General features: G+C 42.6%; 1 protein-coding gene across 1 annotated transcript; it reads right to left on the bottom strand.

Annotated features, from left to right (window-relative positions):
* Positions 1 to 37002: 37002 nt before the first annotated feature.
* On the bottom strand, positions 37003 to 131769 carry KIF26A (kinesin family member 26A). The gene is made up of 14 exons (XM_059474849.1): positions 131545 to 131769; positions 100386 to 100886; positions 84057 to 84214; positions 65313 to 65496; positions 53207 to 53416; positions 51145 to 51238; positions 50392 to 50654; positions 49960 to 50143; positions 49506 to 49665; positions 47639 to 47801; positions 43698 to 47082; positions 40110 to 40300; positions 39086 to 39236; positions 37003 to 38491 (listed from the first exon to the last, which is right to left on the bottom strand). Exons 2-14 carry the CDS (start codon positions 100749 to 100751, stop codon positions 38316 to 38318), a joined length of 5685 nt encoding a protein of 1894 aa, XP_059330832.1. The 5' UTR covers positions 100752 to 100886; positions 131545 to 131769; the 3' UTR covers positions 37003 to 38315.
* Positions 131770 to 144179: the final 12410 nt, after the last annotated feature.

The raw sequence follows: 144179 nt of genomic DNA, 5'->3' as shown, positions 1-144179 counted from the left end.
TATTTAAAAAATATTTTGCAAGAGACAAAAATAAAAAAACCTGAAACAAGAAGACATCAAAGTCCTCCACTGCTGAGGCTAGAGAAACAATGGCCCACGGAAAACACTACATGCCTACATGACTAGAGGAAAAATCCACATGCACGCATTCAGAGTGCTTTTAAGTCAAGCTGTCCAGATGTTTCTGCACAGCTGCATGTTAGTAATGTTCTGTGGGCAGTCTGCAACAGACCAAACAAGCCTGTCTTGCTGTGCAGAACACCTGCAGGAAAATGAAAGCGCAACCATAACTCAGAAAAGCTAAAATTAACTTCTGTTTTTCATGCTTTATAACTAAAGCTCAGACAATGTGCATGAAAGAAAAGGGAAGGGTAACCCAGATGAAGATAGCTAAAAAAAAGAGAAAAATATATCCTTACACTGGTTTTCAATTTGCATTGTAATTATGATGGGGGTTTTTTCTCCATTTCTCTCAGCAACCCATTTTCACATTCCCTTTCCCTCCTCTTTTTGTTCTGCATTTTGCTGATTTATGCTCCTTCAGAGAGGAACTTAATCATTTGGAAAACTTCAAATCACAAAAACTCTAAAAAATGAAGTACACAGGCTGGAATAATAATGAATAGCTCTGCTCAAAGAAGCTCTGACCATGCAATTTCTCTTAAAAGATGTTGCATAGAATGTTACTGATTTTAATGACATTTTTGATCATAGAATTGGCAAGGTCCATGATGAAATTTTCTCTAATTTTCAGAGTAGGGCCTTTTCTGGAAAATAACGCTTCAATCCAGCTTCAATTCACACAAGAAAAAGATGCATTTTGCTCTGCTATAAAGTAAAATCAACTTTAAAACATCAGAATGTGTTCTCTGACCAAGACTTGTCTCTATCAGACCAAGAATCAGCTTTTTAAAATGTAGACACTTGGGTGCTTGAGCATGACAGGAATTCAGTGAAATGCAGAAGAAAATTCAGAAACCTTTATTACTTTGACAAATTGCTCAGATATCACTAACATAAATGCCTACAGCTTGAGCTAAAAGCATCAGAGATTACATCTTCTATTATTTGAAGCAGTTAAGGGAACAGAGTTGAACCCTTGTCTGATATTCCAAGAACTTGAACAAATGTGCATTGCTGCATCTCTCATAAAGATCTATTGAGAAGATTTTCTGATCCTTATGTCTTCAGATCATTCTCAATTTTAGGCTTTTTCAACTAAAACCTCCCCAATTTGCTATAATCTTCAGAGCTCAAATAGTGATAGAGACAGAAAACCCAAACAGATGCAACAAGAGCATTATCTCAGTCAGGTTTTCCAGGCATCCTTTCTGTAGAAAGAAGCTCCATGGCTAAATGCACTGAAGGAATTTACTGTGGGAGAAAAGGCTATAAACTTATTCTAGTATATCAGAGGGAGCATAGGTGAAGGTCAGACTTAGTGCCACACCTGTCCTGTATGGATAGGATACACAGAATCCTCACAGTTGTCAGTTACTATAAGGATTAAAACGAAATTCTCCTTTAACAACACAGGATTTGCCTTGTAAAAGGCTTAGGAACAAACTCTCCTCAGCAGGGAATTTGTAAAGGGAGCTTCAAGCCTGAGAGACCAACCCAAGCCATAGGTGAGGACCTTTGTTTAATCTAGACCATAAATGTGATCAGGAAAGAAAGGAACAGCTTCACTTGAACTCAGTCTTTGCAACACAGGTTATTGAAGGAATTTAAGGATGCTCAAACAAGGTGGACATCCCAATGAGGACATACGGTACAGGAAATGCAACAACAGCAAGAATATGAACCACTTAAATACCATGGAAAGCAACTGATGGCAGGTGTAACTGCATTGCCTTTCAATAAATAAATAATCAGTCTGGTTTAGATGAGACCTCAGAATCCTAAAGGCTTGAGACAAAGCCTATGTGAAAATTCTCACTATGATGACCTTTGGATCCAGTGTTTGGACTGACAGATCTTCAAACCAGGGATCTCTTCTGCTGTGCCTCTCCTCCTCCTCCTGCCATCACACCTCCTTTCTCACAGGATCTTGTTGAAATCTGTCCCACCTGCAGCTCACCTTCCACTACTTCTCTTATCACACAGATCTCTCTTGGCTTCCTAATTTTCAGCCCATTACTTCCTCAGTAAATTCCCATCTCCCTCATGTCTATATTCACCTCATTTCTCCTCTTCCTAGGAATGTTTCTCCCTATAAGGATCTTCTTTCCCGAGTCACAAGCATTTTAAGATTTAAGCCTTTACAAAATCCACCCTTCAGTCCAGTTTCTTATCCAGCTACCAACTCTTTTCATGATATTGTTTTTCATCTCAAAACATGAACTGTGCTGTCTAGTGTGCCTGAAGTAGAACTGGATGTGAATGAGTTTTCCCATGCCATGAAAGATCCTGAGCTTTAATTGCCTTCTTTTTTGCTGTTCCACAATGAAATATAACTGACATCTTTTGATATTTTTATTAAAATCAGAGACAGAGATATCTATCTCAGACTAGACAATAAGGCTTGCAAAGGTACTCATTTGGGAACATCTCAGTCTATGTAATTAGCATAGGAATTTTTCAAAGGATCACCCAGATTAATGATTTTCATATTGTGCTCAGGGCTAAAATGGGAACCCAGCACCACTTGACTTCCTTTCTCCCAAAAAGTAATATTGAGCTGGGGAAAAACCTTCCATAAATGCTTCCTTCAGATGAAGATGGCCTCAGACAGGAAGAGTTTAAACAGAAAACTTGTCTAAAAACCATTTATCTTCTTTAACCTGAATTGCTTCCTACATTTCCTCTCCACCCCAAAGGGTCTCCCAGTAATTCTTAGATAAAGCTTGCCTGAAAACAACCACCAAGCCTAATATTTCCCCCATTTATCTGGTCTTCACAAAGCATCTCTGCCTGTGTCCAAATTATGCTTGTATTCTCCTTTCCAGTCATTCCCCACATTAGCTTCTGGAATTTCTTCACTGTGTGGGAACCATGGGACTGCCTTTGGTGGGCTCTGTGTGAGTGGCAGAGGAGGTGGCCCATGGCAGATACCCTCTGATGAATCCTCCTTTTAGCCATTAAAAGTGTCACCTTCAACTGTCCCAGTCATCTGGGACAACAGAGCATGTCTGGCCCTGGGTCTGGTGTAGCATCTTAAGCAGACTTTACCTACATAAAAATATAAAATCAAGATTACTCTGAAACAAACCAAGGCAAGTAAATTTATCTCAGGTGATGGCTAGCACTGGATGTCACAGGAAACACAGTAGAACTGAGCAAATCTATAGTCAAATTTCTCCAGTTTTACTGTTCTGCTTCCTGAACCAGAGGTTTCTTTTCTTATTTAAGAGTTCCTATGAGATATTCTCCCATTAGTTTATATAAAGGCTATTTTTCTGAAGCTCTCACATGTAATTTCTCCCCTGTGTTCTGCCTGCAATGTGCCCACGAGCCAATCTAACACTCATTACTGAGCTCTCCCATATATCCTTCTGTTTTCCCTTATAAAGCCCCTCATGTCCAATGTGCACATCCTTTCATTTGTGTGACCATGGCTGTGTGTGGTGCTTGGCAGCAGCCTGCAGCTACATCTGCTCTGCCCAGAGCTACATCATGTTGTTTGCCAATCTGTTGATATCTTGTTCTCAACAGAGGCATTAGGGTGAGGACACCCTGGATCTGTGTTGGACAAACAGAAGAATGCTGTCCCATGACTCGACAGTACAGCAACAAAAAAAATTACAACTTGCATAGCCAAGCTATAGGGGTTTGGGAGTGGGAAACATCTGTAAAGTGATGTGCACACATCCTGGCATGAGTCTGCCTTTTAAACCAATTTGTCTCTGAGGAAAAAAAACTCTGGGTCCTTCCTAGGAAAGGTCAGCCACATTTATCTGCCAAAAGTCAGACTCTGAGTGTCAACAAAATGGCAACTACCCACACAACAACAGGCAAATGTAGTCTGAAGGAGGAGGAGTTCCACAAGTAATACTGACAGCTGGAGTGAACACGACCTCAAGGCTGCCCTTCAGGCCATTTGAGAATGGCAGGTGATTTAGCAACAGAAATCTGATCACATTAACACAGGGGAGGGAGGGGATATCAAAATAAATGTACTAATCCAAAAGGGGTTTCACTCTTTTTACCAGATCTTGGCTTTTGACTAATATAAAAATAATGTCACCTTGTTATTTTAGTATGTTTCATGATTTGGGTGATTATTTAAGTGACATCTCCTAGAGAAATGGTTTTGGCATCAGTGCCTTAGCTTTTACATAGAAAAATAATTTCAGCAAAAGCTGAAAATGAAAATCAAACCACACAAATCAGAAAATAAATTGAATATACCTTTATTTACTTGGCACAATGATTTGGAAGGTCTCTCAAACTTCCGACTTTGCCTGATCAAACCTTATCCAGAAGTTTTTATTAAATCTAATATAACTGTTGTTCTTTTCCTGTACAAAGTTTTCATTAAAACAGACCTGAAAATTAAAGCTTAAATAAAACAGAGTTTGTGTAGGGTTTGGGAATGAGGAGGATCTAGGAGTCTTTCAGGGAAGGGCTGTAAGTAGATCAAATATGTAAACAACATTGTCAGAATTATCCTAAAGAATTCTGAACTCCCACAATTCCTGTCTCATCAATAGGCCGTGTTTCTTCTCCAAGAAATTTTGTAATTTCCCCCTGGCATAATTATCCCTTTAACTAAACTAGTTTGTCAATATGCAGAGGACACAAATAAACTAGTCATGGGCAATAAAGCCTTGCAAATCTTCTATTGTACTGCTCCAACTCCCCACCATTCCTCCAATTTTTAATTGAATGGTTGCCATTAAATAGTTCACTTTAATATGCAGCCAGTGAGGTTCCTTTAACATGCAAACTACTGTACTCCCAGAATAAGCATTACTTGCACGACATTTCTAATTCTAATTATTTTAGATTATTTTCTAACAGTCATTAAAAATAGAGGGATTTTCTATATTCAATTAAGAAATAGGCCAACAGCCTAAGAGAGAGCCTTAGCAAATACACCTAAGGTATTCTCAAATATTTAAAAACTGCTGCCAGAGGAAATGAGCATGATTTCCAAAGCTGCTTTCTGAAACTGCTGCTAGAGATAGCAGGATAAGCTGTTGTAATCCTAGGTCTGGAAGCAGGGATACCACATCTTTCAAACTGCTGTAGGCAGCAACCAGGAGACCTTTCCCCCTCCTTCCCCACGCTTTAAACCTGTTTCCAGCCCACTGGAGTGGGAAATATGTGCAGTGATACCACAGCCAGTTTCTGCCACCAAACAGATGGTGACTGCTGGAAGCCAGCAACACAGATCCTAGCCACTGAAACTTTATTGGGAGAGCCCACCAGTGTGAATAAATGTCTTTAGATGGACTAATTAAAATGACTCTTTTCATTAGTCCAGACCATCTGTTAAGCCGCAGACCTGGTGGAATTGCACACAGGTGGACATTCCTGGGTGGGAATGGGCAAAAGAGCTTCTCATGGCTCATAAAGCTATTGTGCCCTAATAACAGGCTACTGAGTTTTCACACAGAATGTTCCCTCAGTCTGTGTCCACAGAAGGACATCTCTTTCACCCATCTCTCCAACCCACCTGGATGGACACTGACTGGTGTTGAGCACCAAGCTCAAAAGCCACTTAATTTTTCTAGCTAAGTGTACCAAATACATCTTCCTGTTACAATGGTCCATGCAATCCCATAATTACCCTGGTATTTGCATGCAGCAGCAAAATGGGCGGAAAAAAAAAATATTTTACCCACAAAAAATTACAAGACACTAGCTTGTAAAAGCTCAGGAAAAATCCACAAAAATCAATGCGGAATCTACAATATTGAGCTTTGGGGCAGAAAGAATAGTGATACATAACACTTCCAAGCTTTTGCTTGAAATCAAATCCTTCACACAGTACAGGGTCATCCATATAAGACTCAGCAGTAAAGCCCTACAAATTCTTGTTCAACTTTCCTATGAAATCCACATAGAAATTACAGATAGAGTGCAATGGGCCTGACTTGCAGTTTTACATTTATTCCTCCTTTTTCCTCACCCTGGAACACCCAGCATTGCTCAATGCTCACACAATCTGATATTCAAAGCTATTGATAACAGAACTCCTGCTGACTCCATATCTTGTGACTGCTCAGGGTTGCTAAAAGCCAGGCCAGCTTACCCCTGTGAAGCAAAAAGCTCACACGTAAACACCAAGCCATGGCTGTGCATCCCTGCTGGCAATTGCTCACGTTTCCTGGCACAGCAGCCCCTGACAAGCTACACTATTCTTTCATATCTGCTTCCCTGTAATTCTCAAAGTAACCAGAAATCGCACAAAATTAGATAGGTTTAAATTTCCAGTCTAAACATGTTAATGGAAGTTCTGGCCTATACACTGTTACATCTGTACTGCCCTATATACCAAGACTTCTGGGCATGAGAGCTGGATAGAGCAGGCATCATTGCCAAAGATAAAGGTCTGAAAGGAAACTATTTCAAGAAAACAGTTGTTTCAACCTCAGTTTACACAAAAGATCACCAACAGTTTATTTCCCCCCCCCAATATGTCACTGATTACCAATGTCACCTTTAACAACCAAAGGGTTAAATGAGGCAGACATCCAGGATGCTGCCAGGCCAACATGCAAAGTACTTTAAAAAGAGCAGAGAGGCCAATATGCTTCTATTTACAATATTTCGTGACCCTAACCTACTCATCATGTTTTATTATTTCCTCATTTTATAGCTCTGCTCTTTCACAAGAGCCAGGAGCCAACATTTCTCCTCCACTGGCCAAAGGAGCAGCCAAGTGCCTCCTTCACAGCCAAAATCAGTTACTGAGCCAGAAGCAGCCAACTCAAGGTTGTGAATGCACAAGGCAGCAGCTGATGCTCTTCTGCTGGAAAATTAGACTTGGGTTTTAAGCACCTAAGGATTTTTTTCCTATCAATTTAATTCATTCTGCGAGCCCATTTGAAACGATTTGATAAAATTTGGATTTAAATGAGGGCAACCAGTGGAACTATGCTGATTTATGCCAGCTGAGGAACTGACTATATTTTATCACTACATTCTCTTGCTTTTGTGTGAGAATAAACAGAAAATAATTCTTGGCCAAAGAAAGCAAAATAGCATTGTGTAGTTTCAAGGCCAAATAGAAGGATGTGTGCAGAAATCAGAAGCTCTAATTTAAAAAGCTTTGGCAAAACAGGGAAGATTTTCCCCAGTAGGGAAATGTGCAGATCTCAGCAGAAGGTGTTCAAAGCCCAGCAAGTAGAATCACTTAAATGTAAAATTAATCAAGGGTTTTCACACGGTGCATTCACTTACAACCCTGTGTAAACAGCAGTCACAGCTCTTGGGTTCCTTTAATTGATGTCTCTACAAGCAACCAAACCTTTGGTAGCCAAAATGTACAGGATGGTTATGGTTTATTCCCTTTATTCTGAGAATGCTGCATTGCTTCACCCTTTACAAGACTTTCAGCCCCAGCAATGGCTGACTCTTCTCCTTGTAGCATTGTTCCTGAAAACAGCTGTCATGGGAAGGGGAAAACATCATGTTAATCCTGTTAGAGTCCATCTCACATGAAGACATGGTCAAATGTCTAGAGACCCACATTTGAATACCATCTCACCCCAAATTCTTATGGACACACCTCTGAAAAGAATTACTGTCAATTTAGGGCATGAATCCCTGGAGGATCCATAGGTTTTGTTCTGAGAGGAGTTTTGGGAACTGGACCCTTAGGGGGGTTATTGGTAACTTAATTCTGGTTTACCCAATAAAATGTACCTTCGAGCAGATTTATGTGTTTTTAACATCTTCTGACTACAGAAAAGTGTGGGAAGCTCTTGGGCAGCAGCAACCTGTGAAATTTCAGGCAGGCATCTGCATTTGCCCATCCCGGCCTAAAAACAAAAACAAATAGCTCTTCAGTCAATCTGACTATAAAAATAAAATCTAAAAATGGGTAAATGTAAAAATGGGATGACAATGTCTTGAGTACCTACCTTTTCTACCTAATAAAAATTAATTAATTCTGCTTTGAATACCAGCAACGGCAGCTTTATCCTTAAACTCTAATGAACATAAGTCTCTTGCATCTAAAAGTACGGGTTAAAACCTACACTACAAGTTACTGACATCACATTTTACCTGTTGTGCTTTTAACTGGTCTCCTTTTTCTTTACTTTTGATTCTTGTTTTAGTCAAAAAGCAGAGCTGCTAATAGTTCATTCACAACCAGCACTGAATATGTACAAGCAGTAGTAGACCAGCTTTATCCCTTAAGTCTGAACATACCTCTTCTGTGACACTTAAACTCTTCATTGGCCCAAAACCAAGAAACAATTTGATTTTTCAGCTTAGAAATCCTTGAACACAAAGAGCACAGAATCTTGAGCATTTCAGGAGGGCTACAGTTGATAATTTACAAAGATTATAAATGAAGAGGTGGGGATTAAGGTGTACTGCAAAGAGGGGGCAAAAAACTGAGGAAAAGACCATTCTAGAATAGACATTAAATAGGAATGAAAACTATTTAAAGTAACTAATCATGCATAAAGCACCACAACTTGTCACCCCAGCCCCACACAAAGTCTGGCAGTAGGGATGGGGGCCTGGGAACAGGGATGATTCACATACATTTTAACAGCATCCCAAAACTACTGGCAACAACAGAAGCACAACAAAACAAGCAACACCACTCAGCTAAATTTGCCATTACAATGCATGCACAGTTGTTTTATTATGCACAGGCCAGTAGATTAGTACACATCACCTAATAATGCACAATTAGGTTCACATCAGAAACAAAAACAGATGGGCAATGTGGATGTTCACAGAAACTGCACCAGCAATGAAAACCTGCGTGCATGGGAAAACTGGACAAACCTTGCCCTATGACAGATGAAGCACATGGATAAAAAGAGACTGGTATTTTCCCTCACCACATGTCAGGGGATAAAAGGTGTTGTAAAATCTTCCATTTCTTGATTACACACCACCATGAATGCCAGCTTGTTGTAATTAAAAGGATGGAACATCAGCATTTAACAAGGTTTAGAAAAACTGCTTAGGAGAGAAGTTGCATTTACCTTTCTGTAATATGCCACTTAGAGCCCCATATCAAACACAAAGCTCATCTTTTTCAGCACTGCTGGTTGGGGGATCTGGCATTTCTATGCAATTTCTGCACAAATTTAAATGGTGATATAATGCAATGTCTACATCAGCTACCTGGCCATGGACTGACTGCACTCCAGCAGCTTCCCTGGTGCTGCAGTCACTGTCCCCAGGTGGTTCTGTCTAAAATTAAAAGATGAATTCTCTAATGCTTCCAGGAGGCTGTAATCAGCCACACGCCTGGCTGTAAATATTTGTTGTGCATTGTGTAGCATCATTTATCATCACTTCCTACAGTAATCATCTTCATCATGTTCAGGCCTTCAGTCCACCATTAAAGTTACCCTCTACCTCAGATCTGATCAATCTTTTCCCAAAAAATTTTTCCCCAATCAATGCTTGGGAAAAAAGTATTGATTCTTCCTTCCCCAAATAATGGTTTCAGAGGCTTGAAAGTGTTGATAACTGAAAAGAGCTTAATTTAATGTATAATTTTGTGCTTACTCTATTCAAAAGGAACTTTGATAAACAATAGAAGCAGACCCAGACCACATACTCATTTAAAATTTTTTTTAAAAGAAAATAAAATTTAAGACAATCTTCACAGATCAACTAAAGGCTGGATGCCAGGTCTTCCGCAGCTGGTACTGTTAATGCCATCCACTTTCAAAAAAAAGACCCTAATGAGCCATGTTTCCAACACTCAGGGAGCAGTTAGAAATGTCATCATTGTTCACATGTGTTTGGAGACATTATTTGAGTAATTGAACCGCTTTTTCAAATTTGTTACCAAAAAGCTTAACCAAGGATCTCAAATAGTAGGCTGAAATAAGGCTGACAGGCCTTTAACATTGACACCAGGTATTAAGCTCCATGATGAAAGCTGAAAAACTGAAAACACCAGAGCTTCCTTGTAAGAGCAAGAGAGCTGACTCCACTGAGACATAACTCATGCTACCAGTTCTGCAGTCAAAAAGGAGCGTTTGCAACCTGATGCTCTGAAGATGGGACTAGGAAGCAAATCTTCAACTATTAATTGCCTCTCTAGCCTTCATTTCAAGCAATTCACCCAGGTACCTATGGCAAGTACAGAACAGAGTAACCAAACAGCCCAGGTGGCAGCCAGGAAGCAGAGCACAATTAACTGAGCCAAGTCCTGCTTCTTCTCCAGCCTCAGCCTGCACACAGCTGAGATTTAGCCATGACAGTGTCATTGTTTCAGCAATGCCCAAGCCCTCAGCCCTCATGGCAATGGGTTCTGCAAATTAACGAGTGAGGTAAATCAATTATCTACCAAAGTCAGCCAAGCTTACATGAAGATGTTCATGTATATAAGCAGAAATCCAATAACACAGCCTCCGTCACACAAGCAAAAAATTGCAAGCACTCAGTGCAAGGAAAGGAGAGTGGGCACAATTCTGCTGCACATTAGGGCAGCCCCAGGATTCCTGCAGCACACCAGCCTGTAAGGGCACCCTAAGACCATGAAATCCTGGGTCAAATGCCCTGGTGCAGAGCACACATCACCTTCTGGTCCATAAACTCTCCCTTCAGACCCTGAGATTCACCTGCTGCCCTGCACAGCCCAGGGGGCAGCTGCACTTACACTCACTGCCTCAGCCACCTGCTGAGTGTATTTCTCCAGCACATTTTTACACAGAAAAACAAGAACAAAGAAATTTTAAAAGCATGCATACATTTGATTAATGTTAAAGACAAACATTAAATCAAGATCAGACAGACAATTATGAACTGAAACTGCTACATGGTTCTTTCTGCAACTCATAGCAGCAGCAGCACTCTTTCCTTCCTCTTCCAGAACTCCTCTCTACACAAGATGGATGATTATTTAAATTCATTTATTTAATTTACTGTTCCTTCCTCTTGCAAAGGAGACAAAAATCAAGCAGACAGTGATCAAAGACTTTAGAAGATCAGCAGCTGGAAGGACATGTCTGTTTTATCCTCCCTTCTCTCCACCCATTCCAGGATAAATTGCAGAGGCTTACTGAGAACCAAAAGGAAGTGAGACTCTGGCTGCTTCTGACCCTTTAATTAGAGCAGCAGGATAGAAATAAATAGAAATAAATAAAGTCTGCCTTCTACCTTCATGACCTTTGATTTCTGACACTGCAAGACACCCTGAAGAAACATTTTAATAATAAAACTCCTCTTCTTAGAGAAGAAGAAAGAGTCTGATCTTCCCCTTCTGGTACAGTAGGTTTTTAGAGATGAGACTGTGGTACATTTCTATTCAGCAAATATCTCTACATTATATTACACTCCCTAGTTAATAGGGGTGCTTCAGAGTCTGAAAGAAACTGCATCTGAAGTTACTGTGACAGATGTGCTAAATATAGTGAGCAATCGGTTCTCACTTTCATAATGAAAAAAAAAAAATCAATGCAGAACTTCAAATTAACTAACACAAACTATCCCATAACATTAGAGGAAGTACAAGTTTTAAAAGTAGTTCTGGTTCAATTTCAAAGTGACCATTTCTACTTGAATTTGGATGTAAGCCTGTGAAGTTTCTCTTTGTTATTGCTGTTAATTTTTAAACCAATAACACCAATTTTAGATAAATTAGAAAAATCCTTAAATGTAAAAATTCTCAGCTAGATGAAATCAACAGCTATAATCCAATTTTTTTACAGTTTTGGTTAATTTGGTTGGCTTTTCAATAGATTTGATGTTTTTTAAAGCAAATCAGTTCACTTAATAAAAATTTACATTAAAATTTCCTTTAAACTGCAGCCAATTGTGCTGGCCTCTCTTTTCAGAGAAAACCTCGACCAGAACAATAAAAATTGAAACAGATCCTCAAGCTGGTATAATCCAAAGTAACTCCTCTGGCTGGTATATTTGCACTAGACAGATTCTGGCACTTCATTTGAGCAGCAAGCTTTGCTTTTATGATTAGTTCAGAAAACATATTTTGTAGATGAGTATACAACACTTATTTTAAAAGAAACAGCTATGATCATCTGGTTTAGTTCTGGTAGTCCCCCATGAAGCCTTGAGACATTTATTCTGTTTCAAACACACCATATCCTCCCAAGGTGCCAGAAAATTTAACTTTGGTTGTTACTGAAATCACTGATTCTCAAATGTTCAATACTAAAATTAAGAGGGATAAAACTGGAGGTAAATACTACTGGTTTTAGTTTTCCCTAGTTGAAACTGAGGTTCGTACCCCTGTTATAATTCTTTGGACACATTAATTCTTTGTTAATTATTTGCATTTAAAAGTCATGGATGTGTTGATGTGGCTTTCATATGAAACAGTAAAATAAAACAAGTCACAGATCCTTTATTTTGCTGAAAAGATGAAATTGACATTCAGGTATAATCAGACACCTTGGATTTAATATCTTCACTCTATTTCCAATTTCACCAAACTTAACTGAGTTCCTGACTGCTGCAAAGCAGCTGCATAATCTGAATAACCACAAATGTTCAAAGGACTGATCAGTGCTGAAAAATGTTAATGCTTCTGCTATCTGAATGACCAGTTTCTCTGCAAGTCCCACCCAAAAATATCCTGGATGTACTTTGTAGCTAACATCTGACTCACACTACATTTTCACCTTGGTAAAAATACAAGATCAAAAGAGCAAAGCCAAGGGGTATAATTTTCTCCTCCTTTGTCACATCCCAAAATGTTAAGTACAGGTTCTTTTCCAGCAATCCTCATACAAAAGGATAAAATGAAGAGCAGTGAACTTCAGTCTACTAAATGTCACCCCAAAATAGGTAATTACCACATGAACATTAAACTGATCCACTCCTCTCCTTACAAGGTTCCTTTTTACAAGCTGAAGATATTACCAGAACTTAATTGATGTAAAAATGAAATCTCTTGGAGCTACAATTTCAAAGAGCTCCAAAACTTCACCTACCAGCTTATTCTACACAGAATCTGTGATTTTGGCTGGGCCAAAATCAACCTTTAAAAATATTCACACTGAGCACATGGACACAGAGCATGTGCTTGAGCCAGAATTTCATGCAGAATTTTGAATTCATGCCTGTGCATACAACCTCCATGGGTCACTTCTCAGCCAGCAGCTGCTGGTCTGTCCCTCTGTGGAAAGGTTTACTGCATCCATCTGTGTCCTTGCCCTTGAGCTTCCTGGTGAAGCACAGATACCTGAATATCAGTGTGTTACAGGCTAGAGCCAAATCAAATGTCAGCAACAGGCATCAGCTGAGTAGCTCAAATCAAAAGCTACAGGCAAATTTGGACTGCACATGAATTTAGCACTTGGTTCATTCACTCTGGGGAAAACAGCCATGCATTTCAGGTTTTCTGCAAGATTTAGCTCTAAAAGTCAGAGTTATGTAGAGAATCTGATTTAGTGTCTCTACCAATAAGTACTTAAGAGAGAATCTCTTTTCTGTGATAGCTCCTTCATCAGCACTTTCCTAAAACACAGGAAAGGGAGAGAAACCCCTGGGGAGCTGACAGCGATCACAAGAATGGTTTCATTCATGTTACACCAGGACAGCCATGAGAGAAGTCTTAAAATTAGGTATCAAAGGAGAAAGACTAGAAAGCACTCCAGTCCAGACAGGCTAAAGCATGAATCCATGGTACATCACATTATTTCAGTTCAGGATGTCCTGGCCAGTTTTCTTCCTATATGAACTGACACAAAGCTCATTTTTCTGCTTATGTAGCACTTAAAGCAGAGTTCATATAAAAATACACTGATTTTTAAAGGCTGAACAAACCCTGGCATGTTTGAGATGATGATCTACAATCGCTTTCAAATATTCATCTACATCCTTCCAAATAAAAGCTGCTAATGTGAATCATGAATGAAGAGTCAATTTTTTTTTTCCTAGTGGAATTGAAGGGTCTGATAAGTTACTTCAAAAGGAAGCAAACATTTCAAAAGCTATACGAACACTATGATTTTAAGGTAATGTCATATTCAGTCCAGGTAAACTCCATATTAACATTCCACAGAGGGACAGACCAGCAGTTACTGGCTAAGAAGTGACCTGTGTAGGTTGTATGCATAGACATATTTTCAAATCTGAAAATATACTACTACTATCTTTCTAAAAGATCTCTGATAAAGCCATATCCTTCCATGGACTCTGGAGGGCCTTTGATGCTCAATACTCAAAATTCATAGTCTATGAAATATTTTCCCAAGCCCACAGCTTTCCACTTAGCTACAAATTTTCCTTAACAAGTGCCTGTGAACACCTCTGTGCTCATAGAGACAAATGTGTTTCCTTGTTTCCTCACTGCAGATTCCATGTAGGAAACATCACCAACACAGCACAAAGCTGTGAAGGAGGCACGGCACAAAGCTGCAGCTTCCAAAAGCTTTCAACACAGAAACGAGCTTTCATATTTCTATTCCAATTTGATGGTTCTTTTCTCAGTTTGTGCCAAAGACAAGGCTCATCCAGCCTCTCAGCAGGCCAGTCCAAATGGCACTGCTGAGCTCACACAGGCTTGATGCACAAAGCCACCAAGTCTGACATGAGTTACTGTCCCTGCTCCACAGACTTCCCTCTGCCAGAGCAGCCAGGGGAAAAATAACAGGGCTCCAATCTGCTTGGAAGGGTTTTATTTTTCGCTCCTCAGTATTCATCACTCAAGCATTCATTTGATACAATCACAGTCATCATGCTAAATTGACAGAAAACTGATTTATTCCCATGGCAGGAAGACTCAAAAGCAGGAAGCAGCACAACATACAATTCAACAGCAGCATGTAACTTCTGCACCCAAAATTTTATGGAAAGAGTTGTCTCATGTTACCTCCCTCCCAGCTGCTACAGTGCTCCCTCTCCAAGCTCTCTGTGGGCTCCTGGGCCCCCATTCCCTTCCATCTGCTCTAGCCTGGAAGTTTCCCCTGGACCAGCACAGCTCTCATGAGCAGCAGTTCCACACAGACCAAGTTTTTCTGCTGCTTTTCAGCATCTGAGCCACAACTCATGGACTGGTTCATCTGAGACTACCTTGCCAGCTCCTCACTTGATTCTGAGGAGAGCAGCAGCACCAAAAGGGGTCACAAGTACAACTGTTCAGCATGAGCTTTTTACATGCTGAAATAGTCTTTGCAAGAGTGAGTACAGATAGAAAACAAAAAATCCTTGCTCCAGGATGCTGGCAAGGAAAATTGTTCCCTTTACCAACATGTTGGCAAAGAAGTTTTTTTCCCCTTCTCACACCAACACTTTCATATTGGAAATTCTTCCTACAACAGGATGCTGGCCAGACTAACACAAGCCACAGGCTTCCTAAAGCTGCCCTTTTTTTATTTGCCTGACAGTAACACTGAAATCTTTCAATATCATCTTCACTGACTGCATTAAACCTCAATAAGAATTGCTTTCAATACATGAATTTTTACCTCTCTCACTATCACCTTTATAGAGACAGATTCTTAGGTATAAGAGCTGTTCTACCATGAGGTTAGGAGATAGCTACATTTTGTTTTGTGCAGAGAGATTAATTTTGTACAGGGTCTGTCACTGACATCCTGTCTGTCCAGATTAACTTTCCTGCTTAATCCAGATCCCAAACTCAATTTTGAAGCAAGAACATTCTGAGCTTTGCTGCTAACATGCTACAAGCCACTAGATCAGAGAAAAACAACCTCCACTTTACAATGTACTTGAAATAAAGGAGGATTTGCAAGAGCTTACTTCTCCCATTGCTCAGACATCACCTGGCACAGCAGACACAGCTTCTAGTTTGTAGTCCATGTTTCCTGTAGCATTAGACAAGCTGCAGTGGAAGAGGGAACTATAAGTCTCTTTTTTTTTTTTTCTCATCTTAGTCACAGAAATTGAGGCTATTGGAGCCTGCCCACAGCTTCAAAATCTCCACACTCACACCATCACATCCCTTAGTGTGCTGTACACTTCTTCACAGCAGGGTTTTTTGGGTTAGTGTCAGTAACAGCTGAGTGACCTTTAGGCTGCAGACACAGGTCCAGAGCCTTCTGCCTGTGACAATGCTAACTGATATCTGCTCCATAGGCCTTGCACTCTGCAACATCCACCAAGGCCTCTTCTGACTTCAGACAAGAGCCATGGTGATTCTAGCAGCAGCATTTCACAATCAGGGTCCTGCACAAACAGCTATTGCTGCAAGATGAAAGCAGCCTCCCTGGCCAGGGAGTAACTGGCCCCCTGTAAAGTCAGTGCTCTATGCCCTTCAGATTAGGGAAACTGCACATTTGTTTTCATTATGGGAAATAAACTGATTAGCAGATGGCTATTCATTTTTCCCCCTCTGTCAGCTCTAATAAAACATAAATGGAAAACATAAATAGAAATCTTACTTCAATTAGCATTCAAAGAGCACTCAAAAAAATCAAAATTCCTCAACATTAAGTGCATGGTTTTTTGCAAATGAAGTAAATTAATCTTTTAGAAGGGAAGTTTGTTTCTACACTTGACTGATAGCATGCAATATGATTAAAACACATTGATCTCCAAGCTTAAAAAGATGACTGAAGATTCACTTAGACATTGGACCCACTTAGCTAGGATTTACCAACTGAGTGGATGTTCTTCAGGCTAAACAAGTGCACTGTCTGGACTTTTTTCACCTTAGTACCTTTATCAACACGGCAAACCACAATAGTGTTAAAGGATAAGAATTTCAGGCAAGGAAGCACCACTTTCAGCTTGCCACACTCTCTTCAGGGCCAACAAGTCAGAAGCTTTTGCCTAGACTTTGGTTTCACATTTATGCAGCATACATTGGAATATCCTTTTGAAATAGGAAAGAGCTTATGCAGGAGGCACTCAGGTGTGTGCTACAAGAAGAGTCAGAAATAATTTACCTTTCTGAATTTGTTGTTCCATGTCTTCCATCTCCCACCATTTCTCTGCCTGCTCTACTTTGATTATAAAAACTTCTTTGGGGCTCCTCACAACAGACCAGGGAGATCTCAGCTCCCAAGGGCAGCATAATGTGAAAACAAACACCTCTGCAGAGGATTTACAGGACTAGAAAAATACATAGAAAGTATTTTCTCTGTAAGCTGTTGGTCAGAAATCACTGCAAAGGACAAAAATCACTATTACACTGGTGCCCTCCCCTCCAGATCCAGCAGATGCTGCTTTAATGACAACGTGATCCAGCCTTGCTATAAAATTGTATGAAGAAACCCCACAGCATTTCAGTGCATTTGTGTTCTCACAAAATTCATGCCTTCTTGATCCCCAGCTATCACCTACCCAAACTACCATCAGCAAATACATTCTCCCAGATTCAGAGAGATTAGGGAAAGTGTAGGCTGCAATAATTTCCTTCTCCTCCTAAACCCAGCAGTCAGAGCAGCAACCCATCAGGCTCCAACAGACCAACGAAAAAAGTATAAAAAAATCACTGTACTGCAGTAGCAAATACAGATTCAGACCAAATAGGAGGCCTGTGGAGCAAGGCACATAGTGCATGAGTGCTTGCCTCTCACTGGGAATATGCCTCTGGTCAAGAAAACACTTTAACATATGTGTAAAACACATTGCAGCCACTGAGCCCTAAAATTATTAAATGCTTTCCTGAACAACAGCTTAAAGAAGAAATAAAATATTCTCCTCTGTTTTCATAGTTTATTTCAGAAGAGGCTTTCTTGGTTAGAATAATGCTGTTTGTGTTATAACTGTTTGACTCATGGCTTGAGTTCCCTACCATATGGAGTTTCCTCAGAGAACACCTGGAAATTATGAAATAAGAATTTGTCTAAATGGCCATTTCCAGTCTTGCAGCAAGGCAAGTTTCTCTCAAAAACACATGATATCTAAACAATCCAGTCAGCTATTAAAAACACATTCTGTATACGAGAATATTCTGTATCTAGGCATTTCATTCCAACCCCAAGGTCTGGAAAGGAGCTGGACATGAAGTCCACAGGGCCTGCCAGTTCTCCTCATTCCCAGTTTGTTCCTGTCCTTATTCCTCTGATTCCTGCTTGGTAATGCTATCACAGTATCCCAGCTGGCAAACCCACACATCTGTTTCTCAAAGCCAGGCTTGCCTGCCATTCTCAAAGGGCTCAGCTCCAACCTCAGCTGAACTCCAGAGCTCTCCAGGAATTACAGAGCTAAGAAACTCAGAAATTCAGAATCACACCATCCCTTGAGTGGCGCCTAAAGCAGGCAGGGGTGGGAATCCCAGAGTCTGGATCACCCAGCCACAGGAAGAAGTGCCTGGTTCTGGGACCTGGCTCACAGTCCATATTGCCAAGTTTTTTCCTCATCATATAATGCAAACCCTCCAGGGCTGCTTTAGCACCACACAACACCCTGCAATTTGCATGGCTTCTAAACTTTTACAACTTCTTAGTTATTTCACCCCAAAAGAAAGAGTTAAAGCATTTTGAAGCCAAGAGATTGGAGTTTTACTGTGTGAAATGAATTCTACCAAACACTGCAACCCAGTGGAAGCTCCAGACCTCTTTAAATGAGCCCCTAAAGCAGATAATGCCTTTTTAATCAGCTTGATGCTCTGATAAATTGACTCTTATTTCCTAGCAGGGGGAAAAAAAGGAGCAACTGACTTGATGCTTGCTTGAAACAAAGTATTTTGAGATAGAAGCTATTTGTGTTCATAAATGCCAGAAAGCCTAATTTAGAAACACAGGCAATTCCTTTCTATTTCAGCTCCATAAATCTGTTTGGCTAATCCTGGGATATTTTGAGGGATTTTATGATAGCCCATGTGCATATCATTCCATTTGCCTGCACAGCAAAATTTGGTTGAGTACACAAAACATATAGCAACTTGTTGGGCTGAGTAATAGTAATAATCCATCTAATCACAGTCAATTCAGCTGCTGGTTGCTTATGGGCATCCTTTACACATTAATTTAAAGACTGAATAAGCAAGATCAGAGCAGCTATTTAACAAAAGCATGCTCATAAAGCTCCTCTAAGCACCCAACACTCATTTTCAGAGGCTTGTGATCTGGGAGCATGCTTTTAAAACAAGTTTACCAGCTTTAACCTTTCCTCCTGTCATCAGGAACCCTCACAAGTCAGGAGAATTTTATTTCATTTCTTACTAAATGATACACATTTCTGAACACTAATTTGGGCATCGAGAAAAAGGACAAGTATACACAATGCAGTGGGTTTTTCTGGCTTGTGGTTTGACTTGTTTCTTAAATAAAGCACATATTGTGTCCATTTTCCAGTCTCAACCTGCCTTATTTTCAGTCAAAATTACTCCAGTGAGGTAGCACAGAAGGTTTAGGGGGCATCATCAGTCTTTCATTAAGAAATATTTCTTGTTTAAATACCTTTGAGCAGGAAAACCATACATATTAAGTAGCTGAGGTTTTGGCCCATAATGAGTGCCCACTTTGTCAGCTATTTTCAGGTGCCACAGAGGTGAATGGCAACAGAGGTCACCATCACAGAACAATTCATGACCCACTCAAACAGGTCACCACTGCAATTCCTCACTGTTTAAACCTGCTGAATTTTGTGCCTTACATTGTCACAACAGGGAAAAAAAGCAGTGTATGATTTTGTGGCTTTAAGATGTGCAAGGGTCTAATTCCCCCAAACTGAGGGCACTGTATTTGCAGGGACTTCCATGGCAGGGAGGAATGATGAATCTGACTCCATGTTCTCAGAAGGCTAATTTATTACTTTATAATACTATATTACATTATAGAATACTATACTATACTAAAGAATACAGAAAGGACACTTACTCAATGCTAAAAAGATAATAATGAAAATATGTGACTCTTTCCAGTCTCAACACAGCTTGGCCAGAGAGCCAAAACAACTCACACCAGAATCCAATGAAACAATCACCTGTGGGTAAACAATCTCCAAACACATTCCACATCTGAGCACAACACAGGAGAAGCAAATGAGATAAGAATTGTTTTCCTTTTCTCTGAGGCTTCTCAGCTTCCCAGGAGAAAAATCCTGGGTGAAGGAATTTTTTCAGAGAATGTGAATGGCACACGGTGGACATTCCCATGTGAAACAAGCACTCCCTGAATGGTGTGTCAGGAGGAGCTATTGCAAAGCACAGTTACTAACACGACTCCAGATTTATATCCAGCCTATTGCCACAGGCAAAGCTACTGAGAATATCAATTGCCTTGTCCCTCAAGACACCAAAACAGCAGTTGGGCTCCAGGAGAAGGTACACTCATTGCTTCAAATCTAAAGATATCAGAAATCAAACATCAGAAGTCCCCTCTTCCTTTCCAAGAGGAACATCAACAATAAATGAGAAGTGGGTTCTGTGAACACTTGAGTGGATCTATGAGGGCCTAAGAAACTCTACCCACTGAGAAAGAAATCTCAGCATGTGAAAGAACAATTCTTCCCACGTTTTTCCTGGCTTTTTGCTTTAAAGGCTGAGACAGTGAGTGCAGACAAAAATTACAAGAATGAAACAAGATACAGTGCAAAAACTGAGTGGAATTGTCAGGGACCACAGATGCCCCTGCATGAGAGCAGCTCCTCTGCAGAGTGCCTGTGACAATCCCAGCAAAATGCCATTCAAGAATCAGGCCTCTTTGTGATAGAACTGTTCTGATCAATCAATTGTTTCCCTGCTGACCACAATACCATCACAGCAGCTGGTTCAGGAAAGCAGAGACCAGTGGGAGCCATGGTGTTAAATCACTGATGGAAGCAGGGTAGGGTGTTTACTGGAACATTTGTCATGAGAGGGAGGTATGCATCAGAGAGTCACTTCCTCAGCTCCAACATCACATGCAGGACCTAAATTTCAAAATTTCAACTGGAAGTTGCAGTTGTAGGCATGACTTTCCCCTTCTTTTAACTGGAAAAGCTACTAGCTCTTCACAGAATGTTACCTTCTTTTAAAAACACTTTACACATGGCTAGGGACATGTTAAGTTCTTGACTATACTTCTAGTTAATATAAGTTTGCCTTGTCCCCACAGCATCCAAACTGCTTGTTTATAGAGCAGGGAAGTTTCTGGGCAATGAACTCTGCTGGTACTGGCTACAGAAATTCAGAGTCTAGCTATAATAAATTAAAACTTATCACCTTTTGATCAGTGGAGATACCATTGCTATGCTATATTGCAACTGGGTTTCTCAAGGATGTTGATTAATCACCACAAGCTTCATAATATTCCAGTTACTATTACTGTAGCAGAAGTAAACAGAGATTGAGAAACCAGGCATCTTGCCCTCAGATCCTTTAAATAGTCTGTGGCAGATTCAAAGTGTTCTTTATAGCAAAGAAAAGGAAGGCAGTTTAATAGCTGAGCACCAGATTGATACTTGGGAGATCTGAAGTCACTTCTTTCCCATACACCTTTTGTTTTGTATCTGGCATGCTTCCAAATATCTCCAGGTTCATCCTTAGTACAAGTGGGTGAAACTAATTAAACAGGAGTTATATAAATACAGAAAGAGTCAAAGAGACCCAGCCACACACAGCCAAGCCAGAACTGTTTGTGCAGTAATGTTGTTTTTCATATGTAAGAAGGGAAAAAAAAAATTCCTCTTTTAATTGCCAACTGCTTAGTCCTAGACAATAGGAGCTAAAGCACAGGTTAATCCAAGGAGATTACACACCACCCCAGTGCAGGTACACAGAGCAGTTTATTCCACCTAGCCTTTCAAAGCTAGGTGGAATAAATGACTTCACATCCAGGCAGTGTGGGAGCCCCATGAATGTGGGCAAGTTTGTGCTGGTGCCCTGCAGCCTCACACCAGGACTTGCTGCCTGTGCCTCCCAGGGCCATGTGGACTGTCCCACACCCCTCGGTGAGTGTGCAGCTGCCTCAGCAGCACAGGCATTGGGACACACCAGGAAATACACACAGAAGGCTCTGCGGGAAGATTTGTAAATGCTGGTGGGACTCAGATGACCTCTGCCAGCAGGGAGAAGCTTCAGGATAAATGTTCATTTCCATGGGCTTCAGCACCAGTGCCACCACCCCACCTCACACCAAAGGGGGAAAGAATCTACAGAAGCAGAAATATGGATCTTATTTAATCTTATTGAATTAAAGATGTGAAAGCAGAGACATAACAGAGGGATCTGGGCTTGGACTCCACAATTCCTCCAGTTCTGTGCTATCAATAGACTTATTCAAAAAGCTTGCTAAATAGAGAACACACCTCATGCATGTGGGTTCCTAATGCACTGTTTTGGTTTCAGCCTGTCTTTGATACCTTCCCAGGGCTGCTGCAGCATGTATAACACATTAGCTTCAACCTTTTCATTCAACCAGCGGTCAAATACATACCAGACATTGAAATATCTTTCCTTCTCTACAAGAAAAATTTAAGGTTAACAAAAAAGACCCCCTGAATCAGGCTTAGAAAAAAGGTACAGGAAAGATTTGGCTTTTCAGGCTTCCCTGTGTATGTTCTTCTGCAGCTCTCCCAGTATCACTGTCTGTTCATCCCAGGGGAATTACATTTGATAGCATATTTAGTTCACAGGACTAGCACAGTTACATTAAACAGAGGCTGCTGATGAAACATTACATCTCCCTCCTCCTGGCACTCCATTTGCTGTGATGTAAAAGGCAGACACCCCATAGAGAAATTAATCAGAAAGGGGAATGAATCTAAAGAGTCAAAATTAAAGACCCCATGACATCTGCATCCATCCACTATATCCAGATAAAACAGTGTCCCAAAACTCAAGGATGTATTAAGATCCTTCCAAGAGATGGAAGGGGTTACAGAATTCAGCATATTATCATCAATATAAATTATAGTTATTTAAATTGAAATACTTCTCTTTGCTCAGCACTGAAGCTCCACAGAGAACACAAGGTCTTTTAGAAGAACAGTTGTTTTGCTCTGTAAACTGATGAAAAAGACTTCAAGTTAAAAGACAGCTCATATAGAAGCAGCATCAGTCCAACTTCAGTAAAACCACACTGCTTTACCTTCAAAAAGGAGACAGCCAAAGTATCTACATTTCTCCCATAATGGGAAATCTCAAAGTGACTGTGTTCAAAAAAAAACAAACCACAAACCAACAAAAGAACCATAATTGTATGTCCTCATATCCCAGTTCTTCCCCATTTTGCCTAATGCTCTCAAAGATTTTCAACACCAAAACTATTCCAACATAAGGAATACCTAAAACAGTTTTAAGGAGATCTTTATTTGCCTTTATCCCTTAACCAGATACTCATCTCTCACAATCCCTACAAAGACATTTGCAGAATCAAACGGTGCTCTGTAAGGGAAGGATTCTAAATGCCTCAGCTAACAAATTTGGCTGAAATGGATTAACCTGGATAGAATGTGAAAGAAGCAACCTTGGCTTTAAGCACACATGAATTACCCTACCCTTTGTAGACTTGAACTACTAGAACAGAGAATGGATTTAATCAGCAAGGAAAATTGCAAGATGTGGACAAAAGTGAATGGATTATGCAGCCTCTTTTAAACCTCTATGCAGGTGTGCAGGTTTTGTTTGCAATGCCCTAACTAAATGCCAGGGTTTGAATTTGTGATTCATGGGCAAAATTATATGCAAGAAGAACCTCATGAACTCTTGCAGACAGTACCATATTTATGAAGCAATGCTCAGATTAGAGCTTCCTCAAAAAAGGCATTTAGTAGAGCAGGCTTTGAAATGCTACTTTCAAATCTGTTTGGCTTTATTCAGGTAGACCTGAGCTTGAAGTGTGAAGGAGGGAGAAAAAGATCCTTTAATTAATCACATCTCTTCACAACACAGGATACAGAGTAAATATATCCTTTTTCCTGTAAAGTTATATCACTTCAGGTGTTTGCAGATGAATAAGGCTGAATCAACCATGCAAGCCTACTTATTTTACAAAAATCACAACTTAACTTCATTTTAAATTGAAGATCACTTATTCTAGAGACACAGAGCAACCTTAAATCACTTTAAGGGAGACAGTAAAAATGCCTGGAGGAGAAGAATTACAAGTATAAAGCTGTTTCTATTCTCAAAACACCAGCATTACTCCAATCTTGGCAGTTCTGGGTCAGAGTTCAGAACTAGGCCTTGAAAGATTATTACACAAGTATTAAAGTAGAAGAGGACTATATTGCACATTCTTGCTAAGTTTCATAGCTTTTGTCTCTCAAATGCTGTTTCTTTGCAGGAAGTGGCTGCACACCAGAAGATAGGAAATTGTAAGTTTAGTCAGAGCTGACTTTCAAACCGTCATCATTTATTCAGAGTGAAAACACCTCCTTACCTCCTGCTGTTCCAGACTGCTGAGATGAGTAGAGTACAATGATCTCCTCTTCAGAAAGGATGACAACATCAGACTGAGGGTGGGAAGAGTCTCCTCACATATTAAACAATCCGGTTCCTAGCCACACTCCAGTAAAAAAAAACTTTAAAATTGTACCATGGCAGAGACTGCAAGCAAATAGCAAGACAGACAGTGCTCCCATTAGTTGCTATCCATTCAACCCCACTACTTGACAGTAACAGTTTTGGCACAGTCCTGCCTAGTTCACCTTTCTCACTTTATCTCTCCAAATTCTCCTGTTTCCTTCACTTTCACAAGTTTCCTTATTCTGCCACTGCATATACAAAAGAAAGAAAAACTCACTGGCTGCCCAGGCCCTGTGTTTTTCAGAAGAGCCTCTCAGCTCATAAGGAGCCCCCTGGCTTAAACATCCCCTGGAATCACAGAATATGCTGAGTGGGAAGGGACCCATCAGCATCATTGGTTCCAACTCCAGCCCAGTGCCCAAGCAGTCTCTGGTAACAACACTAGAGATGTTTCATTTAACAGATTTATCTAGATCTAAAAATCATTTAGATTGGAAAATACCTTTAGGATCATTCAGTCCAGCCATTACCCAGCATTGCCAAGCCATGTCCTTAAGCACAACATCCACACATCTAAATACCTCCGGGGTGCTTACTCCACCATTTCCCTCAGCAGCCTCTTCCAATGCCTGACAACCCTTTCCATGAAGAAATATTTCCTAATATTCACTCTAAACCTTCCCTGGCATAACTTGTGGCACTTTCCTCTCATCCTGTTGCTTGTTGGCTGGGAGAAGAGGCCACCTTGCTACACCCTCCTTTCAGGCAGTTGTAGAGGGTGATAAGGTCCTCCCTGAGCCTCCTTTTCTCCAGGATAAACACCCCCAGCTCCCTCATCTGCTCCTCACTACAATGGTACTCCAGACCCTTCTCCAGCTCCACTGCCCTTCTCTGGACTTGTTCCAGCACCTCAGTGTCTTCATTGAAATAAGGGGCCCAGAACTGGACACAGAATTTGGGGTGTGGCCTCACCAGTGCTGAGTACAGGGGGACAATCAATTACCGGGTTCTGAGGCCACAATCTACCCGGTACAGACCAGGATGCCACTGGCCTTTTTGGCCACCTGCACACACTGCTGGCTCATGTCAACAGCACCCCAGATCCATTTTCCAGCAGATCAATACTCCCACCCAACTTGGTGTCACCAACAAACTGACTGAGGATGCCCCCAATCCCCTCATCCTGAACACTGATGAGATGCTAAAGAGAACTGGATCTCTATTTACTAATAGATGAGGCACTCGAGAGCAAAAATTCCTTTCAGCATTACAATGTAATAGACTTCCAACAACACCACCAAGAGGATAGCAAACCACATGAAAGCACCATGACTATGACCAAGACTGTCCCAGGACTTAATTTTTCAAAGTGATGAAATTCATCTTGGGCTGTGCAACACCTGTGAGACCAAGGTATCCCTTTTTACCACTGCAGGGACAGCAGTGTGCTCCCTGGCTACATCAAAGAAGAGAAGTCAAAAAGAGTGCTCAAGTGACAGCATTTAGTAAAAAAATATTTATGCTACAACTTCTGGGAGTTAAGAAACATTCCAGATACATCCTACAAATGTTAATAGGCTTGTTTTGTAAAAGCTAGGAGGGGAAAGGATGAGAACACTTGTAACAAATGTTCATGACATATTAAGCCAAGATTATTATCTGTGCTTAAATACCCTTTGGAGGATGTTGGTTTATTTACCTTATGAAAGGCTTCCATGGACTAGATCTTAGTTCAGATCAGCACCACACATGAGAACACTCTGCAAAACATTAACTAAAGTGAGCTGGAAGCTTTCATATGTTTCTGACTTGTATAATGCCAGGTTTTTCTAACTCTCACTGGCTTACTCTTGCCATTTCCCTTGATAATTCTCCACTACAGCCTTACAAACCAATGGGAATTATTTTATTGCTGTGTACAATACTATGGCTTCTTCTCTTTTCTGTTACCATCACAAGGACAGTGGGAGGAAAGCCATTCTCTCTATATTTAAGAAGAAGTTTTGGTGCCATGGGCACTTGAATTGAAATGCTTTTTGCACTTGACACAGTAAGCCATTCCCTAATACAGCAGGCAAACAATAATTAAGATAAAGACTTAGGTGTATGAATAACTTTCACTATGCATTGTACTTCACTCAAGGGTTAATAATCTGCCCAGGGTTTAGGTCTGTGTGAAATGTCAGGATTTATCTGAAGCTATAAGGGGGGGGTCTGTCCTAGCTTTCAACACCAGCAAATAAAACACCTTATTTTAACAAGATCACAAAGCAGAGCAATGCAATGTTGTTGCTACCACAATTTTCTGCCTGAATGTGTGTCTATATGTATAATAAAATTAATCATTTTGTCCATATCAACTTTCTTCAGGAATGTGACAATATCCAATTGTAAAAATATCAGTGAATTCCTACCTGAGGCAAGTTGAGGAGAATTCAGATTTGTTAGTGTTACAGTGATAAGCACACTTTTCTCAGAAGCGCATTTTTGTCCTGTAAATAACATTTCTGTATTTGATTCAAGAACATCTGGGCAGGTCCAGGCAATATTAGACTGGAAGCTGTGGGATGTGCTGTATCTTCCAAGAGCCAGAGTGAGGAACAAGGAGCCAAGACATATTTGCCTTGCTAACTCATGTGCCTTTGCTTTTCCTCAGTTTACCCTCAATAGCACTCTCCTAATAATAGTTTGCTTTAATATTTGCAAAACATACTGAATGCATGTCAGAAGGCTTGACATACATGAGAAAAGGCTTAACGGAAAACTTCTCCTCAGACTAAATACTTCAGTTCAAATTAGCAATTTGCATTAGAATACTTCACACACACTTCAGGCTAAGTTGTATTCCAAACTAACATAACTTTTTCCACTATGACAAGAATAAGAGGACTCCAGTAGGAAGTACATACATCAGCACTTTCTTCTCCCTTTAAGCACAGTGCAGGCTTTGAAGTAGCAACAAATAAGAGCAGGTGTATTTTGTAAACAAATTTCTATATCAACTTTCAAGACTACCCTGCAAAGTGACTAAAATATTCATCTTCATTATTGTAAAGAGTAACATAAATAAACAATTATTCCTTTTTTTTTTTTTTTGCAAAGATATTAGGTTGATCAATTAGGCCTATTGCAGAAAGGCTTGAATTAGTCTGATTAGTCTCAGCTACTTAAATTCAGAAGCAGATGCCTCACTTTGCAAGAGTGGTGATTAAAGGCTGCATTCACAAAAAAAAATTGGATTACGCACACTTAAGACAATACCTACCATTTTTCAGCTCTCCCCCTCACAGCAGATGGCCCATACAATTACTGACTTCAAAAAATTCTCACTAAAACTCCTCCAAGGCTCCCTTCGCTTTTTGAGACAAAGGTATGTGCAAGTCAAGACATTTTTTCCAAATGTTCTCCTCCTATTAAGATTTGTCACGCAGGTCAAGAAAACCATTCACACAGGGCTGTAAGTCAAAACACAGTGCCCACACGTTCCCAGAAGAGTCACCCATATGGCTCCTAGCAGCAAGGGAGAGGCAGAACAATAACATAAGAGCCTTGGCAGCAAATAAAATCCACATCTCACCCTCCTAGCACTCCAGCCAGCACAAGCAAGTGAGGAAGCCAGGACTGAGAGATACAAAATGGCTCATTATCTACCCCAGAAGGCACAGCGCTGCCAAGCTGCTCTTTATCAAGTCCTTAACAGGTGTAAAATTAGCACTTGTTATTAAAGACAATGGAGTTACATGTATTGCCAGCAGCTGAAGAAATGTGCTAGAATTGTTTTCACCTCCAGTTAATTCCGTACCATTCAATAATGTGCACCGAGCCCGTAAATTAGAGAAGCGCCTCCCAGAGCATGGCAGGAAGCTGAGACAGTGTGTGAGCATCCTTTCTAAAACACAGGTGATTTCCTGAAGGAAGGAATGAGGACCAAGTCCTCTTTTCATCAATACTGATGTAACTTCAAACATTTACCAGAGTGTACTATCAGGTAAACCTATGCCAGCATAATCTGTAACCAGAATCTGGAGCTGTCAGAAACCCTCGTAAGCAAATGGCGGGACAGTGCTGTTTTCAGCTTTTCTAACCCCACAGAGCACAGAATGACTGGCTGCACTGATATTCTCTCTTCTCAGCTACTTACAATTCATTCCTGGGAATAAAGCAGAGAAAGGCATTATTTACTGAGAATAGCAAAACCCTATTCCAGATGTATCTCATTATAGGCAGATGACCCCAGGTTTAGGACAAGATGTCACTGAATCACTCAGGACTGTGTAGCTTCATTGTGTATTTTTCTGTTCTAATACCATGCTCAGCTCTGAAAGCAAATTATTTAGAAAAATACTGCACATAGGAATGCATCTAACTGCTGATCCCTATTATTCAACAGCACTGTACATCTCACCACTCCCCCCCTTTCTGCAGTAACTGGGAGAAGGGTTGGCCAACATCAAACAAATCTGATCAAGGACAGAAATCTCAGTGATAATTACATTTCCCACAGGGTTTCATGAAAACTGGCAGTGAGATAGAGGAGGAAATTAACTCCTCCACTAAGGGGAGGCAAGTCAGGCATCTCGCTATCCCTGTGGCAGAAATTGGTCAGGCAGCCAGCACACAATTTGTTCTGCACTAGCCAAGGCACATGATGTCTTTTGTCTGCTGGGACTGTCACTGGGAGCATGTCAGGGGATCATCTTTAGTGGGAGGAGGTTTTAAGTCTATAAGAAACCATGCTACATCTGCTCCTCCTGCCAGGTACCGTACACAGACTGGAGTACAAGCTATGGGACAAAGCTCTCTTGCTTTAATATCAATACTGAGACTATTACTGGTGCGTGTGGAAATGATGGTGGTCTAGTGCAGAACATGTTATCTTATATATAAAGAGTTCTATTACCATTATAGTGCAAGGATTCCATATTCCCAGAGTTTCATACCCCCTCAATGTTTCTCATAGGCATCTCCTCTAATCCTCTAAGCACCAACTGTTCCTGGTCCTTGCAGTAGCCATCTGACTGCAGTGCCTATCAATCCACTCTTTTATAACACTGTTCTTATTCGCTACAGATGTGGCCTATTCACATCAGGCCTGCTCCTAATCTTTAATAATTGGTTCAGCTGCAACTCTTTAGGGGATAAGATTACATTCTATACCACCTTCATTTACCCATACTGTATCCCCCTACAAGAACAGTCAACTCAGAGAGAGTTACAAATAGGCACAGGCTGTCTTCTCCTCTAGTCTTCTGCAGTTTTTCTACTGTCATTTCATGATGCAGTCAGAACATGTCTGAAATGCCCAAAATAAAAAGCAAACTGTGTTTCTATTCAAAGGCTGCTGGACAAGTTCAGGTTTGGACAAAATGGGTGCCTGTTTGCTAACCTGTATGAAACATCTTACCACCATCCTTGGTTCATCATGCATCTTAGATGAGACAAAAAATCAACAAAAAGCAAATAAAATGAGCAGTTTCTTTTTGTACAGAGCAAATCTCCAGCTCTTGTTGGATTGATAGGTGTGGTGAGTCACCAGCACATTGCCAGGGCTGTCAAGTTGTCACTTTAGCTGGCTGCAGTACAAAGCTGGGTCCTTCCACATGGTCACCACTCCCTCTCTGCGTGCAAATAAAGACTACAGCCTTTTCACTCCTTTTTCCAAACGCACAGGAAAATCTGTTATTTCTTCATCAGGCTCACATCCCCCGGGCAATGGGAGTGCTCATCATCTGATGCATGTAAATGCTAACAAAACTCCCATCTTGACATTAAATGGCTTAAAACCTATAAAATGGCAAATGCAGCGTAGTAATGACAAAACCTGGCAGGTTTCAGGTGGCCTGCAGGGTTCTGCCATGCTGGCACTGACATCTGTGACATTGCTAAACTAGCCCTGGGACTTCCCAAAGACCAGAACTAGCAGGAGAGCTCGAGTTATGGTCTGGTTGCCACAGGTATTTCTGCCAGCCAGTGGAGCTGCTCAGTCATGCACTGACCCTCCCCAGCCTACGTGGGTGCACCTCAGAAAGGAAAAGGAGCAGCAGATTCCTTGGAAGAGTTCGTGCCAGCGCGCTGCAGGCTGGCAAAACTCATCACTCATTCACTCTGATAAGATGATAGCACAGCAAAGGCAAGGCTGATGCAACACAGAGTGAAACACAGAGCTTTGTTGAAGCATTGCCACATTTCAAACCTGCATGCCAACAGCAGAACCACTGCAGTGTGTTGCTGGGGTAGGCTGCAGATAAATCACCCCCTGCAAAGCATCAGGGGCTCTGTGCAAGCAGCAACACAAGTGGCAGCCACCTGAAATGCATGCAACAACTTGCACTGGTCCTCGAGTGCTGCCAGCAGCCTTGCACCTCAGCGACCATCAGCTGGAGAACTATTGACCAGCTGCATCCGTGCAAAGGGCAGAGAGAGGCTTTTGCCAGGGAGAGGGAGGCAGGGCCCTAGTGTTTCCAAGGGTCCCAGTTTGCACACAGCTCTCAGGCTGCTGTGCTCCTTTCCAGCCTGATTATTAACACTGCTAATGGGGAGAGGCCTGGGAGGACAAGGACTGTAGAGCTGCATGCCTGGTGCACACAGAGCCAAGATTCCTGGCCATATTCCCAACATATACAGACCTACCTACTACATTAAGGGATTTTATAACATCAGTGATTCAAACAGCACATGCACACTGTGGAGGGGTTAATTTTACAAAAAATTCAATCCTATATTTACAATTTACGCACCTGAAAAGGGATCTTTAGTTGCTATGGTAAGCTAGTCAGTGTGTTGTCAGTATGTTGGAAGACCTTCCTTACCTAGACCTGGAGAAATTTCCTAGATCTCATTTTGAAGGAAAAATAAGTGAGACATGTCATTGAAATTTAATGCTTTGATGCTGTTTCAAATCTTGGTTGGTGTTGGGTCACTTGTCTTTCAAGGACAACTCCATGAAGAAACTTCACTACCATTGCACAACAGCTAATAGAAAACTGCATTTACAACAGAATTATTAGTTAAGAAGAGCAGAGAAAAGGAGAAAGATTTTAGATTCTAAAGAGCAGATCAGAGACCAAGTGAGGCATCCAAAGAGGAAACCAAGAACTGACACTTGAACACTTAAAAACTGGGAAAAGGAGAAAACAGGGAAACATTGTGTTTGCAAAAGTGTTTTCAAAAATTGCTAAATCAAAGCCATATATGGGGGGTTTGCAAATGATTTGGTTGGTATGAGGCTGAGCAGAAATGTGACCAAGGATATAAACAGGAGAGAAACACACTCCACCCCCTTGTGCTTGCCCAGAATGAACAGCTTTGCAAAGAAGGGCACAACCCATGTACTGGCATTTTCTTCCATTATGGATGTATTTGTATACATCATTACATTTTCCTCCTTCTGTTTCTCTCCCCAAAAGCCAAATCAAAGCTCTCCCTCATTTCCTGCTGCATAAGTAAGTAACATTATCCTCACTTTGAAAACTGAGCAGTTTGAAAATGGCAGCCCATTGGAGCCTGTCTGTAGGGTTTCAGCTGCCACAGATGAATGTTTTTCTCTGTATTTAGCAAAGGACATTGGAAGAGACATATTTTTAAGAACTTTTATGAGCTCAATTTGAAGGCAAACACAGTAGCCCACTTTGCCCTTCCCTCTCGTTCCCTGTCTATTTAGGCTAAAAAATTGTGTTTGTACAGCACTTAGCCCCATGAGACTGAAGCCTTTAGGTACAAATGTAACTCATTTAAATGGTAATATACAACAAAATGAGTGGCACTCTTCAAAACAAGCAGCATTTGTAAGTGTATCTCTGCCAGGTGCTGACAAATGGAGGGTCATGCTTGCAGGCAAAGGGAAAGGTCTCAGCGAGACAATATTTAAAAGTCAGTTTTTCCAGTCAAAGGCCAAACTCTAAAATGTCTGCTTATTTCTCTACTGCCTATGCCCTGAAGCACTGTGCTTGCCTCCCAGAGAGCAGCACACCAGGACTCCAAAGGTATTTCCTATACAAGGTCAGATCAATTAAAATGTGCTTTAAATAGAGTCACGAGAGCCATGTGCAGGAACTCCAAGCCTGATTAGATCCCTGACACACTGAAGGGCAGAGTCTGAGACAATCTGCTGACCTCAGGTAGGAAAGCCAGTAACAAGGAGGCAGGACCTTCTCTTTCCCTACCCTGGGAATAAAGGCTTTGCTCCTTCTGGTCATCTAATATTGCTTTAACACCAGAGATGCCAGGACTAAACTAGTGACCTGGTTCTTTTCCTACTCAGTCAACAGCAGAACTCCAAAACCTAGTCTTTCAAAAGTCAAAGCAAGCTATTTTAGCTGTCCCAGCAAGCCCAAGCAAGAAAGGAGCTATTGCCATCCTTTTCCAGACCTGATATGAAGCTCCCAAAGAAATGTTTACATTAAAGAAATAAAAGAAGCAAAACCTTGGCAGAGTGAAGTTGCACTGGTTCATGCCAGGGCCTGGGCTGTCCACTTGGAAGAGAAAGCAAACAAACAAAACCTGTCTCAGAGAGACCTGCTTACAATCAAGATTTGAAAGGTCCTAGTCTCAAGAGAGAATATTACTATAAAAGTGCAGCAAGTGAATTATGCCTCTGAATAAGTGTTGATGCAGTGGAGACATGGCAGAAATGTTATTTGTGGCTGCTGTAAGAGCCCCCCTTTACTCTCCAGCCCACAGTGAGATGCAGCCCAGTGTTACCTGCCCTAGTGTCTCATATGGGGGTCCCAGGAAAATACTAAAACCAGGAATTAATTATGTCAATCTAAATTCAGAAGCAAAAGACATATAAACAAGGTTGAAGACAGGCTGCTGAGGGAGTGCATCACCTGGAGTCCCTGTGTGGGTTGCTCTGAAATATTCCCCTCCTCTTGGCTCCATGCTCCAGCTGTCCCACCCACCCTCTGTGTGTGGGGAGGCTCTTGGGAAGGGAAACAGGGAGTGAAGCCATTGGCTTCCCTGGAAGCGACTCTAAGGTCACAGTCATGCCAAACACACCCTGTCACCCAGCAGCTCCCCTCAGGTGTGATCATAAATCTCTGAGCATTTTCACTGTCAAGGGTTATGTCTTACTCTGTGTATTCCACAAGCATATTTCTGCAAGTCAAATTCTGCATGAAGCCATGAGATGCTGCATACAGGAGCAGCCTGGAAGGCAGTTTCTGCTTTCTAATTTGCACTTGTGATATCATTGCACATCAATATCCTTCCTTTCTCCTAAATACTACTGATAAATAAAATGTTTTTAGCAGGATTTTCATCTGGTGAAAGTCAGGGTAGCTCCGCTGAACCACTGCTAAAGGAATTTACACCATCTGAAGCCCTGGAGCAAAAAAAAGTATCCAAGTCAATGGGATATAAGCCAAAATTGGAGTGTTTTGCTGGATGCAGACCAGATTTACTTGCTTGCTTAAACAGGTGCCTAAGTGCTGTAGTGAACTGGGTCCCAAATATGAAAGCATTTTTTATTTATGTCCACTTCTGCCAGCTTGGACATCTGATACAGAGGTCATCTTATAGCTAACTAACATTTTTGTCTTAAACCCTGCCTATAGCCACACTATAGAACAGCTGCCTGTGGAGTTATGTTCCACACATAACTTTAAAAATAAAATGCAAGTGACTGGAAAACATGGGTTTATAACTAGAAAGAGAATACAAGAGTACCTTGAAATAGAAATAAATGTAACATTTTCTGCATGCTGAGAAAAGAATTCACAATCTTTTATTTCTACTGCATTCCCTTTAGTACTGATGTTTCAATTTTGCAGTCACAGTGTCCTAGAACTGCCTTAGCTGGAACTGGTTAGACCAGGAGCACTGCATGGGAAAAGGGTTTACACATACATTAAACAAGATTTTGTCTACAGAACATCTTATTTCTCTATAGGGAATCTGTTTGTACTAACTGCAATTCCAATCACTTAAAGCAATGTCCCCAGCTGAAATCTCATCTCCCAGGAGTATTTTTACGCATTGAACCATGATCATTGAATGGGAAAAGGCAAAAGTAAGCTTGGAGGCCATGTCCAGAACAAATTCCTCCTCACTTTCTCCAGTCCCTGGTCACCAGATGAGAGTTCTGCTCTCTCACTTGATTTCTGTCCCAGTCCATACTTCATCTCCTCCTGAAACAGGCCTGACCATGTGGGGACCTCTCCTCTCCTTGTCCCTCACACACAGGCAAGCTCACCTCTGGCCTCCTTGTGAAACCTAGTGAGATGTGAAGTTTGAGGAAAAGGGAATTTGTGTCCCCGAAGTTTAATCTTTAAGCTTTGAATCACCATTGCACTGGTTCCAAAAAACCCAGCAGCAGACAGTAATTTTTTTCCTTGTTGTTGAAAAATAGGTGTGATGTGAGCTGCTTGATAAACTGGGCTATCAAGGGACCTAGAAAGTGTTGGCCCAGCAAAGAGAAGGTGAGGGATTTCATGGGAAAAACTGCAGGCAAAGGAGAAAGAATTCCAGTGTGAACTATCCCTGCCAAAAGTTATTCAGGCAGGTCTCCAAAGCCAGTGGGTTTATAAAGTTTTTTTGATACCATAACAAGCTAAACACAATCAGGTGTTTGAGTGTGCAATTTAATGGCTATTTTAAACCATCAGATTTAAATAGACAAGGACTGAAGTAACGCACCCAGTTTAATTTTGAAATTATTATGTGTAATCTGATATAATTAAGTCTTTGTAAAATAGACTCAAATAATAAACTAAGTATATGTAAATTTTGGCTGCAACAAACTGAACTGCAACAGCTGAAATAGTAAGCTAAAATATTATCTCAGGTCTTGAAAGAAAATTTACTACCCCCAACCACCAATAAAGAATTGTATTTGCATAGGGAAAACTCTGTATTTCATCCATCAGTGCCTCACCTTATTTTGCATCTCAGGCTTGCTTTGTGCCACCAAGCCAGAGGCTAAATGCATTCAATATGCATATTATTGCCATGCTGACATGGAACTCAGTAGCCCTGAAATGTCTCATTTGTTTCTTTGTGGCAAACATAACCATAGTTAGAAAAGAAGGAGAAAATAGCAAAGGATGCAAGTCTGATCAGCAAACACTATACAAGGGAATATTTAAACAAATTATCAGGTTTGTCAAAACTGGGATGGATGGATGGATGGATGGATGGATGGATGGATGGATGGATGGATGGATGGATGGATGGATGATTAGCAGCTTGACTTTAATTTCAGAGCATGGTAATATTGCCAGGGTGAGGGAGAAACAATGAAGCCTCCAAGGAGAGGATGAGGTGGCTGGCAAATAAATTAAAGAAAAAAACCTCCTTGGGTCCATTCAAGATGGTGTTAGAGGCAGCCTTGAAGAAGAGTGTGTGCCCAGCCTTGCTGTGCCCAGGGCTCAGAGGTCCCACAGGTCACCTCATCCTGCCACAGCCCCACTGAGATGTGCATCTCCAGAGGACAGTGCAATGGCACCAGTGCAAAACCAAAGGCCATGTGCAGAGCTCCTCATCAATACATTCTCTTTTTGCCATCATGTTTGTGGAGGTTTTCCCTTTTGCTTATAAATATTTGCTCCTCGGCATGCTGCTCTTTTTTTTTTTTAATTTTGGTTGTTTTTATTTATCTAATACTTGCTCTGAAAAGCCCACAATGTATTGAATCACTACATGGTTTTGATTCTATATTTGAAGAACTGTGACTTTCTGCCCACAGAAATTAAATTTAGATGGAATTTACAAGTTAGTAAATATAGCTGGTATTCCAGGGTATCAGCAAAGGGATCCTCCAGAAATTCTAGATGCCATATTCCCTTGCATACAACCAGACACGGTGCCAAATATCAGTAAACAAACACGGTGCACTCTTTTCCAGGGATAAATCAGAGGGATTGAAAAGGGCACTCTTTTTAACCCATGCAGTCAAAAAGCTATTTAAGCATCAAACTCCTGCTCTGACTCTCCCAGTTCTCCAGCTGCAGAATGAGGAGGAAGGAATTTACCCCCCCTCTTGTGAGGGTAAGCAAACAGGGCATGGATGCCACGCTGTTAGGGCTACCCAAGGAGAGAAAAAGAGGAGGGGAAAACTTCCCACAGATCTGCCTTTTGGCCAAATGGCTGGAAAACAGAGATGGTGTCACCAGAAGCACAAGGTTTACATTAACCCTGCCTGGAGGCTCCAGCCAGCACCAGGAGCTGAGGACCAGGCACAGCTGCTGTCCAGCAAACACAGAAGTGCCACAGAGAAATGAATGTAGCAGGTTGCCATGATGGACCTGTGGGGCCCAGGGCTTGATTCCACTTCCTAACATTATTGTGGTTTCAGACCCATTTTTAATTGCTTTTTCTCATCAGGGAAAACAAGTGTGTGAGCTGCAGGTCTTTGTTCTGTAAACTATCAAGTGCTAAGAGAATATAAGTATTATCACTGCTATTTATTTCACCCTTTGGTGTTTTGTCTCTCCTTCCTGATTGGTTTATGATGACGAATGTCAGAGCTCTGTTCCCAGTTACACACCTCCTGGGCAAAGAGACAATGCAATGTGACATTTAACACAGAGTACCAGAGACCATCCTCCCTCTGCTGAATACTAAAATCACATACACAAAAAAAGCACTTGTAACAATAGATGTATCTTTTATTCACAGATAAAAACTGAAGCAAGCTGTTATAATACATATTTATACAAAGGACTTGAAAAAACCATAAAAAGGAAGATGATTAGAAAATATGATTCATTATGAAATGTGGTATTACATACACTATTAAACCTTTTCAAAAGTATTTGTTTGGCAACAATTTATCAATAGTTTCCACACTTAAGTGGCCTCCTTCAAAAAAGCACAAATCTCATGCAGCATGTATAAACTTGATCCTGAGGGTTTGCCTTCCTTAGAAAAACTGTAAAAAGATATACTATTTGTCTTAAAAGTTCAAAATGCAAATGCTATATTTATAGTCAAAACTATATAAAAATATGGACCTAACTTAACATTTACAAAAACTTTTTGCTCCTTTTTTTTTTTGCTTGTTTTATGGTTTTGGTAATAAACATAATTCTTAATTCCTGCAGTCAGAGAGGAAAAAAGAAAACCAAAACAAACCACAGTGCCCTTTGTAGACTTTCTCACATTAAGTTTACGACTCCAAAAAAGACCAGGTCTGTGAAAAGTGAGGTTAGTAACCAAGGAAATAGGTAAGCAGTTAATATATATCTATATATGTATATATAAAATGGAAAACAAACATTTATTTTGATCTGGAAAAGTAATAATACAAAACCTGAAGGTAAAACAATCATTTCAAAATGCCATAATACTCCTTCTCAATAGATAAATGTTCATAAAAATATCTTGAACCCTAACCAAGAAAACAATTATAATACAATTTTAATTCTGCTACATAAAACAGCTTTTCTATGAAACAAGAAGGCAAGTTCAGGTATGAAAACATAATTTACTTATTGCTTTTGCTACAATGTCATTTGTTTTTACATATAGTCATAAATACACTATACAGTATAAAATATTTCATAGGAATACATTTTGTGGTCTGCTTAGGTTTGCTGGCTTTAATTCTAGCACCAAATACAAAAATGAAAATCAAATGAACTTTAAAGGCACTTCCATTTCATGTTTGTTTGTTTGTTTGTTAATTAAAACCAGGGTTTGTACTAAATTTCTTCACTTCCTTCTGGTAGAAGCAATACTTGTTCCTACTTTTACCTTTGTACAGCTCAGGTCACGTTGAGGCACCAAATGATTTATGAACATTCCCCACTCCTCAGCTGTTTCTTTCTCTTACAACATTCATTGTTGCTTTTTAGTCTTCACCTTTCCTCCTTCACTTCCCAGCTACTTTATCCTTTTACTTCTTCATGTCAGTCGTCCCAGCCTCACTTCCTTCAGTCCCTTGAGAAACCTCTCCTCAGACCTCCACCTCCCGCACGGCATCCTGCGCATCGCTTATCCCGATGTCGAAACACGTCACTATCATGATGTGTGACTTGCACAGGTTAACACACTGCTCCAGCTCCTCTGTCACTTGTTCCAGTGCCTCCAGGTACTCCTGCGACTCCTTATCAAGATCAGGATCCACTTCAACTGTCAGACAAAAAAAGGACTGAGTAAGAGCAACAGCTTATCATAAAACGTTATTCTATCACAAAGCAGCCAACGTGATAGAGTAAAATTTAGTTTCTCTTGAACTAAGAGAAGTAAGAGAAACAGCTTATCATAAAACATGATTCCATCACCAAGCAGCCAACATGGTAAAATTTAGTTTCTCTTGAACTAAGACTTTTTTCCCCCACTTTGTTCAGCAGATATAAAACTCTACCTTGAGGCTTCAGTTATGCACAACACTCAGTCTGGGAACAAATCTCATGCCTCAATTTCCCAGCTATAACATGGATATATGGAGAGATTTTTTTCCTTCTTTGGAAAGAATAATAACAAAAGAATAATAAAAATAACATTTAATATTAATGGCATCATTTAAATATTCTCTTCTGGTTTGTTTAGATGGGTTTTTTTGTTCAAATAGCATATTACAGAAACACAGATTGAGTCACAAAGTATTTTAGGACCCAATTCAGCAAAATATCTTAGCAAATGATTAAGTTCTTCAGTGGGACTGCTGACATGCTGAAAATCTGTTAGAGGTTGATCATACTCCTGTTTTTGCAAAATACTTACAGTCTTCTTTCCACTTATTTGGATCCATCATCAACCTGCACTTTGTCTCTTCCAACTCTTCCTTCAAAAATTCGTGCTTTGCCTTTATTTCTCTGATTCTCTGCTGGCGCCTCTCCAGTATCTTCAGCTTGGTATGGAAGTACATCAGACCCTTTCAAGACACAGAAAGACCATTCCATGAATTTTCCTGTTGTGAGCCAGCCCATAACAGCCTGACAAAAATTGCTCCCAGCTCACTACTCATAAGATTGAGCAGGTGGGTTGTTTTATTTGGTTGCGAGGTTGGTGGTGTTTTTATGTGTTTTTGGGGGGTCTTTTGATTTGAAGTTTACATTAATGGATTCTAATCTAGAGAACTGCAAGCTATATCACTTGAGCACTTGTTGCACTTCTCTGAATTAGCAAACATCTCTGAATACATTCTGAAGTTACTACTGTTTGTAGATAATTCTTTTTCCAGTAGTGAAAATGATAAACACAGCCTAATGATAATGTGAGAGTTATATTTAATACTAAAACATGAATTCTTATTTTCTAAAAAGCATTCCTACCTTCTCAACATCCTGGAAAGGCTTTACAAAAGAAAGGGGAAAAAGGCATCAGTAGAACATAGAATTCTGGTCTCTAAAATAGAATTAGCTGAAGTGTTTTCCAATTACAAGTAAGTCAAACTCAGTATATCCTTGATTTAATAGAATCCTATAATTTACATAAAGAGTTAATGACCCTATGGTTGAGGGAGGCTGTAAGGTTCCATCAGCCAGACTAGGGATTATGAAGTCTTCTCATAATGTATTCATTGTAACTTCCATTTACACCATCAGTCATGTTAGACACAATTAATTTTAGACAGTAATCATTTTCATTTTCTGTGTTAAGGGTACCCCAACATATGAATTCTAAAATTAATAATTATAGTACTTTAATTGCACTCAATTTCCTGAACACCATTCTGGCATTCAAGCAAGGAGTTTGTCTGTATATTGTAATTTAAGTTGTCTACAGTTGTAAAATATGTGCTGACCTCAGTTTCCTCTTGTCTGTGTCGCTGTAATCGTTCCACATCATCAATCTCATAAACTTTAATTTCAAATGGCTCTTTCAAAGTGCCTGGCAAAGGTGGTAGATCAACCCATTGGCCAGTGACACTGGGTTTTCTTCCTAAGGAGGCAGCATCGGGCAATGGTGCAGGAATCAGTCTGCGACGCTGGAGACCTAAAACACAAAACCAAACATTCCTCAGGCTCCAGGAGACTAACACGCTGCAGAACACACTGCAGGGGATTAAAGAAAGATCTAGGTTCTCAGTGTACTTAGGAAGAAATGCTTTTCTTGATCTTTTCCTTTTAGTAAAATACCCTCAGGCTGCTAATTGAGTTACTGCCTTGACAAAGTAGGCTTCACTTGCTTCCCAGATGGGAGCAACAGCAGTTCCTCTCCCAAAGCAGATGTCTGAACATCAGTTCTTTATTCTCTCCTTGCAGAAATATTTCTGCTGGATTGATTTTTCTTTGGTGGACTACAATGGTGTTCATTACCTTGCAAAGGCAGTGAGATAGTGAATAATCTAAAACTAATACTGATAATGACTTACTTATCTGGAAATCTTCTGCTCTCCCACTTAAAGCCAAGCAAGGCTACCTAAGATCCCTGTCACTGCCCTACATCTTTGCAAAGCTCAAACAGTTCCCTCCAGAACTAACTACTATTTTAGGGTGCTAAATAACATCAGTTTTCAGTGATTTTGTGGGACTGAGAGGCATCCAGAAGGCATCAACCAAGCTGCAACTTGAGCCTCTAATGTTGAGACATCTCACACCTTTGCACCAGCACCCAGAAGCTCAGTGCATAACAAAACTCACCAATTCTGGGAGCCTTCAATAGAATGCTCCCAGATTTTCCAAGAAAATCCTACTGCTCCATTATCCTTCTGCTAGAATTCAAGTTTCATGAAGCAGAGACTGACATATCCTTCAGAAATGCTGATGCTTTTGATAGCAAGAGTTGGCACTCAAGTGCCCAGCATTTTTTGTGATTATTCTCTTACTATTCTCTAAAACTCTGACCTCTACAGTACATGACTCAAGCATGAGTACATGCATAGAGCTGCTCAGGCAACATTAACAATCTTGCAGCCCAATCCTTACCAGGAGAGCTGAAGGCCACCAGAAACAAGCTGAAATGACACAAGGCAGCAGTAAATTTAAGCTGGCTTTAGGTGACTGGTGACAATAAATTTAGTAGTTAATTGCCTCCTCTTATTAAAAATAACTCAGAGGTGAAGACTTTCATAAGGGAACACATCAAACAGACAAGGCGGCTCCGCTCAAAGGACAATGCTGCCAAAATAACTTCTGGGCTAAGACCTCTACAGGAGATGTAAGCACAAATCAAGGCTGTCAGATAAGCCCTGTCATAAACTCCAACACGAAATCAAATGAAGACAAAATCCCAGCAGGCACCCCCAAAGCAAAACACCTCCACTGATATCCCAAAAGTTACCTGCTTTACATATCCTTAAGAAAAACATCTCTCATTCTTAATTGTATCCTTGCTGATTTTGAAGTAACAAGAACAAAATGGGAATGTTTTCAAAAGGGGAAGCCTTGATTCCACTTCTACAAAACCATTCTCACAACCCAAATCCATTCAGCCTGAAAAGCCACTGCAGTCCTGTTGGACAAAGCCATACACTGTAATCCTGACCCTGTAACTGCTGACAGGAGATCCTTCTGAGAAGGACACCAAACAGATGTGGTCAAACATGCAATACGCAGGCAAACTTCATCTCCTTCCACTCTACAAGCCAGGGTCAACACCATTTCTCCATTACAGGATAAGGAAACAGGTTTACAGTGACATACATGGCAGTAGGATGTGTCCTTAAATCCAGAGACTCCAACATATATAAGTGTTATATAAGTCACTCCAAGAATTTCTAATAATGTGCAAAGATTACAATTTTTTTAGAACAATAATAGGTCTGAACCAAACATTTCTAGTAAGAAATATTTGATGCACTTCCTGGCAAGCCGCATTTCATGCATAAAACACATTATTTTCTCAAAGTCTACAGCACTCCAAAAAAGTAATACATAATTTACTGATATAGAGCAATTACAACTGGAAAAAGAAATAGTTTGTCATTTTTAAAGACTTTATAAGTATTTCCTGGGGCAAAAACAAATACAAATCCATCAGTGCGTAATGCCTTCTCAATATGTGTGCAACTTACATAGCTGTTAATATTGATTTGTGGGAAAGGTTTAAGAGGCAGATATGCTACGGAAAGAGAAGAGCAGCAAATGTTACACTAAGTTTCCAAAATAATTTATCACTTGCTGAAGCAACTCAGTTTCCTTCACCAGAAAGCCCCACGAGATCAACTTCATTCATTTGGTTTTACTGCCAGACCTGAGCATCGTGGGTATCTACAGGGATTGCAGTAATTGCCATGCTCCAACCAGAAGTTCAGACCCAGCACATTGCTGATATTAGTTCCTACTGTATTTCCAGCAGTCAGTATGCCCAGGCTGCTGAAGGAGGCTGCTGGTCCTGATCTACATGGCACTGGTTGCCATTGGTTCATTACAATACCACAGGATCTCAACCTAGATCTGAGAAATGAATGCTGTAACACCAACCACATGAGCCAGATTTTGAAGCTGACTACAAATACACTTGGGCTGCACTTACATGAGCACCAGCAGTGAGAGCAATAAGAAAAGGCACCAGAGAGAAGGAAAGGGGACTTGGCCCCCATACGCCCACCTTTACATGGTGTGGTCATACACAGTGAGCCAGAGTTGCCTCTTTCAAGCAACTTTCCCAGTCAGTTTCCTACTGTGTATAGTATCCACACACACAGCCTAAAATTTCTTAATATAAATACTATTAGAGTGCAATACAATAGTGTTGTGATTAGCTAGTAGCATTCACCTAAGAGTCACTGCATCTCACACAAACACCCTACTGCTCTATGCCTTACCTTTGGGTAATCTAATGCATATTTAGCAATCCTCATTAATTCACAAACAGTTTTCTCCCCTCCCAGCCTATTCCTTTGTTTCTAAATTAGCCTGTCTCTCTGGCATTCCCTCACAGACACCTAGGAGCAGAGCTCCTCCTCTCCTCACTGCCCTTCCTCTCACCAGTTTTCCAGGATCACTCACTCGATCCTCACAAAAACTCATCAGCACTCAGCCAGCACCTCACTTTTCCCAGCCCAGCCATAACACCCTCCTATTTGGGCCACCCTGGCCCTGGCCCTGCTGAGGGAGGAAGGAATGTCCCCCACCTGCCGGCAGCCACCTGCTGCCTCCTCCCTCGCAGGGAGGCTGCCGGCACCCCGGGGCACCCACACCTCTCCTGCCCTCTGCACCACAGCACCTGTGTCACACCTGCAGCTTTGAAGTAAAATAAATGACAAGTAGCTGCTGTCACAGCAATACACATGCACACACAAGTGCATGCAGCCAGTCCACCTCCCTGCTCTGAGCTCCCTCCAAGCCTCCTCTCCTCTCTGTCAGAGATGCCACAAAACGCCTCCATCCTCGGGATGCAGTGCCGCACCAGTGAACACCTGGCACCAGCGAACACCTCCGTGTCTCACCTGTTGACCGTTTCTTGGGGGATTTAAGGCTCCTCATGCGGCCTGGGGAGGACATCCCGCTCTCGCTCATGGAGTCGTGTGCCGAGGAGGCGCTGCCGGTGGCCTCGCTGTCTCGGATCATGCTCTCGTAGCCGCTGCTGCCCCCGCTGTGGTAGAAGAGAGCCGTCCTGCCCATGGCTGGCGGCAGCTCCCCGCTCAGCACGCTGCTGTTGTCGCTGCCGTGCCCGCTGCTGTAGCGCTGCGGCCGCCGCGGCGCCGTGATCTTGCTGTAGGGGGACGGCAGCACCGGCATCTGCGACTTCTCGTCGCTGAGGTTGATGCCGCTGTCATTGCCGCTGTCAGAGTCGGTGGAGCCTCTGAAGTGTCCCGCCTTGGCAGAGCTGCCCGACACCAGCTCGTTCACGCGGCTGTTGGCGGCCCTCATGGCCTGCTTGGTGCCCATGATGGTGCCGCGGCCGGGCTTGCCGCTGACGGACTGCACGGAACGGGGGGCTGCCTTCCCACCAGGGGCCAGGCCAGAGCCCTTCCCTGCAGGCTGTGCCAGGGACTTCACAGAGGAGCTGAGAGCCTTTGACCCACTGGCAGAGAGGCCCCGGGTTTTATTCCCATTGGCTTGCACCTTCTGGTTAGCTGTGGGTTTGGCCTGGTTGTTTTTACCGGGTGCAGGGGAGGGGAAGGGCAGAGGTAAACCCATACTGGAAGCAACAGGAGGGATCCCCAGCCTGGGGACAGAGCGCCCTGCACGGCTGCTGCCAGTGCTCCCACTGTCCCTCACCACGCTTGCTTTGGATCCAACTGAAGTCAGGCTGTCACACCTCTCCAGAGACATGTGGCTCCCATATCGGTGCACAGTTTCACTCTTTGACGCCTTCACCTTTAAGCTGGATGTCATTTTGGGCAAAGAGTGGTCACCCTTCAAGTTCATTTTGCAGCTGGCACTTTCACTAAAGTAAGAGCCAGCTTTCAACCGCAAATCTGCTTCGTCTTCAGCCTTTGGCGTGGCAACTCTGGCAAAGTCCAGGCCAGAAGCTTTCCCCCCACCGTTACCCAGACCAACAGGTTTCTGCTCCAGGCTCGATTTACGCACAGGAGGTGTTGGAGGTGTTGGCCCACCTGGTCTGGGCAACATGGTTGATTTCTGTGGTGTGTTTTTCTTTCCTAGGGATGATTTCAAGCTGCCAGTGGCCAGGGGAGCATCTGAATTCCCTCGAGTCACACACTCTGGCAAAGTACTGTTAGCGTGTGACACTGGCGTCACTCCCAGCGTGGTGGCTCCTCTCTTCAGCTGTGGCATCTTCATCGCAATTTCTGACTTCTTGGCAGCTCCGCTGGAGGATTTGCAGGCCATTTCACAACCATCCACAACCCTCTGCGAGCAGGCAAGCATAGTCTGTGACTTTGTTGGCCTGGACACTGTGCCAAAACCCTGGGCAGCTTTTTCTGGCTGTTTCTCAGTACCAAACGTGTGAGGTTTTGGAGACAGCAGCGACTCTGCAGGTTTTGCTTCCAAGTGATAATCGGTGCGTAACAGCCAAGGATCTTCAAATATACCATGTGGATTCTGCAGCTCTTTATAGCTGAGGACAGTATTATTGTGGATTGGAGAAGAGGTAGTTTTTGTTTTCCTAGGAAGACTAGAATGTATTGTTTCTATCACAGGCGCATCACGAGAATTACTAAATTTGATTTTTACTGGCTGATCAGTGACACAAAAAGCACTTTTTATCTGAGATGCTTTGGTAGTTTCAGAGGTTTGAGGGCTTTTACTGATGCCTGAGGAAAGCTTGCTGGAACTCAAGCTCTCACTCTCCAGCTCAGAGAAGCAAAATCCACTGTCATTCAGAGCACTTTTCAGGGGGACACATAAATGGGAGGAGTCCAAGTTGAAGGGTTCCTCGGACTTATTACAATTGTAAGATGACTGTGCGACAAAACTGTCACTAGACTGGGCTCCATCACTTTCAATTGTACAAATGCTGACTTCACTAAGCCACGAACTGATGGAGGAACGTCTGCTGCTGGTAAAGGGATCCTTAGCAAAGGGCACAACAATATCAATATTTACACCAGTAGAAGTCTCCTGTGAGGTATAAGCATCAAACTCATCATTTATGCTGCTGATAATACTGACCGGCCTTGAACCCGATGCAAGGGCCTGAAGGGAGCAGTCACTGTTAAAGCTAATGATACTGGAAGGTCTCCCATTATCCATAATTCCACTGATAGAGAGCTCTTCCACCACTGTGAAAACAAGCTCATCCTCTCCATTCAGCTCAACAGGCTGCTGCAAAGTCACTGTGGTGGTCAGTATATCCCGATCAAAGCATTTCCCTCTGAATGCTGACCTGAAGCTGTGTACCTCTATCGCACCTGACTGACTCTGGGTGTTGCTACCAACAAGGAATGTGCTTCCTAAAGGGTTTTGCTCAGGTTTGTTTCCCATCTGTTTGCTCATTCCCACAGGAGGAGTCCGAACTGCATTACTATTGTCTGGCTCCAAATTCTCAGCTTTGGAGCTTGGGGAGTGTTCTCTCTGCTGTGGAGGGGGAGGCGCTGGGCTTGGCAAGGGTCTCTTCACATACAAGGACTTTTCCTTAGTGACACATTCAGCTGTGCCCTTATTCTGCTCTGAATTCCTCAAAGGACTACACCTTGACGTCTGCAGGGAATCCATGATTGTCTCTCTCTCCCCCTCTAGGATAGAGTCTATTATTTTGTTGTCAGCTCTGCTCTGCTGCTTGGAAAGCTCTGCTTTCAAGTGAGGTGTGCTATTTTCTTGACAGTTGCCATTGCCACCCCTTGGTGCAACAGCCTGGAAAGGAAGGTTATATCCTTTTTTGGGAGATGCAGTTTCTTGTGGAATCAGTTTCTTAAATCCTCCAGAAGGAGAGGATACTTTCTCCTTTATCAACTTAGACTGTGCATTTTCTGTACTTCCAGGAACAGGACTACAATTGGACCCAACAGAGATTTCTCCACAAGCAAATTTCATGGGTTCCTCACTTCCATCAATGCACTCTAACCTTTCCTGCAGTTCAGCAAAAGTGTTGCATTTGAAATGGTCCTTGTCAGAACTCCTACTAATAGCAGAATTGTCTTTATTTCTCTTCTTATTTAGGGACGGGATAATGGGAACAAACTCTGGTGGACCTTCATTATCTGTCAATTCCCTGTCGGACAAAGCTGCACCATTGGGACCAACATAGATGACAGTATCACAAGACTGTTCACTGCTGGAGGAATAGTCAGGATCACTGGATATGTTCAGGACAGGAAGGTCAGGGTCAAGGGCAACAGTTCGTGGGTGGAATGGTCGCAAATGGGGTGGTCTCCGGACATGTCCCTCTTCACACGAACTCTCTCCTCCAGACGAGCTGGATGCATACTGCAAATGACAAGTAACAGTAAATTTATTAGTAGCAATTCATAAATAAGTATATACATGTACAGAAATTGATTAAAAGGTCAGGTTGCAATATAATCTGTGCTTTGTGTATAGTATCATAACTACATCTAGTGGGAAAATATTAGAGGGGAGGGTAAATTGAAATAATGTGCTACATAGATTTTACTGTATTATTAATAATATAACAATCATACCTTTTCAGATAATTTCCATTAAATATTATGCATTATCTTTCTCCTCAATAGTTTTCTGTTCCTACTCTATTGATTTTTAATTAATACTGATAGAAGCTTTTGAGATAGTTCCATATGTAAGCAAAGAAAGAATACGTGTTTGAAACAAAAAGAAGGGAATTTCAGGATTAAGGATAGGGGGCAGGATGATGGCTCAGTGCCAAGTCATTTGTCAGTTCCTCTCCTGAGATTTTATGCATTTTGTATTACTTCCTACCATCGAGAAATCCCATGTTCCCCTACTGAGAGGTTAGGAAAACTCATTTTCAAATGAATTAATTTCTGCTTGTTTGTGAACCAACCTTGGATTTCTTCTTTCTCATGCGGTGGATTCGCGATGCGAGCTGAACAGTTGTGAGAGTCTCTGCATAATTGGCTGGGGAGTCAGAAATGTGTGCAATCATAGTAGTCCTGCAGTTGATATTCCCAAGTGATTCCCTCAACAACATTGTCAACTTGTTGTCCCTGTGCAAAAAAAATAAAAACACTAGATTATTTAAAGAAACCACCACCTTTTTTTTTGCAGAATTCTACACCACAAGCTGTGCTTTCACCCTCATGCACTCATGATTCATGTAGATAAGAAATATGCTCCTGTTATTGACCACACTTAAAATGTGTCTAAGTGTACACATACCAAGGTACCAATATTTTAATTTATCTGCCTGTGTATTTACAGTATGGTAAGTCATTCTGTTGCTTAGAAAATTGTAAACCAATTGACTGATAATTAGTTTTCTCAGGTTTAAGTCATACTGCTCATGACTGCTGTATTTTCAGCTGAACAGACTTAGTACCTGGATAGTTACACTTTGTGAGTTCTATGCAAACATTTTAACAATAAGAAATATAAGAAGTCAACAGAAATTGTAAGAAATCTCTAACTGGACGTAACAATGTTAGATATCAGAAATACAAGTGTCACCCCAACTAATCTACTTTCCTTTCTGCCACCTGTGGTCTGCTCTGACATAGCAAAAGGGAAGCAGAACTTATCTCTGAAGGCCTTCCTGGTGATGTAAAGCCTCCACTGTGGACAGTAAAGCTGACAAGACAAGTGACATTTCGTCCTCCACTGGTCTCCAAGACATCTTTCCCCACAGCTGCTTGGAGTAGGAAGCTCCCTGCTCCCTGAGCAGTTCCAACCTGAGGGAACTCCTGTCATGTCTGGTCACTAAACCACAGTAGGTGACCAAGGTGAGGATCTGCCCTTCCCTATTCTAACCCATCCATCCTCTACTCCATACACAAGCCTGGCAGGTAGCCTGAGGAAAATATCTCTCTGTCTAATGCAGAGAAAAGAAGAAAAACCACCTGTTTGAGATGCATCACTAGATAAATATGTGAAATGACATGATTGATAATGCATTATAACTTTGTGCTTTTGTTAAGACAAGCAGCAATTAAATTTAAGGACTGAAGGCCAAGTTCTGGTAAGGGTGCTTACAATGTGGCTGTTGTCTTTAAGCTGGGGCTCCCCACAGGTGTGTTAGACACAAAATTGTTGTCACAGACACTCCACAAAGGAACACACCTAAACATTCACTTCTGCTAAACTAATGTGCAACATGGTAGTCTTTTTTTTTTTAATTTAAAAGATGTATCATCCAAAAAGACACACAGAAATAACAACCTTTGATGACCATACTTGATCAATACTCAATTATTTTCCAAAATTTCAGTACAATTTTTACAATTCCAAAAAGAGGATAAAATCCTATGAAATTTGGTTTCAATGATTCACTAAGTCCAGCTGGCTGAGATCAGCCAGAAATTCCAAATCCAGGAAACAAAGAGAGAGAAGGAAAGAAAACATCTTAGCCATTTTCCCCTCACTTTTTTCAATAATCAAACCCTCCTCAACACTACACCCAAATTCAGTAGACCAATATATCATTTTTGACCATCTAACTAAGAATTTCATGTTACCTGAACATTTGAAAACCTGTGTGTATGTTGGTATGGACAAGCAGACAAAAGATACGTGCATCTGTAGGAGTGGCTTTAAAAGAAGGTAGACCCCTCTCTGCCTTCAACTTCATGTTAGGTGAACAGTAAATTGTTCAATTTCAACTTCATATTAGGTGAACAGTAAATTGTTGATGCAATCCATTTCTCAGGTAACACCAGCCACAAATTTAAGATAATGCAGGGTTAGAATCCACTTACTTATATGGCACATGCTTAGCACCATTAATTAAGGCCAAAATGACGTTGCCCAGGGCAGAGAGAGACAGACACAGAGAGCCTCCTCCATCTCGGCTCTTGCTCAGCACTTTTTCACAGCTCCCCAGATCAATGAGATGCAAACGACTGCGTCCTCCAGACACTAAAACAAAAAGGGGAAAAACAGTTGTACATCACGTTCTTGCATGGACTCAAGCCAAACCTGGTATTCAAAATGCATTCAAATGAGGAGAATAATGAATACAGCATGGGATAATGGCTAAATTAATATTTAATTGTAAGGAAACCAGATATTAGTCACAGCTACAAAAGTTAAAGGTGATTCAACTGGCTTGAGAGTTCATTTTTTTCTTTTTAACTTAACTGCAAATTATTATTAAAACTAATGCAAGACCACATCATTTAAAAATAAACAATAAGGTAAGAACATTCATACTTCCTCCTTTGCCACTCTTCTCCATGCGATACTGGTATATGTGAAGAGTAAAGAGCATGTGTGAATTCCTCCTATCTTCCTCCTCACATTCAGGCTTGCTGGTGCTCCTGGCAGCAATTGCAGCATCAAGGAAAAAGGCAGCTTTCTCTGCTGTTGGGGCCCTTAGCTCGCTTTGGTTTTGAAGCTTGAATATAAACAAGAAAATGACTAATTAGCACAGGGGCATTTTTTATTATTTTTTGCTGAACATGCTAAATCTCCAGGGCATTAAGAGAAACAAATATGTACACCATGGGAGATGAGCTTATAAATTAAAAGCAATAAATTTTTTTTACTGGCTTAAAAGTTGTCATAATTGTTGTCAGATAAAAGGAAATAAAAAGTAGAAGAAAGTCAGGCTCAGAAAAATCTATGTTGTGCTATTCATTATACCTGGGTTCCACATATTGGATCTTCTCTCAGATAAACCCCAGGAGACTGGCCATCCTGAAGGCTGCCAGTGGCTACTTCAGCTAACAAATCCTTAAGGTTTTCATCTTTGCCACTGATCTCTACAGCAGATACTCTAATAGAGAAACGAGTTCCAGTTTTTTCTTTACGTTCATTGATCAATTTGAAGAGCCAAGAAATTGCACAGGGGATGATACCAAGGCTTTGTGTGGAGTTATCTTTCCCAATCATGGTAAAAGATTTTCCTAGAATGAAAAGACAAACATAAACACAATTAACCTTTCTTGTACAAGGCAGTATGTCTTCATATTGCTACCTGATATCATCATGGTACATTACACATAATGCCATGTGCTGCACAGATAAGGGAAAGAACAAATGAAAAAATTCAAAGTATTTAATTAATAATCCATTACTATTTATTCAATTAGGCTTGCAAGTTTTGCAAGCCAGACCCACAGCAAATTAATGTTAAAAACATCTCTGATCTTTTGATTTTCATCACAATGCACCTACATAAACTTGCTCTTGAATAAGCTAATCTGATGCTACATTTTACCTTTTCAAATTAAAACTTACAATCACAGTGTAGAAATAAACCGTGATAAGTTTGCAAAGCTAATTAAAAAGAAATTCTAATCTATTCATATACTCCAGGTTTATTGTTCCAGGAGCTGACAGCATGTAATTACCAGACTGACATAGTAATTAACTGTAACGAATTTGGGAGCTCACCAAGCTTGACATGACCAAAGCAAAATATGCAACCATCTGCACCATTCACAACAGACTGGATTACTTCTGCTACTGTTCCAGAGCATACCTCAGCCTGAAAGGAAAATTGGAGACAAATAAGTGAAAGAGCATATACTGCTGTGGATTTTACTGTTCTTCTGTAATGAAATGAATGACTCAATATTTTTGAGGCGCAATATTCTCCCCATTTTTATGGCATCAGTCCTATTATTTTAGTAACTATGCTATCTCAAAAAATAATAAAATATGCTACTACAGCCTAAAATAGTTTTCAATTCTATTAAACCTATTCTCTTGGAATATTGATTCTATGACTAATGTAGCAAACTGAATGCTATCCAACCAGGCTTCCTGCTGGTATAATAGCTTAGCCAAGGCTATTCAGTAACAGTAGCAACTCCATTGAAATTAAGCTACTCAGGAGTGCTCAGAGGAATTAAAAAGACATCCATACTGTAGAAAATGCATTAAGATCCCTGAATAAGATTTCATAGTATTACATTTTCCTCTTCCAGTGGAAACATCATCATCAATAAAGAAAATTTGCTAAAATACTTGATTGTGCTAAAACCAGTTTATCCACGTCAGGGAAGGTTTCAAATACACAATAAGATGATCTATTAAGTACAGCAACTGGGGGCAGGGGAGGGGGCTGCTGTAAATATGTAACTACAGTGAAGTGATGAGGCTCTGTTTGCAGGTGCATGGCAGCAAGCTTCCCTCCAGCAATAACACCACCACAGAAGGGGCTGCAGTGGCCAACGTCACCCAAAAACATCACAACAGGCCACCCAAAAGGGCTGCCTCAAGGAACTGAAAATCGATCCCAAACCAGGGCTCAACAGCCTGAAGGACTGGTGCCAAAACCAGCAGACATGCAGGCTGTGACCAGCCACCTTGCAGCAGGGTTGGCAGCACAAGTAAGAAAATCTCACTTCTAGTTCTGGACTCGTGTTGAGATCGCTGTTGCATACTTCTGCACAATGACCCTGCTTGAACTTATGCAGGATCTAAAAACAGCTTTTGGATGTGGCCACCGGTGCTTTGGGCCCTGATGTGTGGGGGAAGTTATTCCTCATCTTAAGTGCTTGTCTAGAATTTAGACTCAATAGATATTTTCTTATCGACAATCTGGGACCCAAAAAATTAAACAAAACTTTAGGAGAAGATCTGAGGAGGGGATTATGAACTAGACCTTATCATATTTTGTCAACACTAATAGACTTTTTTCACCTTACACTATATTTTTCACCCTATTTTTTTCCAGCAGTTCAGACTTGGTGTAGTTCTTCAAATGCTGTTGAATTAGTTCTTTTTAAAGCTGTTCTAGGATTTTATTGTCTGAACCAAAGATTTTTTTCACAGAAGGACTTATCAGATGTCCATGAGTGCAACCTCACTGAATATACAGCAGACCCAGTCCTCTCAAAGACCAGCCATCCTGTCTGTATAGTAGATTTCAGGTCTAAGGCTACTACTGAATAAATGCTCCCTTTTGCAGGCCAACAGACAGACAAGCACCACCATCAGCATAACCATCAACATAAAATAATCAGCCAAAACCACAGTATAAATAAACTGGAAAAGGTGCAGATAATATTAAAGCTCCCTGTTCCAATATAACAGTCCCAAGAGGTTAGCTTCATCTTTCCTCCTAACAGCATTTAGTTTAACATTAAGCACGTGTTCATTTCCCATTGAAAGCTGTGGGGAAGGACTTCATTTCAGTCTCATCAAATGGCTTAAAACCTAGCTGGATGGAAACTGGATTTCAAGCTGGCTGTGTGCCTTTCTCTAACAAGAGAATACACAAGAAGGTAATTTGGTCAGCAAATCTATCTCCCCAGGTATTATTCCTTTATTTTACATCTCAACTAAACAGAAGATGTAAGAATTTACCTACTTGTCCATTAATTACCATGTTTTTTCCAGGTATTAAGGCAACTCATTCAAATAAAATTCCCCAGAAACAGAAGGAACTCCTCAGGCAATCAAATGCAGTGGCCAAGACTCGAGAGGTTTAGGTGAGTGACTCCAGTACCTGTGAAGCATCCTGGGGGAAAACTGCATCAAAGGCAAACATCTTTGGGACAGCAACAACACCTCTTCTGTGACCTGCATTGCAGGGCCCAGTGGCTGCTGGATCATAAAATGTGATTTGCTTTTTCCGTGGGTCTACCTTTAGGAAGGACATGGATTCAGATGTTTCGTGTGTCCCTTGAGAGGAACAAATCCTCACCATCACTTTCACCTGCAAGAATTCAGAAGAAAGCAACAACTTGAGTTCCCAGCTACAGATAAACACATGCAAAGCATTCCTCCCAAACCCACTCCCCTTCCCATGATGTGTTTGTTTGTCATGTTTAGGTGTGTCAGAACAACCGTGGGACAAAAACAGAGCCAGATTTTCCAGCCTGGGGTCTTCACTGAACTAATTAGGTTTCAAAGGTGCACTTTGTCTCTTCAGTTGACGCTGTTCCAGTTTTACCAATTCAATTTATAAATGTCTGATCTGCAAGTATGATCCACTGTAGGTGTAACACGATGCCAAAGAAAAGAAAATTCTATTCTCCTGCCTTTCAAGTACTCAATGTGACCGAAGGGACACTTTGAAAACCAGTCTGAATAACACAAGGCTCAGACAGCTACTGCATTTGAAATAAGTCTAGAAACTTTCAATTTCTCATTCATGTTATTCTAATAAAAAAGGTGTCTCTCTTACACCTGTCCCAGGCAGTTGCCTTTATGCTGTCATTGCTAGGCTCTTCAGTGCTTAGTTGCAGATTTAATGGGGGGAAAAAAAGAAGGGAAAAGAAATCAAACCACAAACCACTAAAAGGTCAAAAAGCTGGAAAAGAAACCTTTCACAAAGGTACACTTCTATTGCAGCACTACAAATTATGGTATCCTACACAGAGGTTTTTAAGACAGTATCTTTAGAAAGCTCCAACTTGTTGGCTGTGATTTCCAAAGCACCTTAAGGGTGCCAAGTGACTGGGTCTCAGGAAAATTCAGCAACAACTGCACACCTGCTTCTTTTAAGCTCCCTGGAAATCATACTCTTACTTTAAAAACCTGTGAAATACTGCCTCGCACCCACTTACAACCATCTAGCCTTATGAAATGCTCCCATGTCAGAACCAGCATGTTTTATATACCTTGCACTGAAGAAAATTACTATTACAGGTGCAGCTTCAACTCTGAACTGGCACAGACTTCAGAGAAAAGCAATGTTCAGTGAGAATTGCTTTTTCCATGGTGTATGAAATGTTTCAGTAACAAGCTGAACAACAGTACGATCTCCTTATTCAACTACCAGCAACTCTCACAGCACCAGAGTTAACCAGGTGGAGGCTGAAATATGCCATAGCTGGAACAATTTACATATGCACTGTCCACAGCACCCATCAGCACTTTCATCTTCTGCAGCACAGCTACTGAGCCAGGGACATCCACTCCTTTAAAGCACATGGGTTAGTGGTGGGCCTGGCAGTGCTGGGCTAACAGCTAGACTTGATCTTAATGATCCTTTCCAACCTAGACAATTCTGTGGTTCTATGGGTCAGGCTCACTTTTAGCCCTCAGCTGGATATTGCATGTAGAAGCTGGGTTTAAAAGCACTTGTCTCTCATGAAGAATGATTCTCCATTTCAGTAAGATTTTTGCTAAATGTAACCTTAAATGTGCCAGAACAATTTGACTCCTACTTACTTTGTTTCAAGAACGTTGTGCCATTAAAATGGTGTGCACTTACTCCATGAACACATTCTTTGTGTCTTTACCAAAAAATGGATTTTGCAGTCAGCACTTCACTTCTGTGTCCAAAGAGATACTGGCAAGGAAGAACCAAAGCTGAAAATCTCCTTCAGCAGAGCACAGCATGTGAAATGCAGGCAACAAGCAGAGACCAGAGCAGGCTGAGCCACCCTCAGGGACAGAGGGACACTCGTACCAGACAAGATGAGAAGGTGACAGCAGACACATCTGCACCCAGTGTGTGCAGTGAAATGCAGTGGCCAAGCCAGGATGATCCACAGCAGATGTGGGAGCAGCAGGAAGCACCATGCTGAACTGTCCCTGCCTTTACCAGCTGGGGAGGGCAGGTAATTCAAATATTTAAGTTCTCAACTGTCCCATTATTCCATCTTCTTTTCTCTGTGGGGGCTAAGCTGCACACAGGCATCCCTACACAATTCCTCAAGCACCCTCAAAAGAAATATTTTCCACAAAGCAGCTCTAAAAGCTTTTCCCCAACATTTCTTCTAAACAAAGAGGTTAAGAAACAACCAACTCTTCCCATAAACACTGCAGGAGGCTCCATCAAACATAGCAGCAAATTCTTCTACCTATTGACTAAGGTGTCCCCTGATTCAACACTTTCTTTTCTTTCGCCTTTCACAGTAATACAAATATGAAAATACAGTCCCAGAAAACAAGCAAACCTTAGGATAAATGAAACAGCTGCCTCAAAAGCAAAGTGCATCATAGGTGACACACTCAAGGCTGTTTCCCCATAAAAGCTACATGAAGCCAGCTTTGTGTATTAGCCTGCTAGCTCAACCTTGACATGCTACCAAGGTGCTCATAAAAAATAACCTCCCTCAGGGCAAAAAAAAAAAAAAAAAAAAAAAAAAAAAAAAAAAAAAAAAAAAGAAAAAGAAACAAACCCTAAATATATAAATATATGTAAGTATAAATGCCCACTTCAGGGTCACTTGATTAAAATGAATTTTAAAATATATGCTGTTTTCAAAGCACTTATCTAAACAGTCCTTTCTGTTCTCTCTTTCATCTATTATTAGATTATAGCAGCCAGAGCTTGGATAAGAGGAAAATTGGCTTGCTCCTGACCTAAACAGCAAGTTACCTCCATCAGAGCATTGCTCCCCCTAAACACAGTGATGGCTTCACCCACAGAAAATCCTTGTGTGACAAATTAGCTTTTTAAGACCAACTCTTTGAATCAGAAAGATACTAAAATAGCTTCCCATAATGGATCAGATCCCATAATGGATCATATCCCAAACTTAGCAGGACTCAAGGGTCATCTTCATGTTTATAATGGAAGTGAGCTTTCAAGACAAATGTGAGGGGGAAGAGAAAAGCAGCTTGAGGGACTTCCCCCTTTAGTGTTTCGTGTATAAAAGCTGGTTTTCAGAGTAGAAAAACAGATTTCACATTTAGTTTTTCTGCCCACTAAATATATCTGTATGTGATATGTATCAGTAATTGCAGAGTTATAATGTGCCACACTCATTCATGATGCTGAGCCAGGCTCATTTCACTCAGAAATAAAGCAGAAATGCTCATGGAAGTGCCATCAAGCACAAAGATTACTCAAACATATCCCCTCACAAAAGCAAAAACTGAGAGCAGGCAGATCCTGGGTGCATGCACATGCTTCTGTGTGTACAAAGGAAAGGTTTGGTGTAATACTGTTTATTCTTCTCACACTTCCTGCATGCCTGTGGTTGAGGACCAATTTAAGTGACAGGTTTATATTCTCAGCTCCAAGGTTCATCCCAGTATTCTTCTGGAGTCAATACTGCAGGGAAACAGTACAGTGTGAGTACTAGAGAGCCAGCAAGGCTCTTGCAATTTAACTGCAGCTTCTCCTGGGTCTCTTTATCTACTCCTCATACAAAAGGCATGCTCACCTGTAGAGACAGCAATATGTGGTGCAGGAAATCATCCAGAAATAAGGGCTTGCAGAGAGGGGAGGATTCAGGATAACACAGGGCCCATAAACTTGAAAGGAACTTTGGCCCATAACTAGGGAGCAAATCAGCAATGACTGCACTCAAATGCTTTTATTTGCTTATGAAAATGAATTATTAGAATTAGGTAAAATTAATTTCAGGCCCACTCAAAATCACACCTTTTATGGGCAATTATTTGACAGCATGTCCAGGTTTCTGGAGTCAACTCCAACTGCAATGGTACCAGCTAGTGCTTACATTTGTACAAAGCAAACAAACACAAGAAAAGAAATTTAGAGGAGAATGAATCAAGAAATGGAAGAACAGGACAGGTCTAAAGGAAAAAGAACAGGTCAGAGGGGTGGGAACCGAAGTGAGCTAAAAGGATTGGGGGTGAGGGGAGAGAAAGGGAGCACAAAAAAGGATAAGACAATACAAATTTGGTGATTTCAGAAAAGTCATCTCAGACACAGAACATCCCACAACTTTTATATTCCGTAAGGAGAGCTAACACAGACATCCATCCTGTGGTGGGAATGACCCTTTTTGCTAAAATTCAGTATTATTACTTCCTTTTCTCCCCCTTTTGTTGTTTCTTCTTCAATGCAAAGAACAACGCAAAGTAAAAAAGAATTACAAGTGAAAGTTTATAAATCTGAAGTATATAGGACTTTGTACATAGACATTCATGCAGGCATTGAATACTGGATAGAGGCTCTATTTTAATGAGGATGTTGATGGAAAAAGAGAGTAGGTTTGTATTTGAGTTCAATTTCTGTAAATAAAAATAAAAGAAACATAAATATCACAATATTTGCACATTATTAACATTTTCTCAGTGCCTGAAGACAGCTTAAGTCATGGAAACAACTGAAGTATCTCATTAATTAATTGACTCTAATCTGGTGGGGTTTCTACACTGAGGGTTCACACTCCATTACTGAACTTTCCAAATTCCTGTATATGCAGAAACCAGGAGGTCAGCAGAACGGCTGAAGGAAATCCTATTAAAATCAAAAGTACTTGGGAAAAGAAGATGGTAAATATATCTTGAATATGTCATTACATGATAAAAATTTCAAAAAAAATAAATAAACTAGCATCTAATTTGGAAAAACTCTAGAAATGGGTGGCATAAGGTCAGAGGCTCCTCACACAGCCCAACAATTGGTGTTATTTTAACCTTCACTGGCAAGGGTGAGAGAGAGTTTCCAAGCAATCAAAGAATTTTATTTTTTTTAAAGTTTATCTGTCAGCCTACAGTGGAAGCCAGGGCAAAGAAAGGTGACAAAAGAAAACAGCTACTAGAATTCATCTACTCCAGCTATGCAAGGGCAAATCTAAGGGATGGATGCTGAAGCATAGGAACAAAAATCACCAGTTTTATGCAAACATATGGGATTTCAAGGAGACAAATTGGCAAAAGGGTGGATTAAAAAAAAAAAAAAAAAAAAAAAGAGGGGAAGAAAGAAAAGTCTTCTGTGTGGAAGACAAGGCTATGAGATCACTAATGAACCACAGATCCACTCAAATATCAGTAACCTGTTGGAGTCCAGAGACAAAACTCTAGATCTTGAGAACTTTAACCTTTATGAAAGTCAAATTTGGATGGATATTTAACAGTTTTCACCTGAACACCAAAATATCTCAGAAACTGAGGGATGTACATCCTGGCTGGCACCAGCCCTTCCTCCCCTTGCAGCACTCCTCCTCCTTTGATACTGGCTACTCCATTTCACGCCAAAGGGTCACAAGGAGAGACTTTCTGTCCCACTGTCACGTGGAGTCACTGTTTGCATGCTGTGACCTTCTCCAGCATTGCCATGTGACCCATTAGTGTGGGCTCATAATTTCCAGATCTCCCCAACACCCTGAACCAGCTGGAGTGGAGGAGAACAGGACAGAGGAGTCACACCAGGCAAAGCAATGGGCTGGCTTCAGGACACTGCAGAGCATCAAGAGTATGTCAGTGCCAGAAAGCAGGTCTGGAAAAAGGAAGAGACAGACCAAAAACCTGTGAAACCCAAAATTTGAAGCAACTGACAGCTGAAGGTGAGATGGATGGCCAGAAGCAAGCTGGCAATTTTATCCAGTGAGGCCCAAATAGTTTGGATCCAAACTGAATGGAGGTATCACAAAGCCACACATCAAAAAATACAGAACTCCAAGACGAGGGAGGCATGTGTTGTCCCAGAAGAAATCATGTGCAAGCCTCAATTTGCAGAGAAAAGAGCCAATGATCAACAGAGAGAATGACACAATCCTACATCATCCAAGATAGAAACAGTCAGGAGATTGACAATCAGGTTCTCATAGATTATTAACCCATAAGCAAGAGAGACAGAAAGGCTTTAGACTCTGAGATCAGAGAAAAGGGAAGGACCATCTCCCACTTAAACAACAAGATGATTTGAAAATTTGAATTCTGGTCCTAAGACTATCATGGACCTCTACTACATGTTTTAGGCAGAAAATACAAAAAAAAAATAATTTATATATATAAGTATATATGTATATCTTAGAAAATTGGTCATTCATCTTTTAGTGGAGGGTGCCAAACACTTTACACAGTTTAATTAGGGAAAGACAAGTAGACAGAGAAGACTCCACTAATTCTCTAGGTAATGACTAGATTCCGTGGCATTTTGAATTTTGAGGAAATTACAAGTCCTGACCCAGCCAAGTATGTTAGCACAGGCCTAAGTGTAACATATGGTACCTCCTTCAAAATCAATGGATGTGCAGTGTTTATGTTTTTGTAGTGATGCTTTGTTAGCATCTGATGCTTATAGAGTTGTCAAGTTTCATATTAGACATAATGAGAAGGGAAAAATGAAAAGGAATGGATTAAAAAGCATGTAAAATTTTAAAATACATGTGCTCAAGCCTTTTTTTACTAGAATCAACTCTGTCTGTATTTTGGGAAGGTGCTGGCACTATACTGGAATCCATTTTATAATTGCTGGTCAAATTCTGCATTACAGCAGTATCATAATCCCTAAATGAACAAGCAATTTGGTCTTTAGCAATAAATGTCATTATAACAAATTTGAATGGACACTAAATATTCCCTAGAAACGTGTATCCTTGACAGGCATTGTGGAGCCAGGAAGTTAATTTTGTCCAATGTTCACAAAATGGCGTATAACAGCAGGTTAATTAAATAACTACATTAAGACACCGACCACTCTGAATTAAGATTTCTCACCAAGAAATTACAAAGAATTCAGATTCTGTTGAATGAAGACCATTTTCCAATGAAATCACTTATTTTTCAACTATAGTGTAAATTACATTATGAAAGCCCTAGTTCAGAGCCAATATTTTTCATGGATTTAATTGTAACTGACAGATATATAACCCTTGCTAAATTGTTTTACCGTGGGTGGTTCTTACAAGCCTTTCATATACTGCCACTACCAATGGATGGCAAATTTATATGCAAAACTGCCACACTAGCATAGACCATCTAGCTCCCTTGGGAGAACCTAAACCAAAAATTTAAAATAAAATCACTTCTATGTAGTACTCTGCTAAAAAAATTGATTCTGTACTTTCAGAAAACACGAAGGAAAATTATTTCATTTTTTCAAGGTGAAAACAAAGTACAAGAACTTATGTATTTCTATCTCACTTTTCCACATTTTGTTTAAGCAGTTCAAGGTGTTTTGGCAGGGATGCAATTACCTTGGATGATGCAGTGGTACCTACATGGATAAGTGAGTGTTTACTGTGATCCATGGCTTATATCAGAAATAATGCTTCAGTCATTAGGGAACAAGGAGCATAAAGATGACAAAATTAAGTACCTATTTGTTATCCATCATAAAACCACCATAAGAACCAGTGAATGGGACACAGCACGCCTAAGACAACCCTGCACAATCAGTAAATCATATTAGCAGTACCTTAGCTATGGCTTAGTAAAGCATAAATGAAAGTAAATGTCTAAAACTCATAAATGGAGAGCAGTATGCATATACCTGTCCAAGAAACACGTCTGACAATTCAGGCTCTCTCTAAATGCTCCACTTCAATTGTCTCACGTAGGAGCATTCTGTCATTCTAACATTAAAAAAATTGACAGAATCCTTGGAAGAGACAAGCACTTAAAGTTGCTGTTGTAAGTGATGCAGTATTATAAAGCATGAGCTGAATAGAACCCCAGAAAATAACATTTTGCATGAAAAAGGCTTCCCACCATGCTAAAGAAAAATAGCCCATTAGAATGCTATACAGCAGCCACTGTAAAAAGGATGTCTTTCTTAATACCACAATATGATAAATTATCTTAAGTAGCACATTAATGTCAGAAATTGAGTATAATCTAACTTCTTTCCAGTGACAATATTAAATGGCTTTCAGACGTCTTTCCTACTATTCTGACATTAAATTTAATAACACCCAGAGAGACCACAAAAATGATTCAGTTACAAGAATCATAGTGTACTGGATCATTGCCTTTTAAGTAGGATTCAACTAAATGGTTTGGACTCTGATGCTTTTGGCACATTCAAGAGAAAGGTATGAATTTTGCCACGTAACATTTATCAGCCAGTGTGCAAAATCCCTTTCAGTATCCAGTTTGAATTGATAGTGGGATCTTCCTTTGTGCAGGAGTTTGATTACTGTTGATTATATGAAACACAGGTCCAAGGCAGACCTGCTGTTCTAAATTGTTGCTTTTTTTTCAACTTTTCCCTGCTTGATATTCCTGTGTGTTGACAACCCCAGCAAGTACCTGTGAGAGTGTATAACATTTTGCAGTCCTACTAAAAAAAATTAAGCAAAAGGCTTAATTAAAGATTTGTATCACAGAACAAGTCCACACACTGCTGCTGAAATTATCATAAGCAGAAAAAACTGGTATTTCTGAAATGTAAAAAAAATTAATAAGACATTGATTTTCCACCTTTCAGAAGACCACTTGAAACAGTGAGAAATTATAAATACAAATTGCAAGAGATATTTAAGGGCTCTCTGCTGCAGTAAGTCTCTAATAACAAATGTATTCAACCGTAAAAGCTGTATAGCAATTTCACCACAGAAGAACTGGATGATAAGCATGGAGATGATGATGTGAAATTCAGAATAAATTTAGATCTTGGGCCCAAATAATCAATAACTGAGTGCAAGTGCAAGAACTGGCCATCACAATCTCTCCACATTCCTGCCTCGCCCAGCAGTGCTCACAATGCACAGTAACTGCACTTGCTGCAGCCATGGGGCTTAATGAAAAGCAAGAGCTCAAGTCTCTTCTTTTCCCCAGATGTGTGTTCAGATGTTCAAGACAAGGTCTCACAACCCATGGCAGGACCTGTTCAGTTCTTGACACCACAGCAGAACACAAGACAGTCCAGATGCTGCTTTCAGTCAGTTCCTTAGATTCAACTGTCCCATCACCCAGTTCAGAATAACTTTTATTTCTCTGTTGGCCCAAAAATTATATAATATTTTCCATGTTGCTTCTGTGTCTCAAAGTGTATTAAACCAACCCTGAGTATCAGTGGATGGAAAAAATGTTAAGAATTACTATTGCAGAGACAATACAGAAAGCCAGTCATATTTGCCATTGTAAATGCTTCAACATGTATTTTACTCTAAGCTTCCAGTGTATTCATGAGAAATGGGACTGCACAGAATGTGTCAGTACAAACAATAATTAGTCACTGCAGTATTCAGGCACTACTCATGTAGAATAAATAGTATTTTGGCACAGTTGGCATATCATTCATCTCCTCATTTTTTCATAAGGGGAGGCACATTCCTCTCATTGAAGCATCCCGGACTCTGCAAAGGTTTCCAGTTTGTTACTTGTGTTTTTCATTCTCGCACAACAACTTCTCCTCAGAGGTGAGGGAGGGAAAGGCTGCCTCACCAGCTGTTTAACCCACTGTAACCACACAGTGATAGTGAGGGACACTGATGACAGGGGAATGATCACCCAAACCACAGCCACAGATGCTGGGGTAGGAAGAAGTGACTTCAGAATTCATCACTGATTCTGTTCCATATGGGTATCTTATATTCATTATTGGACAGGCTGCAAGAAGGTGAGGAAAATTATAAACAAGAGGAATTTAAAGTAAAAAGCTGTTAGAAGAGAGATTGATGTTAACTGAGGACCACAGCACAACTGCCAGTGTTTACTGATTGTCCTCTCCACTTCTGGGATACTTAAAGCAGTGAGGAAGAAAAGTAATTGCTTTATTCCTGTCACCCTCATCATGAGACACCAGCTGAGTAAATGTTGATCAGCAGAAGCCAATGAGTAGGAAATAATGGAGAGTGCTAATGCACAGTGAGCTACATGCCATCAAAAGCTGTTTGGCATTGCTCAGAAAAGGTGAAACTATGAAATTTTAGTACTAAACAACATCTATAGAGGAGTGACACTTCTTGGATCACATGTTCTAAGAATTCAGACACATGAAATTTCATCTGTGCTGACTTATAATTTTTAGAAAAAGCTGTAGTGCTGGAGGGTTTTTTTTTAAGGCAAACACTGATATTTATGAAGTTGCAAAAGAGGGATGGGTTAAGAGACATTTAGTAGGTCCTGCACTACACTGTGTTTCAGAGATGGCTGAAACACAGTAGGTTTTGAGGAGCATTAAAACTGGTAACTAGACTACTCCATCACCATTTGGATGCTCTAAATCTCAACTCAAGGACTAAAGGGCTGATTCAATTAACAGAGAACTCTCATCCTCTCCAGCAAAGCACAGGATTCTTCCAAATTCTGGTCAACAAGTACTTGGTGAGAAGGACCAGCTAGAACCCTCACAGATTCACAGAATATGCTGAGTTGGAGGGGACTCACAAGGATCATTGAGTCCAACTTCTGGCCCTGCAGGGGACCATCCCCAAGGATCACAACAAACAGAATCTTCACTATTCTATGATCCTTGTAGATTTCTTCCAACTCAGGATATTCTGTGATTCTATGTTTTTCATGTTTTCAGCCAAAAGCTAAATAACAGACATTTTGAGGGTCAACAGACAGACATAACCTGTGCTGGAGGAGAAGCTCCCACAGCTGAGCTGATCAGGCTCCTGCCATATCCTTGGAATTCTGGTGCAGCTTTTCCCTTGGAAAGTTCTCCATTCTATTTACTAATGAAAACAGTAGACAGAGCACGTGACCCAAGGCATATCATCTCCTGTCCTCCGGAATCATGCACTTGATCACAGACTTTGTTTGAAGACACCAGATAAACCAGTGCTTTCCGTGAGGTACAAAAGTCATGCTGGGAAGTTCCCCCAGCTGCCCTCAAAGCACAGGAAAAAGGCTGTGGGCTCTTGGCTACACTCAGCTGCAGGCACACAAGGGCAGAGACAGTTTTATTGAGCTGTAGGCATAAGGAAATGCAACCACACTTTAAAGGTGTTCCTAAGGCAAAGTGCCCCAGAAATGCCAATGCTCCCTGTTATTCCTGGTGCCAAGTACTGAGTCACAGAGATTAAAAAAAAAGAAAAAAAAAAAAAGAAAAAAAAAAAGAAAAAAAAAACAGGGACAAGAAATGGGTTTGTTAAAACTCATACATAGAAAGGACATTCCTTAGCAAACCCTTCTCTACCTGGGCATGTCTAAATTACTGTGCCAGGTTTACTGTATTCCATCACTACATTCTCTTTTCTAAGACATTGGAAAAGCAGGAGGAAAAAAAAAAAAACAATCCATTTTACTCTGTGACTTCTCACCTTCTTAAAATAGCCCAAATTTCTCCTTTATTTTCCATTAAGCACAAACTCAGTTAGGAAATACAGAGTATTCTCTGGGAGCAAGTGTCAGCTCCAGGTATTTAAGCTGACAAACTCTTCATGTTAATGCTGATTTGTATAGCTACCCTAGGTGCATATTTTAGCTCTCCTGTGCACACTACATACTTCAATTCTATCTTCAAACACTAATCTCTTGTACCCTATGTAAATAAGTATTCAGAGTCTGTTGTGTGAGTGATTAAACAGCTATAAATATGAATAAAGCTCCAAGTAATTGGGTTGTATTTTAATTAATTTTAGATAAACTTAGCCCAAATTTTTCATTTCAAAGGTGTTGCATTTCCTAAGTTGGTGAGACTGCTACTCCATTTCCATGTGAAGCAGAGGGAAACAAAGCCCCCTCAGCATTTTCCCTTAACCTCAGCAGAGAGTCAGCACCAGTGCCTGAGTCCTGCTGGCAGCACAGAGACTTCTCCCACATCTGAAGCCTCTGTGGGCACTGGGTTTGGATCACTGGGTTTGGATGTCAAAGGAAATTTTGTCTCTTACTCTTTGCAAAGTCCATAGGAGGAAACAGCACCCAGGCACATTCAAGTGGATGAGGCTCTCTCTATCCCCAGACCCTTTTCTTGAGTTGATCCAGCTCTGTTCCAGGCTGGAAGCTTCCAGCCCAGCTAAAATTTGTCTAGAAAAATATTTTAAAATATTGAAATGCAAAGTTACCTTTCCAATGCCAGGGTTGTCCTTGATTTTGGACACAGCTCTCAGAAGGCAGGGTGGTGCTGGGGGAGGACAGAGCTGCAGGATGCCACTAAAGTTAGTGGCATAAATAGAGAAGTCGTGTGTGTGTGGCAGGGGTGGATGGTATTTCTTTCTCTTCGAAGACAGGTTGAGCTTCTGTGCTGCTCTGTATAAAAGTAACAGCAAGAAAGGACAATGTTACTTAGGTGTTAACAGGAAACTGAACCAGACAAACAGATGCCCATTGTCATCACTGCCTGCTTAACAAATCAAGTCATTGCATTCTAATCTGATTTCAGAAGGACAAGCCATCAGGACACTAATAAAGGAAATATGGGTAGAAAAATTACTGGCAAAATATTCAGTTAATTTCTCCACCAACAAAATGTCAATTATAATCTAACTTGTCTTTCTTTCCCCCAACAGCCTGACATCTGAATCCTAAAAAAACTAACATCTCACTGATGTAATAAAAAACTGAAAAAATACCCTTGTCACTGGCAGAACCAGATGGACTTTGCTGGTAATAACATTATGAAAGTGGTTCTTCGTACTCTACAAGTTACTCAAGGCAGAGGATAGCACTCCAAGTAAGCCAAGCTCAAGATCCTCTCCTGTTGGCTGCACAGAAAATCCTTGGATAACAGGAAATTTCCTTCAAGACAAATTGGTTTTGCCTCCCCAATTCCATTCTTTTGCATTAAAATGGAAAGCTATTAACAAGACACGCTTTAATGTGCTGAATGATAATGATCCTGCTTTTGAAATGTAGAATTTCAAAACATAAAAGATGAAGAAGGAGCAAAAATTAGAACATACAATTAAAATTATACATTCTTCCTTGTGAGTAAAAATAGGAACATAATCTGGTTTTTCTGCTATTCCCCATCAGCAGCACCAAACAATATACCAAGAAACCAAAACAGAAACTCTTGCCTACATCAAAACCCACATGAGAAAATCAAATTCACCCTGCAGAGTGATTATTTTAAGCAGAATAAAATATATATGTTGGCAAGCGCATGCTGGGCAGCTGGGCAGGCAATGAGAGTGAAACCTCAGTTCTCTCAAAGTCAAGGAGAGCTTTACCACCTGAAAAAGACACTTGTGATCTGACCCTGGGACTGTCAGTAGACAGTCCCTCCACAGATAAATATCATAAAAGCATCCAAATTGTTACCTTATACCATTACTTTGAATGGCTGCTGGGGCAGCAAAAGCACAGGGTGTCCCCCTGCCAGCATCTGGGGACCTGCTGAGACCACACTACTGATGCCAGCAGGTCTTTTGGGGACAAACCACTATTCTGCTCCATGCTTGCAGGATGAGGGCTTGTCACTTTGAACAAATTAGTAAGTATCTTTATAAAATGACTACTTTATATTTTCATCATGTCTTTCAGCCCAAGATCTCCAAGTACTTTTCAGCGAGATCAAACTGGCACTAACATCTGTGAAGTATTCTAAGCAACAGACCTATGGAGAAACCAAGGCAGTGTTTGCTGTCATAATGAATTTAGGGTAAATCTAGAACCCCAACCTTGCCAAGCATTTTGTCATCATTGTCAGGCAGCCTCAGGCTTAGTAAGCTGATCAGAGAGGGAAACTGCTCCTTTGCTTATATTCATTGTGAGAAATTAACACCAAGATTAAATGAAAATATTGATACCAAGAGCAGAAGGGCTGCACAGTTTCTTCCAGATGCACTATTGGCTTCAAGTGAGCAACAGTGCAAAGAACTGGCTGTGTCTGAGGAGCAAAACTGGACACTTGAGTACTTGAGTTAAAATTAGACAGCTAGTTAGTACAACAGCAGGACTCTCAATACAGATCTCCAAAATTCTCATCCTTTTCTCTATATTCCAAAACTTGTGTGTGTGTTAAACTCCTGAACCTTTGTATTTCAACTTTTGCAGATGCAGACCCCCTACATGCTTCCTTCTCCCTATATAAACACTACAGTATTTAAAAAAACACAAAGATTCATGTGATGAAAAAATGAGGTTCTAGTTCCAAACTCAGAGGGAGCCCAAAGCCACTGTCTTTTGAGGAACAAGCTGGACTTTTGCCTTTGAGGAAAGAAGCAGCTTTTGACTCCTACTGCATCCTGAAACCAGCAGGAACTGCATCCCACAGTGAAGCAAAACACCCCAAGCATGGGTTTATACAGAACCTCAAGAGTTTGGTGGCAATGAGAACAGATTTAACTGCCTAAATCTCAAATCCCCTGGCTAATACTTCATTCAGGAGGAAAACATATGCTGAAATAGGACACCAGGAACACAGTTGCACAGCTTCACTGTGGTTGCAGCTGCACATTAAAGCTGTAATGCCTCCTAAATTATATGTAGCTTTACTGTGCAGAAAAGAGTCTCTACCTGTTGGCACTGTCATTGTGGAACTCAAGACAGTCATTAGCATCTATCTCCAAGTACCAATTAACAATCCTGCTTATTATTTAATTGTCTTGTTGATTAATATGAAAGATAATGTTTATTTTCTTGTTTACATGCTATGATCCCTTGTTGAAATTATAAAAACTCCTCAAGAGAATGTCTTCAAAGTGCAATCAAGATATACATTAAATCCTGATGAAATAATTACTCCTGCAACAGATCTGGCTGAAGGAGCTCCTCTGGGAAACATACATGAAAGAGAATGAGATACAAAGGACAAATTTACTCAGGAATTGTGTGCTCAAGCAGCTAACTGCTTTTAAGCACTACACTCAGTTACTAACTGCACCCAAAAAGGCCAAACTAAGCAAGGCATATAAAAAATGAACAGGAAATGCCAGTTTCTACAAGTACAGCATTTCTCAAAATACCTCAGCAGCACATTTGTGAGACATTTTGATAAGCAGATCCAAGATACTGAATCTGTTACTAATTGCCTTAAGTTCTGCACCAAGACAGAGCCACTTTCAAACTGGTTCACTTTGACAGTGTGTGTAACCTTCCTGCACCTCCACTGTTCAAAGGACAGTGGCATATGCTACCTAAAGCAATTAACTGCTGTAGTGCTGATAAATCCTCTTCCTGTGAGTCTGGAGGGCGATGATTTTACTAAGAAATTTGGCAAAGGGACTGTTGATGTCCATGTGAGATAACAGGAAACTGAAAGCAGAGGAACTGGAGTAGCTGTTGTAGAAAATAATCAGTGCTTTGATGGGCAACCAGCCAACTGCACTAATAATGATGTGTGTGGTTCACACTTAAAAAGCATCTCTTGTCAGGTAACAGTGCACAAAGCTTAATTACAACCTCTCTGTGCTTGAATGCAAGAATGGCTTTGCCTGACATTAAAACAAGGTTATTTCTGGAGTTGGAACACCACAGACAACTTGCAAATGCAATATCAAACAGCTTGCTGGGTTTGATTTTGTTTGTTGTTTTGAGTTTTTTTTTCTAAAAGGGAAAGGGTGAGGATCTAATTGAAAGCATAGGGCAATTTAGGAAAAACAAAACATCACTATCAAACTGCAGACTATGAATATGAATTCAAGTAATAGTCATCCTCAGCTCCTATAAAAAGCACAGTCAGTTCTTTATACAAAGCAGTTGGGCAGCCCCTTTCACATGCTCTGCTTGGGCTCCTGGACAGGTCCAGGCAAAGAGCACCACAGAAACACTCATCAATCCCTACGTGCTTCTTGCAGAACAAACAGTACACTTGGTGGCATGCCAGCCACCTACTCATTAGGCCAAAATATAGGCCAAGCTGGTCTGGACATGGGCCCAAATGAATCAAGCAAAATCCAACTTCAGAAACCTCTTTATTTCAGTAAAATTCATGAGAGGATGGATTTACATGGAGCCAGTCCTGAGACACTCCAGAGTGCCAGATCTTCTGCAGTCCTTATCCAACAACACATTCCTGAATTTACACTTCAGTTTTCAGTTGCGTCTTTTCTCCAGAATTCCTTTCCTCAGGGGGTATTTGTTCCAAGGAGACAGGGTTGGAAAAGCTCTCCTAAACTGGGCCCTTTTTGCCTAGCACCACAAAGAACTCAAGCTCACTTTCTGTAGGGAGCCTTGTTTGGTGCCACATCCATTGCCTGACCTGCTTCTTTTTCTCATATTTAATCTTGCACAGGAGGCTCTCACACACACTTTCAGCACCACAATGGGCTGCCTGACCTTGTTCAGTATCAACTTCTGTTTCCTCCCAGAGAAAATTATTCCCTTTAGGGAATTCTACACAAAACATAAGCATTTCACTCATTTGTTTCTCCGGGCATGTGCCAAACATTTGTCATAGCTCTGTTAGCGTTTTACACTTTCCACCTATCTTCTCTCTCCCCATTCAGCCTCCACAACCACTCCTCTACAAAACAGTCTTACAAGGCAAACTAAACCCACACTCTCATGCTTTTCTTCCAATTAAAGCATGAGAGACATCCATGGATATTGCTTTTGCCTCCAGCTGTGAGATCTACAGTCTGCATTTTGCTTAACTCTTTCCCTCTTTAATAGAAGATGTCTTTTAAGACACTCTGGAGAGTTCTTTCCTCATAGCTAGGCGTCATGGTAGAAAATAAAACTAATATATGGCACATGCAGGGGCACTCAAATATCAAATGACAAGGGACAGTCTCTAACCTGCTCTTTCCCCCACACGATTTACAGATTACTAGGTTTTCTGCCATGCACAGATGAGACCAGTGAGGAAAACCACAGCCAGATCAATTACATAATGTTCAGCACCTAGGGAACAAGGCTGTGCAACAACAATAGCTACAAAGCCTGCTCGTTGAAACAGCCATGCCATTTTTAATTTTAAATTCTGCCTATGTTGTTAGCATGACATTTCAGATATTCTGATGTACAGCAAGCTGCTTCTAGCTTACACTCCCTGCACACATTCTGCACATTATAGCTGTGAAAGTAAACAGCACAATTTAAATCCCTCAATCACTCCTTCTGAGCATAATTTCTCCAAAAAAAAAAAAAAAGAAAATTAGATTTGAAACTTTCATAACTATGCAAAGTTATAATTTTTTTTCTTAAAACTTTGTGAATTTTATTAACCTTCAGAAGGAAGAGAGCTACAAAGTATACTTTGGTACCTACTACAAATCAGTCAATTGAGATAAAGGCAGAGGACTTAACGGACACAGTGCATTTACGGACAAACTGCCACAAGTCAGAAATAGAACTGCTTCCCATTATTAAGCTCCACTGACAAGAATAATAAAAGAAAACTTCTGCACATTCATTTCAACATGACTCATTAAATATTAACAGTTTTAGTGTTCTTGGCCAGTCTTATCTTTCAGAGATCACTATCATTATTCACATTGTGAAAATGCTGAAGGGCTTCACTGACAGGGTCAAGGCCAGACAAGTGCACAGTCAAGCCTTAAATATCCTGAACTCTGGACTTTACACAAGAGTATGCTTACTCAAGACTTTTGGTTTGACCTTGACAGACATCATGGAAGTGATTTTTATCCTGATTCTGAGCCATCTCCTAAGTTTGGAAAGTTATGGATGCAGGCTTACACTGAGAACCAGTCAGCTTTAAAGCAGAGTTTTCCTGAACTTTCCCAGTTCTCAGCACAACAAGGCATAAATCCCCCCACATAACCAATATCCCAATCTTTTCCTGCTGCCAACCAGCTCCAAAGGAAGCAGTGGGAAAGTCACAGCCTGTCATCCTATCTGCAGTTCCAGTTATTGTTTCCTTAATCACTCATCAAAACAGGCAACAAATAGACGGATGTCCTACAATACATCCTCCAGCACCCTGTCCCAAGCCTTCCACAACTCGCAGCATAAACTTGGTTGGCATTATTATTTTTATTATTGCTATTGCTATTGTTTGATTTGCAGTTCAAAAACTAGAAAGGTAGCACAATGAAAAAAATGCAGTTGCTACCCAAAACCATAAGGAAAATTAAAAACCAACAAGGTATCTGTTTCCACTAACAGCATTCACCTTGGAAAACATAATGAGATCTAAAAAACCTAACTTTAAAGAGAAAACCAGGAATATCTAAATACATCATGAAGGTTTGGAAAGGACAGGCACCATCTGTATTTCTAGAGTAAATTTTGTCCAAGGAGCCACTTATAAAGGATATGATAAATTTGAGGGTATGGTCTCTTTCTCCCCCAAGCTTACTAGGTTCCTGTGATGGATGTCCAATTTCTGGAGGACATAACACTTTCCCAACTTTGTACCATTACACAAGTTCTGCACCAAACCTTTGTTTGCTTAGCTGTCCCAGCAATGTTGCTGAGAAGCACTGCCAGGAAGAACAAACAATTAATGTTCCTTATTTCTGTGTTGTGACTTCCTCAATAAATAATTAGTTCATCTGGATCACAATGCACAGCCTCAAACAATGGCATTTTTATAATGGCTGAGGGTAATAAAGTTTCAATAGAAACCCATTATTCTGAAACATTCCAAAATGTCAAACCATATTTAATATTTCAAGGATGTTACCTCACCAACAGTGTCAGAGCAAGTATATCCAATTTGAGACAAAGTTCATGCCTTGCCTCATGCACATAGCATAATCTTGCAATTCAGACTTGAATTTCAGCCTCTCACTTTGACCTTGTAATTTTCTCTTACTATCTCTTATTAAAATCAGCAAGGCAGAAATAGAAATCAGCAGTGTTGACATATGAGGAACATCACCGTCTCACAGTTTTTTACCAGACAGTTTTTAACTACTCTTACTCTTAGAAAATTCACATCTCGTGTCTCCCATTCCTTATTTCCCCCCACCTCACCAGTAGGCATGCAGAGGAGCTTATTTCCAACTCCTGCAGCAGCTGTTACCTGGATGAAAACCACTACCACACCAGAGTCAGTCTTCTCTTTCCAAATTAAGAAGTCCCAATCCTTCCAACCTCTCCTCACAGGTCAGGCTTCATTGATTTCTGACCATCCTTGTTGCCTGTCCCCAGCTCTATTCACACTCCATGAAGTATGGAATAAAGGCTTTGTGCACCAGTGAGCAATAATCAAGGCTCACCTGAGTTCAGGCACAGTGCAGACCAAGCAAAGCCACTTTGGGATAAACTCAAAACAATCTCCAGAAGATGAGAAGCTAAAACAAACCTGCAAGGTACTCCTGACATCAGCAGAGCTCCCTCATGCTGTAGTGACCCAAGAGATGGTCCCTCCACTCTGCTGCTTTTTAATTTAACAGAAGCAACCAATCTAGCTCATCTTCAAGCATTCAAGCAATTTGCATACAGGTAGCCAAGAAGAAAATTTCACCACACTTCTCTGTAATTTTTCCCCAAGTTTAAGAAACACCAAAGGGCAGATCCTCACAAGCACTGACAATTGCACTCCAACCATTTTTCCTGCTCTCCCAAACCAGTGGCTTCTGAGGTTGCTGCTACAAAATTGTCACTTCCATGTTCTCTTCAGCTTGTAGATTTAAGACATTTTTCTGGCCAAAGAACATTGCTTCAGCAGCCAGAATCAGTGTTCAGGAACTGACTTATATATATAGATATATAAATATATCAGAATAACAGCTAGTCACAGCAGCCTGCCACATACCATTTCCAGCTCTGCTCACTAAGGATGTTAAACAAAGCAAGAGCTGATGAACATATTGCTGCACTTCCACACTTGCTGTTTACAACTGTACCATATGACAAACTGCTGAAAACCTGGGTAGGTTAATCTTTAAGTAAGCAAGACTGTCAGCACTTAATACAGAAATATGTCGGTTCCTGGGCTGCACACTGCATGGATAGCTGTGCACTGAAAATACAACTACCTGAATGTCAGCAATATTTCCCCACTCTGTTTCATGAGCTAACTGAGCTAAAGCAGGCAGAGCCACATCAATCTAAGCTCACTCCTTAGGCAAAAGAAAAAGTTGGACTTATTTGCCAGCAAGACACAGATGCATGAAACAGTCAGGTTGAGCAAAATAGAATTCTAGTCTCATTTGTATTCTGTCAAGAAAAAGTAAGAAAGATATTTTTAAAACTACAAAGTAATGCACCTGAAACAATGGTGTTAACTAGGCCTTCACTACTGAAGTAACACTGAAATTGATTACTTAAAATTTTGCTTTGCAGTATCAGCTCCTGGTGTACAAAAATCATTCTGCTCATTCAAGCTGCTCCAGGGAAGAGGCAGATGTATTTGCAAGTGGAAAAGATGAGAGATTAAATACATGACATGGCTAACAAGGGTTCATCTGAAACACCAGATTCAGACAAATATCTGACAGGAGAGAGGAGAAGCAAAAGAGGGGAAATTCAGTATCTCCATGTTCCTGACTGCATATAGTGGTCTGAAAACAAGGTACCACCTGTGAATACAATGCCTTCTTTACAATAAATGCTCTGAGGTGGGTTACATTTTCCTGTTACCTTCCTTTGACCCAACACACCATCCCCACAGATATACCTTTCTCCTCAGTTCCAGATCCCTCAGTTCCATATTTTATTGCACATCTAAAAAATCCACAGAGGATCCATTCCCACTTCAGCTGAGTTTTATTTCAGATGCTTAGTCAAAGGCTTGACACCTATACTGCCAACCAAATAACTTCTCAGGGGGGCATTTACTTATTCCTACTGTTAGGGAGTTAAATGGTCACTGACAGCACTAAATGATGCAGTGGAAATCATCCAAGTACAGAAGTGGTATGCCTATAAAATAAGTATTTTTAAACAGAGGAGGGACACATGGGCTTCTAAACCCAGGGTTACTATGATTTATTTAACTGACATCAGTTCTGAAGTGATATTTCTCAGAGGTATAACAGGCTGATACTGCAGAGCCCTTTAAAATAACACTTTGCAGGAAAATTTGAGATGCATATTTTTCCATCTCTGCAGATGGAGAGATCTGACTATTTCTGACCCAAAGATGGTAACTTCAAATTTCAGTAAAAATGAGCAACTCCTGAAAACCTGCTTGAGACACATTATCAAAGAATATTCTGAAGCTTGCCCTGAAGTCCAGAAAGCTTCACTAATAACATTTAGATTAGATTTATTATATGCTGATTAACATCCATTGAGTCCTTTCCTCCAGAGGCCAAGTGCTTCTTAATAAGTGAGCTGCAACACTGAGGACACAAAAAGCCAAACAAAGCAGAAAGCAAGCCCAACAGCAGCACTAACTAATGATGAGCAAGACACTGGCTAAGCTTTTTGAAATGTCCTGCCAAAAGAACAGATTCCATACTCCAGCAGGAAGGATGAAGAGAGTTTTAGAAAGCCAAAATTCAATATTTCATAGAATATTAAAAAGTAGCATCAGAGTATTCCTGCAGTTGATCAAGCACTGCAGCTATAGTGCTGGTGCATTGTTTTGGCTTGACATTTTATTTTTACAATAAATGATAATGTGGGATGTCTTGTTTTGCGACAAGCACAAGCAAGCAAAGCTCTGAAAAGAGACAGTGACACGTCAAAGTCCATCTGCCCTGCAAATCACATCCTGTACACCATAAACTGAATGTTAGAGTGACTCCAAGTCAGTCACAAAAACGAAATCTTCAATTAACTATCAGTCTGATTTAAAACTATTTCACCTGCTAAGTCTCCCTGTCTTAACAATGGTATTAAAATAGTTAAATATGCTATTGGAAGAGTCTGAAAGTCACTAATAAAGTTGTACAAACAGGTGCAAACTGTCAAATTACATCCCCACAGGAAAGTCACCATTATCATTTTACCTATGGAATGCTCCGTTCCCAGTGCAGAAAAACCACCAGTGCAGCTGCCACTGCTGCCAGGCTGAGGAGCCCCAAATAACGGAGTCAGAGCAAGTGCTGGTGTTCAGGATCCAGGAACCAAAAAAGCAGGCAGACTGGGAGGGCTGGGCTGAGGGGGAGGCAGGAGAAGTGCTCCTCTTGACAAGCTAGGAAGGGCAGAAAGAAAGGAAAAAATCCAAGGGGGAAGAGAGATGCTGGTAGCTAGGCAGCAATGAGATTCCATACACTCAGGAAAACAGAATAATTAAGTGCATTCAGCTAGAGAGGAAGGAGAAAATAAAGGGTCATATAGAAAAAAAAGGGAAAAAACCAAATAAAATTAAGGGAGAAAATATTAAGTCCAGGTGAGCAGAAGATCCAAGAGAGGACAAAGTAAGAAGAAATATCTGCACCACTCCAGGCAAGTACTTCAGATCTTTTCCTAGTTTAAAATCCACTGACCACCATTTATGCTCATAAATAAATGCAATCCTTGGTACCTCTGAAGGCATAGATCCTCCCCTCCTTGTAGGCACATCTGTTTTAAATCGTTCTTCTTTTCTTTTCCTCATGGGCATGAAGCATGCCCCAGTATATAGAGCTAATCCAAGACCCAACCACTGCAACCACTGTCTGCACTGAACCATCTACAGCAGCTCAAAAAGTCACCACATCTCCTGGGAGGGCTGCCTCTGCTGCTCCAGAACCTCTTGTATTATCATTCAAAGCACTCAGGGCTGACAAAAAAAAAAAGCACTCAGGCTTCCTCAGGTGTAGCCTCAAATTATAAAGACCTTTAAGGTATTTGGTCAGCAGAAAACACAGGAAGTGCTTTGTTGTGCCCCCATTCTGCTCTCAAGCTGCAGTTAAGACCTAGAACATCCCCTCCAAAATCCTGACCTCATTACATGGTCTCCACATTACTAGATCCATTTTTCCCTCTCTTTTTTTTCCCTCTCTTTTCCGCCTCTTCCTTTTCATATTTCTTGCCAATCCGGTTGCCACCAAGTTCCCTCCTTGCTTTTATCTGCCACCTCCTGCATGGTCAAACCTGCTCCCACACAAATCCTACAGCCTATGTCATCCAATAGAGGCTTCTCCTTCCAAACATATCCTTAACACTGCTGTCTTGCACATCTCTCCCATACCATGATCCCTAACACTCCATACAGGAGCTTTGTCCTCCAAAGCAATGACTCACAGATGCCCAGTCCTGCTTCACCACCCAGTTCCCTCTGAGACTCTGTCAGACCCTCACCCTGGGCTCTCCACCTTGGCTGATCTTCAGTTCCTCCCCCTTCTAAACCAGCAGGCATACCCTGACCCCAGATCTGCTGGCCTTGGGGACATTTTCATGCTTTGCATAGTGTTCTAACTCAGCACTATTCATGTCCAAACTCCACTTTCCCCTCTTCTCTCAGCTACTCCAGGTTCCTCACCTGTCCCTTTTTCTGAAGCCCAGCTCAGTGTCTCATCTCACAGTATCACAGATGAGCTGTTCCTAGCAGGGAGCCTGGCTCACCACACACCAATAATGCAGTGTGTAAATGCATGATGCTGTATTAGCAGTGATACCAGTAATGATGTTCTGCTGTTAAACACGCTGTCCTGAGAGTCATTTGTGCTTCCAAGAACAAAGCCTAATAAATTCAGGCTTATCTCCTAATTTATCCTCCTCACGGGCTAACGTGAAATGGGATATACCTAAAGCACACACTCTTTGTTTGTCCTTAATTATAGGCACTATTATGCTGCCACAGCAACTAGGAAAGCTTAAGCTGCCCTAAGTGATACAGGATACTGCACAAAGCCTCACACCCTGCCCCATCCCCTATCCCCACAGCACACTGGGAGACCTGTGGGTCACATTTGCTCTCTGGGGACAGGGAGCAGCCACATTCCAGCAGCGTGGCACAGCACAGGCCAGCCCTGTGACACCTGCTCCCTCTCCATTTGCACATCTTGCTCTCCCTGGCTCCATGCAGAGAGCAAAAGGGGGACAGGAGGGCATCCCCTCTCCAGCCCCACACATCCCCCTGCAGGGATCAGGCTGCTCCAGTCCTCCACTCTAAACCCAGAGTAAGGACTCATTAAGGAGGAAATTTTAATTATGTATTTGGTTGCCCCTGAAACAGCTGGATGCTCCATTTCATCTGCACATCCACAGCTCCAAATTTCTCAGCCACCACTCCTGAGCAGTGACCAAATGGTAGCAAGAGAAAGTGGGGCTTTTGGGGCATTTAACAAGGAAGGGATGATGCACTGAGGGGCTGCTGGGCTGCATTAATGCCATCACATCCCTGAGGAGCCCTGCAACTCCTATGGCACTGTGAAATAGGGACAAACCATGCACAAGGTTTGAGTGTATCTGCCAGCAAAGCAGCCCTAATCAGGAAGGGCTTGTACCCCACTTTCTGAGGTCACTAGTTCAAATTAAATTTTCCCCCATCACATCAACACAGGTTTTCTTGGGTGTGGGCTATGCTTACTGAGGGAGCTTTAACAAGTGACTCTGCTTCTTCTCTTGACCCATGATTCATCAGGAATTTACTGTGGTTACCTGCAACTACAGCAGAGATTTCTGTTTCAGCCTCACAGACTAGCTTAACTACCACAGGTCGGCACAAAAATCTCTAACTCAGGATCCAACGAATCACAGATTTTCTTCACCTTTTGATGAACTACTACTTATTCATAACCCAGTTATTCATATTATCTGTCGAAGAGGTTTAATTTGTGCCAGTTCTGCACAAAGCCAGCATACCTGTGCACCCCAGCAGGGTACTGAGCAGAAGTTTACAGCTATTAAATCCAGGGAACTGTGAACTACATTATGAGCTTAGAAGAAATATAATTCTTGCTTTTAACAGGACAGAGAATGACAGGCTGAAGTAATTTACCTAGAAATATCTTAAACATGGCAACTTATTAAAAAAAATTTGTTCATCTTTTTTTTTGCTTTTTTCCCCTGCATTAAATTCTGAAAGTACCGATAGTCATGGAATAATCAGGTTTAACAGGTTAGCAGTAATATATGCCTCAAGTGTTCCTAATACATCATAATCTTCTTTCACAGAATTTGCATCACTGTCAAACTGAACTACTGATTTTCAGTTGATGCTTTTAACATGTTTCTATGGTTACTTTCCAAGGTCGCATCAGAGAAGCCTGAACAGCAGTTCAGGAAGACAAAAGGCATTTTGCATCTTTCACCATATTAAATAATTTATGAAAGTTAAGGCATCCTCAAGGAAAAAAAATCATAAAAGAATAGGTTCTGAGGTTATTTTCTTTGCAACAGTTTGAAGCACAGCAAAATCAATATCTCTACAAAAGCTTTCAAGATGGGACTATTTGACTAATGTTCCATATGGTACAAAATGCTAAAGAACACATTCTAAGTTTAGATCTATAGGCACAAGCCTACATGAACTGCATGAATGGACTTTAAAGCAAAATGTGGACATCTAATTTGCTGCCAGCAGCTTCATCTTTTAAATCAGGCACTGAGGCATTGTCTCAGTATACAACCTTTAAAAGATGCAAAAATAAAACTGAAAAAAATGAAGTAAAACCAGTAAAGACAAGCTTTATTATTTCCACCATTTCTTATTCAAAGCCACACAGATTTCATCTGTCCACTAAAATGTTACAAATTTTGACTAGTATAATGAAAGCTTGTACATAAAATATCTGAATTCTCTGCCTACCACTACACTAGATCAGAGCTTATTGGAACTAATTGAAGTGTCTAAGGCTTGGAACAAAAACACATTAGTCATTTAGTGGTTGTGCTAATATTGCTATGCCTTTCCTGCAGTTTCATTAGATACAAACTGCTTCAATACCCTAATCATATGCTCAGTCACAGCACAATCAGGACACAGAGTACTGACAAGCTGTCCCACCATGCCTAAAGCTGATAAGGTGTCTGCTCTATGAGTAACCTCAATTATTGACTGTATTTTATGGTCAATCTAATGACCAAATGCTTATCAGTGAACCATCAGGTGCCTGTAATAGGATAGTGACCCTTAGTTTATATGTACCATTACTGCTCATTAGTGAATAATTAGATTCTTTAATCCAAATTCACAGGCATTAAAATATGATGGAATATCCTGACTCCAGTAAAAGACAACTATGCTTATTTTAACTCTTCAGATGTTCAATTACATTACTCAGAGATTGTATATTTTGTTAAGAAAATCTGCTTTCAAAAAGCATATCATATGCAATGTTTTATATCATGCCTAAATTGACACAGCTTTTCCAAACATGCAGGAGGATGATGAGAGAGGAAAGATAATGGGTGTGATTCACCACTGTGATTCCCTGGATTTATTATTTTAAATGGTTTTAATTCTGCAAAGCCCAGCAACATCGCAAATAATTTAGAAACCTGAAAACTAGTGAGTGCTATGTTTGGAAGATTAACTTTTCAAACCAAAGCAGGTGGATACAAGGGAAAGGAGTTTCAACTATACAGTTATTTCCCTATTTCAAAGGCAGCAGTCCCACAGCAGCAAATGCAAACCAATTTGAAAAGATCAACATCAAACAAGGTGAGAATTTCAGAAGAGGGACTTAATGCAGTTTGTCTTCTGCTCAGTGCTGCTCAGGGTTGCTAGCTTAGATACCTATTTTCTTCTAAACAGTTTTAATTCCTCCTCACTGCCCTGTCACTGCTCAAATCTTCCTTCGAGCTTGTGCACCGAGGGCAGGTAAAAACACCACAAACACCACCCCCCCACCCAGCTGCACAGCCACTGCTGCCACCACTGTCACCAGCACGGAAACGGCACGTTAATGGTGACAGCTCCGATTTATTGGGGGTCTGGATTCTTCTCCCAAGGGAGTGGTATTTTCTCTTTTGTCACAGAGCCCATTAACCTCTTCCCAAGTGCATGCCCATTCTCCTCCTTGCTGCCCTTCTCCTGCCTGATTTTTTTCACCATTTCCTGTCTTCCCCCCATGTTCGCGTGACAAGAAACCCCAACTTTGCTATAAAGCTTTATAACAAAATATGCCAATATTTACTTAGCTGCAAGCACAGCCCACAGAAGGGTCCTACAACTATCTCACATATTTTCCCTTAGTAATATAAAGTTTGTTCAGGTTCCTTATACAAAAAACCCACCTGGAAACAGGTGTAAAGTGCAGAGCACTAGGCAAGGCACAGTTCATGCCCCACCAAGGGACAAAGCCAGCTGCATTCTTCTTAAATCTGAAGAATGCAAGAATAAACTTCTCTTGAAATGTAAGGGTGAACTGGAAGTCTCTTCACAGGCATCCATAAGCTGTGCTTTTTGCCCTGGCTCTCTCGTTCTGCCAGTGACCTACTGAGAATCTCCATTTTCTGCTAAATCCTCTGGTAACACAACCACTGAGTAATGTCTGGCAATTTGCTTGCATGACACAGTCAGATGTTAATCAAAGCCTTCCTCCTTCTGTGACAGATCACAGTGAGGAAAAAAGCTTAAAACTGATTTAATTTCTTAATACGCTTCTGTCTGCTGTCTTTAATATTTGGCTTTGATTTTGAATACTTAGTGCTTCTCTGCATTTCTTGGTAATGAATAAAATACTTTTTTTTTTTTTAAGCAGAACATAATTAAGCTTGAAGAAATTAAATATGACATTCAAATGAGAAAGAGCTTTGGATGAATATGTAGATTTGGGCTGCACATATTAAAAAATCAGTGCATTCCCTGCAAAGAATATCTTAAAGATACTCATTTTAACCATGGGGACCTCTTATGCCCAGGTATCCTTTTTGTGGCATCTCTTAGCTAAACTTTTCCAAGTGAGGACATGAACTCTCTGTCCTGTCTTCAGAGTTTGTGACCTTACAAATACAAAACTGATTCTCATCAAGGAACAAACTGGAGTAAAAAACCAAACCAACAAATCCAGCATGGATCTCCCTTCCCAGGCACAAAACAGTCCACAAGCAAGAGTATAAGGGTGTTATTTCAGCAAACAGAAACTCCAGTTTTAATGTGAAAAAGGCATTTTTATGTGGCCAGGAAACCATGTCCCAACCAAAAAGTTGGTTGTGCTAGGACCTGTACAAACACAGTGAATGCTGTTTCATGAAAAATAAGATTGGAATACTTTATTAATGTGGGAAAAAAAACCAAACGTATCTAGTGTTGCTGTGGCTCAGGAAATCACAGATGCAGTTTCCACAAGCACCCTATGAAGTCTTTTTCTTCCAAAGTAACTAACCCTGCACCCAAATACAGTGAACATTAACATGTAGGCATATTTTTGCCTAGAAATTTTATTCCTAAGGCAAAACAGCCCTTTTAACAAGCCAAAGTTTCAACCACAGCATCTCTTGCAAAAGGAGGATGTAAACAGTTGAAGGTCCTCAGAAGACTTGGTCAAAGAGAGGCCAATGGCTTCCAAAAATTAAATATATGTGTGTCTGTGTGACTATCGATATATTAACTGCATTTATTCCAGTAGAGAACAAAACAAAATCTGCCAGTCTCTGCATAACGTGAGTAACACACTGGCCTTGCTATGAAGTTCAGATTTCAAGTGGCTGAGGAGTTTCAGTACAGAAAAAAAATCAGCAAATACAATGAATGGGGACTACAGCATGACACTTCAGCCATGACTCTTCTTTCATCTCCAGGTGCTTCTGGAGAGAGGATTAGCTGAACAGACAGATGAAGGAGGGAGAAGTGAATGCTGCTGCAAGAGTCAAGGCAGGGATGACCTTCCTCAACAAGCTCAAGGCTGGATGGTGCAAAGGGAAGGAGACAGGAGTGGGAGAGTTGAAGCAAAGGAGCCTGAGTGCCAATTTACTGAACAAAACCCCCCAAAGTGGGGATATCCTAATATCTGTGGTTCCTGGATAAGCCATTTCTGCCAGTATCTGTATCATCTCTCACTCACCCTTGAAGATTTCTTCCTCTTCCCTTCCCCTCCTGCTGAGAAAACTGCATGGCTTGAGGGTGGAGGACTCAGCATGGAGACTTTGATCCATTAAGGTCCCAATGGCAGAAGAGTCAAAAGAGAAGGAATAACAGAAACCTCTCCTGAGGTTATTCCCAAAGTTGGGGGAGCAGCCTGGCCATGCCCTTGTACCCATCTGAGAGTCTGCTCAACCTATCTACAAGTGCCAGGGACCAATGATGGATCTCTCTCCCCCACAAAATCATTGTGAGATATTCTTTTTCTTGTGTTTCAACAAGAACAGAATAAGAAACAGAAGTGCTTTGTGCGCAAAAATTTCCATCAGCTCTGTCCATCAGTTGAAAAATTCAAGAGAATCAATTTTGAATATAGGAAACATGGGTAGGGAATAAGCAATGTACTAATGGGGTTTTAAAATGTTTTAGCTAGCACAGAGCTGCTAAAGCTATAAAATTCTGATTCACTCAAGACAAAGACAGATTCATGAGAAGCAATTAGGGCCTGATCCAACATACAGTGATGTCATTTGCAGTCTTGCTGCTGACTTCAAGAATCTTTGAATTAAGTCAATGACACTCACTTCACAATAAAAACAGAACTGAGTTTTGCTGACCAGTGACAAAAGCATCACTGAGAGAAAATATTTTGGGTCTTATTTTATACTATTAGACACTGATTTCTTTGTTTCAAGGAAGGTATTTTATTTTCTGGCTTCCCCAGTGAAAGAGAAAAATCTTTGCATTTTCTTATGACATACAAATTAACACTGAAATAAATCCAAAGTAGATTAAGCTAAAATCATACCCACAATATGAAATACAGTAACAAAAGCTGTGCTCCATCCCATCTAAATACTTTGGAAAAGATGCATCTGTCCTTGCTTAGGCAACTAAACAAGAAAAGAGATGTCTGAGCTTCTCCCTTTACCTTTCTTTTCCATTCCCACTGATTATTTCAGATACCTGTGTTTGAATGAAACAAATCATCCTCTGCAGGCCACCACTGCTCTGTGTTCATTTAAACCCTCAGCACAGAGACAATCCCCTAACTTGCACACAGTGCTCTTGGGGCAGTCATTTCCCAACCTCCAGTGTACAGACAGACTGTGACACTCAGGCATTTGACATTTCAAATCATTGTACCACATTCTTTTAAAAAAACAGAACTTTGAAAGTCAAGCTCATTCTGAGGTCAGATTGTAACTTATAGTAAACATAATTTATTTAATGGTATAACACATCTTAAAGACCAATGAAAAGGAAACAATACAATTACCATTGTAATTACATTCTACGAGGGATTCTCAATGCATAAATTTTACTTTAGTGCCATTCATAGACATACGCTTTTCAATATTGTCTCAAAATATGTTCAGCTCAGAATTAAAAAAGGAGTTGGAATGCAAGTACAAAGCCCTGAGTTTTGTTGTTTTAAGTACCATCTGCTTGACAGTGTATTACATTTAATCAACATTGCTAATTACAACAAACATCCAAACAAAACTAACATTTTTTTATAAGACACCAGAACAGGGAAAAAAAAAAAAAAAAAAAGATTGTTGTGGGCTATTGCTAAAAGAACGTCAAACTGCTTTAACTGTTTCTACCAACCATGGAAAAACTTTTATTGGGACATACAGGCCATGCTACTGCATAAAAAAATACCTTTTTTAAATCTAGATCTGAGAGAAAAAAAACTTGTTACTTCAGCTTTTGCCCCAAGGAAACCTACAGAACAGCAGACTTGTGGTGAAGAGGGTCATTAAGGACTAGAAAAAGCCCAACACAGGTTTCCTTGGGTTTTTGGCCATTAAGGACTAGACAAAGCCCAACACGCGTTTCCTTGGGTTTTTGGCCATTAAGGACTAGACAAAGCCCAACACAGGTTTCCTTGGGTTTTTGGTCAATAGAGGTTCCAGGTCTCCAGAGAGAGAATCGGGGTGTCCCCATCCCATCCCTGCTCTCCAGCGGCAGCAGAAAGCCACAGCCATGACCAAGGCACCAACTCCACCCCTCAGCAACCAGCACCTTGGCAAAGTCTGAATAACATTTCCCAGCTGTCTGAGGACCCACGAGCAGTTGTGGAAAGCAGGAAAAGAGGAACTACCTTATGAAGAAGGAAGCAGCAGCCGAGGTACCTGCCGAGACCGCGGCCGGAGCCACCGCGCTCTGGGGCGCCGCCGGGCCCGCGGGGTCGGAGCTGGGCTGCCCTGGGCCGAGCTGAGCACTGGGAACATCTCGGCCACTTTCTGCTGCTGCTTCTCCCTGATAAAAATAAAAACATATGCACAGGTTAGCACACTTCAATACATGGCCAGGACGGGGAAAAATTCCACACAGCGCTTCCAAAGCGACTCTGCGAGGGTGAAGGCGAAGATCAGCGGAAGGTGGGGAGTGATACAGGTGGACAAGTGTACCACAGGAGGTTCAGCAACAGAGAAAGTAAAAACCATGACCAGAGTGGAGGAGCAGAAAAACATAGAACCTTTGTGAGGAGTAATGCACAGTTAAACAGTTTGACAGGCATGAAGAAATGCAAAACGATAAGCAGAACCCTTTTGTCTTACAGTGCTATTTGGGAGCAAGCAGAACTGTTTATCTGGCTCAGTTATGACTGTCAAGAATTATTTCTCAGTGGCACATCACCTACAAGACCTATCTGTTTAAGAGGAACTAACCAAACAGTCACACTTGTAATATGTTTCCACATGAATAACCCCAAGAACTAAATAAAAGAAAATTGATTTTTTTAGAAAAATATATACAGCCCTGTTTTTCAGTATTATTTTTCTTAGCGGCACAACTGTACAGCACTTTTCTCCTGCAAACCATTCTAGTGGAAGAACAGGAGAGACTGGAGATGCATCTTCTCCAGCATAGAGCATTTGCAATGTCTGAGACACAGTTTGGAAGGAGGTAATTGTTTTGAGATTTTGTCAAAATTTCAGACATCTGTATTGTGAAATTGTGTCAGGTTTATATCTTTATGTTTAGGCCACTAACTCTTTCAAGTACTGAGTTCAATTAAGCTCCATCAGTCAAATGCTCATTGACAGTGCTGGGAAGGCTCCTTTTCGGAAGAACCTGCTCTCTGTCTGGGAGTCCTGAGGATTTAATTAAAGATGACACCACAATAAATATTTGTCAAAAGAGTTAATTGCTTCATGTATGATAATATATGATGTTTCTGTCATCTGAAATACTACTTTGACATTTCCAGCTAATTAGCTAAAACAGATTCCAGGAAAGGAGACAGCCTTGTAATGAAGCGCAAGCACAATTAGGTACTTCCTAGGATGCCACCAAATTTTAAATTTTGAGCTGCCATAGATCATGTTTTACAACTATAGATATGCAGACATGGCAATGGGGCACTCCCAGTTACATACACACCCTCAATTTTCTCATACACTGACAATACAAATAGAGATTTTCTCATGAGAACTGAGGCAACCTGGTTATTAGGTACCAAGGAAAAAAACTTTGCCAACCAAGTAATGCTCAACTGGTGCATGAAAGCCTGTCCGGAGTTTCATCTGGACTCATTCCTATAGGGTGAGTGCTGTATTCCCAGTTCCTAACAAAGTCAAGAAGAAAAAAGTGTACCCAGCTCTTTTGAAGGTCTGTTCTTTCAAGATCAGTACTATTATCAGTATTATGGAGTGGCTGAGTAATGCTTTAGCATAGAGTGCTACACCTAAAAAAGGACTTTTATAGAGCTGACCAAAGAGATCTGAGGCTGAGACACAAAATTCATTCATGCAGATTGACTTAATCCTAGTGAAGCTACTCATGCTAGAAGCCAACCTGGAAACTTTGAACGGCCCTCTGCAAAACCCTTCACTTTGTAATACAGGAATCTCATGAGATCAGATTTCTCTGTGATGAAAACAGAAAGACCAAGCACTGCTAGAGATTAAGACAGGCACAAAAGAAATGGTGTGGAAGGAAAAAGTACTTTAAAAAAGGAGTTTGTCTGTCCATCCTATCCATGATCTACTGGCAATGACAGCCAGGAACAGAGAAGCTTGGAAAAGGATCAGATCCACTCGTGGTTAATTGCTTATAACTAAGTGATGGAGTAATGAACCCTGAGGCGGTCGATAAAGCAGGTATTTGATCATTAATGCACTGAAGCAACAAATGTGCGGTCTTGACCTGTACCAGTCACAGAAAGAATATGGCACGTGGAACAACATGCAGGTGGGTAAAATCCAGCATGACATCTGAAATTCAGAGTTACGTGAACTGGCACAAAGTGCTGACAGCAAGATGAGCTTATACGGCTTCAGTAATTTACAAAGTAAAAAAATCTACACCACAGCCTCTGGAGGCAGCACATGGAGCCCACAGAGGGGCACAGCAGGGACTGTGGCCCACATGCTCAGTGACAGTGGCAGGGTGGCCAGCAAGAGGAGGACCCAACCTGCAATCCCTGGCAGGAGAACATCTGTGTCTGAAACGTGCCCAGGTTCTGTCAGGGACACAACCATAACCCTCTGCCACAGAAACTGCTGTCTCAGATTCAAAATTACAGGCTCAAGTCGAATTCCCAAGACAAATTTTTTCACTCACTTTCAACAAGGGTTATACTAGACAAGAGACCTTGACATAAAGAAAATTGTGTTCAAGCAACATTTTGAAAAAAAGACAGGAAGAGCAACAGGTTTCTAACCAATCACACTAATTAATGTATAATCTAAATGATGGTATGAGCTAAAGCTAAATATGAAATCTTTAGAGTTAGCACAAAACTTCATTGCATTTTACAGCAAAGTGTAATAGACTTGTAAGAACTGACTGGAATCTGTTAATAGATCAATTCCTGTAAAAGCTATTCGCATTTAAAAATATAAGCCACGTGTAACACACATTCCTTTTACACCACTTTTTTATTTCTATGAGAAGTTAAAAGCCTACATTTCTAAGAGACTGATGATTGTGGACATATCAGGCATGTAACTTGAAATACCCAAATCAAACCTGATATTTCAGATGGCAGATGGTTAATATGCTTTCCAAAGCAACGTATCTAAGTTGAATAAATTGCTATTCCCACATTAAACACATTTGAAAACTCATACTGTAATTTCTTTTTCTGTAAGTTTTATTCTGAATTTTGTGCGAACATAAAAAGAGGATGAGGGGAAGCCAATAAGAAGGCACTGATTCTTGTAAAGGAACAAAAAGTGAAGGTATACAAGATAAAACTATCAGAAGACTACTGCAGAAGACACCCCATATAATTTTTATTGTCTTCAACTACCCAATTAATATTAAACACAGAGGTAACATCAGTTTTGCTGCAGGATGAGAAGTTGAAAAACAACAAAAGTTCTTCCAAGTTTAGGATTCATTTCAAGGACTGTTTGCACCATCCAAAGGTGACAGGATTTTCCAGCACAGCCACATGCAGCTCTCTCTGAGAAGTTACCTCCTCAGGTGATGAGGAAGGCTCAGGTATGAGGAAATTTGTCAGGTCCAGGTCATTTACCCTGAGGCAAGAAAACTAAAGGCAACTAATGGGACCCTCCTGGGCCTGGACACTCCAGTGTGCCTCACCACAAAAAAAGAAAGGGGAATTTATTTTTTTTTTTAAACTAAATGCACCTCCCTCATCTCAACAAATATTTTTCTGAGGACTGTGTGTGGAAAACAGAATTTTTTAGAGGAATTTGAGCAACTTTTGACTTTTCCAAGTATTCAACTCAGCACAGAGAGAAGGCTCCAGACTGCAGCTGAGAGGGAGCTGTGCTTCTCCATCTAATGAATTTTCATAAATCATTAATGATCAAATATAGAAAGCACAACCTTGTCACTACAAAATGTTACTGACTACACTGAATATTTAAAATGTCATAGGGCTCCACATCCAGAGAGTAATGTTTGTTTCAATTTTCTATGAAAATATTTGCTGGACAAAAGCCATTGGAAAAAACCAAAAACCCTTTGGAAAGATGCTGACCTCAAAAGGAAGGATTTCCAAAACTGCTCTATAGGACCCCTTCCCTCCACTCCGTCCAAAGCCACATGAAAATTGGCACCAGTAAGAGCACAGCAAGGATGACATTTGAAAATGTCACACCAAGCATTCTGCACGTGCAGGAATGAGCAATGTCTTGGTGCTTCGTGTCACTGCCTGTGCCATGGACAGGAGGGCTTTGGGTCCAGGGCCCAGCACCCATCCTGAGGACATGGGGCAAGTCAGCCACACTGCAGTCCCAGCTGGCAGCATCCACACACACAGCTGAAGCTGGCAGGGACACAACAAGCAGGTACAGCATGAGCTGATCCCAGCTGAGAGGGCCAAATGCCAGGGGCAAGGGCAGCATGAGATGGAGGTGACCTGGCATCCCCAGGCTGTGGTGGTGGAAGTGTCCTGGGCAGAAGAGGGGCACCCCTGCCCCATCCCTGATTCCCAGCACACGAGCTCACTGCTGTGACTAGGTGGCAGGAAACATCTGCTCAGGCTGAAGCAAGTCAGACTAGTCCAAAATTACACTATAAAGAAGTTGGCCCCAGATGAAATTTCCAGATCCACAGGACTTTGTCTGGCCATTACCATCCAAAGGACAATTACAACTCTAACAAGCTCTTTACACATTTGAAGTGCAGAGCCAAAAACTAAGCCATAATGTTTCCAGTTTTCTGAATATTTCCATTCTCTGGACATTGACCTTTGTTCAGAGAATGTCCAGGAATCCAAAACGCCAAACGAGGTCTCTGAAATGCATGCAAAATATGTGTCTGGTGACAGGAAAGGAAAACACAGGACTATAAAAACCTATAAAAATAGATCAGTCCCAGGATAATACTGTCATGGCAGAAGAAAACCAGAAGTTTGGATAGAGCTACAAAAGAGTATTGAGAACAGAATCACTAATGAGGGAATGAAGAAAATTACATGAGCCTCTATGAATCTAACACACATCTGTTTATCAGAATCACAACTGAATGTAATTTATTTTAATTCAAAAAAATTGGTCCCATAATGAAAGCATTTAACAGGGCAGTGCAGGTGAAGCACTAAGTGCTCTGGGACAGCCTGAATCTGTACTGGTGATTTTTTCCCCCTAATTTTTTCTAACTTTTTTTACCCGTTTCTGACTAGCAGGCAGACAGAGGATTTTGAGAATTTGCTCTAACTTCCTATTTTCCCCTTTCTGCCTAGAACATCACAGTCAATTAAACTGTAACAACTGCCTGATGTAACGATTTTGCAAAATATTAAGCCTACTGTTTATATATGATAAAACAATAATTTTCCACCTAAATGATTCATGTAAAAAAAGGCTCTTATGACCTACTAGCACTGACTGGAACAAATGTGACGTAAATGTGGAGCTGGGTAATGCTCACACTATAAACCCTTCTTTCCCATAAGCGTGGGCAAGTCCTGCATGCATCTCCTGTGAGAAAAGTCTCCTCCTGACTGACGAGCACCACATAAAGTTAACAGGGCAGCATATGCCAGGCTGAACTGAAACGTATTCTGGATAAACTTTTTACTGCCACTTGGCATTGCTTCTGCCAGGGCTCATTACAAAATAAGCAGGGCATTTTATAACTACAATACACTGCTGCAGTCATTTATAACCTGCAGCTGGGATGTGGTAACAGGAATGCCTCAACCTGTAGTTTCAGACTTTTATATTCATCTCATGTTCAAAGTAAATCAATTGCAAAGCATGATGTCCCTTCTCTCAAAGAAGGTTTTTCAGCTACAAGAGTTGCTAATGCCTGGCTTATGATCAATCTCTGAAGATGAGGCAGAAGGAGAAAAATTATAGAGAAGGAGAATTAAATAGAAAGAGGAGGCCCATCTGCTGTCACAGACTGGAAAGTAATATAGGCAATCCAAAGGCAACTCCGGAGCACTTGCTTTTTGAAATAATTAAAGCAGGTTTAAGGTTTGGATCTTTACCACCAAGAATCATTAGCAGCCTGTGCTCCATGAAGAAAGGAGATAACATTTTGGGCAGGGCACACACCCAGCTTCATCGAGCACAGGCATCCTTGGCAGTACCAGGATGGAGAATCAGTAGCTTCTCCCTTCTGACTAAGGATTTTATTTCAATCTGACCCAGATCTCTCCTAAACCATGCTACCTGGTCCTTGAAAAATTTATTAGGTTCTGAGCAGGCCTCAATCTACAAAATGAAAGGTCATTCTTCCTTCCTTCAGATTGAGAATGTGGGCAATCCCTGCAGGCAAGGCTCTGCTAGTGGAAAGATGTCAGCAGGCAGTGACAGAACAATTCCTTCACATTTCAGCCATTCAGGACACCCATACCAAAGACACCGCAAGAAATGCTCTTTTTTCTTTCCCTTTTCACAGCAACCTGACCACCAGACATGAACAACACACTCCTATCTGCACATGCAAACCCACCACCTGGAAAGTCAGGAGGGCATGAAATGAGCTACCACAAGGACACTGATCCTGCTGCACATTAACACTCTCAAATCAGGACTTTTCATGTGCACTGCATTTAAAACAGCCAGGCTAGAGGGAACTGTTTCTTCTAATGCCTCTAGGCAAGCATCAGAAAGTGTTGCCCAGAGCCCTCCCTGTTGACTTCTATTACAATAGCTACAGCCTCCAAAGCCAAGAAATCTAGCTGTGTACTTCCCTGGGTATTGCTTCAAATGGACAAATATACAGTAAAAATCCCTGCTTTTTGTCAAAGGCTGATAAGAGCAAGCAAAGGAATTCATTAACAGGTTGATAATAATGCAAATTTCTGTCATTTCAGGATTGGGTTTCCTACAACAAGACAAATGTTTTTCCATTAGGACTGACTTCCATGGGCTAGATGTGTTTCTAGCAGCCACTAAACACAGGAGACATGCGGAGCCTTGAAATGGGAGAACTTGTTTCACCTCCCTGACTCCACAACAGCATTTCTCAATGATTTGGGCAACTCAACAAAAATGTCACCATATCTTGATCACTCTCTATTCAGCAAAAGAAATTACCATGTTCCCAATTTCATTAAAATCACTGTATTGTTATAATGATTGACATACAATGTCACCAAATAAAGCAAAGGTGGACAGAGATTGTCATATTTAATTTCTATCTCAATCACACTTGAGCTGCTTATATATTAGATGTAGCTGCTTTAAAAAGAACATCCCTTGGGATCAATTTGCCTGACAGCTACCACATGGAAGGCACCCACTGACTAGCAGCTCTCTTGAAGAGGTACAAGCCCTCATTATGTGAAGGGAAAACTGGCTCTTTATTACACCCATATTTAGAGACAAGGCTCAGTTACAGGCAAGCTCATGAAACAGCATTAGGTTTGCAAAGACAAGGACAGCTGTGATCATTGGAATCACTGCTGAAGGACACCAAGGTCCCAAATTAGGGATAGAGCTGTGCAGATGACACTCTCCTTGTGGGTGGGTGTTCCTGCTGACCCCCCTGTTTGCCCCCAGTGCTGGGGCCATGTAACCCAGACATGATTCACCATGACCAGAGTGAAATCTGCAAGCCTGCAGATGTCCCAAAGCTCTTTCAAGTAACAAAATGCCAATAATAAGGAATTCCAGAAGAAATTCCCAAGTGTGACTGTGCAAAGCAGCTGCCCCAGGAGGAGAGATAAAAGAGGCTGGGAGCCTTCTCTTGCTTGGGGAAGGGAAGATTGAGAACAGCCTGGCTGAGTTTTACAAAGTCATGGAGAAAGCCAATACTTCTTTGCACTGGGGTAGTGAACTCATGGAACCTGCTGGCATGCAGAAGGCTGTGGAGCTAGAGAGTGTTTCAGGGTCAGAAGGGGTTTGGATAAATTCCTGAACAGCAAGTCCCTAAACAGATCCTAAAGGGAACAGACAGGTATGTGCCCCCTGTGAATTATCCAACTGGGCATGCAGGGGAGTGTGAGCAGACTGCAGAAAGCAGCCAGGCTCCACAGCTCTCCCTAAATACCATTTCCAGCTTCACTGCTGGAGACAGCCCTGGGCTAGACAGGCTGCAGCTGAGACCCAGCAGGATATTACTAATGTTCTTATCATTCCCATTCAATCTTTTCAAGAGAATCTTACCATAACTAGCAACAGGAGGTTGTGCTATTCCCACATCCCCCATCAGTACTTCAGAGTCACAGGAAGAAGCTGATAGGACTCAAGGGGATGTCCACACAGCTACCTTGCATTAACAAACTAAACCTAGACCTTTCTCAAGGCATCTCAAGGGCCACTCTCCCCTTCTTTATCCTTCCACTGCCACCTGACCCTTGTACAACTTCATCACCTTGAACAACTTCATTACACAACAGAGACAGTTCTAAATGGCAGCTCCATTATCTAACACCACCAAAAACACAGCTATAGACTCATGCCTATAGCACCTTTCAAATTCTTCCTCTGCATAAGGTATCACAAAAGAACAAACTCATCCAGATTTGAAATAGTAGCAGCCATTCAAATTCAGAGGAGTTAACTCAGTTGTCTCTTTTCCAGGCTAACAGGCCCAGCTCCCTTTTCTCTTAGCAGAGATGCTCCAGTCCCCTCACCATCTTCACAGCCCCGCCACAGACCCTCCCCAGGAGCTCTGTGTCTTTCTGGAACAGAGGAGCCCAGAACTGGACACAGCACTCCAGATGTGGTCTCACCCAGGGCTGAGCAGAGGTCACCCCTCCCTTGATCTGCCAGCAATGCTCTTCCTGATGCAGCCCTCAATACCATTGGCCTTCTTGTTCACAAGGGCAGTGCTGTCTTGTGGTTAACTTGCTGTCTACCAGGACTCCCAGAGCTGTTTTCTGTAGGTCAGCCCCCAGGTCTGCACTGGTACATGGGGTTAAACCTTCCCAGCTGCAGAACCCTGCACTTGCTTTGGTTGAATTTCATTATGTTCCTCTCTATCCACATATCCAGCCTGTCCAGGTCTTGCTGGATGACACAGCTGACACTTTGTGGTACCAGCCATTCCTCCTCAGCAAACTTCCCAAGGCTGAGCACTGTCCCTCCATCCAGGGCATTGATGAATATGATGAATTAAACTGGAATCAGCCCTGGCTACAGGGCTCCAGGTAGACTCTGCATCACTGATCACAACCAAGGTCCAGCACAGCACCTCTCCTCGCTGGCTCTTCTGTCATTTGGAGAAGAAAATTATCATTAACACATTTCAGGAACCTCCTACATTGCTTATGCCCTGCTGTGTTGTCCCTCATGAGGACCAGGATTTCTGAACATGAGGTTGTTCCTGCCTGTCTTTGGAGGACCTCACCCACTCATTCTTCCTGGTTGGGCAGATCACTCTCTATAATGTCACTGTGAAATTATCTCATCGGAGTTTTAAAGTTCTATTTATAAGTCTAGTAATCCCATCATTGATTACAGTCACTGTATTCAAATTATAAATCCATTAGCTGCTCAACAATGAAATAAAATCAATAATGCACGTAAATGGGAAAAAAGGAAGTTAAATGCATACATTAATGTCACTTGAAGTAGTGCTATTTTATGCACCATCTCTAACAAAACTGTGTCACATCATTAGCAATAATGTGAAAAATCTTTTTCAATTAACAGAGCTGATTTGATGCTATGTTCACTAAAGTGGCAATCCATTCCATTAAACACACACATATGAAATGCTTGAAATATCTATGAACTCTATCCATACATCATAAATTCTCTCCTAAGTGCTGAAACACAAAAATAGATACATCATTTTCTATTTATGCTTTTTAAACCTCCTGTCAGAAGCTGCCAGGCAGGGCACTTCAGTGACTCTAGCAAGTAACAAAGAGCACCAATTTTTGCCCCATGCTCAGCCACAAAACAAGAGGAGATGTTTTCACCAATGCTTGTACTGTGCACATCTCTCAACCATCTGAAGGCCCACACCCTGAACATGCCGGAAAACAGCCTGTTGAGAAAATGTCAAATTCAAAGCAGTTTCCAAAAAAAAAAAAAAAAAAAAAAAAAAAAAAAAAAAAAAAAAAAAAAAAAACAAAAAAAAAAAAAAAAAAAACAGATTATGTTCAAATACCATTCTACACAGGCAAGACAACAACTGGGCAATCCTACCTGCACACCACAGCTGTACAAATCAGTTCCTTTCATGCACTACACAGACACCACTGCAAGACTTTCCCCTCCACCCTCCTGCATACAACTAAGGTCTGAGCTCAGCATGAATTTATTTGGTTTCTCTGCTGCATTAACTTCTGAAGCCAAAGGGCATTATTATTCATCTGCAGCCCACCCTTAACCCATGTAGCCCCTGCAATGGTAGCCTTGTAAAAGCTGCTCTTTCTCAAATCTTGGATGACACCACTTCTGAGCTTCAGCCAAAAGCATGAACCTTCCCTGTATGGCAGCTTCTAGTGCTGGGGTGGCATGAGATGCCCTGATTATCAGTTCACCAGAGGATTTGTAGTGGAGCAAATTCAGAGTATAAATGGTCCAGCAAGAAGCAAGAGAAGCTGAGGGGAGCAAAGTGAACAGAAAAGGCCAAAGAAACAAGTTCAAAGGCAAGAGTAGAAAATTTGAGTATTTGGGGTATTTTCTGTAGCTTATGTACATTTGCCAGATGAGATAATGCACTGTGGGCCAAAGGTAAATCCAGTGGATTATCATTTCCACATAATCTCTAAAGTCTGCTTGTCTTACATCTATCTCTGATGAGTTACAGGTGAAGTCTGGGCAAACATTCCTTATTATTGCCTGTTGACTTCAGTTGTCAACAGAGGCATGTATGGACTTGTTTCCTCATGAGAGCTGTAACAACAACTGCTTAGCCTGGAGGGGTGAAAGATCAAAAGAACTGCTTTCAGGTGGTAATTTGAGCCACAAGAGGGTCTGAGTCCTCAAATGATTACCCTGTCCCACAACTGTAAAACCAACACTATGGTGGAAGTGTCAAACACAATAAAAAGAAATTCAGTCCACACCCTCGCCCAAGAAAAGTCTCATTTCCATCTTGTAGCCAATAACCTCTTTTAACTCAGTATTTTTCCTGTATCACTCTGATACCTGGAAATATGTTAAAAAGTAACCTCATTTTCACCTTATCACCCTACACTGGGGACAGTCTAGAATAAGAGAGCACAAAGGTCCCATCAACTACACAAAGCAGAGGGCTGTGCTTCCAGCTGCACATTTAAAGCTGAATTGCCAACTCTTCCCAAGGCAGTCTGCTCCCTGGCTGCTGGGGCAGGGTCTCCCTGGCAGTGGCAGTGTGTCCTCACACAGCTCCCCTCCCTCCTCTGCATGTGCAAGGCAGCAAAGCCCAAAGCAGGGCATCACTGCCCAGCTGACATGCAGCAGCCACAGCAAAGGGCTTTCCACAGGAACATAAATTAGGTTAGTATGAGAAGGCATTTAGTAACCTGGACCAAAAGGTTTCCTTCTGCTGCCGAGACTTGTTATGGAGAGTGACCAACACTTTTTTTTTATTTTTTGCCACTCTCTTTTCCTTTATTTATTTACTTCCTCTACAAAAGCAGTGAGACCAGCACTACTGGAGCTAAAGAGAAAACAGAAGAGCCTCTGTGCAGTCCCTGCCTCACCATCTGTCTGACATTGACTTCTTGAGGATCAAGATGTTTTACGTGGAGTCTGAGGAATGTCCCAAAACTCAAAGACATCCATATGTCTCACGGACAAGATTTATGGTCAATGTACTGTATTTTAATTGTTTCATTACAAAATATATTTCCCACATTGTATTAATAAAAGGTCACTGAGAAAGCTATCAAGTAGGGTTTTTAAAATTAATTTAAAAATCCACTTGGCATGACATTTATCAAAGTAAAAAAAGTAAATGCTGGAAAGTAAATCTTGTCATTGTTCTGTTTTCCACAGTCAGCTTTTTATTGCATCTTTTAAACAAAATGTAAGTCACCCTTGCTATAAACAAACAAAGAGGCTTTAAGGAAAGTCAACAGAGGCTGAACTACTCTCAGACAAAATCATCTGGTTTAGATTAGGGTAAGCAGAAGACTTACTCAAACTACAGGAAAGCTTGAATTGTGACTAAAATAACTCAGAGGTTTTTCACATAAGACAAATAAACACAACTTCTTTAACTTCAGAGTCTGTGCACCCATTTACATGTGCTGTGCTGTGGGTGAATCCTCCCTCTCTGAACTTCACAGACACAAGCAATAAGCTCAAACCTAAATTTAAATTTTTGAATACTCTCAGGAACATACATTTGATAATTTTGCATATATAGGCTTTAGAAGTTTTACTTAAGGCTCTTCAAACTTTTTAGTGCTCCAACTTTTTCAATTTCTTAATGGTGCCTTTTTTAATATATTTTTAAATCCACTTACAAATTGGTACGTGTTCAAGGAGCCACAATGCTTTGCCTTATAACCAGTGCCAACTGTACATATTCAAGTAAGAAATACAGTGTGATGAGGATCTCATTTTGTGTAAGATGAAAGAAAAAGCAATTTGCAAATAAGCCCTATTTCACTGAGATGTCTTTATAGCACATGGCATGGCTACTTTAGCACTTTTATGCAGCACATAACACTGCATAATAATAACACAGTCAATTTTAAATATACAGCAAGACCTCTTTCTTTCTACAATACACAATAAATGCAGATATTTCTAATAGGCATACAAGGTATTTTCAGTGGTTTTAATGTTCTACCTCTCAGTCAGATTCCAACACATCTGGGAAGCCCAAACTCCCCTCAGTCCTCTCCTTTTCCATTAAACTGGGTGGCAGTGCTTAGCACTGCTAATGGGTTATTTTTTATTTGAGTAGTAACCTTATAGTCACTTGTCAGGTCAAGAACTGAAAACATCAATATAAAAATATTTATTAATTACAGTTGTCAGGTGTCCAGCACAAATAAGCTGCTTTACCCAGAGTTATACCAGCTCCCTCCCCTGCACTGTGTTCACTGTCTGCTCAGACAACTTATCACTGCTGCTGGTGATTATTTTTTGTAATTTTTCACAACAGGCCACTTGGGTAAAGCAGCTGATTACATCTTCACCTTTAGCACCTTGGTTGCAATCCTAGGCTTCCCCTCCGTGAACCTTCCTCCACATCCTTAATTACTGTTCCTCTTTACAGCTCCCAAAGCCCATGGTTATTATTTTCATTTGAGCAGCACCCACACTACGCTTCAAACACACGTTCCTGTTCAAGAAATTTATAATCTATATAATGGATTTTTCACACTTGAACTCCAAACACATATTAAAAATTTACGATGTCCTACACTTCTGACCCCCAGCGTTCAGCCCAGAAGTGTTTTCACAACTGTAAGTGACATAACAAGGTAATACATGTGAGTTTAGGGAGGGAGATGAGAGGAATCTCTTTTTTTTTCCTCTCCACAGACAATTTCCCTACTGTCACTATTAGAACTAACCATGAATAAAAAATACAGATCCTGGAGAAATGTGTGCAGCTGCAAGGTCCCCTGAGCTTTGGCAGATGTACACTGGGGTGTGTTTTCACACTCAGAAGGCACTGGGGACACAGAAGGCTGCATCCAAAAGAGGATTCACTCCACATGACCTACCTGGGCTCCACCAGCACCAGCTGGAAGCCACAGGCACCCCTGGTGGACAAGGCAAGCCAACACAGACATCCAAGATGAGAAGGACAAAGCATCTCTTTGAAGTGCCTGTTGGTCTTCCACAGCCCCAAAGGAAGCCTCAGTAATCAGGTTATAATAAATACCTGGGGTTTTGACAATTAAAAATACTTGAGATGAACCCCAGCCTTTACTTTTGTCTTCCCAGATTTGCAAAATTAATCATGTCCACTTCATATGCAGCAGTGAGTTAAATCACTGGGAGGGTAGGCATTGGGTAGAAGCCTCCCACCAGGGAGTTCAGCACCTGTTTCAAGTACCCTTTGGTAAGGAAAAAAGGTATAAGTAAATACAGATCCCCAGTGAAACAGGAGTATTTACAGAGTGGTAAAAATAAATGGTGTCACAACCAAGAGTGGAAGCTCCCTGAGAAAAGAGCCATCTTTTACTTCTGCTTTTGTGCAGTATGTTGCCCAAATGGGGGCTGAAGTCTTCAAAATCCAGTCACACTTAATAAATAGTACATTCAGTGCTGTTCTTTCTACTGCAGTAGTCCTGCTCCAGAATTCCTCCAGCCAGACCAGCTTTGCTCCACAAGACAGGAAGTATTACTAAAGACAGACATCACTAAAAGTATGTGTATGAACAGTTCTGTTCTGGGTTAATCTCAAACTTAAACCCTGCCTCTAACTTCAGAAAAGAAAAGACAAAATTATCTCCCTAACTAGTAAAAAAAAAAAAAGTAAATAAACCAAATAAACTTTTCTAATAGGGAAGGAAGTTCAGATGTGAGAATCAATAGAACTGGGAAAATCCCTGTCTTTGAATAATTGTGAAATTATGTAAGATAAGCACTGGACAAGAATGTCCTGCAGTGGATACTATCCTAGACAAGGGCCAGACTAGCTGTTTCCTGGAATCTCTCCAGTCCTGTTTCCTTCAACACCTGTGATTCCTCAAGGGAAGAGCGTAGGGGAAGCACTTTCTGCCTCACCCACCCAAACAACTTCATCAGACACAAGGCCCTTAACAATACCCAAGGCAGTGGAAGAAATTCCAACAGACACAAGAAGCACCATCTGGAAAGAGATGCACTCACAGTCTGCAGTCACTACATTTGGGTTTAAATGAATAAAATAAATAAAGAGAGAGGAGAGATAAAACAACTGAAGACTAGCTTCTCTCCAAAAACTGCTTATAAATCTAAATGATCCTTGCAGATGACTGGATCATATCCAAGCTGCCTCCAACACTCACAGTGTTTGTCCTTTCCTTAAAGGTCACTGTTTTCCAGGCTACTGAGTTTCTTTGCACATTTCTAAATCACACTTAAGCTCTGCTGCATTATACACATTTTCCTTCACAGGGGTTAAATGAGGCAACAGTTTTATCTTAGAATAGCATAGTGGTTAGGGAAGACCACATCTATCAGTCAGCATGGTTAAGCAGGAAGAAATCTGCAGCTGGCTGTTACTGAATTATTTAGGACAAGAATAAGGGCAGACAAAGAATGAGTAGACAAATGGAAATACTTCTGCTTTCAGAGTGCAGGCTTCTTAGCCCAGCAGCCTTCCCATTTTTCCTTCCCTATTTCTGTGATATACAATAAACTTAGAAGGCAATTTAAAGGTAACATCAGATACCATACATGGCCAAACTGATTCCTAATGCATGGAGCAGCATTTTAGAGAAAAGCTCTCATAGCAGAAGTTCCTTATAAACCATGAAGAGCTGAATTGGCCATTTTCCCTTTTCTTAGCGAGTGACCTGATGTCAGTAGAGATTCACTGGATTTTAGTCCCTCAGAGGTGGAATTTATGTGAATTCACAAATTTCCTTAAGAGAGAAAAGTATGGGAGGGAGGAATCAAGCCTCCAAGCCTTTTCTGGAAGGAAACACAAGTCAGCCTGAAAAAGTAATGTTACACAGCAGCACTCAAATATTTATCTCTGATGATCTTGGAGCTCAACCAGCTGAAGCTATCGAGCAATATTAGGTAGTGTTTACATAGAACAGCACATAAGGCATCATGTTAAATTTAAAGCTGCTTGGCACCAAAATACCTGATCCCACAAGATCTGTTATGTCATCTTTAAGTGAAAACCTTTACTTCAAATTGTACACATCTCATTACTACATACACTCCCCCATTCACTACTTGAAAACTGGTCAGGAATAAATCTCAGTCAAAACCAGCTATGCACTGTATCTTTCTTCTTAGCACAGTCCCATTAGATAGCCACATAAAGAATTTGCTTTTAAAGGTAATGTGCACCTCTACAAAGCTTTTCCATTTCCCACAAGAGTTCTTACAATGTACAGAGAATACGGGGAAACAACATCAAGGCTGAAAATCCAAGTGCAGTGACATTTACAGGCATGTGGCTCTGAAGCAACCTCCTGAGCCCCTTCCTCAGCAGCAAACTGTTCTGCAACACATCTAAGCTGCAGATTAATGCTGTGCATCACAGCCCATCAACAGCAACTGCTGAACTGCACACAGAGTTAGAAGCTCTGCACTAGACTTGAGGGTCAAGTTTACCTTTGATATAATCCCATGAAGCTCCCAGAGCTTCATGTGTGACAAACTTGGCCTTTTGTGTTTTTCTAAAGGAGTTACCAGGTATGTGACAGACAAATAACATCACCTGCATACATGAAGCTAAAATAGGTGCAAAAACATCTGAGGAAAGGATTCCACCACGTGAGATAAGAAAGCAAATTCCTTGTGACATCTGACAGAACATCTTCCAAAGCTCTTTAACTCTTCAGAGCTTGAAAAAAATGGATTAGAATATCATGAGCTGATCTCCACAAAGATAAATATGTATAGATCTCAAATTTTATCTGTATCTCTCCGTATGTCCACACACATGCAAACAAAACCAAAGGAGCTGAATTATCAGAACTTACTAGACAAGCCTGAGGCAGGAAGCTGTTCACTCTGGAGATACTCCACATGCCCTCGAGGTACTGCTGAGCTTGGATGGTGACAGAGCTCAGGGCACCGCTGAGGCCGCTGGGGGCCACCGTCACTTGAACGCTGGAGTTGGGAAAGCCGCCCACGCCTTGAGACCATCCCAGTCCTTTCTTCCTCTCTGCCGCAGAGAAGAGACTGGGAGACTTCCCAGGCTGCCTGCCCACCTGCCCAGCAAGGAGGGGCAGGTCCCTCTGGGAAGAGACAGTGACCATCCTGGGTACCATGCTGGTCACTGCCGCGGCGCCGGGCGGGAGGTCGGGCATCTCCGGGTAGCTGGTTTGGCTGAGGGTGTGCATCATCTGGATGGCTTCCTGCTTCAGCTGGTTCAAGTGAGTGGCACAGGTTTCACATCTGCTCTCTCCTTCATTCCTGTTCTTCTGTAAGTAGTCAGGCACTTGAAGCTTGTCAAAAATTAAAGCTGATAATCGCGGGTCCTAAAGAAGTGAAGAAACAGGGGGAAAACATGGTCAGTTAAAGATAAAAATGAGAGGAAAAACCAAAGTTCTCTGATTTGCTCTCCACTCACGGAAGTACTTTAAATCTGTTCTGTAACTCTCAGCATTTTTCCTGCTGAATACCCTAACAGGCCCACAGTGGATTAATAAACCAAAAGTGAATTCATTTGTATTAGACCCAGCATGAAAATTATCATCAGAATTAAACAGTGGAGCTGCAGCGTTCCTGATAACTGCCCATTCTTCTAATTAACTCTCCTTTGGAGACATCTACAGCACCCGTGTTTCCCATGCTCAGGAACAATGTTAGTTGAGATGCTGAACCTACAAATATAACTTGATTCAAAGGCATACCACCATCAGAAACCAAGGGAAATTAGACTTGAAAGTATTTTGAAAAATTAATGCGTGACCTGGTAAATGTCCTGCTGCCCTTACCTTCGGAAATGATGAATCAAGGGGCATAAAAGCCAGTTTACATGGTGCTGCCCACAGGACTGTTATTTCTGATCTTTGCAACCCAGATGCTTGCAATATTCCCTTCTGCTACAGTTGCTTTAATGACAAATAGATTTGAGCCTACAGCCATGTGTGAAGGTGTGACAATGTGCACACTAAGACGCTGATTTAAAAGCAACACCTATTTAGTTTCCACAGAGCAATTCCCCACCAGCCCCTGGCTAGTTCATTTTAAGGCTGCTAAGACATTTTAAAACCCAGCACTGTGTTTCCACTTCAGAGATAGAGTTACCTATCTCCTGCAACACACAAACGCCCTCCCATCCCAGGCCTGCTACTGTAAAGATTAGTCAAGAGATTAAATCCAGCCCTGTCGTAAATCTGCTATCGAGCCTAACACCAGGCAGCAAAACTGACCCAACTTCACACACCCTCACAGAGCTCTCTAAACAATTGAGGTTTTAATGAAATCACAGCACAGCCAAAGGTTTATTTGTATAATTATTTCAAATGAAAATATTTAATTTTCTTGTTAATAAGTAGGACACACATAGCTGGTAAATCAGCCATCCAACATATGCTGGGGATATCCCCAGATTGGCACTTGTTTTTAAAAATGTATTACTTTATGCCAAGCTGCAATTGCTCTCTAGGAAATGAATGTCCTATTAGAAAACTCATTCTGGTTTTAATTACAATGCACATCAATAAAACTCTTTAAAGAAGTCTTGGCACTGGTACTTTGGCTTTGCTCTGAATTCAGAAAGCACTAAAATACTGCTTAACTTCTGCAGCAGTAGCACAGAATTTATCTCGTGTTCAGCTGTTGGACTACTCCTGCAATGGTTTTAATCTCTCACAAGACACAGTGCTGTGTGGATAGAAACCACTGTAAGTATATCTAGCATCACATTATTCCACAGCCAAAAGCCATTGATCAAAGTTGCTCTCTCTGCAATAATCTAAATTATTGTTTATTGACTTAAAATTAAAAATACTTCTGAGGCTAAGAAAAGCTTCTCCTGCCACTGGCTGAACAATAAATTGATTCACAACAGTGAATCGGCATAAAAAGTGAAGTGAAAGACACTGTTTCATTTTTGTCTCTTCTCTTTATTGAGGTTTGGATCCTGCTAAAAATGCCTTTGAAGTTGCACCATTTGCTTATCCTCACGAGGAGCAAATTCTTTCCCACCAAATCTCCCAGAAGATGGTAATACTAAATTAAGACACATTAGTCAGAAAAAAATAGTAATTAATATTTTAGAAACTTTTTTCTATCCCTTCAGCAGAAAGTGCTATTGGTTAGACTCAAAAAAAAAAAAAAAACAGAGACTCAGTGCTGCAAGCTCTGTTTAGCCTCGGGGAAAACAAAGGCCGTGCAGTCGATCTCCCAAGAAAAACAAACAGCACCGTGCTCAGTGCTCCTCAGAAACTTCTCCAAGGGAGGAGAGCCCTCTGAGCAAATACTTGCTGAGGCTGACACACAGCATCCATTCACAGAGCCCCAAAACACAGCACCTTCCAGCACTGGGTGCCCCATCTGCAGCAGGCACATCCCTGGGCTCACTCCTTTGATCCAAGCTGGGCACACAAGGAAGCACCTGCACGTCCCAACTGCAGGAGCCTCATCTGGCAATGTTTAAATTGCTATCAAATGTCAAAAGTTTCAAATAAGCAATTAAAGCGAATTACTAGGTGAAACAGGCTTCTCATTTAAAAGAAATTACTTCTTTTGATGTAAAGAAAATTAATGACCCCAATTCTAGCTCCATAAACACAGTTTACAGCATAAGGCAGATCAGAGTCAGGCCTGTCTCACAGTTACAAAGAAATCAAGGGGAAATAAAGGGGGGAACAAAAATAAATTTTAAAAAATATATATTTAGAAAATTACACAGAGCAAAGCTTATAGGCACATAGCATGCCAAATTTAAACCTCTTAAGTTATTTATAGTAAAAGAAAAAGGCCTCTCATTTCCAATGCTTATATTCTGCCAAGCTTTACAAGGAGCCTCTTAACCCACACATGCAGCCTCTGTGACCCCCAGCTGGCATTGTGGCCAGCCTTCTCCAGTTGGGGAGAACCTTCTCCACCTCAGTAAGGGCCCAGCTGGAGAGTTAGATTACTTTTATTTTTCCACTCTGAGAGACAAAAACACCTGGCTAATGGTTGGGCGTGAAGGCCAGAGGAAACACAAGTTACTGTTAAAAACATTAACCATGACTTAAAAGTTTAGCCAGCCTCATTAAAGAGGTTTTCCTGCCTGGTGACAATGCCTGGTCCTGGGGAGCCCCTGCTCCAGCAGCTCACACCCTAACAAGGCTGGGCTGGGAGTTACACTCTCGTGTTTAACAGAGGGAAGAAGTAAAACCTGAGTGACCAAATGTGTGACACACACGTGGGAGGGGTGAGGCAGCCAAAGCCATCCTTGCTGCAGCTCCACCAGCAGACAGGCCGGCCAAACAAAGGGGGTGTGCAAACTGCTGAGGGCAATGGCACAAAAATTAAACATACAAAACATAAGCCTCTGTTCCAAACACTGCTCCAAAACCTCTTTAGTCTGCTGTGCTACAAAGAACATGACTCTTTTGTTCCTCCACACCATAAATAAACTATGCTGTCTTTGTGACACCTACTTTCCAAATGCTCTTCTTTCCCCTGAACACGCAGGATAAGCAGAACACTGTGATGCTGTAACATTCACAGCTTCCCCTCCCAAAACCCTCATTTCAGACTCAGGTTGTTAACTTTTGCATAAAAATTTTAGATATTCAAACATCACAGACTGTTAGAATTGTAAAATAAATGGTCCCACTACGAACTGAGGAGCCCAGCAGCCCCCAGCAAGGTCAGGGCATGAGATAATTACATGTCCTTATATGAGGACAAATTTCCTGAATGCTTGAATTTACCACTGCTTTTCAGCAAGCAGTTCTTACAGGCACAAGCCAGCTGCCAACTGCTGCTGGGAGCTTAGAGACACACATGCAAACTGCCCACGGGAGAGGAGCTCACAGAAATGGGCTGCAAGTTCAGGATGGCAAATTTGGAAAACCAGGATTGTGCTCCAGCTAGAACACACTGGCAAATCACCCATTTCCTTCAGCACTGGAACATTCAGCCCAAAGCCTGCCTTCAGGCTTTACCTCTGAAACCAGGAGCAGGGAAAAGCAGCACAGGCTTGAAAGCACATCAGAAGTTGCTGCTTGCAACAGTGGGAAGGAAACAGTCTGTGTAATTGAAGTTTCCCTCTCTGATGCAAGAGCTCAGCTCTGCTGCCTCCACATGAGAGCAAGGAGGACCCAGCAGGGTCTCAGCTGTGGGGTAACACCACGTGCTGCATGTGGGGCACACAAACAAAACCCACATTTCACAACTGTAAAATATCACATCTCCAGACCACTGCCCTTGAAACTACAGACATAACTCACAGCAACTGGGACATGGCCAGAGGCCAGTGTCACCAAAAATCCCTGCTACAGCTTAGACACCAAAGTCACAGCCAGGTTTTCAAAGCATGAAACACCAAATTACCTTCCTGGACCTGAACTATTCTGAGAACTTGAAGCAGTTTGTCACTGATAAATGCATTTAAATTATTTTGAAATTATAGCTCAATCTGTAATTTCCCATGTACTCAGAGTTAGCAGTTAGATTTTCTGTTCAACTAACAAGAAAGAATAGAGAGGTTTTTCCCACTGAAAAAGAGAAACAAAGATACAAGCTTTGAATCTTACCTGCAGCTACTGACTGCTAACTCCCAAACTAAGCAAGAGAAGAGGAGGCAGCACAGCATCTGGATTCTCACTTAAGAAGTCCCTGCAGTAATACCCACCCATCTGTAACCTAATCCTTTCTGAGAGGAACTATGCACAGAGTGTGAACAAACGATGACGAACAAATGATGAAAAGTCAAATTGCCAACAACCACCCTCAGTAATTACCCACAATTTTGCCTGGCACTGCTTTCTGCAGTGAGAGTGTATCCAGAGCAGTATTCTGAATTGAATTAAAGTCTTGATATAAATATAATTTAAGAGAAAGAAGAAGCATTGAATGTCACATTGAAATATATAATTAAATACAGATTGAGGTGAACAACATTTTAAAAAGATGCTTTTGGAGAAAGGAATGTACTATCCCAGTGCACAAGAATCAATGTTAATGATTTTTTGTCTTAATTGTCCTTCCAGATCTCTGCCGTGCTGCTTACAAATTAGTTTTTATCTTACAAGACATTGTGAAATATTCCCTTGTATCTTCTATACTGACAAATACCTTGAAGGCTGATGTCTGCTTTCAACTATATAGCAGTCATTGTGAAAACAAACAAACAAAAAAAAGCAAGCACTATATTCAGCAAACCCAGAGAGCGTTCAATGCAATCAAGGGGAAAAAAAAAAAAAACAATTCTAATGATTTTTTTTTTTTAGAGAAGTTTCCAACTATCTGACTAATCTCAAGGGAGTGAAAATATGAGCTTTAAGTCTCCAAGTAACCCATGTTGTTAATTCATTCAGTCACTGACCTCATCTTATCAGAATATAAACAATCAAGGAAAAACAAACACATGAAGCTTTCACAAAAACAGAATTCACCTGAAGTCCCATCTCCTGGGAGTTAAGGGACTCCACTAGAACCTGCAGTGTAACTTCACTGTCCTTGAAAGCATTCCTCTGAACAAGCAGGAAAGCAATGCACATTTCCAAAGGGAGCAATATGTGCAGGAATTAGGAAAAAACATAGATACATTTTTAAGGCCTAATTCCATTTGGCCTCTTTACAGTAATGTCTCACTACCTTTAGGTGGAAGGTTAACTTAAGCCAGTGGGCTGTGGCCCTCCTCCCATTCTATCTCCTAGCAGGATTTCTTCAAATCCCACTCCCATTATTCTGTTTCCAGCCACAACCTGAGGTTGTGCACACAGACATATCCCCCTGACTCTACCCAACCCAATTTCTTTTCATCTCTGCCATCCCAAAGAGTTTGGAAGAAAAATAAAAATCCAAGCACATTTTCTTACTTATAAAAAAAATTACAGGGTATCTCTTGTAAACAGGGCCCATCTTTCTAAGAAAAGCCAGGTAATAGGATAAATCTGCTCCAAACCGCGTGACCCCGCACTAAAAACGACTGCGCCGTGTTCAGATATTGGGCAGCTCCACTGAACTCTATTTATTTCCATTTCCTGCCCACTTTAATGTACTTCAGTGGCCTGCAGTAAAGTTAAAGCAATAGGTGTCTGTCATAAAGATGAATGGTGCTATTGGAATGCATAATACAGTGGAAAGAGGAAATGAGAGCAATCTGGTTTATTTACATCTCAGGCTCCCATCAGCACCTCAGCCCACCTCCCAATGGCCTCAGCTGCCTTTCCTGTTATCTTGCTGGATAGTCCCCTGCAATGAGTTGGCTTTTAACCTCTCAGAACCAGAGGGGATGAGCTGATCTCCCAGATTTGCTTTCATGAGCTGGCAGAGTGCTGGAGCAAACAGCCATGCAGTGTGTTCAGTGCAAAGAAAACAAAATAAAGGTTGTGGTTGCCATTTAAATTAATTAAAAGACACAAGCAAAACAAAAGACCCCAAAGAGATCTGCTATCACCGGTAAATTTAGATCAACACACAGCAACCTGACTACTTCTGAAAAACAGTAATTACTGTTTCACAAAATATTACTTTTAATCTTCTTTCTTTACAATCTAATTAAACAGATATTTTACTTGCCTTTGCAAAATGTTTTTCTTAATTTCATCCAATTTTAACATTTGGTGTGTTCTATAAACTACACATCCAAACTAGTATGCAATTTTATGCTTATTTTTAATAGTGTATGACTTCATTTAAAATTTATGACTTTTAATTTGCATGTTTATTGTTGGTTTTAAGTAATCTTTTAATTTTCCCTCTTGGCTCTGAGGCTTACTATAACTTCACAATGTAAATTCAGTACTAATTTTGTTCATGTGAAAACACCATCTTCCAACACACGTTGTGTCTTTTTTAATTTCCCTCTTATTTCTTTTATAAACCTTCAGAAAAGAATTATCACTTGGAACAGCAGCAAGTATGTGTAGAAACAGTAGCATATCTATCACCACACAATACTTGATGTCTAAAAGCCTTTGTTTGGTTCTACTTTCAGAAATAACCACTTGGATGAAGCTGACTTTCAGAAATTCAGACAAAATCCGCTTACAGAAATTAGACACTTTAGTTTAAAAGATAGAGGTTTCCATCCCTAATTATTTTTTCTTTGAAACCAGGAAATAAATTTTGGTTAGCCTATGAGCACAGTAAATCAGATTATAAAAACTCTGCTTATTAGAGTCACAACTGCATAAAAAGTCACAATTTCTCTTTCCTCTTCAAAGCAAGCCAAGGGCTCATGGGTTAGAACAGCTACTTGGGAAACTGATGCTGATTTCATCACACTGAATGCCACCAACCCCCACATACAGTTTGAGTTCAGTGAGGCTGCCCAGATAATGGAATAGCTCTGAATTTCAGCATGGGGATGAAAATCAGAGCACAGCACCACTACACAGAAACATGCTGCCTTGTCAAAATGCCTCAGAAACACCAACTCTTAATAACATTTTATGGGAAACAAAAGGCTCTTCCTACTATTAGAAGTCAGTCAACACATTCTCTGTTTCCAGAATTACAAATTGCACTGTGAGCCTGGTGAAGAGAACTCCCTCACTGATGAACTCTGACCAGCAACCCAGCCCAGCCAGCCCAATGCCCTGGGAGAGGAGTCACGCCCCAGATGAGATCTTCAGCATCTCTAAATAAATGATCATAACTTCATTTGTCCCAGGAGAACCGTGCCCATTTGTATCAGACAGACCTCTGACGAGGGAGGTCAAGAACAGCTGGACACCAGCCACAGTGAAAGCAACTCTAACTTACAAAGACTGCATAGGAAAAAGAAAAAATTGCTTGGAACACCCCTCTGTGTACAAACCCTACCATTGCTTCAGCCCAACCACCTGAATCCAATTAACAGAACACTGAGCGGCAGAAGTTAGGGAGTGGACACATTTTCCAAATGAACATCATTAGCATAATGGAGATTTAAAATCAACTATGGAAACCAGCACTTGGCATTGGATCACACTCTCTCAGTGTCTCATTCACTTGTTCATTTTATCAATTACTTGGTAAATGAATACTTGAAGACCATACAGAAACGATTTAGCCTTCACAACCAAAAGGCTGCCCCATTGTGCACTCCTTGCAAGCTACAAATTACTGCACACAGTGCACAGTTAGCACACCAGGCAGTTTTTATTATTACAAAATTGGATTGCACTTATTCTTCACCTTAATTAAGTTTCACTGCCTCAGTTTGACTGCTTCACAAAAAAAAAAATTCTTGCTGAAAAATTTTGGGTTTACATTTTGAATTTAGGAAGTACAGCAGTGGAGTTGAGTTTTAACTTTTTCTCCTTGAATTAAGCAAGGGGAAAAAAAAGGAAAAAAAAAACCTAACAGTAATGAATAGTTAAGGAATGATGAAGAGCATCTGTAACTCCTCAACCACAAGCTGGCCACACTGTGCCTGAAGAGTCTGCTTCAGTTCCTTGGCTTACTAGGTGGCATGTATGAGACACTACTTCCCTGTCCAAGCTGTTCATCCAGCTTGGTAAAAAATTGCCTTCTAGATCCACTTGGGTAAGGAAAATAGGAAATCATTCTACTTTTAAGCAAAGATAACTCAAGAAAAACTATCAAAGGTAAGTGAGCACTGGCAATTGCTACAGAATGGTGTTGAGAAATTTTCTTCTTTTGAAAGTATCTAAAGAGCAGGTGAAAAACATCTGTGGGAGGTGATCAAGAGACAGATGACCCTATTCCACTGGAGAAAGCTGGATTACTTTTTAAAGATCTGAAGATCATTCCCCAGCCCTGTGATTCTAGTTTTGGAAAGATGAGTAACATAGCTCTGCACAGACTTGCTGCTTAGGTCCAAGTGCCACGGAGTTCAAAATACTGCTCTACTTAGTGTAAGTTACTGATAGTGACTAATAGGCATCTATCTTGCTCACAGCAAGTATTCCAACTTGCATCATCGCTACATTAATTTCATACCTCTTGTCCTTGTTGCGACCCTCTATACACTTTGAAAAATTCTTCTGTCAAATACAGCGACCATCACCACACCCAAAACTATCTTTTATTATTAATTATGCTACATTTATAGCCCACTTTCAATCTTCCTTTACAGATACATAGTATTGCTACATTTTGTTCCCTACAATTTCAGGGAGCAGCTTTCTAGAGCTGCCTAAATGAGATGCCTAAATTAGAGGGTGCAAGCCCAGCTACTCCCATCTGTCAGGTACAAGTGGTGTCCCTCAGGGTCTGTATTGGGACCAGTGTTATTTAACATCATTAAGGCTGGTTGAGGGCAGCCTCAGAGGTTTGCAGATGACACCAAGCTGAGTGGTGCAGCTGACACACCTGAAGGATGGGATGCCATCCAGAGAGAGCTCCACAAGCTCCATTCAATGGGAATCTCACAAGATTTAACAAGACCAAGTGCTGGTGCTGCACCTGGGTCAGGACAAGCCCCAGGACCAATCCAGGTGGGGATGAACAGACTGAGAGCAGCTCTCAGAAGGGCTTGGGTAAGAATTGCCTCTATCAGCCAACAAATCACACTCACATGACTGGAATGACAACAGTCTGGTGATCAATATCCACCTGTAACCCTCTTGTCAGGAAGCCCTGCAGTGGTCCTGTGAACACTGCAAGATGTGGAACCTCTCACCATGCAAAGGACTGGTGTAATCAACGAGGAGCAGCTCCCTTTGCCCAAGGTCTGTATTCTACAAACATCAATCCATGGGGCTATGCCCCCAGGCAGACAAAAACCCACTCTGCCCATGCTCAAACCATCTCAAAAGCCTTGGTAATAGGGTTTGTAAACTCTGCTAAGGCACGGGATATAAACATATTAAACCCAAGGGCAAAGTGAGCTTATGTCTGCCTGTAACACATGCACACGTAGACATGCCCAGAGATGATTGGCAAAAACACCTCTGCAAACTCTCTCAGGCTCCTCACACACACACACACAAAACAAGCCTTGTCTCCTGAGACACAAAAGCAATCAAATACCTGGCAACAACTTTCAAAACCCTTCAAGCCAGATCCTATTAAAACCAACAGCTAAGAGATGAAAGGCTCTAGCTATCCTACCAGTCACACTTAACAAGGCTCTTAAACATTTACTGTATCTTACATTACCTCTATAGAAATTCCACAACTGTAGACAGTGCCTAACATCATAGGATACATTTATGTTTCCGCTCAATTGAAGGTACAACATAAAAGGATGTTTTTATTTTAATTTGTGTTCTGGGACCTTGGAAAAGAAGCTGCCTCATCACCTGCTGGAAAAGGCCAAGTACAGAGGAAGAAAGGGTTCTTTTAAGAATAGAAATTACAGCCCCAGAGTGAGACTTGGGTCCTAAAGAAATCCATGGCAACATTCACACTGAATGCAAAGTCATTAAATCTCCCTCTAAATTGAAACATCCCCGTTCCTAATTTCAAATTAGCAGTGAACTCTTTCACCAGCCTGCCTCTCTATTTCATAAAATGCCCATGAAATGCATGTTTATAGTTGATGGGTGATGACTTAAGTTAAATCTTGGTGTGAAAACTTCCCCATTCTTTTTAAAAGAAGGTTTTCTAGCATTTCTAAAGCATTAAAAAAACCCTGCTACCCAAGTTGCCTTAGTATTATCATTACAGATGTAAATACACATTTAAAACCAGCTGTGTAATCCTTGCTAACATCCTTGTAAAATCTTGCAGTCTGTCAAATAGCCCCCATTGTGGACAGCACTGAAGCAGTTCTAGAGATCACCAGAGTTAAAAGGCAGTGAAGAAAAGTACCTTGTCCCACCTCCTGCACATCACAGCTCTGCTAATTTCAATCATGAGAAGTAGTGAACCTGACAGGCTTCTTTAACGAAAATAGATGCTTTAATATTTTAAGAAACACTCACTTTTATTTAAGCCCATGTGTCTTCCAGACCCACAGTACTTCTGAAAAAAATAATGTTTTTAAAGTACACGGTATATGAATAAAAAACACAATCAAGCAGGTAGGGAAAGCAATTGAAGATATAAATCCAGAACTGACACACACTACTCTTTGCTGCTGTGACAGTTTGTATCAGCCAGGCCAGAAACCCTGCTCCCAATGGTCAGCTTGAAAAATCCAAGTGGCTGATTCCAGGACACTCAGCACCATTCCAGGCACTCACTGTGCACTGTTAATATCTGATGTATGCTTGCAGCTCCAGTCTCAGAGAAAGCCATTTTGCAGGATATGCTCAAAGATGTGTGTTTTACACCACATGCCTGATGCTGTGATTCACAGGGAAAACCTGCACAGAAGGCACAGGCTGGGATGTTACTGCTCCAAGCTCCATCAGCAAAGTCACTGAAATAAATTAACATCAGCATCTCATAGAAGTTCCTGCATGAGAGTGTTAGGCAAGATTTATTCAAGACTACAGTCTCAGGGGCAATTCATCAGAATCAAATAAATGAAAATGGGACCAGCTAGAATAACAAAGCAGCCCAGCCAAGGCAGCAGCCACATGACAGCCAGAGGAATCTCCAGAGTGGTCAAAACAACTGTCCACAGAGCTTGCCAATGAGCCAGATGCTGCTGCTGGAAAAAGGGTAGTGTTGATATAAACTCAGAGATACAAGATGCTTAACACCAAGAGCAATCAATCTTGATCATTCCCACGCAGCTGCCAAGCTTTGCTTTTATGCCACAAGAGATGAAAACAAACTGCATAAAGCACATGTAGATCCTACATGAGAAATTCCCTCCACCCTCCACTTACTACTCAGAAACAAACCCACAATTTGGGTGTAGCTGTAAATGACCTGATGCTTTTCCTGAGTTAACAACAGAACCAGGAAAGAATATCGTTGGCTAAACAGAGCACTGTACACACCCTGCCAGAGAACCAATGAACTTATCATACTGTATAGGAAATTCCTATCTTCCACATCAATTAGTGACCCAAGAGTGATTGATTTTATAATCCCAAACTTGACTTACAAAGTGGCTTCCTCTGGGGCCAATTTTCCATTACCCAGCATGTGGAAAATTGCATATGGTCAGTGCACTATGAAAACCAAGGAAAAATAAGTGCTATTTAAACCCCAATTCTACCATGCCTCCACATTCTTGCTTTCCTGAGGGAGATGCACTTTTGACAGTTACTTCCTTTCCCTGCCCCAACATCCTATCTGCACCACACACCAGCTGGGCACTCAATCAAAACAGAAACAACAACAGGAACTAGCAGCTATTCACTACAATAGGATCAAAACATTTCTAGGCACTAGTGCTTTGCCAAGTTACCAGCCCTGAAGACCTGCCACAATCCTCCTCCCTCCCACCACAGACACCATTGCTGAAAGTGACCCCACTTCAACCTGAAGCACCACATTTTGAAGATCACAGCTTTTGAGTCAGAAGCCACATCTCAGAACTGCAGGAGGCAATGGAACTGGGCAGCAGAAAGGTGAGAAAACTACCTGGCCAACAGCACAGGCCTCTGTTTGTCCTTTATTCCAATCAAGTTAGCATTAGCTCCATCTATAAAACCAAGATTGCACTGCACACTAACTACCAGGGTAATCACAGAAACAGCACCACAACATGATTACTGGGTGCTAATTATATCTTATAAAGAGTTAAAGACAATCAAGTGCATATAATAAAGATTTATATGCAGGTTTTCACTGACCTGAAACAGCTCCATACATTAGTAGGTTAACATTATTGCAGGAACAAAGCAAACAGTTACATCTACATGATAAAATACATGAAACCCAAGAGCCAGATGTTGGGTCCTTTCATCCAGGAAGCAATTATTTAATTCCTGGGAAAAGATGATGTCTGTCATTGTTTCATCAATACATAATATATCTCAGAACCAATCCTGGCACTCTGGCCTGGGCAGGGTACAAATCTGCAGGACTGCACAGGGTCATGAATCAAGGGTCTCCTTTTCCTGCACTGCCATTGCTTCTGGGCAGTGAACACAGAGCAACTGGAGAAATCCTCAGTCCATATCTCTATCTCCCCATTGATGCACAACAGCACAGACCCCAAGGAGGCTATAAAGAAAGATTCTGCTTCCCCTCACAGTCCTCCAGCAAGGCCAGTTCTCCATGGGTAAGCACAACAGGGAATGCCAAGGAGCTGCCCACCCTCTCCACCACAGTTGCTGGTGTAGGGTCCTGTGTAATCAGGTACTCTGTGATCTTTGGGTGGGTGCCAGTGGTGGCTGTTTCAGGTCAGTTGCTGACCTCCAGCTCTGAGACACAAAGGGTCCCTCAGCCACCAACTAATGGCTCTCTGCTCCAAGCACCATCAAGAACTGCTGACCTTTGGTGAGTCATTTTGGCCACACCATCCTCATCCTCCTTGTCCATCCTCCCAGATAACAACACTCCCAGATCAGCACCTCTGGAGAGGTGGACACTCATCAGCCACCACCAGCACCCACCCAGAGATCACAGAGTACCTGATCACGCAGGACCCTACACCACCAGCAACTCAGCACTTTTGCTAACTACACTACAAACAACACAACTGAAAAAGCACATCCCTCTGCAAGGTTACTCCAAGGCTGTCACTGGATAAACCAGCCTGAGCACACCACATGTAAGGTACACCCCTGAACAAGGCACAACAGATAGGAGCACTTAACAAACACAACCATTAACTAGGAAACATCCCTGCAGCAATTAAAAGTTTGCAAAGTACTACAACGTACACCTGGTTATTGCTCTGACATCTGCTTAAGTTTTCTCTGTGTTTATAAGTGGGACCAAACAGGAAGATAATTAAGTTTATGGGCATTTCATGACAAAAATGACAAGGTACTGCTAATTGTTCATGAAAAATGGCATAAAAACTCAAATCAAGCACATGTAGTGCTTGAAATGCTCAAAAGTTACCACATTTTATAATGAACCATATATGACCAAATGGTGTTTCTCCTACTAAGGAATAAAATTATTCTAAACTAAGGATTTCATCATAAAATGAGAGGAAATTCACAGTCTGAACAATTGCAGTTGTGCTGAGCACATTTTAAGACATATGGCAACTTTATAATGCTCATTGGGGATGAAGAGCTAGAATTCTGCTGCATATTTTGAATTTAAGACATTTCACATAAAATTGCATATCTCAGGAAACAAATTAATTGTTACGTGTGCATCCTTATGTTGCAGACAATATTTGGCATATGTAAATATGACTACCTCAAAATATGAATGCTATTTTCAGTACAATTACCCAATTGTTTTAGAAAGCCTCCAAATAAGTTTTTTAAAATGGTGTGAAGGCATCATTCAAAGTAAACAAATATAACAAGAGCTACTTACTTTAACTTTATACAGAATTACTGCAATATTTTTCAGCTACAATATGTTATCCAGTGTTCTCAAGTAAATGCCCCAATTACTATTGTAAGTCTGTCACTTAAATAGTTCCTTCCTGTTTAAAATGTAGAGAGCCAAATGCATTTTCCCACCACTAGGTATTGTGTAAGACTCCTTTCTCTTCCAGCAAGCTGGCTGAAGATGGATGAGCTTCCAAACTGATATCATTTTTAATTATGTGTTTTTCTCTCATTACTAATTTCCTAAACACGTCTCTAATCTCACAGAGAAATCTCTGAGCACAGTAGGTGTATCCACATACATCATGCTCTTGAAAATTAAAATGAGATAATGATCAGGACCGCCATCACAACATAACCTGAAACAAGCAAGATACATGAGAGGTGATACACACTCGTAAGACTCTGATCTCGAGTGTTTCTGGAAAGCAGCAGCAGTTGGATGGTTTCCATCCTTCCTGCAGCCCCTCTTGGAGCCGGTACACAGCCAGCGGGGTCTAGGAGAGGGAGATGCTTCAAGCCACCTCCCACCTTGCACGTTCCACCAGGCATCTCCACCAAGCTCATGATGCCAAATGTCAGAATTCAGGACATCCCTCTGGCTGTCCTGGAATGCCAGGACCCCTGCCAGGGGGCTCAGAGACCCTGGCACAGAGCCCAAGACCCCTGTGGTTTTGATTATGACCCATGGAGCAAATTACCAACCTTATATGAAGATCTGCAAGCCACAAAAGTTTAAGTAGAATGACAGTGAATTTATCACAGAGTGAAAAATAGATTTTTGGGGTTTTTAGAATGGGGGTTCAGGGGGCTAAATGGCGGAACCTGGGCATGTCCAGCCTTTCTCCTTCCTCTTTTCAGCCTCCATCTTCTGCTGTGATGTTGGCACTTAAAGATTGGTTTAGAGTAGAAGCTCACTGAGCTCAACATAGGCGATTGGTATCAGAAAGTAATTGTAAATACTGTACATGTAGTTTTTAGTATAAAAAGATAACACCACCTGGAGGTCACCAGAATGCCTCTGACTGTCCTGCTGAGCGGACCTCAGCAGGTCAGGAGCAAGAATTTTATAGATAAGAAACAATAAACAACCTTAAGACTGAGAAATTAAGAGCTCTGACTCCTTCTTTGACCGCCAGGCTGGGAAAAGAAACTTTCTAACTTACATCAGGGTTACTCTGACCACCTAGAGCCACAAGAGCCAAATGCATTCCCAGCCCTTCCCTCCCTTCCCCTAAACACTGCACCAAGGAGCACTGTGTGCATAAGGGAGCCAGATCAGCTGCTCCTCTACAGAATATGGGCTCAGGTACCTGTCCTAGGGTGACGTTATGATGCTTGTATCCCCATCTGTGTGTTCTTTTTATGCTGGATATCATGTTCTGTGCCATCACAACTGGCTCTGAAGAGCGAATGTTTTGGTTTGGTTTGCAGCCTGCTCCCCCACATCTGGTGGGACACACAGACGGGGCAGTACATGGTGCTGCTTTTGCTTTTTCTTGGCTCTTCACTTTGCTCTTGCTTCTGCTTTGCTCCTGCTTTTTGCTTCTGCTCATTAGTTAGCTTAGCTAAGCAGTCTGAATTTTTCCCTGGACTGTTTTCTTTTCCTTTTTTCAGACCTACTCAAACCTGCTCCGGGCTGGGGCCTGGCAAACCCCGAGAGTTTGCACCTTGTGGCCCAGTGGGGCCTACTCTGGGCAGCAGCTGCCCCAGCGCTGAGGGACTGAGAACAGAGCGAGCACCCCCAGAGAGACTTTCTGAATTTGTCATCTTTTTCAGATCAGTGAAAGAGTGGTGTCATCCAGTATTGCTCATTTTGTGTGCTGGGGGTGCTGTGACTGTTAAATAAACAGGTTCTTTTCACTTCTCTCTGAGGAATCTTTCCCAAACTGGTTGGTGGTAAGTGCCGTGTGGGTTTGCTTTCTGGAGAGGTCCCTTTTGGAGGTTTTCTCCCAAATTTGCCCTAAACCAGGACAGTACCCCAGTTCCCTCCTGCCATCGGGGCTCCAACAGCTCTTCCCACCTCTGCCAAGGTCTCCTGAAGGAGCTGCCCTCTCCAGGAGCAGAGGAGAGCAAAGAGCTGGAGGCAGGCACACCTCAGGCAGGTAGGGAGCTCATGCCCACGCAGCAGAAGGGCTCACACCCCAGCAGCTGCTCCCTTGGCAGGAACTGGGACTATCTATAGACCAGATTAGGTCAACCAAGGGCCAGCCAGGCATTCCCATGGGATCCCTCTCATTCCTCAGATACCTCTCACTACCTGAAAGGCACTGCACAGCTGAGCTGCAGCACTCTTTAACCATTAAACCAGCAGGGCAAAACCCAAGCTTTTTAGGGGTTGGGGGGAAAGCAAAGAAAACAAAAACAAAAGGGTAATTGTCACAAGGCTTTCTTCCCAGCTAAACACTTCACACACCAAATTCCTAAGGGAGTGATGCTTTCAGCACATCAGCTGCCTTCTCATCAACTGACACTTCCCAAATAAAGGAGGAAAATCCTAGAACTGCTCAGAGTGGCTGACATTTAAGGAATCAAATAAAGCACAACCAGATAAATCACAAGCACTTAAATAAGTTTATATCTTCTAAGCAGTCTTAAAATATGTCACAAGTATGATTCTGCCTACTCACTCAAAGAAAGGGGATCTCTCTGGTTTTGCAGCAAAAAGATGAAGATAGAGAGGGACTCAAAATTGGCTTGAAGTGCACACACCAGATTAATGCTAATAAAACCAGTGCATGTCTAAGGAACACCAACGCCAGGGCTCATGCAAGCCACCAGTCTGTAATCTCAGGCTGATCAAAATGCATGTGCTAAATGGGGTAAGCTTATCTAAAAATGTAATGCTAGCTGAATTGCCCTGGGCCCCTAGGGAGGCCTGCAGCACAGCGTGAGTGGGCTGGAGCTCAGATGTTTTGCTGTATTCACACCATGCTGCTGTGGAAGCTGGATGATGGGAAAACGAAACAATTTCACATTTTCTTCTCAAAGAAAAAACAGTCCACAAAATGTTATCCTGTTTTTTTTTTTTTTAACCTGCTATCCATCCACTGACCAGGATCAGAAGCTCTACATCCAGCCTTAACTTTCTCAAGAACTTGATGAAGAAATTCCTAGAAGAACCCTGGTTCCTCTTAAAAACAAACACTTGTCCTAAACTTCACTCAGCAAAGGGAAGGAAAAGCTGGGGGATGCTTTCTCCTTCCCACAGCATCTTGGGAGGACCATGAAGAGGACACCTACAGATCCAAGCTCCAGCAGACCTTTGCTCTGCACCACTGGAAGCAGAGCCCACCTGGCAGTCAGGGTAAGGCTGAATGCACAACACAACCCCAACCTCAGGTGGGAGCTCACTGACCACTGAGGGCAGGGCGAGCCTTTCCTGTGACTCTGCTGGGCTCCTGCTCCTGCTGAACATTTGCTGACACCTCCTTCACAACCAGAGGGACAGGTTCTTTATGAGAAGCCGTTTCACCTTCCCCAGTTCATGTCTTAATCCACAGACTGAGGCAGGTCACATTATCTACACTTATCAAAGACAACATTATGCTTCATAAGCTATTTTTCTGCTTCAGTAAGGAACAAGCACATTTTATTTCTTACTGTTTACCCATTACCTCACTGAGCTGCATTATTGTTAAGTCTTTCTGGGGCTCTCCTGAAATAGGAACACATAAAACAGGATTTCCTCCAGCTCTGCATACCTACTTACTCCGGAGTCATTAATGACATAGGACTGGATTGAACAAAGACTTAACATCAAATGAGCATTCAAAACAGCTGGGAACAAAAATATATCTGCCTGGAACACTGCATCTGTGTTTTGTCTTTTGAAAAATGCCAATGGGGCGAAAATTCGCTTTCAAGACCACTTTTACAGGGATGTCTTCCTGAGGAAAAAAGGACTTGCAAAACACTTGCATGTGGGATGTGCATCCCAGTGGGCTTCAAATTAAGTTTATAGCTGTTTTTATACATAAATCTGCAAATCAGGTTGTCCTCTTTCTGGAGATCAGATGTAACTTAACTGCTGTCAAAAGGAATTCTGCAGAAAAGACTCTAGAGCTGCACGAGAATCCTCCAAAAACCTATATCCAAATTTCTTCCATGTGATAACAAGCAATAGCTGAAATACCCAAGGGTAGGTAACTATCCTCATAACTCAACTCTGAGGTTTTTAAAGTACCTATATAACCACTATTTTAAGGAAAACTTAGAGGTTTTCCTATATTTGAGAAAAATACAACAGTGATACTGTTCCAGGATTTACAGAAAATAAGGATACTGCTTGGGTTCAGTGTTTAGCACCCAAAATAACCTTGGCAATCTCTTAAAGGCCTCTGTATGGGTGGAGTACACAGAAGGAGTGGCAGCCAGCAGGTTGGGAGGCAATGCAGGGATGCAGGAGGAGAAACACCACGGGCTCTCTGCAGTGCTGTCAGCTCCCACCTGCCCCAGGACATTGCCTACCTCTGCCTACAAACACAGCGATTCCCCAGCCACTGAGTAAACAGCCTTTGAAGATAACAAAGCTTATTCTAATCCCTCACTGATGTCACTCCTGCATTGTGCTCAGCTGAGCTGCAAAACTCCTGGGTTAACTCACCAGACAGATCACTCCAAGAATCACTCCTGGGTTAACTCACTCTGTAAGATCAGGATTACCTTAATTCTCTGTTGCTGCACAGATTTCAGAAATCCTGTTCAGGTACAGAAAGAAGTATGTTTTGCACTCAGTGAATCTATGTTTTTTCTTGTTGAATAACCAGACATTTTTCAGCTCACTTCCTTAGCAGCAGGTGGAGCATTTCTTACCATTATGCTTAGTGACACAGCTTTCCCAAAGGAAGCACAAGCACAGCCTCCTGGAAGGACAGATTGCCATGGACAATTTTCTTTCCCAAAGGAAGCACAAGCATAGCCTCTTGGAAGGACAGAATGCCATGGACAATTTTCTTTCCCAAAGGAAGCACAAGCACAGCCTCTTGGAAGGACAGAATGCCATGGGCAATTTTCTAACACTAGCAAACAGGACTGTTGATCCAGTCACAAGAAGGTAAAATCAGACTGAGCCTGGACCAGTGTAGTATGATTCTTGGAGTGATCCTCTCCAGGGCCAGGAGTTGGGACTTGTGAGTCCCTTCCAACTCAGGATATTCTATGATCCTAGCAAGAGAAATTAAAATAAAAATTGTAAAAATAAAACAAAAAAGCAGGGACTTCCAATGAATCACCTCAGAGGACAATGTCTTTGTGTTCTCACTTGTGTTCACTTACCAGAGTTAAGTGTTCTGCATTTCAGTTCTTTAACTATCTACTCCACACTTCTCACTGCACCCAATCCTCCAAGAGCCAAACCCTCCCACAGGAATAAAACACTCAGTGAAGAACTCAGGGTGAGTCAGGAAAGCCAACCCTGTATATAACACATCTTTCATGTCTTCAAAAGACTTGGCAATAAGAAGCTTAAACCCAACTAAATTCTTACAGCATAAACAGAGCTATTTTACTCTTGAGCTGCATGTGCTTATGAGCAGCCATGACCAGAATAATAAAAGAACACAGAGCACAAATCTGAGAACAGGAGCTCAAGTTGTGTCTGAATGTTCACACTCCCTGTCAGTCCCAAAGGCAAGTTTCTTTTGGAAAGCCTGAATATTGTCAGCCAGAGGTTTTTGCCTCTTCAGTAAGCTGCATCTTAGTTACAACAAATAGATCCTGGCACTATTTCCACACACAGACATAAACAGGTAATTATGTTCCCACTGAACAGAAAAATGAAGAGGACGTGCTGGAGAAAAGCAGACGGAGGTAATGATACCAACACAGAGAGATGGACTGGGAACACAGACATTGACCAGTTCTGCAGCCTGGCTTCCTCTGCAATTCACCCATGTAAATCAACTGGAACTGCACAGAGCAAACAGGCTTCATTTTCCACCTGTTAACACAGGTTATTGATTCCTCTGTCAATAAAAGAACCACGATGCAAACTGCTATGAAATGAAAATCCAGTGTCGCATGCAACCAGAGACAGAAGTAGGGAGATGTACATTCAGGATAATGTATTGCTGGAAATACTCTTCCCTAAAACCAGCCACGGCTCCCCAAAGGGTTGTTACCAAAGACATGACCACTTCCCACTGCCAAACTGCCCTTAGGGACCCAGTAACACTCAGCCAGGGTGTTGCTCCTCATGACCAACTGAGCAAACGCTGAGCGCAAACTCCACCTTCCACACAAAAATCAGAGAAACCCATTCACAGCCTGTGTTTCACGACATGTCAGCATGAGAAACTCTCTCAAGCACACAAATATTCTTCTAATCATTTAGCTCTTGGTGGATGTCTCAGATTTTAAACTTGAATAACAAGCAACTTCAGCAGAGGTCAGTCAAGCAGCAGTAAGGCTGCTCGAGGTGGCAGGTTTAAAGCATCTCATGTGTACAAGAGTACAAGTATGAAATTCAGAAAGAGCCCCCAGGGATCCCAATGCAAGACATGAAGATGTAATTAAAAACCATAAATCCATCAAACAAAAAATATGTAAACTTAATACATTAACTCATATATTTTTCTTCCTTGAACACATTTGTCTTGCTCTACACTCATTTGGAGCCTACAAATAAAAAAAGTATCAGAAGACACATTTCTTCATATGTAAAAAGCAAGTATCAATAATAAATGCTTTTTACTTTATTCTTACAGGTAATTGCTGAAAGAAGCTCTCTCAGCAGTCTGCTCAGATTCTGTGCATATTATGAATTATTTCAGCTGTATCTCCTCTTTACAAAATCCACAAAAGGACAGTATCTTACAGCGTTTCCATGCCACTTAATCATCCACACAAAATTACCCTTGTGAGAGCTTGTTGGAGGAATGTCAAATGTATTTGCCTGCCTTTGCAACAAAATCTTCAGAGAAAGACAAATAGTTCACAGCTTACAGTTACACAAGTTACACTAACACCTGAACATTTTAACTGCAGATTCTGGGTTCAACTTTGAATTTCAAGCTACAGGCAAAATAGTTATAGGCCAAATCCTGCCCCATGTCTGGCCCACAGCACAGTTTTCAAGACATCTTATAAAGGCTCTGCAGTGCCTGTGGATCGTACTAAGTCTAAGGAACATCATCTGGAAAGCGTATTTGGGACAAACCAGCCCTTCCATCTTCTGCTCACTGACCAGAAGCAGCACCACGTATTGCCCAGAAATGACAGTGGCAAAGACATTTATCCCTCACCTCCATCCTTCAAAGGCCAAATTTTGTAGAGCAAATTTGTGTCTTGTGATTAATGAGTGTTTCCTTGGAACCAGGTTTCCCAGGGCAGCACTATGGGAACACCATGGGTGACCCAAAAGGAGCAGAGTAATTGAAACAAGGATGGCCACATTTCCTGATCACACAAGCCACTCGTTAGTCCTCAAGTTTCTGACAATTGTAAAGACTGTCACATTACACAGAGTCTCTAGAGACAGCTCCTGCTGCCCTGTTTTGGGGTGGGAATTGGACATGTGCCACCAGGCTGGCATAGTGCCATTGATCTCAACCACTTCAGCAGTGTCACCTCCTCCAAAACACCCAGCAGCACCACTCTGCTGAAGGCCATGTGACGTACCCTGGGCATAGACACCATTCCTGAACTCCTCAGGAGCCACATGAAAGCCATGCAAAAGCACCAGGCAACCCCTAGAAAGAAATTTTTACTTGATAAAGCTATATGCAAGCTGCAGGAAACTGCTCCACTCTGAGATCAAGGAGAAAAGCAGCAATGTCAAAAGGAGTAAATACATGCTACAACATACAATACAGTGAGAACAACATAAGGCAATAAAAACAGAATACAATACAAACTGAGTAGATTTAACATCCCAAATGAGTTCAAACACAAAGCCAAACGCTGCCCACGTACAGAACAATCAGCACTGATCAATTTATACACACAGACAGCAACAAAAACCATATTGTAACAAATTATATGTTGCAATAAAGCAGGAAACACATTTAAACATAACCTTTTGACTGCTGTGAGAACCAGGACCAATTCTTCTCTTTCACCTTTCATGCTGAAAGCCAACTCAATGCCCAGCCTAGCCAGAAGTATCACATTTCAGTTTTGTACAGAAGGCCTCCCATCCCATTCACCCAGCACTGTAAAATCCCTCAGCAACATCAGGGGAAGATTTGCTAAGAGCAAAGTGAAAATTTATCATCTTCCCACAGCTGTCCAGTGTTCCAGTCAATCCTGCCCAGGTATTGATGTTTGGTAATAGCAGCCCAGCCCCAGCCAAAACTCTGAGCAGCTTGCAAACTCCAGGAATGCTGATCAAGGACAAACTGTAAGACTTGACTCAAAGAAGGAGGTTGTGCTCACCTAAGCCTCTTTTTGTGAGCAAGAGCTGAGACTTCTCTGATTCACTATACAGCAGTCCAACTCTTGGTGATAAAACAAGCACACAACAATGGCATTATGCTGCCTAAAATAGGTGGATATATTTATACTAAACATTTTTTGTCCAACATGAGAATGAACATCTGCCAGCTAGGTCTTAAAGGCTCAAGCAGCTTCAAAGCAAAGTCAGTCCAAAGAATTATATGCCAAAGATGTACATTCCCTTTAGCCTATCCTAGAGAAGAACACATTACTCCAGCTAAGTGACATATTCCCACCATATTCCAAATGATAGCAATAATAATTTGAAGCTTTGCTCTTAAGTTCCTCTATAAAATTTAGCTTTTTTTTCCATTTAAAAGTGAAACATTTTTATTGAAAAACTAATAATTAATACACCTTGGCACAAACTTCAACAGCAGTAGGAGGGACTGAAGCCACTGAGAGCCCCCAGTTTACAAGGCCACATCACATTTCCACAATCAGCTTTCCAGTTCCATCACAGGGAGGCATTGTACAGCATGCAGATAAAACCCTTTTAGGTACTATCAGCACAGCTCTAACCCCTGCTCCCTGAGCTGATCTGACACCTGCTGCTTACTGAAGCTCCATTTCAACTGAACACACACCACAGACCTTCAGTCTCCTTCCACAGCCTCACCACTCCTCTCCTGGTAAGCTAGCAGATTTTCAGGACTACCTGTTACTGTCTTTACAGTTTACCTGAAGTCTCTGCGTTTTTTAGCTCTTTCTGCTGTTGCAGTGACCCCAATTCCAGAAACCCCTCCCCAACACCTGACCTCAAAGCTCAGTTGGAAGTCAGAGCCCACAATTTTCTGTGTCCCTGTGCTATGTATTCTTATTATGCACATTACAGGAGCAATCAGCTGTACTAACAGCAGCACTGATGATATTTAATGCCATACAAGCAAGAGAGAGTCCCCACCACAAAAAAAGTTTCACTGCAAGTGAACAAAAGATGGAAGCATTTTCTCTTTGCTGAGCAAAGGAAAAATTAAGCCCCTTAAACTTCTTAGCCAAATTCACAAACTCAGTGACAGATGCAGGGATTAATTCAGATTTTGCATCCCTGCAGTGGGACAATTCCTGTTAACAGAGGCAGCAGGAGGTACGATTCTTCTTGAAGTAAGGCCCCATTTTTCTCCCTTAAGTCACTATACAAAATTAGTAGACACTTATAAAAGAAGCCAGGCTGGTTCCAATCACAAGGCCAGTCAGCAAAAGACAAGATTCCCACCTTTCCAATGATGTCTTCTACTTGGGAATGTACTGGACACGTAAATACAAAATAACTATTCCAGTGCTGCAGGTTTGTGGTCAGAGGACAAGGAGACAAATCCAGACAAGTTAAATTCCACTGATTTCCAGTAAATAATAAAGAGCAGATACAGTACTTCCAACTGGACAGCTGCCTATACTCAGTGTGACCAATATCCAAATAGATCTAGTTCCTGAAGGTAATCCAATGCTGAGAAAGAAAACAGCACTGGCATGGAAAAATATTCCATAAGACGTGCAGACACTTTCGGAGAGGTTCTCCCTGTCTAAGCAAGGTGAAGCAAAATCTTTGCTCACTTTTCATGACAAAACGTTCATCTGCCAGCTGAAAACCCAAAAACTAGCTGGCTGTTCCCTACATCAGCATCTTCACTGTGGCAAGGACAACTCAGGCCCAAAGAGTGCAGCTATTTTGGGGTACCTGAGCAGCAGGAGACACGTGCAGCAGCTGTGAACATTGTGGGTAATCCTGGTCATGGAGGGGGGAAAAAAGGAAAGAAAATCCTGGTGGTTTCAGTCATCCCCACTCCTATACCCTGCAGTGCCAGGTCCACAGCAGCAGCCACAATCAGCTGCTGTGAGCCAGGGATGAGGAGGAGGATGACTATTGCCTCCAACAACCTCATTGTTAACAAGTCAGAGGTTGGGATCACTGTAGGTGGAAACTCTTGGCAAAAACAATAAAGCAGCTACTACATATTTCAACAGGTTCAAAGTAACCTCAGATGTTAGCAGCAGATGCTCTTTTCCACCCCCTGGGATTTTGAAATGGTTTATGTGTTTCCTCCCTTTCCCCTAATAGGGCAGGGTGCTGAAGGAATTAGCCAGAGAAAGAGCCAGAGAAGCACTAATTACCCTCAGCTCCTGGGGAGACCACAGCACCTTCAGCTAATCGTGCAATCCCCACTCCCCCACTCCAGATCCCCCAGAGAGAAGGTCTCTTGCCTCCAGCATCCAAACTGCAAGATAATCCCTCTCACCTGTATTTTAAAAGGGCATGCCTGAAAATCCTGAGTGTCTCAAGCCAACTGATTGCAATTGGTTTCCGCAGCCTGTGCTGTCACAGGGAACAACTGCACTGAGCCAGAGAGGGGAACTGCTCGTGTCAACACATCTGACACAGGGCTGTCACTAACCCTGTTATTACACTGCACACCTACCTGAAATCCACATCTGAGCTCATTGCCTGGAGCACTCCACAGCCAAGTCTCTGCAAGAGTCTCTCTCACAAAATTAAATATTAAATGTGCGTCTTAAAAAAATGCCCCGTAGTTTCATATTTATTAGCTAAGACATTGCTTTTCCACTTACACATTTTTCACATGTTAAATATAGAACATTTTAAGGGTGCATTTAGTGCTTGTGAAGAGCCATGAAAATTGGGTTCCTCTAGAGAGCAATCTTTAAAAGACAGCTCTCCCACTCTATTCCCCTTATCCATATCAACCCAGACGCAGAGAGACCTCCCACAAAAATAAAAGAGCCCCTAAGTAACAGAGGACCCCAAACTTAGCCAAGACTCAGCTGTGTCACCACTGTGACTCCCAAATTCCAGGCAGTAAGGGCTACCCCAGCAGTGAGGGTTGACACACTAACAGAAAACAATGAGCACAGGCAGGAAAACTCAGCAGGGACTGCTCCTGAAAGCTTAGACCAACTCCACATACACCTCAAGTGCTGCAAGAAGCCCCCATATGCTCTGAATCCTCATTCTTTCAGGGAAGCACGGCCCTGCAGGCAAACACAGGACACAGAGCCCTCTCCCAGGGTCCTCCACATGCAGCACAGGATCCTGGAGCACCCAACAGTGCACAGTGAGGAGACAGGTACTGCAGCCAGGGATCACATTGCCTCAATTCCTGCTGATAGCAGGCCATCACAGTGGCCATGGTGGGAATTACAAAGCATCCCTGACTCTCACACATCAAAGACTACAGCCCTCAATCCCATGCTTGTCCTCTCAGCCTGGTTTTCCAAAGCACTAAGAACTACTGCACAGTCCTTCTTTCCATCCTTCTTACTTAGGGCCTTTCTCAACAGCTTTTGAACCTGTCAAATGATCTAAAATTGAGGTACAAGGCTCAGAACAAATTCCTACAACTTCCACAAACTGTGAGAGAAATTGGGCAGTATCCACATGTTATTAGTTCCTTGGTAGAAGCCAGATGTCCAAGCACCAGCTTAATGTCAACCAACCAGTGTGTGCAGCTACAGAGAAGATGCTGCCTCTTGTGGAGCAACTGGGATTAATGCAGAAGGATGGGGAGAACAAATGCAGTGAACATCCATCCTACCAGACCCTCCTTCCCTATTCTGCTGCTGGTGGGAACGGGGGGGGGAGTTATTTAGCACACAGGAGAAACCCATAACAAAGAGCCTGCCCATCCCAAAACTCTGTTCTTCATCTCCCCTCCAGGTGATGCAATCAGCAGCACACACAGCTGTGCCACCAAGAGATAAACACTTTGACAGAAGGAGGAGTGATGGGAGCTCACTCCAGCACTGCCTGGCACGTGCACAGGTAAGACACATCCATGCAAACAGTTCATCTGAAGCCAATGCCGTCTTCCTTTCTTTCCAAGAGCACCAGCTCTTGTAAAAGCTCTTCCTCCAGCTCTGGCTGGTGTAACACTGAGCCCTGACATGGATACAGCAGGCTAGGACTTGCTTAGCTCCCTCCAATGATTCATGGTTCATCAGCAACAAAGGCTTAACCTGTCCTGGTCACTGAGGCTCCCTGCACACCAGAGCTGGCAGATCCTTTGTACCCAGCTGCATTTACTGGGCAGCTGGGAATACAGGACTTTTGAGGTATTGAGGAACAAAAAATTGTCAACTCCACCAGCAACAGAGCCACAAATAGAGCCACACTCTCTCTTCTTTGTCCTTCAGGCCCTTGGAAGCCGTTCAGTTGTGTGCCTTGTGTAACACACAGTGCAGATAATGCAATGGGGGTAAAAATTTAAATCAAAACAGAACAGGGAAGAAAAGAAGCTCCTAAAAACTAAGGCAGCAAGAACTTCCTGAACTCAAGCTGTAATACAAAATTAATGCTTCTGCCCTGTTTAATGCTGCCTCTAGCACCTGCCTGCACTGGCAGTAGGTACAGCATAAACTGCTCAGACTGGGGCTGTCTGGGGTGTCAGTGGATAGAAACAAGTGAAATGTGGTGTCTGAATCCCTGGGCTGGGAGAAACATGATCAAAGCTAACCCCTTTCAAAGTGAACTTCTGCTGGTCTTGGCCTCCTTTCAATACCAATAAAAAATTCTTTCAATACAGTATACCTGGGCACAAGCATTACTTTTCTACAACCAAAATATTTACACCAGCATAAATCCCTTCTGTGGGTGTAGTTGTATCCATGTGTGTATTCCTAACACCAGGAGAGCTTTTTTCCTCTGCTCATAAGAGATTAGCTAAAACCATTTTACAGTAGCTGTATATCCTTAAGGCTATTGCCTGTGCCAGAGGCTCACAACAGAGTTCACCTCCAGAAATGCAGCTACAGGAGCACATCTCTCATATTGAACACTCCCTGCCTCTCCACTTCCTTGTGGAAACACACACCTCAGTCTGACATCACCTCTGCAGAAATGACAGCATGTCTGGCTTTTACCTAACAAGGGCAATCACACAGATTGATTAATTAGCATTTGTGAAACACAACGAAGAATTTAGGTGCTAAGAAATATTATTACTAATTTAATTTACATCCCATTCAGCCCTCAGTGTCTCCCTGAAACTGCCAACAATGATGCCAATTAGTGGTAATTGTGGTTTGTGACAAGGCTATTTGCCAGCTGGGAGTGAAACACAGACCACCAACTCATTTCCCATGGATTGTCCCACAGCTGCCAAGAGCAACAACTTCCAGCACAGCAACCTGCTCCCCTCTGGCAGTAGGAGATGCTGTATCCCATTACCAACTCTCCAAGGACACAGCCTGCAAAACTTTCAATTAGGGATAAACCAAGACACCTTGTTTTTCCCTCCTACATTAGTTCAGTACATAACCCAGTAACTGATGCCAACACTGCAATACCAAAATGTTAATCTGGGATAATTTCAGATTAAACTTTACTTGGCCCCTATCCACACTTAATGAAAATCACATTTTGATTCACACACAGGCCTCACTGTGGTAGAAAACTGTAAAGGCAGCAGCAGTAAACTGAAGGGAATTGAGAGTGTAGGATGCAGTAAATCTTTTGCTTGGGAGACTGTTTAAAGAGTTTTAACCTAAGCAAAGAGGTGTATCTTTTTATCAGCTGTCCACAGAGTTTTGGAGGACTTTGAAGAGACACAAACAACTAACAGTATTCTGTAATCAATGCACATCATCTGACAATGAAACTTTAAATTATTTCTATATTTTAAATATGCCTAATTGAAAGAATAGCAACACAAACTGTATGAATCATAGCCCTCTCAAGTAATTAGATTTGTTATCCCTGCAGACTGCAAACAGTACCTTGGTTTTCTATTCTAATGTGAATTCAATCCCTTGTCAGCTGCCCCACACATGAGAATACACCTCCACTCTTTCATCAGGAAAGATATCAACAGCAGGAAACTAGCCCTTCTTTCATCTCTGAGGCACCCACCCACCTTTCCAAAGGGTTTTCAACCAGGTGTGGAAGCCTTTCTGAATCTGTGCTGAAAGATCTCTTAATTATTATGGCAAAGGAGGCAAATCCTTTGAGAGCAGCATGCTGTAAGCAGTAGCCTTCTGCTGTTTACACATCCAGTGGCTGCTTAGTTTGACAGTGCATTAGAAGAGCCTGTAGGAAACTTTGGACTTGCATTGTATGGGCATGAAACTCTAACAGAGAGGAGCTGCTTTTTCAGATGTCTTGTTATATAATTAAACAAGAAGGGGGAGGGGGGGATCGAGCAAGCTGCCTTTTTGGCACAAACATTACACAGCGCTCACCCTGCCAGCATATTGCATCAGATTCCCACTGCAAGGCCAATCCACAGCAGCTGAGTAGCCGAACCCCTGCCTATTATCTCCCCCTAAGCTACTTCACACTCACAAGGCAGCAAGGACAACTGTTTATTGCATCTTCCTTCCCGAGGAACTGGTCACCACACCAGCATTAGAGGCAATCTGAGCTTGCAATTAGGCTCCAGGTCTCACAAGTGTCAGAGAGTGCAGTTTTCAAGAGATTTCAACCACCAAGCCTCCCTGCATGCTGCACAGTGAGTAAACTCCAGGTATCTGTAACTCTGTGCTCAGGTCTGCTGAGGGTCTGACACTGTGATGATTCCTATTTTATTACGTTCCATGCTTTGAAAACCTGCAGAAAAGGGGGATTCATTTACCCGTCATCGAGTGCTTACCAAGGAAGTCCCTGGAGAGCTGCAGGAAGGAGACCACACAAACAGGCCTTTGCTCACAGCTCTGCTCACCTGCACACCTGGCTGAGGCCCCTCACTCTCCTACACTGGGAATGCTTTTTTCCCATGGCAGAGATCCGCTCACAGATAGGACCCAATTCTTTATGGCAGAGGCCCACCCCAAGACAGGAACAGGGGTTTCTGTGCCCCTCACTGAAGCAGCCAATCTCAGGCACTTCACAAGGGAAATTAAACTTATTTCCACCATCTGCAGCAATCCAGAAAACAAAAGGTCCACAATCCTGAATCCAATGAGATAAGATACGTGACCTTTTACAGCACAGAAATAAGAGCCCACTCCTATAGCCCAGCAAGCCAAAAGAAAGACTCCTGTTGATTTCAAAAGGCTTTGGATCTGGCCTGAAAATGCAAACCTCACTGTGCATTCGGACACTGCTCCACAATGCACTTCCAAACAAAACTATATTTAGATTCAATGGGAATTCTGTAGATCATACAGGAACTCTCTGAATGAAAATGAAGGTCAGTAGGGTTTGGCTTCCTCTTCAGACCCTCCCCCCCCATTCTTGCTAACATCCAGATAAGCATTGTTTAGAAAACAATACATTACTTCCAAATGTTATCAAACCCCCAACACAGGTTTTGTGTGTCCTGAAACAGAATCTCAGGGCCTTCTGTTGCATTTTGCCCTATCAGCTAATTCTCAGGATCTCTTTAGATGTCTGTGTCAAGACTGTCAGTTTTCACCTTTCAAAATCTTTGGTGCCTGCTCTGACAAAGGAAAAGCAACAAGGGTAATAAAGGCCTTTGATAGAAAATAAAAAACAAACAGGGAAAGGAAAAACTGTGCAGACAATTACAATACATGCTAATAAAGCTGCACCTGTGTAAGAGGGAAACTCTTGGCATCCTCATGCACTTTCTCCATTCCCTACCAGGTATTAAGTGCCACCGTGCAGCACAAACTGGAGGAAAATGACACAGGCAGTGCTTGCCCGAGGGACATTAAGGACAGGAGTCAGCCCATCAGCCAGGCAGGCACGTTCAACACCCCGAGGGCAAAAGCACAGCCCACTCAAAAATCATCCAGCCCACTCAAAGTTTCCTCCAGCGCCACAGACACAACTGTTTGATTCTCAGCTGCACTTTGTGGGCTTCTCGGAAGGAGGAGCTGAGCGCCTGCCACCGGCAGCTTCTCTCAGTAAGGACGAAGCCAAATCCCAGCCGCAGCACCGAGCCGGCATCCCCGGGGCGGTGTCAGCAGGGCTGGGCGGCCCGGGGAGCTGCGGACCGACCCGGGGAGCGCCCCCGGCACCCGGCTCTGAGTGCGAACCACACGGCACCTGCACAGCCGCCTCTTCCCAAAATTAGAACCTCCTCTTCCCAAAGTCCCTATTTCATTTTTAGCTGTTCCTAGTGGCTGTAGCACCGGGTGACCGTCCAGCACAGAAACAGTTTCGCTTTTTGATAGAAGTCCGGGACGGAAAACCCTTGAACTTTTGAAGAACCCTCCCGGGTAGGAAATCTCCGGCTTTGCCGCCACGCTCCCCTCCCAAATCCTTTGGGGATGTACCTGTGACCCCGAGCGGGCCGGGGCCAGGCTCCAGCCCCCCGCCCTCCCTCCCGGCGTTGCTGGGCGCTGCAGCGGCACTTACCGGCGGGGCGTTGGGCGGGCAGCCGCCGGCAGCCAGCCGGGCCGCCTGCCTCCTCAGCTCGGCCAGCTGCGCCTGGCAGCTCCGGCACCAGCCCCGCTCCAGCGGCCGCGGCTCGGCGCCCGCGGCGGCTCCCGCTCCCTCGGGCGGCGGGCGGCTGGCGCAGCGCTCCTCCTCGGCCGCGGCCGGCGGCCTCTTCCGCGGGGAGAGCTCCCGCACCCCGCTCCCCTCCGCCACCTGCGGAGACAGCACAGCTCAGCAACGCGGCAGGACGCGGAGGCAACGCTGCTGCTCCCACCCTCCTCGCGAGGGGAAAAAAAAAAAAAAAAAGGAAAAAACTAAGGAAAAGCTCAACCGCGGGGAGGAGATGAGTGTTGTAGGAACTTACCCCCGGAGCCCGGGGATCAGGTCCCGGAGCCTTCCTGCCGGCGGCCGCGATCATGGTAGCGGGGGATGCTGCCCTGCCCCGCTCCGTTAGTGCGGGAGGCGCGGGGCCCGGCGGCGCGGCCGGCCCGGGGCGCCCATCGCGGGCCGGGGTCAGCGGTGCCAACAGTGATCGCGCCGGCTCCCCGCCGCCCGGGCTGCCGCTCTAGGTGATGTTGCCTCCCATAGTGAAACGGGAACGAAGTTTGGGATTGGAGAGGGAGGAGTGAGCTCCCCACGGCGGCACGGGAAACGACCCAGAGCACGGGAGCACGCCGACAAAAAAAGCTGGAAAAGTGCTCCGAGGGCAGGGGAGGAGGGACTGGGCTAGGCTGGGCGGGGGTGGGTGGGGTGGGGTAAGCGGGGCGGGGGAGCCGCGGCCGGGGCGGGCTGGGGTTCGGGTTTAGGTTTGGGATAGCGGCGGGGGTAAAAAGATGCCGTTTCATATTGACCCTACGGGACAGTGCCAAAATCAGTGTGACTTAAGTCGTTGCTTCCTTCACACTCTAAGACCCAAGTTCCTCGGGAGTCGGAAAAAGGGCTGGGCGCGGAGTGCGGTCCCGCCGCAGGGCGCGGAGTCAGAGAAGCGGCGCTGGGGCCGCGGACCAGGCTGGGGGTCAGGGGTCCGGCCGGGGCCGCTCCGCCCCGCGGCTGCCCGGGCTGGGATGCGGTGCCCCCGCTCCGCGGGCAGATGCGCGGGGCCGCGAGGCACGGGCCCCCCGGGCAGAGTCTCCCGCCGCTCGGCGGGCACGACGGGATGCTCCTACACACGAAAATTGACCTGACAGATGGAGAAATTAACGTTCGCAGCTAATTGTCTACTTGGCTGCCGCTCCGGCTCGTATATTTAGCACTTTTCTCCTTTTTTTAGTTTTCCCCCCCGAGAGCGGAGTGCGCGCCGCTGGCTGGCAGGGGCCGGGCCCGGGCCGTGGCCGCGTTCGGCGCCGCCGCCGTCCCTGTGACCAGAGCGCCCCCTGCCGGCCCCGCCGGGACGGAGCGGCCCGAGCCGAGCCCGAGTCCCGCGGGGCCGCGCCGGGTGACGGCCGCGCTTCCCCGGAGATGCCAGCGCGGCTCCTGGGCCCGTTCCCCGCCACCGCGCGAGTGGGTGCTGCTGGCCCCTGGGGTGGGGTCTGTGGTGAAGTGGGCATCGCCGAGCACAAAGAGTGGGGAAACACATCTGTGGGGGGGGAAAAAATAATCCCGCCCCAGGAGGCATCTTTCCGCCACCGCTTAAACTTTTCTGGCTCTCCCGGCACGCGTGTGAAGCGCCCCACCGGCCCCACCCCTAAGGGTGCATGCCCTGGGGCCGTGGGCGACAAGCACAGCCCCGCACCGCGGGCACAGAGAGAGCCCCCCTGCGCTGCGATCGCTGCCCTTGCCCGTCCGGACCGCCCGCCGGCACTCCGGGGAAAGCTGGGGTGCGGGAGGAAAGGGAGACACGGGGGACACGGGCTGGTACCCGGGGGCTGCCGTGTGCCCCTCTTGGGGCTGGCGGGGAACCGGGACTGGCACAGACACACGCACCAGGCACCGCGCCCCAGCTCCCTTCTCCCGGCCGCCCGCTCGGGGTAATGCTGCTGCTGCTCTCCGGGAAGTTGCTCCGAAATTTCCTGTGCCCAAACAACGTCTGCAAACCCTCCCGCGGCTCCAAGGCTCGGGTTGGACGGGGCGGGGGGTAAAGGGGTGGGCTCCCCGGCCGACGCTGGGCTGAGCAATTTCCTTTTCTTAGTAAGTACAAAACCCTCCCAGAAATAGCGGGACGCGGTGCCACCACTCGCCATCTGAAACCGGGGTCACACAAGGTGCCGCGGTCCCCACGGGGCAGCCCCAGGCGGGGTCCGGCAGCGCGGTTCCCCCGCGCCCCTCCGCACCGCTCCGCGGAGCCGCCAGGACTGTTCGTGGTGCTGAAACCTGCCCGGCACCGCCGCCCGCAACTCCGCACCGCCAAGTTTGACACCCCCTTCCCGTGAACCGGCCCTCGACCCCCTCCCGGGCCCCAGCAAGATGCCCTTACCCTGGCTTTCCTCCGCAGGAGGTGGCTGGTGAAGCCGAAGATGATCTCCGAGTCCAAGCACAAGGCTCCTATCTCCAAGAGGCTGGGATTTTTCCTCGTGGCGTTGGAGGCATCGGGCGATTTTTGAAAAGCCATAGTTTGGGGTTTGAAATATTCCTGCTCCCTGAGCGGAGGCGATGTATTTGTATACACACACGCACACGGAGGGAAAGGAAAAAAAAAAAAAAAAAACAGGGATAAAATAGCAAACACCTCCCACCCCTTAAAAAAAAAAAAAAAAAAAAAGGAAAAAAAAAAAAAAGGGAAAAAAGCCAGGCGCGGGTGAGTTACTCCGTCATCTGCCAGGATGAGGTAGCCGGTAGCCAGCAGCCGGGCAGACCCGCCACTCTCCCTGCCGCTCTGCCTCTCTCCCTCCTCCCGTTTTATCCCCCTCTGAGCGCACCTTGCCTGACGAGCGAGCGCGGGCGCGGAGCCCTCAGCGCCCCGCAGGCGCCGGGGCCGCCGCTGCGCGGGGTGCGCGGGGCCGGCAGCGCGCTGCTCCCCCGCCGCCGGCCATCAGCGAGGGGGCTCGCACCGCCCGCTGGCCAGCAACCCGCGCTGCGAGCCTCCCGCCTGCCCCCATCCACTGCTGGGTGGGTTTAGTGCCTGGGTTGGTGGGTTGTTGTTTCCCTCCTCCTTCTCCTCCTCCTCCTCCGGGCTGAGCGCAAGGAGGGAAAAGCTGCCGGTGAAAGTCAGTTTAGGAGGGAAGAGAGACACGCACAAAAATAAGGGAAGGTAAAAAATAAGGAAAGCCTGAGGGAGCAGAGTAAAGCACTTTCCAGAAGGGACGCGGTCTTTCACTCCTCCAAAAAGCTTCCCCCTCTTTTCTCCCCACTGCTTTATTGTATTTGCAGTGGGTGCGGACGGCAGCAGGGAGCGAGCTCCTCCTCATCGCGGGGCCGGGACACAGGTGCCCGATGGCTGCTCCCGGATCGGGCAGCCCTCCCTGCAGGCCGCCTCTCCCAGCCTGGGGGCCGGGCAGGGCTCGGGGGTCCCCGCCGAGGCGCGGCCTATCCCGGCGGGCGGGATGGATGGATGGATGGAAGCGGGGAGGGGGCTCCGGGCAAAGCGCTAATCCCTTCCCGCGTACTTTCCCGCTAAACAAATAATTCCCCCCCGACAAAAGCATTATCCCGCTTCATATGGCCCGCAGTGAAAGGGAGGTGAATAATCCATTTATCCCGGCTCCGCGCCGCCCGCCCCGCCCGGACACCGGCTGCTGCTGGGCGGGGGGCTGAGGGAAGGAGGAAAGGAGGGCTGAGCTCCTGCCCCGCAACCTGGCCAGAGCCCGGCACATTGGGAGGGAGCTACGGGACGTAGCGGCTGCTGGGGATTGGGGGGGAAGGAGGGATAGAAATGAAGAAGGGGACTGGGAATTGAGGGAAGGGAGGAGGGAGGTGGGGAGAACAAGGAAATAGAGGAAGAGAAGAGAAGAGACAAAAGAGAGAAGTCTTAAGTCTCTATGGCCATGAAAGGACACTGTAGTTTATTCTGAATTTGCTCAGTTGTCTCTTCTGGCCTTCCCAGCTCATGATGATTCTGTGTGTTAGATGAAGAAAGTGGGTTAATGGGTGTCTCTGTAGGATGGAGTGTACAGATGTAACAGGCAGGCACTAAAGCAGTGCTGGGAGGGAGAAGAGGAGGGTGGGAGTGGTGAGATGCTTACAGCAAAGGTGCAAGGATTTGGCTCCTCACTGCATTCCTTCCTGATATCCAGCTATCAGACCAGACATGCCAGTGTGTTAGCTGGTCCCTGAAGCCATCTGGGAATGGTGTTTGCAGAGAATAAATCCCTGGGCCACCTTGCCCAGACTCACCCTCTCAACCCCCACCAACCCTGTCTCAGCCTCCTGTCTTGCTGTGCACCACTATGCATTGTCTTCCACCACCCTCCCCTGCACAAGTGGGATGTTTCCTGGACACAGAAGATCCCCATGCTTGGAAGGTCTCACATTGCCAAGGGAGTAGGAATAAGTGGGTGAAGAGGAGTGCAGAAGGAAAAGCTATTCAAGCAAAATTGTGGTGTGGACATCAGCAGTCCAGGTAAAAAGTGTCCCCACCCAGGCACTCAGTTCAGGTGCATGAGGTAGAGCAGTGCCCATCACCAGAACCAGAAGCATTAAATGTCATTTCCCAGTCACTGGAGTCTTTCCCACCTTGGTTTGGAAACTCTCAACAGCAGAGAAAAACTCAGCCAGGTCAGGAAGGCTTGTGGCCTGCTCTGGGGAAGGCCTGAGGCATCTGTCTCCATCCCCCACATTTTCAGACCAACCAAACTTAAGCACTCACACCATGCTCAAAGACAGCCCAAGCCTTCCCTGTCCTCATGCCACCTACAGCCCACCATGACTTCCTTCCCCAACACAGTTTATCCCTCTTCCCTGACTCTTGGCAAAGTTCCTAGGAAGGTCTGGGTCTAAAATATGCCCTGAATGTCAGGCACTGAGGGTCCCTGTGCAACCCCAACCTCTCCCCTAATCCTGGAGAGTCTCCCTTTAATCACCCCTATTAAAGCAAATATCTGCCCACCTCACTGCCCTCAGGTGTCTTGCCGATAAACAAGCTGAAGGGAAAGTTATTACCTTTTATTCATGGTGTCTAAACTAAAGTAAAACATCAACAGGGTGACTGTACATAATAATACACTAGATAAAGTCCATTTTTCTTGGGCCCTCTGAAAGTGATCCCTGAGCATTAAAACGGGTCTCTTAATAAATATCTTATCTCCCCGCCACAGAGCCCTGGCGGCAGATAACCAGACAGCCATTACTGTACCTCTGAAATAACCCCATTTCCATCAGGGCCACTTCAAACAGGCTTCTCTTTAAAGACCCCCTCCTCTTCCCCCAGGGGAGGTGGGAAAAGGCTTGAACCTCCCTGGGTGGGGGATTTCATCCAAGTCCCCAAGCACGGTGTGGGGTTACTGCATTGCAATGCACTCCCTTCCACAAATAACCATGCAGCAAGGCATTCTGCCTGCTAGCCACGAGCCTAAATCCATCCACCCTGTGCCCTGCTTTGGGGTGAGCAGTGCTGGGCTCCCACAGTTCTGCTCCCCTGGGCCTGCTCTGCAAGCAGAGAGAAGGCTGGGCAGAAGAGGAGGGATGTGGCAGGCAGCTCCCACCTCTGGGGAAGCTGCCTTCCCAGTGTGTGCATCCCAGGCTGCAAGGTGATGCTGCACAGGTTGCACTGGAGCCCTTTATTAATACACCATACAGGTGATAGTGGATTTATTAAGTATATTGCTGTGATTTCACATTTAATTTACTAAGAATACAATGGTTTGGGCTAGAGGACCCAAGGGAAATCTAGGCAAGAGTGAGCAAAAATCCATGAAATTCAATGTAGCACACTAATCATGGAGGCATTATAGTATTAATTGCTATAATGATATACTTCTAATCCTATCTTACACTGCACCACATAATTTCATTGGGTAAGAGAGGAAAGGAATTAAATTTAGTTCAATACAGGCAAGCGTGTAACTTAATAGAGTAGTTTGACTCCAGCACACTCTGGGGTTTAGGGCTGATGTCACATAACATGGTCAGCAGCAGGGGAGAAGGATGGCACAAGACTTTTGACACCCTCACTGAAATCTGGAAGCAATATGGAAAAATGTTAGATATCTGCTTTTTGAGAGGCAACCTGGCCGTATAAAGGATAATTAGAATTCCTTGCAAAGATGATTTATCATGTCTATCATTGTGCTTGAAAAGGCTAGGTCACCCATGAATGCTGATGAAATTTCAAAGATCTACTCCCCAAGGACTTTCTGCATCTGCTGCCCTCTGAGATGGGGAAATAGCCCAGGGCAAGCTTCTCATTAATACAGCAGCAAAATATAAGCATTTTGTCCAACATAACATTTTTCTTCAGTATTATACCTGACACGATCAGACCTTTAAATAACGTGGTAATAGGGCTCACTTTAAAGTTCATGTACTTGATGTTGTGCCCCCCCTTTCCCGTTCTCCCCTCCCTCCCCCCGGTTTCAGCTGGGTAGTACCTCTCTCTAACAAGCCAGCGTTCTGACCCGAAACACACTTTCTCCCGTAACAAATATTGTATGAGGTGGGCGGAGGTGGTAAAAGTAGCTTTTGATCTTGTTTGTATAATATGCAAGAGGACATCAAAGCGAGGGAAGAGGAGGAGGGAGAGAAAGGAAAGCAGAGCAGGAATAACCCTAGTCAGTGTAACACCAAATAGCTCATGAATAGCTAAATAAAACATCATTAGGAAAACACGATAAATGAGTGGCTCTTTAAAGAGAGCGATGGCGAAGCGGGCTGGGACGGTGGCCAGGAGAGGCGGGCACAGCCCCATTCAAAGCCGGCCCCGAGACAAACAAGCGGGAATTTGGAGGGGGCAGCAGGACCGCTCGGGGACCCCCTTCCCTCCGCCCCGGGGGGGCTTCCCCCGGCCCCGTCCCTCTCGGGGATCCCGGGGGGCTCCGGGGGTGTCCGGCCCCGCTCCCTGCGGCTAAAGGGGCGCTGTTTCCCCGCGGGGCGCTGCAGGTTTCGGGGCGTTCCCGGGAGAGCCCTGGGAGCCGCGGGGGCGCCCGTTTGTTTTGGGTTGGTTTGTTTGTTTGCTGTGTGGCCTCCCCTTTATGTTGATCAGGCCGGCTCTGGGTTTAATTGATCTGCGGGGCGGGCGGCCGAGACCATCAAGGGAAACTTCAGCCCTTGGAGACTGCGGAGAAAATAAGGATGGTATCGGTGAAACCGGTGTGAGAGGCAGACACAGCCCCCCGCCTTCCCCCGCGAGTGTTCACAGCCCGGAGGAGCCGGGGATGCTCGGCTGAAGCTGCAGGGCTGGACCGACTGCCTGGGACACCCCTGGGCCCGGAGGAGGGTGTTTGGAGAAGCCCCCGGCTCTATCCCGGTCACCAGTTAGGACGATGCCAGCACCAGCTCCGGGGTGACTCCGCAATGGCTCAGCAGTGACTCCGCAGGCGGGATATGCCTGCACCAGAAGGGGCGGGGGGGAACATACGGAGAGGAGTGGCTGAATTCACCCCCAGAGGCAGATTTCCTCTCTGTCCCCGAGGTGAGTCTGGCTAGCCAACTCTGTCCTGCCTCTGGGTAGCTCTCCTTGCAGCTCTGCGCTTCGGTGCCTCTTTCTGGAGCTCTGCCAATCTGCTCATCACTGCTCAACAGTGCTTCTCACCACACCTGTTGTCCTGCAGGGCCCAGCCCAGCCTACGGAACCCCTTTTCAGTTCCCTCCACAGCAAGGGGCTCCCTGCCATGCCAAGACCATTTCCCACCTGCACTTAGGGCAATGGAGGCCTCAACGTGGATCTCACAAATCTGGAGCAAAGCAGGGGCTTTAGTAAGCCCCAGGTCGTGACCTGCATCATAGGCTGGGTAAAACAGCTTGGTGCAAGGGCTTTCCTGTCACTGCCTGGACTCAGAGCTCATCTCAGGTCTGCTCTGTCCTGCTCTCTTGCCTCTTCGTGACCCTGCTCTCCAACGGGAGATGGAAAACCCTCCTGTAAACAACTGCTGAAGGTCAGGGGAAGGAAAGCCTGACACCACTTAATGAAAGACAGTTACAGACAATCTTTTGCTCAGTTGTCCGTGTCTGGGAGGCGTGGGGATCTCTGTGTTCAAGCTTTTTAATTTCTATTCTAATTTGCAAGTCATAAAGAGAGACAGTATGCTGTCCATGGTCTCGCATTTAATGTCTTGTCACCCTTATCATGCCAGTTTAACCCTCACTTGCTTGCCTACATATTTGTTATATTCAGCCCCACCTCCTCTGTGAAACAGGCTCCCTAGGCGCATTAGTAGTGTCCTGCTCACGTTGTAGATTTGGGGTTCTAATACTATTGCAATTACTTCTGCCCAGATGCCACAGCCCGTAGGAAGAGTGGAAAACAAAGAAACAAAAAGAAACAAAACCAAAACTCCCAAAGCCCACAACTGCCTCCTTTTCAATGTTCGGTTGGGTGGTTTTTAAAGGGGAGAGGGTAGGAGTGAGGATTACTTTTTCTGTGCTCTGCCTGCCACTTTAGAACCGCCTTTTCCCCCGGTGCGGGACACGCTCAAGGGGAGTCCCCAGCACGGCTGTGCAGTACAGGGGGACGAGCACAAAGGCTGGGACCCCCTTTCCGTGCTGCCGGCAGGGACGGGAAGCCCGCGGCGGCTCCCGGGGCTGGAGCGGGGTTCAGCACCCTGGAGAGCGGCCCCGCTCCGGCCCTGCGCGGCGGCCGCTCCCCCTGCAGGGAACCGAGGAGATGCGAGCGCCGCTCCGCCTCAGCGAGGGACAGATGTCAGAGGGAGAAGAGGCTTTGACAGCAGCTGGCCGCTGTGGCTCAGTGTCCTTGTGGCTTTGGCAGAGGGATCGCGGGGCTGCGAGGGGTTGGTGGTGAGGGAGGCTCCCGCAGAAGTGGAGCTCAGAGGATTGTTCTGCTCTGCCCCATGACAGGTTTGTGTTACCGAGCCCGCACCAACAGCGAGAGAAGCGAGGAAAATCACCTGTTCCTTAAACAAAGAAGCAGCCCCGCCCTGCCCAGCTCCAGGGTGCCACGGGCTAACTCGGCTTTGCTGCAGGGGTGTGAACTTGCATTGACCAAGCGTCCTCCTCTTCCTCCTCACATTAGCAGAGTGACTCTGGATGGCCGGGAGACTCTCCCGTGGGGCTGTGAGAATCCTGAGCAGCAAACCGAAACTAGGGAAGTTGTCATGCAGGGAGGAAAGCAAAGAAAAAGGGAACAAACCAGCGCTGACTTCTGGCCTTAATCAAAGAGTTCCCCATGTCCCCAGTAGGGCACACATAGAGGCATTCCCAGGGACAGTCTGCTTTGTGCCAAAGACTCCCTTTAAAAGGGAGCATCTACACAACCATATTTCCATCAAAGGTAAAATAGCATCACAACAAACATGAGCATATCCAAGGAGCCACAACAGAAAGATTCAGTTTTGCTGGCCAAGCATAGCCTGGAAGTGAAGCTTCCTCCCCTCTCTTATCCTCTCCTACATAATAAAGATTATATTCCAAGCAACAAAGTCAAAAAATGTGCTACAGAGAGCTCGGTGTGGCCTTACCTTCTACCTCTTCTCAGGTCACATTGGTGGAGCTTACTTACTGGAGAAATTACTGGTTTTATTTCCTACACCACATCAAGTCTTGAGTGCATTTTTCTAACAGCCCCAACCAAAGACAAGCACCTTATTAATCCTTTAACCAAGCAGAGAGACTCAATTTTCTAAAGAGAATTTTAAAATATATTTATTTGAAAAGAGAAAATTGTGTCTCTCAGCCAAAAAGAGGTTGGTTTGCCAGTGAGAGGCCCAGAACAGGGCAGGTGATTATATTTCATCAACCGAGTGGCTCCTCAGAACAGATACCAGTCACTGCAACAGACAAGAACTTTTTGATTGAAAGACAGTTGTTACTATATTTTTTTGAAAAATCTCTTCACCAGGATTTTTCTCCTGGAAAGATAAGAAATTTCAGCTTCTCCTTGTTTTGTTATTTTGGAATGTGATTTGGAAAATTGTTTATTTAGGATGTGAATTGTTTTTAATTAATAGCCAATCACAGCCAGCTGTGTCAGACTCTCTGAGTCAGTCACAGATTTTTATTATTTATTTTTGTCTAACTTTCTGATGTATTTTTTTCTTTATTATAATTTTAGTGTATAATTTCATAATAAAAGAAAATAAGATACAAAATACAAGGTATAATATATGGCGTATAATATATGGCGTATAATATATGGCGTATAATATATGGCGTATAATATATGGCGTATAATATATGGCGTATAATATATGGCGTATAATATATGGCGTATAATATATGGCGTATAATATATGGCGTATAATATATGGCGTATAATATATGGCGTATAATATATGGCGTATAATATATGGCGTATAATATATGGCGTATAATATATGGCGTATAATATATGGCGTATAATATATGGCGTATAATATATGGCGTATAATATATGGCGTATAATATATGGCGTATAATATATGGCGTATAATATATGGCGTATAATATATGGCGTATAATATATGGCGTATAATATATGGCGTATAATATATGGCGTATAATATATGGCGTATAATATATGGCGTATAATATATGGCGTATAATATATGGCGTATAATATATGGCGTATAATATATGGCGTATAATATATGGCGTATAATATATGGCGTATAATATATGGCGTATAATATATGGCGTATAATATATGGCGTATAATATATGGCGTATAATATATGGCGTATAATATATGGCGTATAATATATGGCGTATAATATATGGCGTATAATATATGGCGTATAATATATGGCGTATAATATATGGCGTATAATATATGGCGTATAATATATGGCGTATAATATATGGCGTATAATATATGGCGTATAATATATGGCGTATAATATATGGCGTATAATATATGGCGTATAATATATGGCGTATAATATATGGCGTATAATATATGGCGTATAATATATGGCGTATAATATATGGCGTATAATATATGGCGTATAATATATGGCGTATAATATATGGCGTATAATATATGGCGTATAATATATGGCGTATAATATATGGCGTATAATATATGGCGTATAATATATGGCGTATAATATATGGCGTATAATATATGGCGTATAATATATGGCGTATAATATATGGCGTATAATATATGGCGTATAATATATGGCGTATAATATATGGCGTATAATATATGGCGTATAATATATGGCGTATAATATATGGCGTATAATATATGGCGTATAATATATGGCGTATAATATATGGCGTATAATATATGGCGTATAATATATGGCGTATAATATATGGCGTATAATATATGGCGTATAATATATGGCGTATAATATATGGCGTATAATATATGGCGTATAATATATGGCGTATAATATATGGCGTATAATATATGGCGTATAATATATGGCGTATAATATATGGCGTATAATATATGGCGTATAATATATGGCGTATAATATATGGCGTATAATATATGGCGTATAATATATGGCGTATAATATATGGCGTATAATATATGGCGTATAATATATGGCGTATAATATATGGCGTATAATATATGGCGTATAATATATGGCGTATAATATATAAAATCAGCCGTCTGAGAACATGAAGTCAAATTCTCATCTCTCACCTCGTCCAGAGGGCCCAACAACACCGCAGACAGCAGTAATCCTGAGACTTACACCGGAGGCAGGCACTGGATTCCCAAACCCAGGGAAAGACACCTACCAGCGAGTATCCATCCATCCATCCGTCCGTCCGTCCGTCCGTCCCCCCGCGGCCGCTGCGGGGCGCTCCCGGCAGGTGGCGCTGCCCCGCCAGGAACCGGCGGGAGGCGCCGAGCGGGGCGCGGGCGCTCCGGGACACCGGGAATGCCGGCATGGCACTGCGGGAACGCAGCCGTGAGCTCTGCCCCTTAGAAAAGGTCCTCACAAAAAGCACATTTCGCAGAACCACTGAATGGTTTGGGTTGGAAGCGGCCAGCGGAGGCCGTCTGCTCCAACCTCCCTGACCAGGCAGGTTTCCTTGGAGCAAGTTACTCAGGATTGTGTCCAGACAGCTTTTGAGTATTTCCAGTGAGGGGGATTCCACAACCTTTCTCAGAAGCCTGTTCCAGTGCTCAGTTACTTACACAGTAAGGAAGTTATTCCTCAAGTTCAGGTGGCAGTTCCTGCATTCCAGTTTCTGATCACTGCACCTCCATCCTATGGCTCAGCAGTACCAAGAAGAGCCTGGCTACATCCTCTTGGTACCCTCCCTTCAGATATTTACATACACTGGTGAGGTCCCTTCTCAGTCATTCCTTCTTGAAGCTAAACAAGCCCAGCTCCCTCAGCCTTTCCTCATAAGAGAGATCCTCCAGTCCTTTAAACATTGTCATTGCCCTCCATTGGACTCACTCCAGGAGCTCCATGGCTCCCCCGTACTGAGGAACCCAGAACTGGACACAGCAGCACATTCTGTGCCACTGATTACAATCCTCTGAGACCTGCCATTCAGCCAATCAATGGCACAATAAATAAACAATTCAATCCACAACAAATAAACAATTCAATCCACAGTGGCACAATAAATAAACAGCAGATCATCAATAGCTCTTTCTCTCCCCACTTCACCCCACC

This window comes from Ammospiza nelsoni, chromosome 6 (assembly GCF_027579445.1).
Source record: "Ammospiza nelsoni isolate bAmmNel1 chromosome 6, bAmmNel1.pri, whole genome shotgun sequence".
Classification (NCBI taxonomy): Eukaryota; Metazoa; Chordata; class Aves; order Passeriformes; family Passerellidae; genus Ammospiza; species Ammospiza nelsoni.
This window is presented reverse-complemented; position numbering and strand designations above follow the sequence as displayed.

What these genes read in the sequence shown, in the direction of transcription:
- KIF26A (XM_059474849.1), bottom strand. Translation starts at nt 100,751, where the DNA reads ATGATGCACACCCTCAGCCAAACCAGCTACCCGGAGATGCCCGACCTC. An exon ending in GCTGCTTCCTTCTTCATAAG is followed by an intron (nt 65,497 to 84,056) that starts GTAGTTCCTCTT and finishes ACTTTTATACAG; the next exon opens with AGCAGCACAGAAGCTCAACC. An exon ending in ACAGACAAGAGGAAACTGAG is followed by an intron (nt 39,237 to 40,109) that starts GTCAGCACATAT and finishes GTGTCTTGAAAG; the next exon opens with GGTCTGATGTACTTCCATAC.